The 121,896-nt window shown below is 41.5% G+C and overlaps 2 protein-coding genes across 3 annotated transcripts in view; both read right to left on the reverse strand.

Moving 5' to 3' along the window:
- POLR2M (RNA polymerase II subunit M) overlaps window positions 1-5,415 on the reverse strand; it is a 7,550-nt gene extending 2,135 nt beyond the window's left edge. Inside the window, exons 1-3 of the mRNA XM_019732239.2 lie at window positions 5,152-5,415; window positions 2,749-3,396; window positions 59-263 (exon numbers count right to left, since the gene is read on the reverse strand). Of these exons, the coding sequence (XP_019587798.2) occupies window positions 59-263; window positions 2,749-3,396; window positions 5,152-5,264 (966 nt within the window). The 5' untranslated portion in view covers window positions 5,265-5,415. The remainder of the gene's footprint in view (window positions 1-58; window positions 264-2,748; window positions 3,397-5,151) is intronic.
- Window positions 5,416-17,742: 12,327 nt separating this feature from the next.
- MYZAP (myocardial zonula adherens protein) lies at window positions 17,743-106,233 on the reverse strand. 2 transcript variants are annotated; one of them, XM_019732237.2, is made up of 13 exons: window positions 105,886-106,227; window positions 94,208-94,294; window positions 80,790-80,945; window positions 77,619-77,711; window positions 74,136-74,249; window positions 70,943-71,095; window positions 67,052-67,177; window positions 65,902-66,030; window positions 61,767-61,846; window positions 60,182-60,287; window positions 39,940-40,023; window positions 26,657-26,757; window positions 17,743-18,702 (listed from the first exon to the last, which is right to left on the reverse strand). In XM_019732237.2, the coding sequence occupies exons 1-13, from the start codon at window positions 106,168-106,170 to the stop codon at window positions 18,606-18,608; spliced, it is 1,611 nt and encodes a 536-aa protein (XP_019587796.2). In that variant the 5' UTR covers window positions 106,171-106,227; the 3' UTR covers window positions 17,743-18,605. The 2 variants fall into 2 exon arrangements, with proteins under 2 accessions (XP_019587796.2, XP_019587797.2); XM_019732238.2 differs by lacking the exons at window positions 17,743-18,702; window positions 26,657-26,757; window positions 39,940-40,023 and adding an exon at window positions 53,636-53,818 and having other exon boundaries at window positions 105,886-106,233.
- Window positions 106,234-121,896: the final 15,663 nt, after the last annotated feature.

Raw genomic sequence — 121,896 nt, forward strand, 5'->3', positions numbered from 1 at the left:
TGACTTACGTAAGCAGCATCTAACATACAGACAAGAAACAATTCATACTCTTAAATACCTCATAACTCTGTTTCTGCTGTTTCTGAAGTGCCAAAGATTCTTCTATGGAGAGCAGCTGTGCAGGCATGTGGTGAAGGGGCAGAAGCCGAGCTGCTGTGATGTCATCAAGATGCTGCTTATCCCTGCGCCGCCTTTCCTCTGAGGAAACAGGAGATGCTCTTCTTTCCTGATGACCAGGTGGATCATTTTGTCGTGAAGGTAACCTGAAGGAAAAACTTACGTTATACCATCAGACTACTTTCTTTTTATAGATACACATTTACAACATTCACAAACACGACAGCGGCCTCTAATTTTAGCAATTGTTTTACAAAGGTCATAGTAAGCCACTTACTGATATTTACATTGGTAGATAAATATCTACCTTTTTAAAATATTTACTTAAAATAAACAGGAGTATTTAAATTAGCACCTTTTTGGAATGTATTTTGACAATTAATTCATTGCTTTAACAGTTAATAGACTATAGAGAGATAGGATCTTGGCATTTTCCTTCTCTCTTCAAACCTCGTAATTGAACTGAAGCTATCTTTTCATAAAAATAAAAAAAATTGCATAGGGGCTTTCTGTCCAGTAGAGAGAAATAAACTTGTCAAGTTTCAGTGCAATTTACCATAGGTACTGTGATACACATCTATACATAATACACAGGAACATAAAGAAGGAAATGGCCAGTTTTAACAGGACACAGGGAGGTTGTCAGAAAAGCTTCAAGAGAGAGAGGTCTGAGGAGTCTTGGAGTAAGTGCTCACCATGTAAAGGAGGGGAGAAGGGCACCCCAGCAGGGAGTGAGGGGCACTTAGCTGCAGCACACAGGAAGTGCAAGAGGCGGAGAGTACAGAAAAGGCAGCAAGATAAGCCTGGGAAGCAGGCTGGGTCCAGACCACAGTGGAGAGTTCTATTCTATGTAACAGGTTCAGATTTGCATTTTACAAATTTCACTCTGGCTGCAGTGGAGAAGATGGACTGGTAAAGACCAGAGGCCGGAACAGACCAGTTACAGCCCAAGAGAGGGATGACAGTCTTTCCTTAGGAGAGAGGATGAAGATAAAAATGATTAGAGATGAAGGTCCAGGAATATATTATTTAGGTCTTCATGGATAACAGATATGGAGATGAGGAAAACGGAAGACATCTTGGGGGGAAAAAAACGAGGAGGGGGCACTATTAAATTAAGGAACATGGGAAAAAGTTGTGTGGGAAGAAATGAGTTCTACTTCATACATGATAAACCCAAGGTGCCACAGACACCCACATGGTCATGTTACATAGGTAACTGGCCGTGCAAGTCTGAAGTTCTAGAAAGACCTGAGCTAGAGGTAGGTGAGGGGCAGCTTCCAGCATCCAAGTGGTAATGGAGCCAGAAGACCATGTAGGAGGTCAAAGGAAGAGCAGAAAAGGAGCCAAAGGACACTACCTTACCCCACTTTCCAATCTCCAAGGGGCTCATGCCTGGGGCCCCTCAATCCCCACTGGCCTATGGCCTACTGACTGTCAAGGCCCAGGATTCCCTGAGCCCTTTCTCTTCAACTTCCTTCACCTTTGGTAGCCCTCACTGCTATTCCCTTACACCCCTCCCTCTTCCAGCTAAGTAACTACAATACAAAACTGGGATCAGGGTATTTACTGACTAGACAATGCTTCTGGTCTTCTGTCTTTCCAGTAGTGAGGAAATATATCTCGCTGCACACAAAATGAGGTTATGTAATCAAAGATTAGTTTATATTCCTAACTAAAAATTAATGTAATATAATCCTGATTTTCTAGATAGAAAAATAGAATGTTTTGAGGTTAAAAATAATGGTGGGGTAGGATTAAACTTTAAAGTCTCTTTATAATAATTTTAAAAAATGGTTTTAGGTATTTTTAATGAGATTTTCAGTTTTTCAAAGGCAGCGGTGGTTCAACTTTGTATCTGATGTTACATCCTCCTTAATCTATTTACATCCTAGTAAATTGGGGCAGGTACCTGATTTGAATGTTACATTTGCAAATAAGTACATAACATCCTTTTCTCTTCAAAGAGTTTATCTTTTACAGGAGATAACAGAAAAAAACTGTGAAAAGGAATTTAGAAGCAGGGTTAGTTTGCCCCTCCTCCCGCAATCTGTTTTCAGTTATTTTAACCCCTACTCGGCTCCCTTACCCCAAAGTTGTTACTATGTAGTTTAATGTTCTTCTAAGTGTGTATGTAAGCCTTACGTCCTGATCTAGAACCTAAACTCGTTGAGCAGAATCTTTATTTCTGTGTCACCGTAGCACCTGCTGCTTACACAAAAAGTGAGCACACAAATATTTTTTGCTGCGAAAGTCTACCGGCTCCTACAATTCCTTTTCCTTGGCTGACAGTCTAATCAAAGCGGGAACTGCATACCTGAAAATGGTTCTGGAAAAAAGGAGTCACAGTAAATTCTCTGTGTTTATTATGAAATACTGAGTAAGTGTCCTGAAGTTTAATACTCCACCTGCTATTTAAAACCTTTTCAATTATTTGGCTAAATATTAAAGTATTTTTCAACATGACTCCTCCATTCTAGTCAGGCTGGTCTCACTGTTTCCACAATATGCTCATTCCTCACTACAAGTAGTTCTCACACGAAGTCCACTGAACTTAAAGCATTCTCCCAATTTTTTGAGTTTAACAAATAGTATGTTCCTGTCACTGGACTGTTTTTTGATGGTACTTACACATTGGTTTTAAATTTATGTGGCGAGGGCACTGGGTATTTGGCTCGCATATCTAGCACTTCCATGTAATGAGGCTTCTTCTGCGTCTCACTACTAAGGCCTGTCAAGTTCTCAGTACTCCGGTTTTCTTCTGAGTGGTGTTCACCTGGGTCTGTAATTGTGATCCTTTGTAACCTATCAATAAACAAGCCGTCAGAGCTGCTAGAATTATCTTCTGCTCGACTTGACACTCGATGCTGAGGGAGATGCCCACTAGCTTCGGATAAGGAAGGTGCACTGGCTCTGTCGCTGGAGGCTGGGCACTTGTTCACTGTGTACCCCAACTCTGGGGCCTCTTCATCGCCTTTCTGGGTAGAAGATACAAGTCCTTGTTGTTGTGAGGTTGTTTCAGATGATGCGATGTTATCTACAGAGGAACAGCCAGGAACTAGTGATGAAGTATCAAGTATCTGGTCAGAATTCTGGAATTTATCCGTGTCCATCTCAACAATGGCAATTGCTTTTTGCCTTAGTTTACAGTCTAAACTAACAGGATGAAACAGTTCACTTTTTCCCATGACTTCTTCACGTTCTGCAATGGCAGCTTTCAGTTTGGCAACAGAGTCTAAGATCTTTTTACCTTTGTCGGGCAATTTGCAAATGAATTTTCTGTCAAATGGAAAAAAAACACATATACATTAGAGCCATGTTTTTAAACTTGAGCTATAATGACAAAGCACTATCTTCAAAGGGAGAAAAATCAATCTGTAAGTCAAAAATCTGATTTCCAACTGCCCCAAAACATGAATGAAATAAGACAGTCATTATCCAAATACCCCCCCCCCCAAAACAAGGGGATCAAGGAAGAATAGGGAATATGCCTCATTTGTCTCATCTAATTAGAATTTCAGCAAAAGTATTTTAAGCATATAACACTCATGTGAGACATCCCAAAAGTCACCAGTTTTTAACGTATGATCTCTAAGGCCTTCCTGGGGAGAGGAGGTGAATAGATCTGTAAGGTCAAAAGTATTTTCACAGTAATACTAAGACACTATTTACCATTTTCACTCTCCTTTTCTCACATGGGTACTGTGGAGTTTTCCTGAGGCCACAGGACATGTGATTACCATTGCTCTGCTGGCTAACAGAATGTATGAACTTGTGTTTTCTTGTGCTTACGATTTCTCACTTGTAATTCCTAATACATTAACAAATGTCCACAGATATAACACACATAAAACAAGAATGCTTTAGAATACTCAATAAGACTTACACATAGAAAGGAGTCCTGACACCAAAAGTTAATTCACTGGTACAAATTAAAAATCCATTCTCACAAAGTTAAAATATTTGTTTTTACTAGGAAGCCTCCAAGTGATCATTTGTCCTTTTTGCTGAGGGACAGAGTTCCTTTTCTGATTTCCCTGTCTTTTGCCATACAATGGGGAGGGAAGGTTACATGTCAGGCCCTCTATTCTTTCTCCGACACTACTTTCATTCCCACAATTTCAACTATTAACATCCCCTCCAGTTGAGATTCCTCTATTTTCCCAGCTGTCTCCTCTCTGGAGCCTCACGACCACTTCTCCAGCTTTTAACTAGATACAATTAACTCTCCCTTCAACTCAGCACGCCCTAAGTAAAGTCAACCTGGAATCTATTCCCCTCCCCCAACTTTCCTGTGATTAATAGTTCTCCATACAGGCAGCAATACTCAGCCACCTGTCAACAACCTATTCAAATTATTCCAAGTCTGATGAAGTGCCCCCAACTCAACTCCTTTCATAGTTCACTTTCTTACAAACTCCTTGTTGGCAAACTCTTTGAAAATATCCTCCTACTGTCTTCTGCCTCTTATTTCTTCAAAGCATCTTGCACCAAGCTGCTAAATTAGGCTTCCTAAAAAAAAAAAAATCACTTTCATTGTATCGTTTCCCAGCTAAAACGCACTGTCTGCCAACTGAATGAAAGTTCAACTTTCTCTGCCTAACAAACCACTCCTCAATCCCCCTCTTTCCATTTCCAACGGTTCCTGTAAAAATAGTACCTAGGGATGAAACTGACAGGATGTTTTGGGCACGATATGGGGGGTGGGGTGGGGAACAAAAGGATCTAGGTACAGACCCTCCCTTCAGGGAACCGACACGGTAGCTGAGTCAATACACCAGCGAGGAGCTAAGAAGAGCTGATACACGGCAACGCCGTTCCGCGCCGAGCCGCCCCCACAGGCGGTGCGCGCCAGGCCAGGACGCGCACGGCTTTGCGGCTGTAGGCCGTCCGCTCGCCCGCGGGGCTGGCACGGAGCTTTGTGAGACAAGGTCACCTTCCAGCGAAGGGAACGGGGTGGGGGAAGGGAGAGGTGCGTCCCTGGGAACCTGAACCGAAGGCGCCTGGCGGTGACTCGGCGGGACCCCAGCTTACTCGTTGCGCAAAAGTCTCTCCTGGCGCTTCAACATCTCCCGCAGCTCCGCCAAACTCCGCTGCCCCAAGCCCTCGGGAGCTTGGGGCTCGAAGCCGCGGGGCTGCGAGGACATTCTGCGGGGGCTGAGGCTGGCGAGGCGGCGGGCACTCGGCTTCCTCGGCAGCTCCCGCTGCGAGCACCGGATCTGCGGCCGGCGGGGACTGCGGAGCACGAGCGGGAGCCGCCATTTTCCCGGAAGGACAGGTCTTCTTCGAGCCGAATCGAGCTTTATTGAAACGCCGGAAATAAACACGGACAAGGCGAAGTGGGCGCCCGGAGGAGCGGAAGTTACGGGGGATGACGTCACGCCCCGTGGGGCGTGCGTTCGCGCCGTTTGTCATTTCTCTGTTCATCCCCCCATTTGTTGATTTAAAAAGTATTTACTGAGTGCCACCGTGACCTCAACAAATAGCCACAACCCCTGCTATTAGGGAGTTTACCGATTGGTGGAGGGGGCAGACATTAATCAAGTCATAATAAAACAATATTAATAGTAAGATTAGTGTGAGGACCAAGGAAGGTGTTTCTAAGAAGTGAAATGTAAGTGGAAACCTGAATGACGAGTTAGCCTTTGGTGAGAGGCTGGGGTCATGTGCAGGATGAGGCTTGGGAGGCCCTGGTCTATGATGTGGCGCCTCCTTACCCAAGGCTGAGACGTCTTCAAAAGTTAAAGTTGAAAAGACCCTTAGGGACCATCAGCGTTCCTTAATGGGGCAGGCATTTGGAGCAGGACTTTAGCCATGGGCAGTACTACCTCAGGCATTGCAAGATAGTTGATGTCTGGCTTGAGAACCTCTCTTTCACAATTTCAGATTGTGCCTATAGAAAAACAAAGGCACAGAAACTGAAGTAAATATTCCCAGCGTACAACACTAGTTAAGTGACAACACTAGAATTCGAATTCAAATGCCCAGCTGCTCTTTTTGCGACACCAATTTGTAAGTCTCCGTTTTCACTTTATGCCTATTTCCAAGTGTTTAAAATTGTTGAAAAGTTTTTTTTAAGGCTGTTGAGAAGAGGAAGGCAGCGTAATGAGCATCACACCCAGCTCTAACCTGTTCTTTATAGTTAAGCTACCAGAGCTGTGTCCCAAAGTAAAAAGGAAGAAGCATGAAAGAGACACAGTAGATATCAATTGGGAGGTTTGAATGCCCCCATAACTTCCAACGCTGCCTCCCCATTCTCTGATATGGAAATTTTAATTTTCTCAATTCTATGTAAGGTGCTATAATAGACAAAAGCAATCCCTCCTAATTAGACACGCTCTAGAAAAAAATCTGAAGCTACTTCAGGGAGCATGGCTGAAGCCATTTCTGTGTCCTCCCAATCTAGTCCGTTCTGATGAGATTAGCTAATGTATAAAAATTCTCAACTTAAACCCTGCTTTCAAGGACTTCAATAACCTGCTCCAGCCCTAGCTAAATAAATACTTGAGTAAGGCCTTTGACTTAGCTAGTCACAATTTATTGCATTGTATATTTAAAATATGTCCAATGTCTATAGCATGTCAGTTATACCCCCCAATAAAGCTGTAAAAAGTGCCCCTCTCTTCTGAAAGACTTACTCTCCGGCATATCTTCACCACTCTCACCAGTGCCATGAACCCTCTCCTGGTTGCCAAACCCAAGGAGCAGATTTTAGTCTTTCTCCTTGCTGCATCTGACCCTGTTGACCACTTTCTCAAAACTCACTCATACCATGAATTCCATGTTACCAATCTCTCCAGGAGTTTCAAATCTGGAGAATTTGTTCTGGGGCTAGAATTAGAGTCAGGGTAAGGACCTTACCACCTGGATATCCCAAAGATTTCTCAGTTTCAACTTGTTCAAAACTAAAAATTTCCTCCCCTAACCCACTCTTTTTAAAATTCTCACTGTTTAATGGCAAGACCATCCACATAGTTGTCCAAACAAGAAACTAGGTATTCATACCTGACTATTCTTTTTCCCTCAACCTAACTGATTACGAAATCCTACAGCCCAAGTACCTTCTTTTCTGTACACTCTCCCTCTTGCCACCCTTTCAGCACGTCCCCATACACCCATTGTTGCCTCCATTGTCTTTGTCCAAGCCCTTGAGTGAACTATTATAATAGCTCCTAAAAGATCTTCCTGCCTGTAGCCTAAGCTGCCCTTAAAAATATCTAATTTTGCTTTCCTCACTTGGATACTGATGTGGGAAACACCAAAATCAATGTAGTAAAGACTGGACGTGTTTGATTCCACACTTGTTGGGCCTCTCAGCATTCAGAGGTGCTCTTGCCACCATGTTGGGATCATTGGAGGGTAGGAAGGGAGTACCACAGGGGGCCAGGCAGAAGCATGCCCGGGCTCTCTGATTAGAAATGACCAGAGTGGCAGTAGTGTGTGGTCATAGTAGCTGTGACGTGAGGCAAGTGTAAATGAAAAATTTAGCCTGATTCCTGCCAAGTAGCCGGAACTTGGACAGCAGAATAATGGTTAGTGGGAGGTTCATCCCAAGAGAATTTAAAGGAGAGGATAGGCAGATATCACAACCAGACAGGTTCATTAGGAACAATGATTATCAGCAAAGGAGTCTGTGATGGTTAATCTTACATGTCAATTTGCCTAGGTCACAGTGCCCAGATATTTGGCCAAACAGTCTAGGTGTTTCCGTGAGGATATTTTTTGGATGAGATTTACATTCAAATCAGTGGACTTTCAGTAAAGTAGATTACCCTCCATAATGTAGGTGGACCTCGTCCAATCAGTTAAGCCTTTACTACAACAGAGGCTGACCTCCCACGAACAGAAGGAATTCTGCCAGCAGACAGTCTTCATACTTGCACTGCAACAGTGGTTCTCCCCTGGATCTCCAGCCTGCTGGTCTATCCTGCAGTGATAATCACATGAACCAAGTCCTTAAAATGAAGATGTATTTTAAGAAATTGACTCATATGATTATACACACACACGCATAGACACATCCTATTGGATCTTTTTCTTTGAAGAACCCTGACTAATAAGAGAGGCCAATAGCACTAATGTGTTAGGAAAATCAAGGCTTGATTGATGTCTGGACTTCAAGGTGATAGAGCCGACTGAGGAGAGGGAAGGCTACCTTTTGGTCTGCCCGTGCTACGTGCTGGCCACATGGACAAGAGATGGGAACCAAGGGTCGTAAACAAATTCGAAGAAAATTCTATTTTCTTTTGTGTGTTTTTTAAACATCCATTTGGGAGTGGAACATGCTGAACTTTCAAACAAACCATAGCAGCCATAGCTACTGGAAACTTAATAAAGAATGGTAGCCTAAGACTTTATTAAACAGTAATGGCTGGCATCTGTGTACCATTTACCAAACCTCCTCTTCCAGTCACTCCTTTCACTCACTGCTTTCTCAGATGAACAGAGCACTGGGAACTATCCCTACTTCATCCTGCTGCCTTTTCTATCTGTCCGTCAGTGCAGAACTTCACAAATAACTGACAGGAGCCTGGCAAGTTAGGGAAGAGAAAGTAAGGAAGGTAACAGGGAGTTGGAACTGGATATGAGATAAACAAAGTGGAAAAAAAAAAAAAAAAGGAGAGAGAAAGGAAAGGAACTGGTAAAGAGGAAGACAAAAAAATGGAAGGGATAGTAAGAGGGATAACATGTCTCTACCCAGAAATTAGAAACAGAAACCTTCGGAGGAAGTTTTGTGCTGAGGAATTCACAAATTCTTCATTTCCCTCCCAGCTCTAAAATTCTATACTTCTACAAAATGTCACATTTCCCTTCTTTGTATTTCACTGTGACCCCACTGCAACAAAAGGTTTTCCTCAGCTACTCAAGGATTCAAGCTGTAAAGAACATGTACTCCACACGAAAAGTAAATTCTTGCATTAGTTATCCAAACTGTTTAAAATGAGGGACTAAATTTTCAGCTCATATCTCACTCTTTATCAGCAAATAGTAATTTAAAGCCATTTACCAGAGCTATGGTTCCCAGGTGACAGACTGTGGCCTATTAAAATTAATCCTGACAGAAGATCCTTGCTGCTTTCTCCAAGCACATTCAGGCTGTTGGTTTATGAACAGGATGAACAGCCGGCCCATCCCAGAGGGCTGGAGAGAGGAAGCACGTTAAAATGGCCGCCTGCATCTTTGTTTGCTCAGCTGCTTGGAAAAACTAAGACTGAGGGAAATGGGATTAATCAAGAGGGCAGTTGCCCATGGAAAAAAAATAGGAAGACTCTGGTGAGAAAATCCCAGCCAAATAAGGTTCAAATTGAAAGAATTTTTTTCTTTTCAGTCTTTCACATGGTTGAGTGTTGTTTGGTGACAAATATCTTTTATCAGGCCACCACAGTATTTTATGATATTTTTGATAGTGTGGGAGATCATTTAGAAAAAAACATTATTAAATGTTTGATGTTTTTCTTTATTTCATTTAATTTTACTTTTTAACTAGCAAATTTAATGAATATTATTGTGATTGAATAACATCTTTCTATGATTTTTCATATGAATAAACTCACAAACCAGAACAAAAAGGTCCTCAAAAGATCACGTATTGATCTTTGGTAGCGACTACATAGACATTGTAGCTGAGGCCCCTCCTCTCAGTTTAGAAGACAGAATCTTAAACAAGATTTAAAACATCTTCCCCTCCCCACTTGACTTATTTCACTTCCCTTTGACATACTGGCTGAAATTCCACCAATAAAATTATTTGGTTAACAAGGATCTTCCTTTGAGACCATAGGTCCTTCTAGAAGGCTTGTGACCTATCAGTCATTTACACATGAGTGTGAATTTGTTCCAAACAACTTTCTTACAAAAGCTTAGCTGAGGTGATGACTTACACTGAAAGAACGGAATTTGATAGGAGGGAAAGGGAAAAAAGTGGGAAGAATTTTGAGCAATCAGAAAGAAAGAGTAGATCAGAGAGAGTATCACAGCAGTGAGTTTAGGGTAGTAGGAAGAACCCAGAAGACCTCCTCCCCAGGACTTGGAGAATATGTAGGGCAGGCCAAAAGGGACAATGTCAAAACCAAACTTTACTTAGAATTGGTTCAAATCCCATGCTAGAAAGCAAAGCCTCCTATACGTAAATGGGCCTCGTCTAATATTTTTCATAAGACATCCAGTACATTGTGTATCATATGTCTGGTTTATTTCATTAATAAAATATGCTTAGATAAATATGTTTGTAATTTTTTTGTGCTTAGGTAAAGATAGTTTACCCATATTTATCAGAAAACAAAAGGAGAGTAAGGGAGGTAATTTGCAAAGTCACTAAAGGGTGAGATTTTATAAATTTCCTTTCAAGGTGGGAGTTGTGCCTTTCATAGAGGGAAAGAAGAACTGGTCTCTACTACAATGTCAGCACACCATATGTCTCACTTTTTGAAGTATAATGTACCTTAGAGACCACAAAATAAAGAAATTGGTGATTGGCAGCAGGATGGAGAAAAGTGACTACCACTCTCCTCTCACAAGACCTGGCCAGAATCAAGTGTCTGGTCACCTTTAATTTTCTGTCTGGCATGAAAAAGAACACAGCTCTGAAAAGCTTTAACCAAGGAGAGTAGAAAGGAAAGAACAAGGGATCCCCATGCAATATATAGTCAGGGGAATTATTGAGAAAAAAAATGTCCTCCTTGATATTTTTTCCCAAAAATTTGGAGGAGAGAAAAGTCAAGCATAGTATAAAGGACCATAAAAGTGATCCAGATCAGAGACTAAAAGGGTGGTGGTGAAATTTATCAATCCCCAACTATGTTTTTTTGGGGGGAGAGGGTTTGCACACCACTAACTTTGTGGCCAATTAACTTCTGTGAGCCTCAGTTTCCTCCTGTTTAAAAGGCGGGTATTGAACCAGACAGACTCCAAGATGCCTTTCAACACTTAAATTATATGATTCTAGGATGATTAATGTTATAATACATTCTTTGGCAACATCTGCATCTATTTAAGCTCATAAATGTTGAGAAGAAATATTTGGTATGCAGTAAACCAGGAAGCAGGTAGCTCCCTTTAAATAAATACTCATCCAACATTGATGAAGTTTCAGGTTTTATCAACCTTTGCTGGACTCCCACAGTTGCTCATATCTTATGAGACTGGATAATGTTTTCAATCACCTAAAAGTCTTGGGCTTAATTTAATTTTTATATCTAATGGATGACAGCTCTGAGTAATTTAAGATTGTTTATAAGGTTAAAAAATCTGAAGTTGTCAAAATAGCAGAAGACAAGCAAACTGTAATGAATGATGTGAGAGAAACGTCATTTCAAGCAGACTGGGGGAAAAGGAATAAGTTTCCTCTTTATAATGCACAGAAAGAAAACATTTGACAATGTAAATAAAGGCTTACAAATTGTGAGTCTTTGGCCACCTCCAATCTACAGATAGATTTGTTTGGCCATTCACAGTTTTTCAAAATTATGAATTTAAGTGACTTTAAGGTGGGCATGTACTTAAATGTGGGTGAGCATTCTCCCCGCCCCCCTCACACCCACCACTCACTCCCATTACCCTACTCCAGACCCTTCCCACCTTTAGCAAGCTTCCAGGCCACCAGGGCATTTGAGTTTGGGTGTATGATACAAGTACAAATGAAAAATTTTGCCCAACTCTTTCCTTTTCTGAAAGGCTATAATTAATACCACAAAACTTCCTATATCACTAACAGAAGATATATACTTGTTTCAGCAAAGTGTTCTTTACCTCTAAATCTCAAAGTCTTCCTGAGCTTTCTGTGTTCTAAGAATCCCTACAAGGAGTTCTCAGATAATTCATATTTGAGGAGATAATTAGTATCTCCACAGATTATAAACATTATTGAAATTACAGGGTTTTGTTTTTATTTTTGTTTCCCTAGAATCAAGTGTAAAACATGAATTTTAATTCCAAAGGATTAAGCCTTGCCTGGCAGAGGGGTGGGGGGACCAGTTTCCTTGTTTTATAGTCAGACTAATAAGTGCTCTTGTCAAAGCATATAATCCTGTTATTTTGAACAATTCCTGAAGAATTGTTTGCAAGCATCTCAAACAACACATAGGCATTGTTTACAAAGCTTGATAAGGCAATTTTTTTATCTCTACGTAAAACAAAAGTCATTTTACAAGGTCAAAGAAAATAATGAATCTTCATGATCCCTGTGGACATATTAGCATCTTTACAACTGCATTTTCTACTTTAAATTCATATTGAGAATTTTGTAAGGAAAAAAAGTTTAACTTGAGACAGCCCTAATTTCCTTCCCCTCAGCACCCCCCCAAAAATGCTTAAATAAATTTGTGGATACCATAAAGACATTTTATTTTAGCATTGGGCCACAAAGTGACCAGTTAAGTTTTTTCAGGCAGAATGTGTTTTGTTTAGGAGGTGGCAAGTTAAGAGGAAAGGGGAGAATTAAAATATTTGCAAGATGTCATTAATCTCCAGCAAGAGCCTAGAGTTGTTGTTTTTTTCCCCCCTTCATTTCAGAACTAATCCAGCTTTCTGTTATTTGGCTCAGAAAAGTCTTAAATCTGTAACAAGAGAGTTACTTCCTGTTCTCAAGAGTAAGGCTGCCAAAGAAAACATTTACAAGAAAAGTCCCAGGGCCAAAAAATTGCCTACTAATTATTTCTCAACCCCCCACCCCCCACCCCTAATTCAGGAAGGTGAATGCTGTAATGCTATATGTTAAAACTCAAAAGTATGTATTGAAAAATTAAGAGAAAACCCCCAAGAACTGTTTGTCATTTATATTTTATTGCATTCAAATTACATCAGTTTTATGACCCTTGGGCACACATTAATGTTTCTTATAATATTTTGTCCGGAATTCCACAAAGATTATACTGTACCTTTATCAAAATACATTATGGAAGGCTTTACCTGGTACCTTCCCAACTGAGAAGGAGAGAAGTAGCCCATGTCATTTAGGAGCTGACCTAGTACTGATAGCTAGGCCACAGGGTTGCTATATACTGGCCTGATACTTACAGCAAGGTCTTGGTGTCCTTTTTGGTGATTTATCTATTCAGTGCCATCTCAGCAACCCCTTTGTAGAAACTAACGGACTTTAAAATTCATATGGAAGTACAAAGTACCTAGAATAGCCAAAACAACTTTGAAAAAGAAAACAAAGTTGGAAACTACCAGCTTCAAGGTCTATGATAAAATTAATCAAGACAGTGGGGTATTGGTGTCAAGAGAGGCAACTGGATCAATGTAACAAAATAGTGCAGAAATAGAGCTATGCTTATATGGCCAATTGATTTTCAACAATGGTGCAAGAGCAATTCAGTGGAAAATGGGTAGACTTTTCAACAAATGGTGTTAAAACAATTAGATATCCATATGCAAAAAAAAACTACTTTGATTTATACTTTTCACCAGTTATCAGTAATCTAATTCTGCCTAAAAATTTACCCGCAAATTTAGCAGTATCTCCCTCTGGTTTCTTTGCCTCTGGTCTTTCTTTCCAGAAACACATCTCTAATCACATTTTTGGACTGTTCCTTCCCTGATAAAGTCAAATGAGGTAGCCTCAAATTTGCAGATGAAGGAAAGAGACTATAGTTTATTTTTTTCATTATTTTTTTTTAATAAATATGTCTCTAGTGGGAAGAGTTTATACTTTCTTTTTTCTTTCTTTTTTTCATTTTTTAAAGATTTTATTGGGGAAGGGGAACAGGACTTTATTGGGGAACAGTGTGTACTTTCAGGACTTTTTTCCAAGTCAAGTTTTTGTCCTTTCAATCTTAGTTATGGAGGGTGCCGTTCAGCTTCAAGTTGTTTTCCTTTCAGTCTTAGTTGTGGAGGGCGCAGCTCAGCTCCAGGTCCAGTTGCTGTTTTCTAGTTGCTGGGGGCGGGGCGGGGCAGCCCACCATCCCTTGCGGAATCGAACCAGCAACCTTGTGGTTGAGAGCCCACTGGCCCTTGTGGGAATCGAACCGGCAGCCTTAGGAGTTTGAAGCATGGAGCTCCAACCGCCTGAGCCACTGGACCAGCCCCTAAGATGATAGTTTATTTAATCTCCTGCTTACCTAGCCACAAGCCACGTGTTTTTTATTTTTGCCCTACTTTTCTTCTGCACCGTCCAAGTGTCTAATAGGTATCGAAAAAGAGAAAACCCTTGGGTTTACAAATATGCATGGTGTAACGCCTCCTTCCGAGTAATTACTAGTAATAATAGTAGGTATCGATTATTGGCATGTCTCTGGTACAGTTCTGGGACACTTTTCCATGTTATTTTATGTTATCTGCACAGCATGCCTATGTGGGGGATGCAATTCCATTTACTTCCTAGGCAAAGCTGTTTACTGAGGCACTGAGCGTCAGAGAGCTGAAGTGACAGGACCAAGTGAGTATCACAATTCAGTGGCTGACCTGGGATTGACTTCAGGTTTCCCACCCATGTTCTGGAATCAGACAGGCCTTTGAGTTTGAATTTCAAATGCCTTATCCACAAAATGGTGGTAGTATTCTGTGCCTACCTCAGTAATCTTGGTCTCCTTTACTTCTTTCAGCTGAGGCTCTGTCTGGAATACTTTTTATTTGTAGATTTCTTCAGGCTCACCGAAGTTTGGAATGGTCCTCTCCAAATTATGGTGTACCCCCAAGGCACTTACATTACTAGAGAGACAGAAAATGGATGTGACGATCTTCCGTTAGATGGAAGAGTAGCAAAGAGGGGGCCAAAAAGAAGTACTCCTAGGATACAGAGACAGCCAAAGATCAAGAGGGGCTGGAGTCACTGGGAAAGGCCTGGAGAGGAAAAGGATCTGTCGGTGCACGTCTTTGTCCCTAGCACTGGCACACAGGACGTGGCATGTGCTGGTTGAACTGACCTGGGCCTCTGAGTCTGGATGTCAAGGAAAGCACCGTGGTCAGATGTAGCCTGAGCCAGGACAGGAATAAATCTGCCCTTCCTGTCACATCTCCCACCCTACCTCTTGTCCTGGGGACTACTCTGGATTTCCTAGAGCAGGCAGATGGCATTTTCTGGGGAGAAAGTGGGTGCCCAGAGTAGACGTACAGACCAGCTCAGGGTCAGCCTTGGTTAGCGTGCCCTCTAATGGAGTGACCATCTCATATCACCCAACTCCAAGCACTTCCCCAATGTTGTTCCTCTCTCTCTCCCTGCCTGGCTCTGAAATCTGCCCTCTGGGGCATGTCCCTCAGATTCAAACGCCATCCCAGGCACGTGACGTGATTTTGTTTTCTCTCCATAGCTGGATCACTAAGCAGCAGGCTCTCTGACTCCAGGGCCCTGGGGCACACCTGTTCCTTCTGAGCCCATTCCTGTTTCGTGTCGGCTGCCCAGGAACTCTCTGGGCCTTCGGGAAGGGTGCAGGCCTACAGCTCACACCTGCAGTCCCTGAGCTCAGGTATCCAAGGCAATATCCTGAAGGAACTTTTCTCACTGCCTGTTTGTGGGACAGGTCTGCCTCAAGCAAACATTTAAACCCTCCATTTCTCATCCCCAGTGCTGGCAAAGGGGTCAGCACACCACATTCTCATCCTGTTGGTGAGAGTTTCAATGGATTCAAATTTCCACAGACCAAATTGGACCATGCGCACCAAAAGACTTAGACGTGCGTAACTTTTGACCCAGCAATTCCTTGTCTAGGAATTTTCCTGAGAAAATAATTAGCCAAGTGTACAAAGACATGTGTAAGATATGGTTCATCAGAGGATTGCTGAAAAAGGAGTAAAGACAACCTCCAAAATTCCAACAATGGGGAATGGATTGAGTAAATCATAGTACATCAATAAAATGGAATCCGATAATTGTAAGAAACAACGGTGTAGCTAGATGTAAAGAATTATCATAAGTGAAAAATGGTTACAAGAGTATGTGATAATAGGTAGCATTGAGTACTTATTACACGCCAAGCACTGTTCTAAGAACTTCAAGGATATTAACTTGTTTAATCTTCACACCAACCCCACTTAGGAAAAAACTGTCACTGTCCCCATTTTACAGGGGCTTGAAGAGGTTCTGTGATTTGCCCAATGCACACACTAGTGATGGAGCTCAGCAGACACCAGATTCCACCTCCCTAAAAACCATGATTCTGCTTCTCAGAATAGGGTTATATTTGTTTTAAAAACAAAACAAAATAAATGGAGTGTGTGTGTGTGTGTGTGTGTGTGTGTAAGAAAGTCTAGAAGGACTGGAATGAAAATATTGAAGCATTATTATAGGATATTCTTATTTTTTTATTTTAAAAATACTATATATATATATATATATATATATATATATATATATATATATATATATATCGCTGTTTTTCATTTCAACAGAATAGCTTTATTATTAATATGAGAGTTCTTTCTCCCAGTTCTATACATTACCCATGCTCACGAGGAGTTGAAGCATGTAAGTCTTTCAGATGGTGGCTTGGAAGGTCCACTAGAGTTAATTTTGACAAAGGAGAGAGAAGAATCATCTCTATTTCTTTCAGTTTCAGTCGGTACTACTTAGGAACTTCCTTTGTCTTTCTGAATAGTTTAACTAATATGGAGACTTCTCCACATGTTGAGAATACAAAAATACAAAAGGCCCAGATAGAAACCACCTTTAATGCTATAGAATGATCCCTGGAATTCTTTGAATGTAAAATTACTTGCTAATTTTTTGGGTTTCCTTTATCTCGCTAGTTTTAAGAAAAAGAGAACAGAGGGAATGTGGTGGTACTTGCAGAGCAGTTTTGATTTCTGCCTCGGTCTCATTAAAACTGACGTTCTCTGTACCACTGCATTTCACTTAGAAATGGCTTCCAGATCAGCTACTCTAGGGGCCTCGGGGCTCCCGGGACCCTCTGCCACTCTGAGTCCAGCTTCCCTCTCCTGGCCCAAGGACTGCCTTTTTCTGAAATGCTCCTTTTTTCAGGATTTGCCCAGGGCATGGTTTCTCACCACCAGAACGCCTCCATGAGTCAAGGGAACCAGGAGGCAACAGAGCTTTAAAACAAACCTGCAGAATGATAGCACACCCCCTTCTGCACTCAGCACCCACAGTGTCTCTGTGTGGACACCTCATTGGACACTCGCATCAGGCTGTCAGGTAGCTGTGATGATCCCAAGTTTTTAGAAGATGAAGTTGATATTCAGAGAGCGTTGATGACTTGCCCAAGGTCCCAAGTCATCATAACTTGCACAATCATCATTTAAATATAAATTTGGCTTCAAAAATACACATTTTTTTTTCTCTTTACATTTTCCTGACTCACAGGGATTTACCCAGCTGAGCTGTTTTGCTGTCTTTCCCTAGGTTTTTTTGAAGTGTGACAGTAAGGGTGTAGGGAGCTTGGGTACAAGAATAGGTGATATTTTTAAAGTGAAAACTATTTTTGTATTTTATAACCATGAGTACATCTTACTCTTTTCAGAAGGTAGGTTAACTAGCTAAATTGCAGAGTTTAAATACACACACACACACACACACACACACACACACACTATCTTACGGTTTATAGATGCTTCTATGGGCTGCACTGATTGAAAGCTCACTGTGCCCTGACTTTGACACTCACTCTAGAGTCTGATTCCACTTTCTATCCCCTGTTTGTGGTCCTGGCTGAAACACAGAGACAACATCAGTAGAACAAAATATATGGCATTTATTAAACATGTGACATAGGTTATAATATCAAAGTAGAGCATGCATGAACAAATTACTCATTCATTTCACAAAAACACCAATCAATACTGAAAACATGAAATGATTAAATTTCCACAACATAAAAAAATTGTCTTTCAGTTAAAGTGAGAAAGAAAGAAAGAAAAATCACAGGTCGAATAAATACAGTGATTTCAGCTGGCTCCATAAAGGCATAAGGCACAAATTAAACCAAGGAATTAGCACACGAGACTGAAGCGTGTGTGCCCGCACGAGGGCCATCTTCAGTAGCAGTTGCCACAACCCTGCGCACATCCTCGGCACTGAGAGGAGACAGCATGCTGGAATCCTTCCCTCCCAGGGTCAAGTTTCCCCAGGTGCCCATGGTCCTGTGGACAGGCTTCTCTGTGCCAGAGAAACACTGCCTCTAATACTTTTATGGGTAAACAAAGCTTTCATACAGTAACAAATGATCCTGGCATGAATAACATGTAATTTCAAATGAATTTCCTTTTCCCTCCCAACTGAAGTCTAGAAAAACAGAAAATAAATTGTGAGGAAATGCTTCTGACAGGACTTCAGTGTCCACATGGAAAACTAACGATGGCCCAGTACAGCCTGGTAAGCTGGTTGCGTGTTTGAAATGTGACCTTGTAAACGTCTCTCTTGTCCACCCCCTCCACCTCCACTTTCCTTCATGTTTTAAGAAATGGATGAGAACCTCGGTAATTTCCATTCTGTCTTAAATTGTGTATATGAAGAAGCAACAGTCACCCTTTCCAGACTTTAAGCCACAGACTTCCAGGGTGTTTGTCCGTCTGTAAAAGTGCAAGTCTCTGAGTGCCTAAGTCAGAGTTTTCTTCATGGTTAACTCCAGGACTCGTGCGTATGGGGCATAGCCCCTGGAAGGCATTGCAATTTCACGGGTCCGATCTGTTTGGCTGAGAAATGAGAAAAGGCAGGTCAGGAAGATAAAACAAAACTCTCCATTCTCGTGGATAAGACAACTCTAAGAAATGGTTTTTCAACACTTAAAAATAGACTATAATAATACAGTTGAATGTTTCATTTAAATGTTACAAAAAGGACCATTATTTTTAGCAACTTTTAAAGGTTTAGCACGTGCTAGGCATCGATGATTCAGAAAAATATAAAACATGCATTGAAGGAACTCATAATTTGGTGGGAAAAATTTGTACATAAACAATTTTAATATGATACATGGGCTACTATAATAGAGACATAAAGAGGCGTGTTGAGTATTTTCCATTTGCCCATTCAGATCTACTCTCCCTCTTCTCCACCTCACTCTGCGCCCTGGGAAGCTGACCTGAAGGTCGCCATCAATGGGCTCCCCCACTTTTAGCTTTCAGTTGGTTTTGACTGGGACGTCGTAGCAGGGGATGAGAAAATGGAAGGATAGAGAGGTCAGGACATTTGTTCCCTCCTAGTCCGGCGGTGGCTTGCTCTATTCCTCTAGCAAAGGCCCTCAGCTACAGCCCTCCCCTCCATCTCTCCCACCGGCTTTCTTCCCCTGCTTCTTCAGGTACAGGCTGATAACAGCTCCCACTGTTACTATCTCCAGAGTACGCCATTGTCCCTTGGTTATTTCCCTTAAAGCTGCCCAAACCTTTGTAAATAGTTCTTTCATTTAAGTTTCTTCAATCTCCCCTTCCTGGCAGGACCCTGAGAAGCACAACATTTAACATATTATGGGCAAACTGAGGACAGAACAAGTTAGCATCACTTGGAGGGCATCGGGAAATTCACAAGGGAAGGTGAATCTTGAAAGATGCCTGGGCATTCCTCAAGTAGGCAAAGAGGAGATGGGCATTCCAAGCGGAAGGGACAGTATGTGCAAAGGCAAAGAAGGGTGAACACAAAGGCCATGGGGTGGAGGGGAGACAAGTTTGGTACAACCAGAGCAAAGAGTTCATAATGGAAAGTAGCAGAAGATGAGGCCTGGTGGAAGAGGGCCCTGTGTGCTCTGCTAAGGAGTTCAGAACGGGTCAGGAAGCCACTAAAGTTTTTAAGGGGGCAGAGGGGACATGATATGCTCATATTTTTATTCTAGCAAGATTCCTTGGTACTACTGAGGACTGACTGCAAAGGACTCAGTCTGGAGGCAGAAGCTCAGTTAGGAGATTTTTTTTGCTATTTAGGAGGTGAGAGAGCGATGGCGAGAATGTGAATTCTAACAGTAACACTGGAGGTGAAGCAGCAAGAAAAGGTTTGGAAGATATTTAGGAAGTAGGCTTAATAGGACTTAGTGACACAGATGGAAACATATCCCATTTTTTTCCCTCCTGGACATATAATACAACTACATTTCCCAGCCTCCCTTGCAATTCAGTGAGCCAGTGACTAAATGGGCAGAAACCATTTACAGTTGACCCCTGAACAACATGGGTTTGAACTGATAAATCCATGAGTAAGTGGACCGGCGCCATTCAAACCCGTGTTGTTCAAGAGTCAACTTTTTCAGTCAGCAGTTGGGAATCCATGTATGCAGTGGACCAACTTGCTATATGTGGATTTTTGTCTGCACGGGGGTTGGTGCCCCTAATTCTTGCATCATTCAAGGATCGACTGTATATTACTTTCAGATTTAGTTTGTAAAAGCGTTCTACATAATTGTCTATGCTTTCTCTCTTCCCTTTCATGCAGAGAGTGCAGTGGAAGACCCAAGAGGACTCCAAAACCCAGGTTGAGTTGATAGATGGAAGAATCCTGTGTTCCCGAATGACCGTGTGGAATAAGACCCATGCCAACCATGGACGGTGGTGTGAAAATTCAGTCTTTACTGTGCTAAGCCACCAGAATCTCTGGGTTGTCTGTTACAGCAGCTACACTCCTTACCCTGACTGATGCAATGACCAACTGTGTAGATGAGATATAAGACTCAACCCCCTTTCCCCTAATTTCCCATGACCAATCGTACAACAAGTCATAAGGAATCCACCTCCCTAAATACTGGTTTGTCATCTGTCCTCTCTATTTCCTCAGCCACTGCCTTAGTTCAGGCTCTCATAATTCATCTTTGAATATTGGAATACTCTCCTAAATGGTCTCCTTGTCTTCAGTATTGGCAAAGTCTTCCTCTCCCTGAATCCACTGTCCATTTTGCTGTCAAGGATATCTTCCTAAAAAAGAGCATTATTACTGTTCTTGAAACCCTTTGAAGTCCCCCCATTGCTCTCTGGATGAAGTTGAAACTCCTCTGCATGGTCTAAAGGCCTTTTACCATCTCCTGTTATATCTCCTGTGTGGCCTTGCTATGCAATACACAGTTCTCATCATTTACCGCACTGCTGCATACGTCTTTGCCAATCTCATGCTGTCCCGTCCACCTTGAATGCTTCCCTAATCAAATGGATCTGATGAATTCCTGCTTATATTTCAAGACTCAAACCAAACATCACCTCCTCTATGACACTTCCCCCTGCTCCTTGCACCAGCGATAGAAACGATCCTTCCTTTCTTTATGCACTCACACTTTCCTTGAGCAGTGCTGCTCAATTTCCTGCTTCCCAAAGGTTCATTTTGGCTAAACTTCCCCCATCAGTAATACCTCCCATTATCCTGCACTGATTTTCAACTAAAGAGTAGTAGGGAGACAGCTTCTTAATGAGGTCTATTAGAAGATTGGGAGTAATTTTAAACTTCACATGTCTCTCCCCAGAGATTCAATATGTCCTTTTCATGCTCACCACTCCATCCTCCCCATATACACCTTGAAAATGACTGCCCCACCAGCTTCTGACACACCACTGGAAGCATCTTGAACCCATTAATCATGCATTTGTCTCCTCTGCTTGGTGTATTTCTTGAAGGGTGAAAACCATTGCTCACCCATCTTCATAACTCCAGAAGCTCACTCAGGCCAAGCACAGAACTCTCATTGCACATACAGATGACAAAGGAAATCAGAGGATGACAAAGGAAACCAAAGGGATTTTGAGAAGTGGTCAAAGTGTCACCTGCCACACAGAGGAAGCCACAGGATCTGGCAACTGAAGAGTCCCCAGTGACCTCACCAGGCCGTTTAGTGGAATGCCAGGGACAGAAGCCAGATGGCAATTTCTGCCAACTACTGTGAATATTCCACATAACAGAAATGGTCTCTGGTGACAATATCCTAAAAGCCCATAAAATGCAGAAATATTTATAAAGGTGGACCTTCTGGATTTCAACAGCTCTCATATCCCAAAAAGAGGTGAGGTATTTTATTTAGTTGATCAGTAGGAAACAAGATTTCAAGAATGCAAATAATTTCAACCTCATAATTGAAATTCGACCATATTTTTTAACACATTAAGGCTATTGTTAACCTTTTATGAATCCATAAAGGGGCAGTTCCCCTGTGGGAAACAATAGCAGAATCATTATTAAAGCTTTGACAAAAGCTACTTTGTGTTCTGGTCTCTACAACAGAAATTTGAAAATGTAGGCATTTTAAAGGGCTTACTATGTGCTAGGAACTTATGTCCACAGGGAATATTTTTCATTAAATTGTACCTATTAAGAAATAATTTATGAGTTTCCTGGAAACTAAGTTTCACTTGGGGAAGGAGAAAGAAGTCTCTTCTTTCGGTTTTTTGTTTTTCACTTTTCTCTGTGAACTAAGGTTAGCTGACCTGAAATTGCTCTCAATGGCTTTAATTAACATATAGCAAACATTTTGAAGCAAACTCTTCAGTCTTTTGTTTAAAGATAGGTGTTTAAAAGCCCCTGAAGTCACAGTGAATACCTTCTCACCTCTCCCCTCTCTCCTTGTTCTATTAAGAGATCTCTGCTCTCTAGAAACTCACGTAACACAGAGATTAGATCAAGGAGGGGAAGAATTTGAGGAGGAGGAGTTGGAGGCAGATGGTACTGATTAGACATAAACGACACTAGTCTCAAGCAGGCTGGTGGCAGTTGGAATGGAAAAGTATGAAGCAAAGCATGAAGAAAGAAGACAGCACTGTATGAGTGAATTAGTTTAGGAACAAATAATTCAGGCTCAAAGGTGACTGCAGTATATTGAACTTAGGTAACTGGGAAAGTTAGCAAAACAAAAATACGAAAACATGGTCATTGCACTGGGGACATTATCCCTGTATCTCCCTTAATCATCTCAGCAAGCTTCTGAGGGAATTATTATCAAAATTTTGCTATTCTAAGTGTGGAAACTGAGACACAAAGAGGTTAGGAATTTGCCCAAAGCTATAGATGTAGCAAGAGGTAGATCCAAGACCCAAACCCAGATCTAACTTCCAGCCAGTGTTCCTAACCCCCACTAAGAGAAATCATTTAGATGAAAAAAATTGACTCACTCAGCAACAGACAAGGTGAATATGAAGATCAAGCAGACACCAGCTGAGCGTGCTCAGCAGGCAGCCAGAAAGGAGGACTTACCACAAAAGAGACGTTGAATTACAGGATGGCTCAGCCACAGGGAGGCAAGAGGTAACACCACAAGACTGGATGCCACCTTTGCAGAAGCTACTGTAACCAATACAGAACCATGAAGAGTTCCCGTGGTCTTAGAGGAAAAAGAGGAGCCATCGAAATAGATGGAGGACAGGCCAGGGAAGTAGGAGAGAGAAGTCCTACAAGGGAAAGAAGTAGACATTCTTCTGCTTAGGAAGAACTGTCAGATGCTACAGAGGGATGGCTCCAATCAACAAATATTAAGTGCCTACCATGTGTGAGGCACTATTCTAAGTCCCAGGGAGACTGCAATTAGTGAAATGGATAGAAATCCCTGCCCACATGGAGCTTACATTCTAGTGGGGAGAGAGAGATAAATAATAAACATAAAGAAGTAAAACATTCAGCGAGAAATGCTTCTTCCTAGTTCTGTATTAAATAAATAAATCATATTATAAAACAGGTCAGCTGCCTAAGTCCCCAGTTGCTATGTACCTTTTATTTATTCACCCAACCAATGTTTAGTGAGCATCAAGTAAATGCTAGACCAGGGATGGTAGCCTACGGTCCCTGTCCACAGGGGTACACAGCATTGGCAGGGACAGGTGAGATGCGGGAAGGGGTAAGAAAAAGGGCTTGATAGCTCTGCAAGAAAGAAAAGGCTGATTTCATTTAGTTCAGCAATACATAAAAATAAAGCAGCTCTAACAATCACTATTAGCTGTAGCACAGCATTATAACCCTTGCAGGTCTAAGGACAAAGGAGTCATTGGTGCCAGGTGTGCCTGGGACACGCTGGGACCACTCTGATGTCCCAGCTGACAGACCTCATCATCTACTGGGCCTTCCAGTGTTTTATGCAGTATCTAGAGGGTTTCAAACCACCAATAGTTTAATTGAAGAGCTCAGTGCATACTAAAGCCCTGTATACTTGATTAAGCTATTAATACATTTAATAAAATCAGCAATAACCACCAATAAAAATTAAGTTAATGGAATTGCCTTCGCACACTCAAATTCACTTCTATTTGATAGTGTCTTACATGTAAAATCAGAGTTTTTATTTAGTTCATATAATAATAGCTATTGTCTATTAAGGGGTTAACTTCGGTCTAGTTATGCTACATACTGTATATACATTTTCATGTAATCCTCATAGCAACCCTATGAGATTTGATATTGCCATCTTCCTTCCATTTTAAGAGATTAAGTAGCTTGCCCAAAGTTGTGCTCAGTTGACAGCTGGCGGGGCAGGGAACCCCAGCAGCCTGAGGTTCCCCAACTGGGCTAAACTGCAGGGTACTTTGTAGGAGAAGAACAGATAGTAAGAACAAAACTCTTTTGAATCAATGAGACTTAATTCAATACTTTCCTTGATCTACAACATTTTGGAAGAGGCTGTTCTAAAAATATTCTGGAAAACACCATGGAATCTTTCATTACTTAGATGCAATTTTGAAGTCCAAGTAAGAACCAGGAATTTCGTTAGACTGTATGCAGCACCATTCAGCAACTCTCTATGTATTGAGTATTTTAAAACCATGAATGTACCACCCCAGGACTCAGAAGGCCTGGTCCTAATCTTGGTTGCATGGCTGCCAGTCAATCACTTTGTCTCTCTGAGCCTCAATTTTTGTATCTATAAAACATGGGATTAAACTAGACCAGGGGGTTCTAATTTGTTTTGACCATATAAAAAAAACAACAAAACAGCTTGTTTTTGTTATTCAAACAAAAACTTATTTGAAATCCAACATATAAAACACACTAAAAGCTGAGTTTTCCTCAGGTTGTTTACTTTTTTGTGTGCAAGAGGGTCCCCACAGGTCAGCTCTTGCTAACCTCCACACCCTCAGAGACCTAGCACAGAGCAAGGCAGTTCCAAGAAGCGCAGGTGGAAAACTACTGCCCTGAATTGTCTCTAAAGACCCCATGCTCCTCACCACCCAGACTTGCATGGCGCCTGTCACATAGTAGGCACTTAATAAATATTTGTGAGGAAACGAATGAAATATTATTCTGCCTTTTCGGAAATACGGATATGTAGTTTTCATTTCCTCTGCTGATTGACCTAGGTAGTTAAAGTGCTAAGATGGATCCTGGGGGAAACCAAATGTTACATTTATGGAAAAGCTGCTTTTAGATACTGAAGTGGCTTCCAAGTTCACCGTGGCCATAAGTTAAGGGTCTGTCAGCACTTCCATTATGAAAACCGCTTTGTGGTTTCATAACTTCACCATAAAAGTTTGCTTCAGGCTATCCTTCGGCATACAAATTGAAAACCTTGTTTTAAGCCAAAATGTGGGAATTAGAAAACAAACAATTTATTGGTTTCAGACATAGTTTTGTACCCGTCTTAGCCAAACAAGATTTATTACGTGGGCAATTAGAGTGGACTAAGCCACTTGGTTCTTGAAAAATAAAAAAGGAGGGAAATGGCCAACTATTTATATTTCAAAAGGAGTCCCTGGACATGATCAATCATTCCTTTTGGCTATATTTTTATTATGTACTTTGTACCCCACATGGATGAGACCTGGAGTCTATTTACATATTCTTTTCCCTTTTTTCTTTCTTAACATTTTCTATGAATTATATCAGAATGATGAAATTGCCTTATTTTTACCAGAAAGCAAGCAATGTAAATGAGAACAACATGACTTTGTGACTTTGGTTACCTAAATCACAAGGTACATGTAATCGGCGTCCTTCTTATACATTTGTTTTATGCCCTCTTTGGGCCAAGCACAGTTTTGAGCACCTAGGGATGGTGGGTTAGTTACTGATTCACAGGCTCTAATCTTACTAGGGAAAGACCCAGGCGTAGGCATGTGGAGCAGCTTCACACCGAACACCTCAGTCCTGTTGCTCAGAAGTACAACTGAATGAAGCAGACTACGGTTATTGTATATCTGAATACATGTTTGAAACACATAATTTATTTTAGAATCTGATCCAGTGCTTGACAATATTCTGTTATGCTGCTGGAGAACAGATGAATTTTATTCAAGATGTAGACTCTCCCTCCCCTACGTTACCAAAGCATCTCACAGGTTCCTCTCACACTATTGTAAATAACTGCCCAATATCTGTCTCCCCCTCCAGAGTGCACTCTGGGACAGGAACTAAATCTCATTCTCCATATCATAACTGCCTGGCACATGGAAGGTACTCAACAGATGTTTGCTGAATGAATGAATGAACGAATGAACAAATGAATGAAGGAACAAATACATGCCCTAACTGATAGGGCCAATTTCTCTCTGAAGCGCCTTCCCCAGATCTCTCCTTGGCATCCCTTCTGCCCTGCACAATGCCCCTGCTCCCACAGAAACTAGTCAGACGCGTCAGCAGCCACCACTTATCTTTGCAGAAATATTTTTGATAGAAAGAATGCAATTCTGGTAATAACAGCCCAATAAAGTATTTTCTTATGTCAAAGAAGAATTTGAGTCAGAAAAACAGGAAATTCCTAAATACCTGGGTAGAAGATCACAGCCCACTCCAATCTCTCTGGTTTCCACTTCAGACTTGGGTTGGGTTTCTGTTAAATAGTCCAACCTGCTTTGTAGTTCATTATTCTAGAGAAGAGGGAAAAAGTACTTTTAGTAAAGCAAATATGTCCCCCCACAAATATGCATGATCCAGTTCATGTGTATTATCAGACTTTCCCCCATGACATGGACATCGCAATGTATTTACTGAGCACCTCTTATACAGTAGGAATTGAAGAAATATATCAATTGAATCCTTACAGATAGCTTTCTCTGCATGTACACACATATGTATCCAATTTTACATAAATGGAAACAAAATATCCTAATCTATACATAAATCTGTTTTTCTCTTAACAATTTGTTGTGAATACCTTTCCACATTTATTAGTTTTCTTTTTATGTCAACAAACTATTTTAATGGGTTCATAGCATTCCATTGTATACATGTCCATTATTTATTTAACTACTCTCTTATTGATGGGCATTTAGATATTTAATACTTTTTTTGCAATTATAAATAAGGTACAGCTCAACTTTTAATACTCCCTTATTAAACTATAAAATGAGTAAGTCTATTAATTTAATTTAGTGGGAAATACCTCTATAACTTAATAATTAGTATTTCATAGGTGTGGAAAATTCAGAATCTCAAACATATAAAGTAGAACAAGCTCCTTGGGATTAAAATTAGCATTCTAAATAGATTTTTTTTTTCCAGGCCAGGGCCAAACATTACGTAGGTTGATTATTAGATGCTCAGGAGTTGGAAATTTGCCCCATGGGGGAAATGAAGGAAAAAGAAGCAAAAAAGTTGAGGATATTAGAATGAAAACAGATGAAGTGATGGTGTCTGAAATCAAAGGGCAAAAACATACACAAAAAATTCATAAAGAGGTTAACAGTGGTTATCTCTGTATATTGAGGTTTTGGGAATTTTTTTTTTAAAGCTCTATATTTTCCTGTAACACTAGACTCAATTGTCATGAGGCAATGACCATATCTATCTTCCTGGCTGTATCCTTGAAGCACGGCATGTAGGAGGTGCAAGAAATATTTACTGAATAAATAGCATATTATTTGCATAACTAGAAAATGATTAAAGTACTTATCTTCTTTTTTAAATTGGAGCTGAAGCTGAAGCACTATTCTAAGCCATTACAAAGTACATGAAAGTTGAAAAGTTCTAAGGAAACAGAGGCTCATTTGTTTGAAAGAAAGAATGTGGGTTACAGCTCAGTAGCTCCTGCTCTGAATGGGGGATATCAAGAGCAAAGCAGCAACTCTGATACAAGCTCGTGTTCTGTAGGACATAAAGGACTATGGACTCTTTCTAATAAATGGGAAATGGTGTAAAAGAAGAGAATGCATTCCAGATTCCCTAGCAGCTGACAAGCCATGACAGATCTATAGACTCTGAATCTATCACCTGATACTCAGTATGGAAGAATGGTGCTGGCTCACTGCCAGGGGTACATCAATATTCTCTCTCTCTCTCTCTCTCTCTCCCCCCCCCCCTTCCCTGGCAATATCTGGACTCTCCCATTCATAAGGAAAGAGAAAGGCAAAAGAGGCCTGCCCTTTAACAAGTTCCAGCAATTCCATTTTGGTGCAGACTTTAATCATTAGGATTTCACAGAATGCTGGGGCCACCACCTGTATAGTTAGGGGCATAAAAGACAAAGTTAGCAAATATGTCTCAACTGGCACACAGTGAATAGTGGACAGGTAGCCCCAAATCCTTTGTTCTATTTCATAAGAATTCTATGTGTACACATCGGATACTCACTGAAGCACTGAAATGAAAAACTTGTAAAAATGTAATGCAATCAGTAAAACAAAACAAAACAAACAAAACCAACAGAATCTACTATGTATCAGATAGTGTGTAAAAGTAGGTGAGGGAAAGTAGTCAGCAGTTAAAAAAAATAAAGCTTGATTTGCAACCTTTGAGAAGCTCCGTCTTGTGGGGGTACAGACAACTAAGCAGAAAATAACAGAACAAAGTGGTAAATCCATGTCAGAAGGACCCACAGAATATTAAGGGGGAATTCAGAGGAGATGCCTATCTCAAGATTGGGAGAAGGACTGAACTGTAAGTGAAGATTTCCTGGAGTTAAGCAAGGGAAACAGAGTAAAAGAAACAAAGGGGATGAGTATTCCAGAATTGTGGAAACATACCAGCTTGAGAAAAGGCACTTTACTGCAGTATACAGGTGGGCAGGAATGAGTTATAAAGGGCTGCATAAGCCATTACAAACATCTTACACCCAATCCTATGAGACCATGGTCAACACTGGACTTTATTTTGATCACTTGAGCTCTCAAGTTAAAATATGAGAGAAAATAAAACTACAGGCAGGAAAATCAGTCAAAGAGGTCATTAAGATTTTCCAGTTAAAAGAGTGAGAGCTGTACTTCTAGTGCAGAAGAATTAAGTGCTTAACAAACAAGTCCTCTTGCGAAGAATAACTATGAACTCCGGACAAAGAAAAAAGATAAACAGATTGAACAAAGACAGGCAAGTTTTAGAGGGGAGGTAAAACTTTGGGCAAGTGACAAGCATAGAATGGCTTCTCCGTGATTTGCCTGAAGCAATAAAATCATGGTAGTGGCAGCAGAGACACAGTAAAAATTCAATAGAAAGGTCATCCCTCTAGTAGACTAAACAAGGAGAAAGAGTGAGTGCAGGATAACCAGGGCTACCAAAATTAAGGGGGAAGCCGAAAAGGAGACATTGGAAATCTTAAATTCTGCGTATAGACTCAGCCCACCTCTGGCAGACCGCTGACCCATGCATGTGTGGGGCAAATTGAAAAATGTTTGTAGCCACAGGTCAAAGAACTGAACTGCAATCTGAGTCATCACCCACCCACTACAAGCACAGCAGGTTGTAATTGGGTCTAACCAAATTCATCACCTTCTAAAGCAAACCTCAAAGCTCCTCAGAACAACTTAAAAGAAAATCCAAAGTTTCTACAGCAAAACATTTACAATGTCCAGATTAGAATCCAGAATTAGTTGACATGGAAGAGCTAGGAAAGTGTGACCCATTCCCAAGGGAAAAGAGAACCACCAGATGCCAATCTTCAGGCGACTCAGATGTGGGAATTTTCATACAAGGACTTTAAGACAACCATTTTAACTATGCTGAATGAGGTAAAAGAAAAATATGCTTGTAATTGATGAGATCATCTTTTTAAATCAACAGAAAGAAATAGAAAATATAAAAAAGAACCAAATGGAAATTTTAGAACAGAAAAACACAAAGCCTGAATTTAAAAAAAAGAAATCACTAGATTGACTCACGAATGGAGATGACAAAGGAAGAAGTCACTAAACGTGAAGACACATTAATAGAAATAGTTTAATCAAACTAAGATAAAGAAAGCAAAGATTGAAAATAAGTGGAACTTTATAGAACCTGGGACAATTTCTAAAAACCTAATATAGGGGTACTGAAATCACAGAAGGGAAAGAGAGAGAAACTAGAGCAGAAAAAGATATTCAAGAAATAATGGCCAAAAACATCCAACTTTGGTAAAAACATAAATTTACAAATTTAAACTTGGCAAATCCCAAAGGGGTTAAATTCAAAGAGATACACACTTTGGCACATCATAATCAAACTACTACAAACCATAACTAAAGATAAATCTTGAAAGTAATCCTGTATAGGTGAACAATCATTTGAATTACCACAGATTTCTCATCAAAATCTATGGAAGCCAGAGGACAGTAAGTACTATGAGAAACTGCCAATTTAGAACTCTGGATGTTTCAGTAATGATGGTGAAATAAAGACCTTACTTGCAGATAAGAGACACGAAGTGTATTTGTCACCATCCGACCTGCACTACATGAAATGCTAAATAAGAGTTCTTCAGGCAGAAAAAGAGATGATTTCAGAGAGAAACTCAGATTTTCAGAAATGAATGAAGAATATAAGAATAGATAGTATATGAGTAAATGTGAAAGGCTATGTTTCCAAAGAAAACCACATTTAATATTTGGCATATTTCCTCTTGGGCCTTTATTATCCCCCATCCTCTCATGTGTAATTGGATTATACTATAAATACTTTTGTACTTTGTTCTTTTAATTTAAAAGCATTTCCTATTGTAAACATTTTAATGGCTGCATTATATTTTATCTTAATTTCTTTAAAATACATATGATTTCAAAGCAAAAATTGTAACAATGTATTATGGGTTTATAATGTATGTAAGTATAATACATATATGCATGAATATATGTGTGTGTGTGTGTGTGTGTGTGTACACATATACATATACTGGGGGTGCAAAAATTGTACACATTTTAAGAGATGTTATCTATGTATTACTTTTCAAAGTTGAATTGAATTATGGTAGTAATGTGTAGCATGACGTTTGCTCAAAAGATGGCATTAATCAAATGAATGCTAGCATCATCATTCATTGTATTACAATTTTAATACAGTGTTTCCTTTCTTAAAATGTGGATACATTTTTTGTATATATATATATATATATATATATATATATATATATATATATATACTGTAATAGCAAGGGGAGGGGTAAATAGACCTATACCATTGCAAGACTTCTAAATGTTACATGAAGGTACAATATTACCTCTAAGTGGACTGTGACTTGTTAATGATGTACATTGCAATACATAGAACAACCACTATTTGAGAAAAGATACATAGCAAAAGGCCAATTGATAAAGTAAAATGTAATTCTAAATAATATTGAAATAGTCCAAAGAGAAGAGGAACAAAACAAACATGCAAAAAAAAAAAACCAGTGGGAATAGAAAACTAATAATAAAATGATAGACTGAAATCCAACCATATCAATAATAATTAAATGTCAATGGACTACATACTCAAATTAAAAGACAGAGACTATCAGAATGTATATAAAAAAGGAAAACCCAACTATATATTGTCTATAAGAGATGCACTTTAGATATAGAAGCATGAATCAGTTGAAATAACTGGATGGAAAATGCATACTATGCAAATATAAGGGCAGGAATGGCTATACTCATCTCAGATAAAATAGACTTCAAGACAGAGTATGAGCAAAGGTAGTGACCAACATTTCATAATAATCAACAGGCCAATTCATCCCCCAGACATAACAATCAGAAATATGTATGTACCTAATAACAGAGCTTCAAAATACCTGACATCAAAAATGACAGAATGAAAGAAATAGATGATCTAAAGCCATAGAAAAGGATTTTAGTACTCCTCCGTCAGCAATTGATAGGACAATTATACAAAAACCAGGAAAAACATAAGTAATCTAAACAATATTATCAGCCACCTAAATCTAATTGATATTTATAGAATGCACACAAAAACAGCAGGAGACGTATTCTTTTTACAATATTTAACCAAGAGAAACCATATGCTGAGCCATAAAACAAGTCTCAATAAATTTAAAAGAATCAAAACCATACAAAGTATGCTCTGTGACCATAACAATTAAATCAGAAATCAAAAACAATATCTAAAAAAAACCCTCAAATATTGGGAAGTTAAACAACACACTTCTAAATAATCCATAAGTCAAAAAAGACTCTCAAAGGAAATTAGAAAATATTTTGAACTGGATGATAATGAAAATACATCATATCAAAGCTTGTAGGATATAGCTGAAGCAAAGCTTAGAGGGACATTTATAGCTTTAAAGGCTTATATTAAAAAGAAGAAAAGTCTAAAATCAATGACCTAAGGTCTACTTCAAGAAGCTAGAAAAACAAGAGCAAAGTAATACCAAAATAATTAGAAGGAAGGGAATAATGAATATCAGAGCAAAACTCAATAAAATGGAAAACAGACAATAGAGAAAATCAATAAAGTCAAAAGCCATTTTAATTTTTTAAAATCAACAAAATTGGTAACCCTTCAGCTAGAATGATCAAAGAAGATGAGGGGGAAATAAGGGGAGGTACAAATTACCAATAAAGAATTAAAGAGATACCAAAAAGAAACAATTAGGTATCTACACGGGGAAGAAATCCTTAATCCTTACTTCATACAAAACACAAAAATAAACTCCAAATTGATCATACATCTAAATTACAAAGGAAAAACTATAAAAATTTTACAGGAAATCATAGGCGAAAATCTCTGTGACCTTATAGTGGGCAAAGATTTCTCAGGATAAAAAAAGTATAAACCATAAAAGAAAATATTGATAAACTGAACTTGATCAAAAATAAAAACCAAAATAACAATATCTTCAAAATATATCAAGAAATTGAAAAAGCAAATGAAATGAGAGAAAATGTTCATAATACATATATCTGACGAACTGGTATCTAGACAATATCTAGATATAAAGAGCTCCTACAAATCAATAAGAAAACTAAAAAACATTCATAAATTAATACATGTGAAACCACTACGCTGTACACCTGAAACCAATATAAAATAATATCAAATGTCAACTATAACTGAAAAAAAAATAGTCCTGGGAATATAAAGTACAGCATAGGGAATACAGTCAATAATGTAATAACTATGTATGGTGTCAAATGGGTAAGAGATTTATTGGGGTTATCACTTTGTGAGGTATATAAATGTCTAATCACTATGCTATTTTATACACCTGAAACTAATAAAAAAAAAACTTAAACGTTAATAAAATAATGGGCAAAATGTTTGAACAGACACTTTAAAAAAACAAGATATATAGATGGCCAATAAGCATGTTAAAAGGTACTCAACATGAGTGACCACAAAATACAAATAAAAAATCACAATGAGAGACCACCACACATTCTCTAAAATAGCTAAATTAAAAAGACTGACAATACTAAGTCCAGGTGAGGGTGGGAGAAACTGGAACACTCGAACTGCTGGTGGAAATATAAAATATTAAGTTGGTGCAAAAGTAATTGTGGTTTAAAAGATTAAAAATAATTGCAAAAACTGCAATTACTTTTGCAACAACCTAATACCACAATCCCTTTCACAAACTGTTTGATAGTTTCTTTAAAAGTTAAGCCTACATCTACCATAAAACCCAGCTATTACACTACTAGGAATTTACACAAGAGGAATAAAAACATATGTCCACATAGGACTTGTACAGTAATGTTCATAGCGGCTTTATCCACAATAGTCCCAAACTGGAAACAACTCAAATGTACATCAACGAGTGAATGGATAAATAAATTGTGATATATTCATATTAGGTCGGTGCAAAAGTAATTGCGGTTTTTGCAATTGTGTTTAACCTTTTAAACCGCAACCACTTTTGCACCAACCTAATACAATAGAATACCACTCCACAATACAAAGAATGCATGCAACATAGGTATATCTAAATCATTATGCTGAGGGAAAGAAGCTGGACACAAATGAGCACATACTATATGATTACATTTATATAAAATGCAAACAGGTACATTGTGAAAAAAAGTGATAAAAGTGACCCCTGCCCCTTAAAAAAAAAAAGTGGTTGCCTGGGGGTGAATAGAGAGAAGGATGCCAGGGGACACAAAGAGTCAGTCTTTGGGGAGTGATGGAAATGTTGTATCTTGATTGTGGTGGAGGCTTCACAGGTATACACAACTGTCAAAACTCATTGAATTACACACTTTATTATTTCATGGAGGTGTAATTGACACATAACATATTAGTTTCAGATATACAACATGATTTGATATTTGTATATATTGCTAAATGACCACCACAGTAAGTCTAGTTAACATCCATCTCTATTAAATTTAAATAGATACCGTTTATTTAATGTAAATTAGATACAGTTTATTTATGTAAATTAATATACAACAAGAAAAAAAAAAAAGATGGCGAGAGCCTGAACATGGGTAGTACGAGGAAAGTTGGAGGGGGAGGGACAGACTTAAGAAATACTTAAAAAATAAAATGGACAGAACTCGATACAGGAAAACAAAGCCTATCTGTTCTCAATCTTGCAGAATATGACTTAACGAGGAACGACAAAAAGCAGCTCAGACTGCTGCCTGGCCTGTGCTCTGTAAAAGATTGCTTCGAGGATTGAGAATCGAGTTCCAGGGTTTTCCTGCTTTCAAATACCACCACCTTGCGTTTAGATGTGAAATGCATACCACACAATGGCTTGGGAGGCTGTGTGCCTTCCAGGAAGGAAGGACCTAGTATGGCACCTTTGGGCATTTGGGGGAAACTATGTCACAGATGTATGGCAGCCACCTCCTCCCCCAACACTCTCAGGCCCAGGGGAGCGAGCAGCAGAACTGTAGCACATGCGCTAAATAAGAATGTGTGTCCAATAAAGTGTGTACGTGGAGCTCTGGTGCCTGGTGCTGCTGCCCCAGTATTCCACAGGAAAATTAATACTAGTCCCAGGAATGCACAACAAACACGTGGAGAGGTTTATGGATCACACAATACATATTAACAGCAGGATGGACAAAATCAAGACATTTGACTCCTTTCCTCGGACTTTTAAATGTAGCTGTGTATGTAGGATTTTCAGCAGAGAAAAATGAAGTGTAATCTGTTTAGAGTTTCAGTAAGCTTATCATCCTATGAAGTTATATACTTGTCATTTTAGCTTAATAACATCTTCTATATCAAAAATAGGAGATGGGGTATTTCTTCCTCAAGAGGCGTGCAAATAAAAAATTGTTTGGAAAAAAAGGAAAAAAGAATGGGCCTATTTTTGTATCAGGAAGATTTTGAATTGGATGATGAAAATGCATCTGATGGGGCCAGGCTAGACAAACTTTTAGGGGTCTGGTGCTAGACAAACTTTTAGGGGTCTGGTGCGGGTGGGGATTGCAAAATCAAACGAGTTTAAGCATGAGAAAGTAAAAATGATGAATTCAGGGACTACATTTTTTAAATAGTCCACATTTTTCTCTTTAAAAGAAGAAGTGGGGAGAAGGCAGAGGAAGAGGAGGAAATATATATGTCAATGACAATGAAAGGAATCCCTGGGACCTAGACAATTGAAGAAACAGGAAACACATATGGCATTTACTACGAGCCAGTACTTTTCTAATCACTTATTGTTAACTAGTTTAATCCTCGTAACAACTCTATGGAGAGGATAACATTTTAAAGAGAGGCCCCTTTTGACAGATGAGTAAACTAAGGCACAGAGCAGTTAAGTAATTTGCTCAAGGTCACAAAACTAGTAAATGGCAGAGCTGAGATGTCAACTCAGGCAGTCTGGCACCAGAGTCTGCAATTAGGCCCTTAGAAAAAGGTAGCTATTTCATTAATAAGACGGGATATAGGAGGTTACTAGATTTGTCCACCAAAACTTTTCAAAGCGATCTGAAACACCACCATCGGCATCATTACAGTTTACGGCAGAGGATGGAAAGTTATGGTATAAAAATGACTGGTGTTTGAATAGGTCAACATAATAGAAATCCTTTCGGCCAACAGAACCCTATATTGTAAAGCAATTTAATTACATAAACTTAGAAAACATCAGTGTGACTTCATAATCTTAAAAAGACACATGTTTTCCCCAGTTCTGTCACAACTAAAATTAGCCTAACAGTAGGCACAGCACTTCAGCCCACTATCAATTCTCATGCCAGATAGTCTTCAATATAGTTTGCCCCTAAAATCAACTGGAGCTCCTTGGAGACAAGCCAATATCACATCTCAGGATAGAAATGGGGATAGCTCATAAATACCTTGTTGTTGCCTACCTGGGCAAAGAAGTTAGGGGAGGAGAACACTCTCCAGCTGAGTTGTGACAATTTGAACATCAAAGCAAAGAGGGGAAAAAAGAAATAATTATTTGGGAAACAAGGTTGAGTCTAAGAAATGCCTGTGTTCACAATGTCACTCAAAAGGAAAGTTAATATAAAGTGTACAAAAAGCAAGTTTTAATAAAAAAGAAGGGTGACTATAATAAGATGTTACAATTTATATTGATTTTTAAAACTAAGAAGCATTAATATACAAGGCAATGCAATTTCTTTTATAGAGTATTAATTATATGTGTGTTGATAAAATGTCTGTGTTAGGTAGGAAAGAATAACAAAAGGAATTGTATGTCAGGTTGTCTCAGGGCATCAGGGCCCATGGGACGTGTGCATGTTGTTGGTAGTCAGACAACAACCAGGTGGAAAGACGAGCAACAATTCACTGGCATTAGTGGTCGCACATAATTAGCAAGGAGACAACAGTCAGCAGTGTGTTTGTAACATGACAAACCAGTCACACAGCCTAAAAAGGAAAACCAAGTACTCAGACTCAATCTCATTTCCTAGGAGATGAAATCTCTACATGGTCCAACTAAGTATGGTGAAATATTAATAAAGAATGCATACTTTTTTAATAATGCTAAAGACCAGGTCAATGTATCACAATAATAAGGGGTCCTGAGTTTGAATCACCATGAAGCCACCTATTCCTGTGACCCAAGAATCAGCGGGTACCTACCCATGTCCTCTAACCTTAGCTATTCAGAAAAGCAATTCTGTCTCCTTTGGATCTGAAAGATCATTGCACCTGTCTGGAAAGTGCCAAAGTGACATTAAGCCTAAGGGAACACTGAAATAAGTAAAACAATAGCCTTTGGAAGATATAAAAAACGAACAGAAACAATGAGAAAATAAATTACACTCATGATATTTAATATTTTAGAATAGGTTAAAGTGTAACTGTATTATTAAATCTTGTCATTATATAATTTACTTTGTACACGTTTTATCTGCTGTTTAAGGTGGATGCTTAAAGTGATCAAAAGGAATTAGCCACACTAACTTTGTAGTGGAATTTAAATAGTTTAAAGGAATTTAATCTATCATATTTATAATCAATGTTTAAATGCTCAAGAAAAACTGGTTTCAAAGCCTTACTTATTAGGTATACACAGTAGAAATGCTAGTCCCACTCCCCATTGGACACTCACCATTTCCTGACATACCACTTGTGACTCTTAACCTGGGGGCTTCCTCTGACCAGCAGAGTCCAATCAGCTCTGCCCAGTGCACGTCAGAATTGCCACAGTCCCCAGGAATAGGCCTCAACCAATGACTGATGGGAGTTAGTGAACAAATGCCCCAGCTTTCTGACCTTGCAGAAAGGATAACTAAGGGCCCGTTGTACATCCCACTGTGGTCATCTCCTCAGGAAGGCACCCAGGACAGCCTTTCATCCCTTCCCTGTCTCACCGTCCCACCCTGCCACTGGGACATCCTGGGATCACCACTCAAACTGTGTCGACTGATATCCACATCTCAGGGTCTGGGCAACCCTAACTAAGAGAAGAAATGAATTTAAGAAATTGGGCATTAACCAAAGCACAAATATGTGTGCAAGACCTTTCTCCACGCACACATCCTCTAGGATAATTCATAATCTACCAGTAGGACAGCTGGCTTAAGCAGCATGGCCAGGGGAAGGAGAGGGGGGATGGGCACTGTCTTGAGTGACCTTCTGCCTCCCCTGTCAGCATCTCCTTCCTCTCTCCTGGAACCACCCTCTCTCTAGACCCACGAGTTTCCACCAGGACACCCACTCTCTGACTCTCACTGGGGAAGGTGTGATTGCTCCTACAGGGAGCTGTGATTCCAGAGGGCAATCTTAGAAATAGAAATGTCCATTCACAAGGCTGGGGCTGGACCCAGTGACCGTGGAGGGGACATAGAGGTGGGCAGGACAAGTATCCATTTACTCAGGTGTCAGGACACTGAGACTCTTGGGCCTTGAATCTGCCACCAGGGCCCCATGGGCCAGGAGGGACATCCGGTCATTTTTGTAGGCAGCCCCTCAAAAACAAAGTAAATAAAGACTGAGCTCACTCACCACCCCTATAAACACAGTGGTTAAGAGCTCAAGCTTTGAATTCAGGCTTACTCATCTTTACTGTCACCTTGGGCAGGTTCCTTAACCTCCCTGAAACTCAGTTTTTCCATCTACAGAGGGTACCAAAAAAAATGTATACACATTTTAAGAATGGAAAGAACTGTATAAAATTACGCTGATGGTAACTACTTTTACCACCTCTTTTAATTGCAGAAGTCACACGTGACTTGTATTCGTCTTTTGTTATCAGTATATATTGAGTATTACCATTTTAATAGTTTTTTTCCTTTCTTAAAATGTGTAGACATATTTTTGCCACCCTCTATATAAAATGGGGGCAATACAATGTAACCCATAGGGCATCTCTCTTAATAAAGAGCAAACAACACTAACAAGTTAAACATCATCAAGTGCTTAGTAAGTACCAGGCACTTTCCGTGCATTCTTAGCACGTGGTCACACATTCGTAGGTACAGCTATCATCCTCATTTCATAATTATAAGAAACTTCCCCAGGGTCACCCAGCTAATAAGCAGCAGAATTCTGATTCCACTCTTAACGTCAATGTTATACAAAGGATGTGGAAAGTGGTTAATAGCGCCCAATGAATACTAGCTGCTTAGTAAATGCCGCTTCTTTCTTGGCTCCTTACTTCATCCTTCTCTCCTGGGCTGCCTCCCACTGGGGAAGGATTACAGTGAACAGACAGACACAGAGATTCATGGAGCCTCAGAAGGAAGAGGCTCAATGCCAAGCTCTTAAGAAAGCTCATTTAGAGCAAATAGATTTTGGCTTCTCCTTCTATCAATACTTAAGCTCTTAAGGTTCTTCCAACTCCATAATTTCCTTCTCTGGAACCTACACAAAATCCTCAAAATGACTTTCAAAAAAAGCCAGGAAGTCAGGAATACTAAGTAGCTTAAAAGTTTCAGATGTAATTAAGTCACCGCTAAAACGTCTTGACTCCATGTCATAGGAGAGCACTGAATTCGGAGTCCATCTCTCAGCCAGGCTCTGGCATTTACTCAGCAGAGTGATGCTGAGCAAAGCCACTTGCTTCTCTGTGCCTTCTTTTAAAATGTTGGTAAATGCAGACATAATAATCCTTGCCTTTCTTTTTTTAAGTTGCTAAGAGAATCATATGAGGAATGCATGTGAAAATACTTCACAAATTATAAAGTACTACATAAATGTGGGCAATTATTAATATTAATCAAAAGCTTATCAAACTTGATAAGAAAATTCTTGAACAAGGAAAACAAGAGCCAAAACGCCAAGGTGAGCAGTAAGTGGGAAGGAGGAGAGCCAGGTGGTAAAGAAAAACTAGCTGTCAGAACCTCATTTTCAGTGTTGGCAGTTAACCTTCAATCAATTTTATAAGGCCAGGAAATAGCCATATTTTTAATTAAGTGTCGATGGTAGGCTCAGCAACATAAAATTTAATGGTAGGGAAGACACCAACTTAAAGAAACACAACTTCTTACCTCTCCTTCTAAGAAAGATATCTTTTCTAAAAGCTGCAATATTAAGAGCTGTTTCTGTTGCACCTTTTTCTTTAATGATTCGATCTAGAAAGAAACAAATTGAAAATTGTTAGTCAAAAACATAGAATTGTACAAGTTAATCAACTAGAAGAGATGCCTTTGGTTTTCATTTAAACAGAACATACACATTGGTTCTTTGTGTTTCAGGAACAGTATTCACATGAGCTATTCCATGCAGAGGGGAGTCTATGCCCAGGTAAGGTTGGGACATCAGACGTTAGATTGGTGTCATTAGATTTGTTTAGCCTAAGCTACCCACACTGATACTGCTATGTAACCCTTATTACCAGCCCATAGGCATCCCAGAGAACATGCTTTGGGAAATGCAGACACAACTCTACATAAAATAATTGTTCAGCTTAAATTTATGAGGCACCCAGCATATCAAACCTTCAGCTCTATTATTCCTGGTAGTACATTCATATTTGTTCAACCAGGTGTCAACAATTTTGGTCTGGGGAAAGCATCACTGTCACTGAAAGTGCTAATGAAATTCAGAGGACTGGGGAATCATGTGTGTGTGTGTTGGGGGGCGGGGGACAGGGAAGGCTTCCCAAAGAGAGAGACTTGAGCTGAACTTTCACCTTTGTTTTTTAAATAGATATGTTCTATCTTGGACTACTCTTTGTCTTTCATTCACATATCAGGTCTCCGTAGATAAACTGTAGTCTCCCTAAAAGCAGGAACCAGGGTACTCTGTACCAGGCCACGTTTTGGACGCTAATGGGAACAGTGTGTAGGTTCATTAAATAACGTGATTTTTGAAGAATGCACTAATTTTCCCCACTATCTTGTATATTAAATTTTAGCATTTGCAAAATCTTTAAAAAAAATACTACTCAGTGCGAAATTACACAGTTCCTATAGAAGGGAATCTAGCAATACCTAGAAAAAGTACAAAAATACAATTGCATTTTACCCTTTGACCCAGCAATTCCAGTTCTAGGAACAGATCCCAAAGACACATTGGCCAACATAGGAAATGGACAAGCAAAACTGCAAAGAAATCTCTCATTCACTCGAAAAATTGTTAATAGTAACATTGGTATCAATATTAGTTTCAAACTAACATTCCTATTTTGAAACTATTTGATGTATTGTAGTATAATGTTTGGAACCAAGGTTTTTAGTGTAAGAGAAAGAAATGCAAGTATGAAATCCAAGAAGTAAAAAGAGTTTATTAAATTTGAAATAAAAATATTAGTATGAACTCATCATCTTTTCTTTTCTTTTGTTAAACATGCATTTCCTAATTCTGTCCACTGAGAAAAATTAGAAACAACAATAAGCACATGTATATCCAGATCGTGGCCTCTAAATACCATTCCTCACCAAAAATACAGACTGTTTTGAAGGAATGGTTCATTTCGAGGGGCAAAAAATATACTACATGAACCCAAGATACCTTATTATGCCTGAAAACAAGGACATGAAGAGTCTCCCTTGAGCCAAGCATGGGACAATTGGAGCATCAAAAAAAATAATAAACGTAATTGAGTAAAACTCATGGAATATATATAACCCTGAGTGTTTTATGATTCTTCAATAACAAAAACAAAACAGCAACAACTCATTGGACATCATTGAAAGTGACAAGAGCACAAACCCCTTATTTAGAACGTTGGCATTTCAGAGAAAAGAGTTAAGTCGTTTATTCTGCCTTTCTTGTACAAACTGCACTTTGAGATTACTGAAAAGTCCTAGTTTATGAGGGAAAATTCCTAGTTTATTCTTCTTTTCAGAAGAATTCCAGTTAATAAATGCGGAAAGAATGACAGATTTAGAAAAATCCCCAGCGTGCAATCCCTGTGAAATAACTGACTTAAGGAGCCATCATTAATAGACAATGAGTTGCAAGCTGATAAAGAACTTTACAACTGTGTTTGGGGCTGAATCCATGATCAGCCTTAGCATCACCCAAAGTGAGGCCATCAGATATTATGTGTCCCTGAAACGATACCAAATGAATCACACAGACACAGCAGCACTACCAGGAAGTAATTTTGCCTCTCCCCACACACAAAAAGTTGAAACCGCGCCTAGTCAAGCTTCTAGAGCTAATAAGGAAACAAAAAGTCAAATCCAGAATATGGGAACTTTTATAGGACAACTGACTCAGTTCTTGCAATGTCACTGGGTGGGGGTAAACTTGGAGGGGGCAGAGGTAAATAGAGAGTGGCTTGCTCTAGGTTAAAAGACCAGAAACATAACCACCAAATGTAATGGCCCTTCTCTGTATGCTGATTGGAATAAAGCATCAGTAAAACGACATTTCAGAAAAATTTATTACACACTGGTTATTAAACGAATTATCATTAATTTTGGTAGGTGTGACAATGGCACTGTGATTATATAAGAAAAGTCCACATGTTTTAGAGATGCAGAGTGAATTATATAGGAAACATATGCAGAATGTCTGGGGTTTACTTTAAAATAATTACACAGAGGGGGAGAAAAAGAAGAAAAGAACGGGGTAAGTAAAGCAACTGTAGCTAACTCTTGCTATTTGCTGAATCTGGGTAATGAGTCTAGGGAGCTTCATCAATTATTCTCTCTGTCCTAATTGCATTTGACATTTTTATTATAAAATATTTTAAATTCCACCTGGTGTCAAAAAATATAATCCTTCAGCAAACCATACAAAATAGAATATAACAAGAAACAGACTTAAGAAAAAAATGTCCGGTGTTGATAATTAAAGAAATAAACAATTAAAAACAGTAGTGAGTTACTCTTTAATACCTATTAAATTTGCCCAAAACTATTGACTAAAGAAATCAGTGTTGGAAGGGCTGGGAGGGCAGCTACTCTTCTGTGTTGCAGGTGGCACTGTAAATTAGAATGGCCCTTTGGGCAATTTAGCAGTAAATATCAAGCGCCATAAAGCTGTTCATACCCTTTGACCCACTAATCCCACTCCTGGGAATTTATCCTAAGGATATAACTCAGATGTAGGAAAAAAAACTATATATACAAAGATGTTCTTGCTCCTATTATTTATAATACAGAAAATGGGAAATAACCTTAATGTATAGCACTAAAGGAATGGGTAATAAATTATAGAATATCAATTTGATGAAATATATTATACAAACACTAAAAATAAATATATTGCAAAATGGAAAAGTGTTTACAAAAAGCCCCAAGGGACAGAAAAACAATGTTGAAGGTAAAGGCTAGAAGAGAAGTTAGATAAACAAAATCAGTCTGGGGTTGGGGTAGGAGTATGGACAAAAAAAATAAATAAAATTGTTTTGTTTAAATTTCCTTCAATTTTTATAGGAAGAAGTTTCAAAAATCATACTTACAGTGTTCCTCATTCCTTCCTATGGTGTTAAGATTTTTAGAAATTGACTTTTACAATCTTTAAATGATAGGCAAAATGAGTACTGAAATGAACTAAAATGTTCCAAGAAGGTCAGGGATAACATTTCTTCAAAGAATATAAAAAGTGACTTCACACACACAAGTCACATTGTCTCTGAATTAATCAGTGGTTTGTGAGTCAAGAGAAGCGAGAGATGTGGTTTGAATTCACCCTAGACAACTCATAGGATTTTCATTTTAAAAAAGAAACAAATCCAAGGCAGAGATATGATCTAGATAAAGTGGTGAGGGGAAAATTCTGAGAATTCTAAGAGAACAGTGGGTTGATGCTAGAGTGAAGAGGTACCTGGTTCTGGGAAGAACAGTCTGTGGGAAGGATTTGGGGGTACTGAAGCTTCTGACCTCAGGCTCGTGTTTTCCAGCCACTGCTGCTTCAAGAAGTGATTGTGCTAAATGAATGCTGTGCATGCACATTTGTTATCAGCCTAGAGCATTTCTTACAGAACCATCTTGCACAATATATTCTGTGACCAGGGATGACTTGTTCAGATTAGAGGGAAAAGGACACTAAGAATGGCAGGCAGTGCACGGCCGGCCCCTCGTGCCCTACAAGGGGTGCCAACTTTGAATCCCAACTTAGTCTCCCCTGGAGTCTGGCCCTGGAGCACATCCCATGCCTTCTCCCAAGTGAGGTACTCAGTTTCTAAAATAAGTGGACTCACCTGTTTCTGGTTTTGATAACGTTTTAGGTAACATCTGACTCCCAAGTCTTTGGCTCTTTTTCCACAACTGCTAAATAACACAGTTGTGTGGGAAACGGTGCTATTTTTGACTGCCAGCTTCAAAGAGCCTTGAAATATTGTCTCCTATAACACCTAGCACATGATAAACTCTCAAAAAGTTAGCTACTATGTTATTATTGTATTTCTCCCTCCCTAGACTGTGGGCTTCTTAGTAAAGAAGCTCTCAGTAAGCTTAAAGACCTTGGCCATCTTTATGTTCTCAGACAATGAATGAATGAACCATCCATCCATCCATCTCTAAACCATCCCTCTCTTAGACTAGAGGCAAGCTTGTCTGGAACAGACTCTTGGAGGCGCTGATGGTGAACCAAGGTGGATGTGGCCCCAAAAGCAGCCCCCCAAAATCAGGGGCCACCCCAAATCTGGGGTACCATACAGCTAGGATATAAGTGAAATCCCCCTGGCACCTTTGCTCTCCTTTTTTTGAGTGTTTAAGTTTGTAAATTTGACCTCAAGAGGTGCCCTTCATGAAGCTGCATTTAGGTCTAGCTGTCACCAGGTGGTGGTAAACGACCCAAGTTAGCAGGCTCAAGTCAGGACATTAGGAAATGAGAAATTAGAAGCACTCCTTTTCCAGACATCACCTGTTATCCACACAAAACATAATCTTGTTGCAACAGTTAAATTGAAGTATCAACTAGCAGACCCCTTATAGAACAAAGGGAAAAATCTGGATGCTTTGGTAAAATCTGGACGCTTTTAACTGATGTTAATAGAATTTTTTCTAATTTTTATCTCATTTCACATATTTTTTGGTAACTCAAACTGAACATATGTCTTGCAGCCTAGCTGACCATGCAGGATATTAGATCTCTAAGACTACAGGCCAGTTTGATATTTAAGTGGGTGGAGGGCCTTCAAATTTCTTAGAATTGATAATGGCTTTTCGTCGCATTAGCTACCATTGAGTTACCTGCATGGATGGTCTGAGCTTAGCAATCCCTCTTATCCATAGCCACACATTGGAATCACCCAGGGGGAAGATTTTATAAAATACCAACTTCTAGGCTCAATCCCCAGAGATGCTGAATATATCACTCTCCTACTTAAAAACCCGCCTAAGCTACTAATGTTCAAACTCCCTAGCATGGACATGAGGCCCTTCCGCTGTGGTCCCACCTGATCTCTCCAGTTTCATTTCATTCCTGCAATGAACCCTACCTAACAGCCATTCCATCCTGGCAGCACTCCGTAGACATACAATGGTCCTGCCTCCAGGCCTTTGCATACACTGTGCATTTACCAGGATGCCTTTCCAGCCTCCATCCCCTTCTCGGCCAGGAAACCTCCTGCTGTCATAAAGTACTCAATAGTCATTCCCAGCCCAGCTCTTCCCAAGTTCTTCAGTCTGGCTTCATGTCTCCTTCCTCTGTTCTACCTCAGCCCTTTGAGCAAACCCCTGATAGGACATGTCACTGCCACTACCATCCTTTGTTTACATCTTGCCCTTCCACTAGACAGCAAACCCACCTGGAACAAACATTTAGTGTATCGATTATCCAATATGAAAGAGCCGTTCTCTGAGAAGGTGAAATCACCCTTATCAATCCACACATTTTTATAAACTGCTTTGGAAACAGATTACTATAGTGAAAGGATTCCTCCCAAGTTGTTTTGAAAAGAGCTTGTATGTCAACCAGAGCAAAATGAAATTGAATAAAAATTTAGTAAGGTCCTGTTATGGATTCAGAGCAATCCTGGAGATTGTGGGGCTTCTCAGCTTCCTGGAATTTTTTTCCATTAGTGACAGATGCGTAGGACACAGGTCACTTGTGTTAGATGACGGAATATGATACAGCCCTATAATTAGAATTATGTGAGTAATACTCAACTGTGCAAGACTCATGAAACATAACTCAGTATTACAGTTAGAGATGTGAAGATAAATTAAGGAATATAAGAAACGGCAGTAGCAAATAAGTATTAAATTCTAGACAGCACTTGAAAGGTTTTTTTAAAGAAATTGTACTTTAGAGTTTTCTTTTACCAGCTGGCCAATGATAATATACACGTATATGGAAAATGACTTACATAAAACAGTAAACACACTGAAACAGAGCACGATTCTAGAAGGTATATTAAAACTGATGGTCACATTGAATGAAATTATTTAAAATACTCTAAAGGAAAGGGAACTATATATTTTTTAATCCAAAATGTCTAAGTTTTTTATTTTATTGTTCATTTTGTTTTCATTCCAATTTTAAAAATAACCAAATAAGGCCCACGGGCACTTTTATTCATAATCAGGGTATGAGGGCTCCGTGTATGTGTGTGCATGCGTGTACACACGCACACCTATCGTGAAACTTGACACATTTAATAAAATTTCCCAACCTCTATTACCAACACCCCCACTTTGTTACTCCTTCCTAGAGGCCTTCACTTAAAAAGAGTTCCTACTTTAAACTGCATTGATGAAGCAATAATTCATTTTCCCATTGAAAAATATATCCAAGATGAATAACTGCCAATCAAAGCTTCTAGTCAAAATGAGATAACCAGGGTTCTGGATTCTACATCAAAGTAAAGCAACATGACACTTTACTGTGAGTCCCTGTAGACTTTTCACAGGAAAATAATGCTATTAGTTTATTTGAAAGTTTTACAAGAAAATACCTTGAAGATTCCTCATGATTGTTTTCAAAACTCCTAGAAATCCAGTGAATCAGTGAACTGACCGGGGCAAGGATGGAACAGAACAGGCAAGAACTTTCTAGAGCTCACTCAGGACTTCAATCAACCTTCTCCCTTTGCTTCCTCTTGCCCTAATAGGTCCTTGTTTTCAACCTAAACTTTGTGATCTGGCAACTAGTTGTCTCCCTTGCCCTCAACAAAACAGAAATCATGTTTGATCCTCAACTATAAAAAATGAGAATAATTGATATTTTATACTCTTCCTCTGAAAAGGCTTTTATTTTTGCCACAGTTTCTCTTAATTCTATTTTAGAAGTCTTGTAACACTATAATTTCATAGTTATGTATTTTTAAAGTGCATTCTCCTTGATAAAAAACCACCATAGTAATAATTCAAAAAAACAATAAAGTTACCCTCTTTTCCTAAAAAATAATAAAACATCAGGAAATATGACAAGATCAGAATCTGGCCAGCACTAATGCAGCATGAAAGAACAGTTTAAAAAGGACAAGGAAAATGGTACATTATCTCATTTTGAGGGGAGTGAAGGAAATGAATTAAGGCCACAACAAAACGAAACTGAAAAATTGCTAAATGAAGCTCTGAGTAGGGAAAATGAAAAAATCAATGAAGGAACGGAGGGAAAGAGGTACATTTTTCATCTTCATGATGCTTGATTGGGTTTGTAGAAATTCATTTTCAATTAATGTGTCTTGTGGCATTCAGCCAGGCTAGATATGATCAGGGCACATATTTTAATCAATTTTTTCTATTAAGTTTGAAGTAATATATAATAATAGAGCTATACCGTTCAAAAGGATCAGCTGAAACTGGACTCTGAGGTGAAATAATCTAATTTCGTTTGATTTCTATCTTATATTAAAGGTAACCCAACTTCTCTTGAAGGAGAGGAATAGCAACCTGAGTTTCCTAAGTGCCTAAACATGACTGGGCTGTATAAATATCAGGGTAGGATGAATGAACTGGCCTTGCAACCTGCTTGCTTTCACAGGAAAGGAAGAAAGAGGGGTGCACTGTGCACCAGGGCTTTCACTAGTTATTATTCTCAGAAGTAACGCTGAGTGGCCATCCCTACAGAGGAGGAAACTGAAGCTCCTAGAGTTTCATGATCAGTTCCTCCCTCAACAATCGCCTGTAATCATATCTGCATTGGGCCCAGTGTTAGATGCTGGAAGCACAGAGAGCTAGGAAGACTTGGTTTTCCTCAGGAACAAACATCTTGGTGAGGAAGGCAGGCAGTAAATGGGGAAAGAAATGTACAAGAAAGTACAATAAAGGCAACAGACAGACTGATATTTGGTACCCACCCCTTGACCCCAATACAGGATGCACCTGCCAGCTGCTGATGGTGTGAGGGAAATGTTCAGACCATAGGGCTAAAGAAGGTGACCAGCTCATCCCAGCTTGCCTAGGACTTTCGAGATTTTAGTACTGGAAGTCTCATGGGCCACGAACTTCTCATTTGTAGGCAAAGCAGGACAGTTGGTCATGTGAGAGCTCAACATCTCTCTGATGTCAAGGCCCAGGCTCTTTCATTCACACCACACTGATGTTCAGAGGCTTGCCTCCATCCTCCCTGGCTGATTACCTATCGCTGCAATGCTAGCCGGCAATTACGCAAGGCTGGGAAGAATGCTGGCAGATGATACCTTCTTTGACAAAGGATGTGCTGGGGCCCTAAGTCTTTAAGGTTGTTCTTTTTTCCTCTGTGACTTTAGAGGAGGAAGGTGGAATGAAGAAGTGGGGAAGAGGGTTTGCTAAGCTTCTCGATGGATGCAGTACCAGGGACAAAAGAACATACACCGAACTGGAATATCCAGGGAGAGAACCCTTTCAGACTAACGTAATGAGATGACTTATATGGAAGGACCCAGCTCCACACCTGGCACAAAGCTGGGTACTGAGAAAAAAAAGGTTCCTCAAGTTCAAGTGCCCTGGGATATGGAGCCTCACTTGCATTGGCCAGGGCTCTCCCGGGAGCCTCCTAGCTGCCCTTCCTGCCCCTCTTCCCTCCTATTTGCCCACCACCCCATGCCAGAGACATCATGCCAGGGCTCCGATCAGGCAATGGTGAGCCATTCAGGAATCTGGAGCAAAGTAATAACAGACATTTTCTTGGCTTAGTGCTGATAACCCACCATGATTGGTTTCAACCTACATCTCCGGCCTCTTCATTACGATTTCGTCCTATAGTCCAGTCAAACCGGATTAGTGCTCCCTGAACTATCCCATACACCCTGGTCTCCACGGTTTTGTCGGTGTTGTTTTTTGTTTATTCTGTATCTTGTCTGGCCTGTCCCTTTGCACCCATTCAGTCCCTGCCTAGAAAAAATCCAATCCATCCTGCAAGACTCAGTCAAATATCACCTCCTCCCTAAAGACTCCCCACCCACACCAGAATTAGTGAGCATTTAGGGCACTGGGCGAAGCTTAGCATGCATCGTATCAGTCACTCCTCATAACAACCCTGAAGCAGATGCTATATATCATTCCCATTCTGTTGCCAAGGAAACTGATTGTCACAGGATAAATAACTTGCTCAAGTATATAAAGCCCCGTCAAAAGCAGGGGCAGGATGCAGAACCAAACTTCACTTATTCAAAGTCTATGAGCTTAACCATTATTGTCTCCAGTTTCTTTGCGCCAGCACACAGCCCATACCCCTGATGAACACTTATTATATTCTGCCTTGAGTTTTAACAGGCTTTAATGTCAACCAGAAAGTCCTTTGAGGGCAGGAACTCACATCCATTTTTGCATTCGGTTCATAAAAGGCGCTTCTTAAATGTTCACTGAGTGACTCATCAAACAAGAACCCCTCCCATAAGTTGGACCTAGCTCCTCATCATCCCCACTCGAGGTCTGTGTTCCCTGCATATGTGAGCACAGAGGCAGGAGAATGAGACTATTTGAAGACAGTGGCACAAGGGAAACAGCTCTAGCTTGATAAAAAAGAACTCAGTGGGGCAAGGATGGACCATTCAATAAATGCAGTTAGAGAAACAAGCTTTACATGAGCTCCCCCTGTTCATACCATATATACAAAAAATAAATTCCACATGGATTATTCTTTATTTGTTCAATAAATATTTATTGAGCACCTCCTCTATGCCAGTGATTATTCCAGGTGTTACGGATACAGCTAAGAACAAAACAGACAACAGCCACTGCCCTCAGGGAGCTTACATTCTAGTGGAGGGAAACAGACAACAAATAAATAAGCAAAACAGATAAATGTAGAATATATTACAAGATGACAGGATAGATAGCTATGGCAAAAAACAAAGTACGGAAGAGGTTGGAGGCTATGAGTTGGGGTAGGGGTGTAATTAAAGACCTAAAGATGAAAACAGAGCTCTAAAACTATTACAAAAAATATTCTTATGACAAACAAGACAACACAACACAAAAAGATTGAGACTTTACACCAAAATAAAAACTTGTATATTATATAAGACACAATAAACAAACAAAAACCATTGATGTGGAGAAGATAATCCACATATTTTTTGATAAATGAATATTGATAATACACAGAGTTCCTACAAATGAGCAGGAAAAAAAGATAAACAACCAAATGGAAAAAATAAACAAAAGATATCAACAGCCAACTCATAAGGGTGGAAGCCTGAATGGTCAATAAGCTTATGAAAAAACGCTCAACCTTTCCAGTCATAATGAGTAGTAATCACGCTGACACAAATTAAAATCAAAACAAAGAGATTCTATTTCACAAATGGCAAAAATTATAGTCTAACAGTGCCAAGAGGTGGTGAGGATGTGGGAAACCTGCCTTCCCATACATGACAGGTGGAAGTATATGTGTACTTTGGAAAGAAATTGGGCAAGATCTAGGTGAAGGTGAAATTGTGCCAACCTGAGGCTCTGGCAATTCCTCCTCTAAGTCCATTCACTAGCTAGAGATGCACAGAGACACATTTGGTACTGTTTGTAACAGAATAAAAATTTGGAAACAAGGTAAATGTCTATCAATAAGATACATTACAATATATTCACATAACGGAATATGAGACAGCCATTAAATGAATACTTAGATCTATATATAACAACATCAAAAACAAAATTGGGAAAAGGAGTAAGTTGCAAAATATATACAATAAATTTTACTTATTTATATATTATTTAAAAAATTACATACATTTTTAAACACATAAACTAAGCTATATTCTGATAATAAATATATATGTTGTAAAACATGGAAACATGGTCTGGATAGAGACCAAATTGCCTCTGGAGAAAAACGGAGGGGGAATAAGGAAAAAGATCGTAACTGAGGAGGAATAAAAAGAGAACCTCTTCTTTGTAATGTTTTCTTTTTATTTAGAAAAAAATATGAAATATGCCAAAATGTTAACACTTGTCAATTTTAGAGAACAGTACCGGGGTTTTTTGTTTTTATGGTTCTCTAAAATTTTCCATATTTAAACATTTTTTCCAATAACAAAAAGAAGCAAAAAACAAATGCAGGCTTTAGAGTCAAAGATCTGGGTGTGGACCAGCACCGTCACCATTTGCTAAGGGATGGCCAGCTATGTAGTTTTTAAGACTCTTTAAGTCTCAGTTTCTTGGGCTAAAATAAAAGGTGGGGGTGGCTAACAATACCTCCCACAGAGGGTTAAGTTGGGAATGCGAGGTCTAGATGCATAACCTTGAAACATGAGAAACATCCAACAGCTGCTAGTTACTTGGACAGGAGTGCAGCCTCACATATTCTCTATGGCAGAACCTGGGCACCTAGTCTCTAAGAAATATTTCAGAGCCAGTTAGAAACAATCAACAAAGAGAAAGTGGATTCGGTGACATTTACAAAAAAAGACCTTCTCCCTTGAAAGGACAATTTGCATTGTGAATACATTCATCAGTGCATGTCATACAATGAACCTGCAATATTCCTTTCTATAATGCATAGGAAAAAAGGCTCCTATATGTATGCGCTCTCTGAGACCTTCCAAAATTTCACATTTTAGATAAAGTATCTAAGATTTCAAAATAAAGTGAATAATATAATGTTAAATACTAGAATCTGAAACTATAACATTTTCATTTACCCTAAATAAATTCTTCCTCAAACTTTTGAGCAGCACTGCTTTGGGTTGGGGCCTGAGTGGCCATGAAACAGAATTGCAAACTTAAGAGCCCAAGGCTAATGATCCTGTTAAAGGGAGGAGGAGGGAGGGGAGGATGTGAGCACCTAACTCAGATTTGATAAGCAGTAAGTCAAGTTCACACCATATCACAATCCCGGCAAGAAAGGGTGAATTGAGGGGCACAGACAAGGGCAGGGGGGAGTGGGTGGAGGGAGGTGCTATCAGGTTGGGACCCGGATCGAGGAGATCACCAATTAGCCCAGACCCAGCGCCAGTTCTAGGAGGAGATGCATGAGGTGCCGAGGGCATGAAATTTGGGAGGCACTCTCAGGGTCCTGCAAACAACCCAGGCACCTCTTCCACTTTCTGTGCACAAAATAAAGCCTATCTGGCTTTCAAGTACTCTGTAGCCCAAAAGAGGGAAGATGGTCCAAGGGCAGGAGAGAAGCTCATAAGGGTGGCCCACTTTCAAGTCATCACATTCCCATTTCTCAAGTCATTACATTCACTATTTCATTTTTTGAATCTGGGTAACGAATCGATTCCACAAGAACAAATATCAGAAACTTTTTCATCAGAGACTTAGAAAAACATGAGGGCAGTGAAGGTATGCATCCCTAGACACAGTGTAGGTCACGACGCTAGAGTGACATCTAGACTAGCGACTCTCAAACCCGACTGAAATCTCCCTAGCGGAAGTCTGGATACCCAGCAGAGTATGTGGGCACCTGCACTTAAACAGAGTATAGGTTAAGTGCTTTAACAGTTCATTACTGGTATGAAAAATTCTTCATCTGTTACCTTTCCCATCCACTGCCTACTTGCGTAAGCTGAGCAGAAGCATCTAAAATGAAAGACCAAAGACAACTATTGACAAGAACACATCTACCTGCCCACTTTGCTACGAGGAAGTAGTGGGAGTGGAGAACTGTCCAAAGTCTAAGTGACGCTCGGCCCCTCAATGAACTTAAACCATAGCCCCGTCTACTAGCTTATACAGGCTACGACCCCCCAATGACTATTTCTACCACTGCTGCTGCTACTGCTAGTTTTCAGCAACACTGTTAGGTTTTGATGAGATACCAGCACCTGTGACTGTCTCAAGACTTCCATAAAAATAAATCAGGCATGGTGTCTATTTCACTTCAATATATTTCAGCCAAATATATTTCTCTCTTCATCAGATATACTTCTCCTTTTCATGAAGGTAGTTGAACTGTCTATCCAGGCAAAACATCCGTGGTGATAGAAGCCAACCAAACTTTTCTTAAACAAACAAGAAGGGTGCTAAGTTGACTAGTGCTGTTCATCTCCATTGAGAGACCTCCTCAGGGCCACCTCCCACATACACATATAATCAAACTGCATGGGCACTTGGCTGCTTCTGTTTTTTCTGGGGTGTGATCTGGTGGGGAGCACTTCCTTCCTGGAGCACTGCAGTTCTTCAAGCCCGCTTCCCATCTCCTTAGCAGGTGTTCTCAGCAGCTTTTCCATCTGTGAGGCTCCATTTCCCAAGATCTTAGCACCAGCCTCCACCTGGCACTTTCTGAATGATATTTTAGTACAATTTTTCATCGCAGTTCCTTCTTTGGTGTCTAGGAACCCAAGTTTCTAAAAATACTTTGTGGATCTTTGAGTTCTCTTGACTCTGCAGTGTGAAGTTGTACAAGCTGAGGTAACAGGATTTGGTGTTTTCAAAAAGAGAGCCCTACATGGTCACATTTTCCTTTCAATAGCATGTCCTTCCTGTTTTGTCCATTAGCTCCTCAGATACATGCCACCTCTTCCCAGCAGAGAGAGTGCAAGTGTTCTTCTAATCACCAACCATAAAAGGAATTGCTTCCAACCCAGAGCAGGCTACCATTTTATCATCTTCCAAAGAGCCGGAGACTAAATCTGGAGAAGAGTTCGTGTGACATGATCTGGAAACAGTTCAATTGAGTGGATTATTAGGGTTGTGGGCTCAGTGCTATGGCTCCTTTCCCTTACCCCATTTAGCTAATTATCAGTGATGGAGATTCATCTGAATCCTCTAAACACAGGCATTTTGGCAAATGTACATTTGTGTTGCACATTTCGGCACATCACACAATAGTTTTAAAGTAAATTGTGTGCTAACAAATGTCTGATCCATTCAAAATGGAAGATTCTCAGGATGAAGAGAATTTAAAATTTTTAAATTGCTTTGTGTATAAAGTCTACTCAAAGGACTAATGGCTAAGCTAGAATGCCGCACAAAGCACAGAAGAGAAAAGTTTACCCAAAGATCCCATTTGGCTCACAAGACTCTCAAAGGAGAGAAGGGCAACCCTACGTTTTGGTGAAGAAATCAACCCAGCTAGCTACTTTTGCTATTAATTCAGTTAACTTTACTTTGGGTATACACAGCAGGAACCCACCCACCAGTAATAATAATAATAGTAGCTAATATTGTTGGGTATTTCCTATGTTCCAATTAATATGCTGTATTATATATACAGCTGCTCCTTTAATAACCCATGTTTGAACTGCATGGGTCTACTTATACACAATTTGTTTTTTAATAAATATGGAAAATGTATTTTTCCTTCCTTATGATTTTCTTAATAACATTTTCTTCTCTCTAGCTTACTTTATTGTAAGAATACAGTATGTAATACACATAACATACAAAACCTGTTAATTGACTATGTTATCGGTAAGGCTCCAGGTCAACAGTAGGCTATTAGTAATTAAGTTTTTAGGGAGTCAAAAGTCATATGTGGAATTCAACAGCATGAGGGGCTGGCTCCCCTAACCCTCATGCTGTTCAAGGGTCAACTGTACACCATCTCATTTAACTCTTACGAAAAATCCTCTCAGGTAGATACTGTTATTAACCCCATTTTACAGACAAAAATACTAACTTTTTGAAACTTCCACAACTAGTAAATGCAAATCGGTCTATTTCTAAAGCCCATGTTCATCTCCATTTCCTAGGCCACCTTTCCTGTTACCCATAAAGGTCTCTCACTGTACTTGTCTCAGGTCTCTAAACGCACAGGATGCGTGCAAACTCACGGCCTGGGAGCTAAGTTATGGGGAGTTGAAAAAAGACAAGAGCAGCCCCACTCTGCTGACTGGCTCAAGAGCCAGAAAGCAGTAACGCACACCTCCACTCTCAGAAGAGTTACTCGTCATCTATTCTCCCTGACCTAGTAGCTCTCCCCCGAAAATCTGTTGTATTGTAACAAGAGAATCACTCTTAAAAAATCGAAGGCATGATAATTAAATACTTTCAAAACAAGTTCTTAAGAATTGCAAAAATGTGCTGCTTTGTCTTGCCCTTGAGAAGTGGTCACTGTTAATACTGTGATTTCAACAAGAACCCATATCCTTCTTTCTAAGGAGGGGAAGTGTGGCCAAGTGTAAGGTCTTCTGTGTAGGCAGAAGTGGGTACTTTAAACCAAGGTGAGGCCTACACAAGCACTGTGGGAAGAGGACCCATGAGAACCACTTTTGGTCTCTTTTTTAGTGGTAGGTCCTCAGCTTCCACTGGATTGGATTCTGTCCCTTTACATCTCTATCATCTGTTTAAAAGTATGGCTAATCTACCCGCCTTGATAACAACGTCTTTCTAGATGGACATGGTAGCCTCTGGGAAGTTTTTATCTGGACACCACCAGCCCAGCACCGCTACTAAGAGCGAGCACTCTGGATGTGGCTTTCAAGAAGTGCTAGATCCCCTGACAGGACCTTCAGATGGCCACACACTTGGAGCAGCTCTTCCTCTTCAGTGCTCCTGGTCGCTGCTGACTGGTTTCCCAGGCTTTCTTCCCTGGAGCCTTTCTACTCCAAGTTAACTATCAGCTTTCCACCTCAGGGATAGCAGCTTCTATGGGAGGATAGCTGAATACATTAATGACATGCTAACTCAACATGGAGACTCATGTCATTGTTCTAAGCATCCAGAGCATTGGTTTTCAATCCCCTCTGCATAGTGGAATCTTGTGGAACTTGAAACACTGACCACAAAAACCCCAACACCCAGTCCCTCCCTCCTCCCCCCCATCTGCCAAGTTCTGGCATTTTTAAAACTTCCTAGTGATTCTAACGTGCAGCCTGCATGGAGAAGCACTGATAAGAAAATCAATTCCTTGCACCTTTGCACTCATTAAACATCTAAATTACAGAAGGGGGTGAGGGATGCAATTGTTTTCCACAAAAGAAATTTCTAAAGAATGCCTCTTCTGAAACTGAAGGGAAACCTCTTCACTTTCTGTTGGAAGAAACATTTCGCCCATCGCAAACGCCATGGAAAATTAAATGAAGGAAGTGATGAAGAGAAAGGATGCCTATGGTTGATGTGGAAAAGAGTAAAGGAACTCTTTATTAAATTACTATTTATTCAGCTGCATAATATTTGCCTGTGGACAAAATGTAAATTCACCCTTTTGGGGGGCAAATAAGAATTTATTTCTCCTCAGATGATTTTCCCCTTGGCAGAAAAGCTGTTTTGGTTGCCAGGAGACTGGGCCTTGGTGAAGGCAGGCAAATAAGAGAGAATGACCCTGCTGATTGAAGAAATAATATTTAAAGATGTGTCATGATGTTCACTGCTCGGACTTCAGGTACCACCCAGGCTTTTGCTCCTCCTCGATCCCCTGGATTCTTTGATGACAAGCTAAAGAATGCAGCCTGGTTGGAGGCAAAGGACCTAATCCCCACAGAAGCAGGAAGCTCAAGCCAAGGATGACTGGAACTCAGGTAACACCAGACGGGAAGATCCATGAGCACAGGGCCACATCTGTCCTGCTCCCCACTGGTACCCAGCCCAGCACAGAGAAAGTGCTGGTGGATATCTGCTGCATGGATAGATGAGTGAATTTCCCCACAGTGCTGCTTTTTTCAGTCACTCTATATTTTCCGGCAAACCCTTAAAAGTTAAAAGGGGCACATACAGGGCTTCTTTTCATATTCTTGTTTTTCTTTTTGTCATAGCCAGAACCGGTTGGAAAAACTAGTGATGGGAGGGAGATAACCAGTCCCTGACATCCGGTATAAAGATGGAGCCTCGTGGGGGTAGTTGGTCCCACACTTAACATCAAGGCACTTGTGTTGTCTTTTTTCAATGAACTTGACCCCATGAGATATATATTAATCCTTCACTTCATAAATGCCCATCTTATTCCCTTCTTACATGCACAAGTCCTTACTGAAATATACTGTCCCACACAATGAAAATTGTCATTATTGAGCTAAGGACTACAAAACCTAGGCCGTTTACCTTTTATTTAGTATATTATTACTTTTTATTAAGAAATTACATTCTACTGAGGTGAAAGGAAGTACAATGCCTAACATTTAAGAATTCCAAGAACCTCAGTAATAATACCTGGATGCTTGGAGCTGAAAAAGGAAGCCCATCACGTCTTCGTAGACATGATGACTAAAATGACACCAACAATGGATAGAGGCTGAATTCCCACCCTCGGTGAATGGGAAGCTGTCACACTGACAAGCTTTCCAACTTCATGTGAGGGAAGGAAAACTTTCCCTAACATTTGCTATATGTAAAAGTTGCCTCTATTTCTAGGTCAAATTTGTCTTAACATCTGGGTAAGCTGGAGTTCATGGATAAAGACATACTTTTCTTTTAAAGTCAAGGTTCAAAATTCCACAAGTAACTAATTTAGTAGTCAGGACTTTTCAAAATTTGATCCAAATGTCCTGAAGTGATTTAGTTATTATTTGTTAATTTTGCAAAGTAATTTAAGCAAAGTAATGATAATGTTGAGATCATAACAACAGGCACAGCCTAAGAAGCAATACGGAATTCTTTATTTATAAAGAGCTCTATCTCCTTACCTCATAAGAATGCACTCGTGGTGACGGGCTAAATACCTTCCCAGGGCAGCCAATATTAGAAATGTCTTCTTTAAGTTAAACAAAGAGCTGAAATTTGCCTTTTCACAAGTGCCACCCAGTGGTTCTAGCCTGGCTTTGCATTGCAATACAAAGCAAAAATATATTCTCTCTTCTTGATGACTGTTTTCTAAGGTACCAATTCAGCTCTTGTGTCTCTCCTGGGCCATATCTTCCCAAAGCCCTTCAACTATTCTCTGAATTACTAGAGTTCTCAACTCCTTTCCAGCCTGGTCCGGCTCTTCTGAATGGGCTCATTTGTCAATGTCCCTTTTCCACATTTCTAACTTAAAAAAAAAAAAAAAAAAAGTATTCCCATAAATGGTTACAGCAATTGAGATTTTAAGCCATCTTTTTGTTGTATAAGTTCACACGGTGTACTGGAAAAGCACATTCTACTACCTGATTTAGACAGTTGTTTAAATCTAAAATAAAAAGTTTCTCTCTCTAATTCTCCATCCACTGTTGGAACCCAGTGGGCCCCTGGGAGTTGCTCCTACTGATGGCGTCATCCTAAAATTCAGCCCGTGATTTCATTCCAATGACTGGGTCTTTCAGACGACATCATCAGGGCTTCAAGAAGCTTATTTGGGAGATATTAAATCACAGGTAGAAAAAGCAAGGCATGGACAGTGATATTTATATGCTTCCCTATTTTCATATGCAGACATTCCCCCACTCCCTTCAAATTGGTATGTCCATTATATTCCAGAAGTAAGTTAGAAAACAGAGAATCCTAAATTTCTTTGAAAATGTCTTTTAAAAACTTATCTCTGATTTGGGTACCAATTGTAAATTCTTACACCTAATAATTGAATCAGAAGCCAACCAATATGAGGTTTTGTTGACTGATTCTCTAATATTAGATACAAAAACAATACAGACCACCACCCTGTGGTAAGTGGGAGAAATGCACTGCTCCACAGTCAAGGAGCCACATGAGAAATACCGATAGCCCTGCCCCAGACTTAATGTGTGTGAAATTCAGAAGCAGAAAAATATGCTCTGACAGCCATGGTTCACTGAGATGCTAATTGTGACAAAGTAATGCTTCTCCTTGGGAAACACATTTCTGACATGTACCTAGTGTTGACAACGGGCAGGATTTACCCATCACTGTTGCTTGCAGTGCTCCTGTCCAGGTGTGCAAAGGGACTGTGAAGGTGCATCCATGGGTCTCTCATCTGAACATCTGCTCCCCATTCTTTTATTCTATTGCTCCCTGAGACTTACATACAAGCCGATAAAAGACTCATGAATTCAACACTGTACCACTGGATTACTTGTTTGGGAAGCAGATTTAATCTAACATAGGTGTATGTCCTACACATAAGAAGAAGAAAAAAAGTATCCCTTTCCATCCTCACAATTTCCTGACTTTAACCCCACTCCACTAATTATCTCCAACATTTTATAGATCAATCAAAGAGATATACTTTTAAACTTTTGTCTGTCCTGTGTATGAATTATTTATTAGAAGTAGATACACTTTTAATTTTAGTAATTCTTTAATAAAAGAGATAACTTTTCATAGTGCTTAATTGAAACTTTTTCTTTTCTTTGCAAGTTAGGGACTTAGACCCTCGGGAATTCTTATAACCCTGTTAATACTAATTGCTCCTTTTTCTATCTAATTTTTTTAACTGAGCAAGAAATAATTATAATAGTATGTGATTAGCTTTACCACAGCATGGACTTTCTTCTGTTGAATACCACCACAAGAAAGAGACAGATTATACTAATACGGGTTAGAATAATATTTTTTCTCTTACAGAAATATAAATGTTCAACTTACCTGTTTTTTTTCATTGAGAAAAATAAATAGTAAACTATGTCTAGTGTATAGTAAACTTATAATGGTTACACACTACATAGACGGGTAAGGAGAGAAAGTATGGTGGAAAAGAGAAAAGATGAAGAAGAAACAGGAGAGAAGAGAATGAGGGAAGAAGAGAGAAGAAAGAGAGAGGAACAGACAGGAAAAGGGAGTAAATGAGACACACCCAGAAATGAAGAAAGGACATGAGTGGTAGCCATTGAAGAGGCAGGCAGAGGGGGAGTGCAGAGAACTGAGCTGAAGTAAATTTTTCCTGTCACACCCTTTGGTCCCTGAGCTGTACACACCAACATATGGTATTGCTGTCCTCTGAAAGTGGGTGCACTTATGAACTGCACGTCACAGCCTCTTAACTGTAACTCTTTGATCTGGAGAAACACTCTTTTAGTGAGAGAAACACACAGAGAACATAGGAGGAAATCCCCCTCTGAGTCAAGATGGCAGTGACCTGAACAAGTTCACTGTGAGCCACAGAAAACTGAGCTGAGTGAGATCGGGCTCTTGAGCTGAAATGTCCCCACCACAGGAAGCAATCCTGGGCCCATGACCTTTTACAAGAGCTCACCTCCTCAACCATCTGCTTGACTTTCTTCTGCTGGCAATGAACCATGTCATCTAGGTGTCTGATCCGTTCCCGGAGGCTGGCAGACGCCTCCTCCAGCTGCTGATACCTAACACAAACAGAAGAGACAGCAACTGAGTCCTACACCAAAGCAGCAATACAAGCATTGAAAGACACCTCTTAGAAGAACTATTGCCAAGAACAAGAAAGGGAACTCCAAGATGCACTTCTAACTTTGTATGTACCCTAGGTGATTAACTACCAATTGACCGTGCCACCGTAGAAGAAATATAGAACTTTTCAAGTTCCCATTTGTAAGTTTTACCCTGTATGAGGACAGTTACTATACTTTTAAGGGACTGAGAGAGAACTTTTTTTTGTACAGGTAAGAGAGGCTCTCTCTTTTGGGATTAATAAAATATTGGGACATCCAGTAAATTATTTTGATTAGGAGAACAGAAGAACAGGAGTCTAGCAACACAACAAAATATCTGAAATCAGAGCTCCCAGCAGAACTCTGGGAAGTCTGAAATTATCATTGTTCTACATATCATTATTTTGGGAAAATGGGAAATACATTGAAAGACCTTCTCTGCATCAAAACAGAGTGAACCACATCATAAACATTTCATACTTTTTTCAACAGCACGAATTATTCTTTGACTTTGCTTGTTTAAAAAAAAAAACAAAAAAACAAAGCAACCAAAAGATGAGCTCTTCAGTTCTTGGGTGCCACTGAATCGGAGTACGGGATGAAGGGTCTGGTGGTCTGCTTACCACTTCCTATCTCTGCTAGGTCCCTCCTCAGTACTACGTTAAAGATTAGGGAAGACTCCCATAACTTTGCAAACTCTGAAGTTGCCTAAGAGGAAGGAAAACAGGTCTTTTTCTAGCACATACCATACGGCAGGCAATACACCCAACGGTTCTCTCACTAATAACCCAGTGAGAAGGACACTGCTATTACCACCATAAACCCCTCCTCCTTTAAAGAAGAATTCCCATTTCACAGACAAGCAAAGCATCTCAGGGTTAAGTAACTTGCCCAAAATGCTCAAATCATCCCAACCTTGTTTTCCTTCACTATAAAAGGACCTCTCTGCCTTTTGATTTCTAGAAGAGAACATGTACTACTTCTGCATTTTCCACACATGGCTTTATACTCTCAGAGCCAAGGGACAAGGTAAGGTTTGACTGAGCAATGTTTGGAAACAAACAAACAAACAAAAGATATTTTAAAATTCATTTCCATGGCAATATTATTAGTCATAGTTGATGAGTTTTCTCATTAACAAGATGCATTCTGGAGTGCAAGGTTATAGATAACATTGATAGACTGAAATTTAGCACTTGAGATAGTGCAAAATTAAAATGTGTTCCAATGCACAAGCCATGGGCTGTAGGATGTGGCTGTAAGCTCTTTAAGAAACCAGTTCCATACTGGAAGCTCTCAGCCAAAGTTTTGCACACATAAGTCTGCAATAAGAGATGACTAAATGAGTGAAAATGCAAAGACCAAGTGAGCACACAAACACACAGCATGTCCACCACCTAAATCCATTACAAGATAAAAGGCATTATGTCTTACCTTCCGTTGTCAGACTCAGTTATTTCCCCTGACATTTCTGTTTCATGCTCTAGGAGTTGTAGTTGCAGTTGATGGCGTTCCTGAAACAGACACAGACATTTTCATCAATGGATTAAACTGAGTTGGACAGAGAATGCATATCAGGCAATTCCAGCACTAGTGAGTTCTATATAACATCCCATGGGTTTTACAGGCCCACTCACCAGAGTCCAGACAAAGCTAAAATATGCCAAATCTGTTGGTGTGTGTTTATAGACTTATTTATGAATTAGAGACAAACATCCTAGATAAAGCCATTCACGATTTCTTTTTTTAAAGTATTCTGTCAGCCTAGGTTCAGATAGACGTTTTGTGGAATTTAGAGTTCTAAAAAATGATAATCAGTACTCTAAATCAGTAGCCTGTGGTTATTGAGAAATTCTTGATTATTTTCTGTATCATCAACAAAAGAGGCTCTAGAATATAGGTAATATCCTATACACCAATCAGGGTGGTGTTCACACAGGTGTGTTCACTTGTAAAAATGAGGTGTGGTAGTCAGGACAATGGCCCCCAATGATGGCCACATCCTAATCCCTGAAAGCTGCGAATATGTTGCCTGACATGAAAAAAGGAACTCTGCAGATGTGATTAAGGGTCCTAAAAGTAGAGAAATTATCCTGGATTATCTATCGAGGCCCTTATTGGAAGGAGGAAGGAGAGTTAGAATCAGAGAGACAGAAATTGGAAAATGCTATACTGCCAGCTCCAAAGTTAAGAGGATGGGGCCCTGAGTCAAGGAATATGTGTGTACGTGGTCTCAAGAAGTTAGAAAAGGCCAGGGAATGGATTCTCCTCTAGAGCTTCCAAAAGGAACCCAGCCCTGCTAACATTTTGGTTTCAGGACTTCTGACCTCTAGAACTATAAGAGAACAAATTCATGTTATTTTAAGCCACGAACTGTGATAATTTGTTACAGCAGCAATAGGAAACTAATACATATATTAAGCTGTGCATTAAGATTTGTATCCTTTGCTGTTTCTATGTAAATTTACACATTTATCCCCCCGAAAACAATATAAAGCTATGAACAATTATTTATTTGGACACAGTGGAAAATGTTAATAAAGCATAGTATTCATCATAACCCAAATTGCACTGGAAATACATTACTGATGTTGGTGTAATAAATTTCCTTAAAATGAAGTTTACCAAATCCTGCTCACTAATTGGGAGATGATTTTACTTTAGGCCCTTCTGTAAAGAGTACTAAGCTTCATCTTTATTCTCAGAAATTCTCCCCAACAAACTCTTACTTGTTATACATATGCCAAATCTCTTTTCTCACAAGTTATTCAAAGCAAATGTCTGAAAACTTAACGCCCTCAATTTCTAAAGCTATAAGCTGTGGTATACCAGGGAACAGACCAAAGAGATGGGGGAGCAATCCACCCTGGAAGGAAGAGTATATTATCATCAATGTATTTAGAGTCATAAGGGAAGACCGACTTTTGGTGGGATTTTGTTATTAGTTCTCAATCTGTACAGCGAATACACATTCTTACGGCCCAACTTGGGCAGAATGCCCCCCTTACCCCCACATGGCAGGCCACTCGTCTACATTAGCCCTGAAATAATAGTGATGAACCTTTCACAGGTGAACTCTCCTTCCAATGCCCCCTAAAAAAGCTGTCATAAAGTAGGGCAAAAGGCCTCACTTATAGCACACTTTAGAAGTTTGACTTTTTCCTAAATTGAACTACTAATACAACACATCTTAAGTGGACACTACACAATACTTTCTTACCTTTGTATGTCCCTGATTACCTGGTTAAACCATCACCCAGATCAAGGGGTAGGATATTATCTGTTCTGCTGAAGGGTCCCTGGGAGAGTACATTCCTTAAAAGATTGTTAACTACTAGAAAAGAACTGGTCCAAATACAATGCTCCAAAAAGAAACAGTAAACTGAGGTATGTAGGAGAGAAGCCATTCAAAAGCACGTGGTTTGTCCTTAAGGAAAATCAAAAAACTCAGTGTGAGCAGGACACAAACACTGCCATAGTTCACGCTTGTGGACACACTGTTCACATAGTATGTGACACAGATTTGGTGCAATTCCGGCTCTCAAAGATTTATCCCTAAAGGGGAAAGAGCAGTACATTGGTATATCTTAGCTAAGTAAAGCAAGTATTTCTCTAGCCTAAATGGAAAAGATTTAGGGAAAGGATAATCAATTTTCAATTACTAAAGAAAAAGCCAACAGGACTTGGGGAACATTTTGTTACATAAATGCGGGCAGGAAGGGCTGGCCTTACCACTCCCCTGGCCTCCTACCCACACCTTCATACCAGCTCTACATGGAAATCAGGGGGAAAAAGCTGGGAACTCGCAGATTCACAAGGCTACAAAGAAGATAACCTATAAAACAGGTCCAGCTAAAATAATAATAATAACAATAAATAAATAAATAAATAAATAAATAAATAAATAAATAAATAATAAATAGAAAAGCTGATTCTGGGCAGACACTTAGGCAAGTCTGTAACAAAATAAAAATCAGAGCCCCCAATTTTTGAACCCTTACTATACATATGTTGGCATTGTGCTTAGCACTTTGCATGCGTTTTTCTCATTTACTCCTCACAAAAGCCCTAAGAATAAGAATTAGGATTATCAGCATTTAACCAAAGAGCATATTGAGTTTGCAAAAGCCAAGTAACGAGAAAGAGAGACAAGACTGAAACCCCAGGTCTATCTCATTCTAAAACCTATGCTCCCAACCATTGCAGAGACTCTCTCTCTATAAGATGGCTCCCTGCACAAACCACCTCCCCCTGCTACCTGCTCACCTTACTTCTTTATGCTGCAGGACAATCTGTCACCCAGAGGGAGCACTCGCATTAACCAACATCTTCTGCTGTTGTAGGAGAGCAGTAATATGGGAGAAAGCTCTCCCAAGTTCTAGAAAATGCGCTTGTTGCCAATCTTCACTACTGCCACCTTCAACCAATACTGACAGTCTCAGCCCTGCCACTTGTCCTCTCTTCAATAAAAGATAGGATTCTGTTTTCCAAGGGCTAGAGTTAAAACTGTAATTGACCCATGAGTTAGCTCAAGTCCCTCCCAAATAAAGAAATTACATAACATGGGAACCCCCAGCAAATCCTGAAGCTCCATGGCACTGAATTTAATGCCATTTCCTCTCTGGTTACACCTCACCTTGTCAGGGGACTGTAGAGAGGCTTATGCTGCAGATATCAGGGGTAAGGAGACCTCTCCTCAGAACCACTTGGAAGTCCAGATATTGACTTTGCTCATATTGTCATCCCCTCTCCCTCCATCATCAACCTGGAGATTCTCAGCATTAAGCATGACGTACTTGTACATGGTAATACGTCACGGTCTTGGAAAATCACTGCTGTTCTGCAAATTCACATGCAGCTAGGGAGACATTTTCCAGAAGCCAGTCCCAGCTTTGGCCTTCAACTACTACCCCTCCCCAGAAGTCAGCTGTCACCTGCCAAAGGTCACCCTCGCTCTTTCTTCCCTGCTTCCTTCCTTTTCTCTTTTCCTCTCTCCCACCCCTTCTTCCCTTTTCTCCACTTCCTGCCCAATCTCTGGCCTCCTCCCTTTCTCTAGGCTGGCTTCATTATCTCTCAGCTGAACTTCTGCCTTCCCCATGTCTTCCCCATTCCCACCCATCAGCCTATTTACTCCGCCCACAGAGAAATGTGGCCCCAATCTGACATGTGGCCTGTCAAAGAAAAACCAACCATTCAGAAGCACGCCCCAGAAATAGCAGGCTTGGTGTATGGATGTACTGTCTAAATAGGACCGATCACTCAACAAGGGAACTAAGTTCATGTCTGCGGCACCAGAAAAGCAAGATCACTAAAATATTCATTTTTATAAATAATTTTACACATAATGTTTTTTAAAGTATCAAAATAGTCACTATGGGAAAAATTAGAACTGTCTTGGAATTCCTCATACGTGACAGTTTTGTCTTTTTTGTTTCTTTAATCCGAAATTGCAGGGATAAGAGGAGTCTGTGTTGAGGGTAACTCAGACCTTCAGATATACCCACAGGGGAACTGAGGAAATGCAGGGGCATCTGGGCAAGTGGCAACAGGCCGAAGCTGTGTCTGTTACCTTTTCCATGCGTTCGATCAGCCTGTCCAGCTCCCCAATCCTCTGGTCTTTCTCCTCTAGGCTGATCTCTGCCACCTGCATCTTTTTATTGGCTTCTTCAATCGCTTTCAGAAAATTATTGGTTTCTTCCTGCAAAAATAACACACTGTCCTCAGCAGAGGCATGGCGTCCCTAGGCTACCAAGCAGGGTCCAAACAGTTCTGGCCTTGCTAAATAACAATGCTGGTTTAAATGCATGACCTTGGGGACTAGAAGTGTCTCCCAGATCATGAACTCAACTTCCATGGTTCTGGTTCTCACCTGTTAATAAAGACACATCACATGGCTTTGTAATGGGCCTAGTTATTTATTTTTCCTTTTTACCCTTGAGTCCTTATGTCTAAAGGAAGCCTACGAGTGTTATTTATCCTTTGACTAGGTGCTCAGAGTGTCACTGGATGTGCCAACAATGTAAAGAGAATTGAGGACAGATTTGAAGTTGAATGCAGAATGCCCAAATCATTCTTCCATATTGCAATGCACCAACTCAATCCATCATTCAGCACATTTATTAATCCTGTAAAGACACAAGATAAGGCAGACATGGAGCCTCTACCTTCAAAGAACTTATGCTCTGCTAGAGAAGCAAAGATATGAGACATGCAGCCCACTCTCATAGCAGGTACAAGAGAATGCCACAGCATTAGCAGCGAGACGGGGGCTTCCCAAGGGCGGGGAGACTTCTGGCCGTGGGAATGGAAAAGACTTCATTCATGGAGAGGGTGGCATTTTCAAGGCTCTTTGGGAGCTTAGGCAGGATCAGGGACAGGGAAGGAGAAAATTTCAGGTAGAGGGGAGCCAAGTGGAGTGAGGAAAGGCACAGCTGCAGGTAAGCCCCGGATCTGCTTGGATACTGGCAAATGGTCAGATTAGCTGGAGAGAGGGGTGTATTTAGAAGCTAGAATTGGGGACTATTCTGAAGAGGGAGGGGAATGAATATAGGAAAGGAGAGAGAAGGCAAGGGAGTGAATGGGCAAACAATAAATTCCTTGAGCCCTCAGCCAGGAGTCACTCCACTAACTCACCTCCAAGCAGAAACCCTACTATTTAAACCTCACCAACAATAATGAACCAGAAACTGTTATTGTACTGGCAGCTACAACACACTCACCAGGAGAGCTTCTTTCTCAGCACCGTGCTTCTGCTGCTCTTCATGCAGCTTTTCCTCGTACTGGCTGTACAGCTTCTTGGTCATCTCTCTCATCACCTCCGCATTGGCTTCTTGGGAGGACTCCACCTACAAAGAGACGCATTTCAGAGCGACAACTTTTGAAGGTTCCAGGGCCTCAGCCCCCTTCAGTCTGTTCGTATGATGTGTGGACACACAGAGTGAGCCCATTGACCAGAGCCCTGCAGTGAGACAGAGGCAGCAGGAAATAATGGAGACAGGGACAGAAGGCAGAAGAAAAGGGTACACACGTGCACAGAAAATAAAAAGTGGCTCTTACCTTCTACTAATCCACTTGATTTTATCAGGAAAAGCTGTTCCACACGAGTACATTTTTTCAAAAGGCGGAAACTTACTGAAGTATCAACTCCACCCCCCAAATTTAGCCATTTTTACATTGACTTCTCTCCAAAATTGACCGTGCTCCACTGACTTATTAACCCCTTTCTTCAATGACTTTTCCTGTCTCATGGTCTTTTGATCCTGAAACTTTACTATTTTTTATTCTATCAGTTTTAATAAACCTTTTTCTCTGGATAATAGGTCCATAACCAAATTGGTCCCAGAAAGATGCAGGTTTTTTAATCCTTGAATATTCTGTTGTGTGCTGAGAAATAAGATCACTACATTATTAGAACTGGGTCAGAGTAGAATAAGCTATAAAATTTAAAAAAATAAAAAGTTTATCTATAGCAGGAAGCAGTGAGTAAGAGAGGAAAGGGGATATTACAGATATAAATATTCTATTTTTGAATATACTTTGTTTTGTAACACTGACTTTGAAACCAAGCAAATTTAGCTGTCATAAAAAAATTAAACTTCAAAAAAATTATTCATCAAGACTACTCAATGGGAAATGAATAGTCTTTTCAACAAATGGTACTGGGACAACTGGGTAGCCACATGCAAAAGAATGAAATGGGATTCCTAACATCATATACAAAAATTAACTAGAACTGGATCAAAGGTTAAATATAAAAGCTGAAACTACAAAACTCTTAGAAGAAAACATAAGGTAAATCTTTGTGACCTTTGATTAGGCAACGGCTTCTTAGAGATGACCCCAAAAACATAAGTAACAAAAAAGTAAATTAGACTTCATCAATATTCAATATTAAAAACTTCTGTGCTTCAAAGGATACCATTAAGAACGTGACAGGAGAAAATATTTGCAAATCACATATCTAATAACTTGTACCCAGAGTATATAAAGAATTTTTATAACTCGATAATAAAATATAAATGATCCAATTAAAACATGGGTAAAAGATCTGATAGACAGTCCAAAGAAGATAAACAAATGACCTATAAGCACAAGAAATGATGCTCAATGTCACTCATTATCAGGGAAGTGCAAATCCATAATGAGTTCCCACTTCACATTCACTATGATGGTTATCATCAGTAACAAGTATTGGTGAGAATGTGGAGAAATCCAAATCCTCTTACACTGATGGTGGGAATGTAAAATAGTGCCAGCATATCTCTAGATTACGTTTCAGATTGTTTGACTTTCCCTCCACCCCTCTATGTGCATACATTACTTGGAAAAACACTTTATGTCAGAAAATCAGGGCAGCCTTTGGAGAGAAGTCCACATGGAATTGAAGCTGTCCCATTGGTTGCACAGGCCAGTCAATCACTAGGAAAGACTTAAGGTCATATAAGAAATCTGGACTCTTCCTTTCCATCCCTTTATGCTTTCCCAAATGTTGCATTTGGAAACATTCCACCTGGTTTGGGCAACACTAAGCTGGGGGCTCCTGGGGGCTTGGGCAGACCCAGTTGGGAGACAACAAAAAGTCAGCAGAGTTGTGGGTGAGGTGAGCCTGGCTTAGGATGGAGGTGGCTGGTATTTCCTTTCTGCCCAGGCCCTGTCCTTACCTGTAAACTTCATGCCATTGATTTTATGCTACAGAAGGTTTGTTTGTGTCCTTTCCTTCCAGCTTATCACTTGTTAAAGCTGAGTCTGCTGGATATATAACCCTGGATAAGTCAGGTGTACTCCACCCTGAATAGGTTATATGGTGCCTACTTCAAAGATGCCCTCTAATTCTCCCTTCTCATCACTGGGCAAGTTCTGCTACCAAGAAGCCACAAAAGGGAAAATCCTGAACAGAGATTATCATCAGCGGAGAGAGACCCAGTCCATCCTGCATTGTGTTTCCACTGCAAACACGGACTTCTAGAAAGGGCTCTGACCCTCGAGTCCTGTTCACTCTGCATCCAGGTCACGTGAAACACTCTGAGTCCCATAACTTTCTAAGTTGTTTTTTTTTTTTTTTGGCAGGAGGATGGGGAGTAAAGTAAAGCATTAGTCTCTAAAACAGGCAACTGTAGGCTGGATTTTGAGGCTTGGTATCCGTGGAAGCAGCCAGACTGCCAAACTGCCTAATGATGTCCCCAGATGCCTGATGTCACATCACCTCTGGAACAAAGGAGACTATCCAGGACAGACATATGCAGTAGACACTCAATACATAATCGTGGAGTGAAGGACAGGATAATGATCCTAGGCTGAGGAAAAGACTTAAAAGAGTAACTTCAGAGTTTTTCAGCTATACACTTCTTTTTTTCAAAGTAATTGTCACTCAGAAACACAATATATGAAACAGTAAAGAAAGAGCTTTCTGTTTGATGCAAACACAAAGAGGAGCTGATTACTCTAGAGCAGGGGTGTCCAAAGTGCGGCCCGCAGGCCAATGGCGGCCCGTAATCCATTGTTAATTGGTCTGCAGCCAGTTCCAAAAATATATTTAGTTTACTTAAATAAACCAGGTGAGGCAATATGTACTTCACCTCGAGTGAGTGGCCCGGCTGTTTGTGTATTTTACCGCATATGGCCCTTGGTGAAAACCGTTGAAAAAAGTTTGGACACCCCTGGTCTAGAGCTCTTTGGTCCCCCTTCCCACAAGCACACCAGGTGCTTGTGTTTCGCGAGTGGACTGTGATGGTACAACCCCATGGCGGCAATCATAGAGACTAAGTGGTACAGTGTGGCAGCCTCTCCTACCCATTTGAGGCAGCCCACAGGGAGGGGGACCATATGTCCCAGTCTGTTCCCCTAACTAAATTCTTAATAGCACCACCATTCACTCCCGAATATACTCCACTTTGAACAATAAGCTACCTGGATGCACTACCCATAAGGCACTCTGCTCTAGGAGAGCCTGAGGCTACACTGACCACAATTTGAAAACCACAGGCTTAAATACAGACAAATTAATTCTGGAAATAATTGGTTGAGTGCCGTATATGAGCTATCTTTGGGTCTGCTCCTGCCACTGCGGAGAAAATCTATCCATGTTTCAAATTTTGGAGGAGCATTCACACTTCTGCTCCACAGAAGCCCAGCAGTGGAATAAGAATAGCCTGGTGGGCAAGAGGGACATCGCCCAGACTCCTTGGTCACCCATCGATTTTCTTTCTGTTTGTGCTTCAGCTGTTTACTCTCAAATCAGACAGAAGGGCCTTGGGCCTCAGCGCAAATCTAAACTGTGAAGCTGCTGAAGCCCCAGACCTGTGGGCATCCCAAGTGCCTCTTCAGTTCGTAACAGCGGTGTCATGATGACTGTCTCAGCAGCTCCTGAGGCCACTGGGGCCAAGGCACGAGTGACCAGGGCGAGTGCCCCAGATATGGGGCTCCTCACAATCTGAACTGACTGTTGTGAACACAGAACCCTCCTCAGTGCCAACCTTGTGCAGGTGGCCACAAAAGAAAATTCAGTGAAGAAGAGAACAGAGACAGGAAATGGGAGAGCTAAAGATGGGAGGAGAGAAAGGAGAAGGAAAGAAGAAAAACGCTAATAGGAAATCTGCACTCCCATACTTTACCTTCATTTTCAGCAGCTGGTTTTCAACTTGTGCTACCTCTAACTGCCTCTGCTTTTCCCGCAGCTTGTCCATGGATGCTTCGTATGTCTGCTGCAAATTTCTGATTTGATCCCTAATGTTGCTATTTTCCAAAGTAACATCCACGAGCGTTTTCTAGTGGGATGAAAATAAAAACAAATCCAGGTCTAGTGGTATAAGAAAACATGGCCAGAGTTATCAACTAGGATATCCCTTTGTCATTAACCATCAAGGTAGATGCCTGGGCCCAGGAGCTGCAAACCTGGGACCCTCATGTTAGAGTGGCTGAGTGCCCCACAGTGGTCAAGACGTCTGTCACCCTGGAGCTGGGTGGGCCAGCTCCCCTGTAACACCCCACAGCTGCTGCCAATCCCACCTGCCACTGCTTAGGATGGATGGAAATGGATTAAAATGGAGTCTTTCCAAAGAAAAGTGCTCATTATACTTTGGTGTTTCACATGGGAAAAAAAAATAGGTTTGAAAACAGTAATTATAGAACAATCTCATTTTGGAAAAAAAAATATATAAACATTTGTGCAAATGTATTAATATGGAGAAAATTTTAAAAGACTAGGAAGAAATTTACCAAATCGAAATCACAGTTTCCCCTATGTGATAGGATTATGGATGACATTTATTTTCCTCTTTGAGTTTTCTATATTTTCCAGATACCCCAATGAAATCAGAAAACAAAATGTGTGTTTTGTAGAATGGAGATGTTTTCCTTTTATTCTTACAGGGGCTGTCACTGCTGTGCTCCTAGACTGCCTGCCAGGACAGCGACACCAAGGCTGAGTTTACTGCAATGCCCGCAAATCCTTCACCTTCCTCCCTCAGGCAGAGAAGGGTGGTGATGAAGGAGTACCAGGAACAGAGTTTGGTGACTCAGATAAGTGCCTGACAAGTGTCAAAAGCCTGGTGATTATTGCTCCAGGCCACCCACTGCAGCAAAAATGTTTAAATTAGTATTGTTGCTACTTAATGTTTCGGGTTCTATTTCATGAACTCTCCTTACAGAAAAATGGCTTCCAGAACACAGAATTCCTACCACTGGAAACTGGGTTCTGAGCTCCTCCGTCACCTCCCCAAGTCATCTACAACTTTAAATCATAAGATTTGGAAACTCTGGTGTTGGACACATGTTCTAACATCTTTGTTCTCTTGATAGATGATCTGTTTCTGAAGCTTCCTCAACTCTTTAGCCTCCACTTTGGAAAAGAGGCCGTATTCCTTAACCTATTTGAATCAGAGAAAGGATTTGCGATGGTGGTAAATCAGGAAGCCATTTGGAAGCAGGGAATCACAGAACACTGCAGCTAGAAGTGGGGGTAGAAACCACCTCGCCCAACCACCCCGTCTCTAAGCCCCACTGGCTTTCCAGACACTGCTGTTGTGCTCGTGAACCTATGTCTGGACTAAGAGGCCAGGATTCTAGCGCTGGCTCTGCCGCTAGCTGGACACCGCGTTCAGGTCATTTCCCTCTGTTAGCCTCAGTTTGTTTAGCCACAAAACAAGGGGGTTGGAGATCATCTCAACAGTTCTTTCCAGCTCTGACATTCTCTGAAATTGAACCCAGAGTCTGGTCTCACTGTCAATAATAGTGAAATGGAAGAGACTGGGGCCTTGTAGAAATAAGAAGCCAACTATCTTCAGATTCATTTGTTTCCTGGCTGTGAGATGGTACCTTTCCTTTCTCCTTTTTTTCTCTCCTTTTCTTTTTCTTCTCCTTCTTCCTCCCATTCCTCTTCTCATTCTTTTTAACAATGGTTTTTAATCTTTTCATTACAAGGCTCCTTTGTGTACCCTGGACTAAGAGACTGGACCATAACTAGGAATCAGTCTGGGTACCTGGGTTATGGTTGACCCTGTTCTAACATCTGACCTCTGAAGTAAATGCCTGGAATGTCAGTGGGATGGCAAATCAGAAAGATAAGGGGAAAGAAAACCCAGAAACTTAGTGCAGATACCAACCAGATGTGAACTCCAGTGAGGTACATCATTTCCTGGTTGACTAGGAGCGAGAAGTCTAGCAGGGGTGAAAAGGGAACCTTCGTGAGCCCCCTTGATGGCAGGAGTCAGGGAAAACAAAGGCTACTGAATAAACCAGACCCAAAGTAGGGCTTGGCCCAAGGCCCGGGGAGAACTGGTAAGCAGGAAAAGGGTGGGACACAGAGGCCCCACCAGCAATGGGCCTCCCAGACAAATCCAAACAAGGGGCCCACCCAGGCCCACTGTGGGACGGTGGCCTAGCTTTGTTTGTGGCACCGCTGCCACAACAGTTATTATTAGAGAATACTGGGTTCTAGGGGAAGTGGATAATCCTAACATGAAAATTTGTTTGCTTATGTGATAAATTATTTATATAGAGCCAGAAAGGATATGAAATAGCCTGTGGAACTTTTAAAAAGGAGGGTAAAAAGATAAGAGCCAAATAAAGTTGGAGCAGGGGCCTGCATATTAGGAAACTAAAGACAAAGAATGCTGTTTCAGGTGAATAACAATGCTTTGCTTTGAATATTTTCAAGTTAATTTGCTTGAACATTTGCAAGTTAATTTGCTTGTCAGATTGGGGGCTCAGCTGGGAGAGTAACCATGGGTAGCATCTAAGTGGTCAACTTCTGGCAAATCAAATTAACCAAGAGAGCAAGTCCCATGAAGCAGGTTGACAACACACATGTGCACACAGGTAGGCTCCTGCAGCTTTCTGCTTCCCTGTCTGGTACCACAAGAGGTTCTTTAAAATGCACCTGATTTCTTTCAATGCAAAATAATTTCTACACTAGGAAAAAGTGCTTAACAGCCTTTGGGAGTTCCCCACCATGAATGAATACAGATTGCCTTTGGTTAAGTTCAGATTTTCTGTGATTGGGTGGAACTTCCTGTAACACAGGGGCTGCTGGGAGTGGGGATTGCTGTGCTGTTGTAGGCACTGACACTTAAGACCACTTGGGCATCTAGTGCTGCAGCTGACATCTCTAGCATGGAACTCAGGATCTAAACCTCCATTTCAGTGGGGGCAAAAACAACTGTCATGCAAAGGTTTCGAGTCTCAACTTGAAAGCACTTCCTTCGACGTCCTCCACAGCCTGCACTGTGGCCACGCTTGAAGGATTCTGAGTACTGAGCTGAGGACATTCCATGAGGGCACCCCATCTAACAGGAAGCAGAAGAATACCTGTAGGTCGATGGAGTCTGACGCCAAAGCTGAGTTCATGGCATTAAAACTGTCCAGGGCTGACGACTGTGTCTGGATGTGATTCTCTAGATAGTTCTGCTGGGCCTGTGAAACCTGGATAGATTGAGGAAACAGTTACACAAAACCAATCCACACATACCCACGGTAATCTCTGTTTAGGCTGAAACTCTCTCCTGAGAGCACCCATCCACTGCAACGATATTTCCAGTACAGCTTTAAATTAAAAAGTCAATATCTGCATGATTTCCACCGAGAGAGTGGAAAGACAAGAATACTTTTCCTTTGGATAGTATTTACACGTTCACCCACCAGGCTTTTCTTAGTCCTCACAAGAACACTCCGTGGCAGACAGACAGTCCCCTTTACAAGGAGGAAACAGTATCAGAGAAGTTAAAGTATCAGCACACAAAGCACTTAGAAGTGGCACCACTGGAACTAGAACCTCGTTGGACTATCTTCTTGTGCCCTCTGGCTCGTTCTACTCAACACAGAAAGAATATACTTTGGGCACCCCAATTCTCAGGAGTGATTTTTGCGGCTGCTGCTATTGTGTTGTCTTTGTTGGGTGTGTGTGTTTGACAGGTTTGAGAGAGTTCATTAGAGGCCAGTCTTAAGCTAGAGGGAGGTCTAGCTGGACAGAGAGAGGCAGGGAGGCAGCAGAGCTAGAGGAAGGGTTCTGGGAAAGCTCAAAGGTGGACCCCTGAAGGAGCCACAGAAAGCAGCCAGGCATGACAGTGCACCCTGCAAATGGGAGAGACAGTTGAAACAGCAGGCCAGGACCAGAGCAGGTGGCATGTTCTCATGCAGGGGAGTATTCATATAGCAGTAATTTAGCAATCAGTCTGGCTGCAGCACGGGTGTGGCCTGGAGGAGAAGGAGGCTGTAGGCAGAGATGGACCTCCTGTGACAGTTTGACATGAGAAAACAAAGGTGTGAAGAGACTTGTTTATGCATCTCTTGCAAATCCAATCCTTGGGCATTAATTACAGTTGTTAGTGTCTATCAGTGGATAGCAGAGTGAATTTCCATAAGTAGGTGAGAATTTCACAAATCTCTTTCTCCATGCCAGTGAGAATGGACAAGGTAGATATGTTTACAAACCCTTGCCCCTATAATCAAGGCAGTAGGTCTTACTTAAGCAGATAATTTCACAGCCAAGCCATAAAGTAAACACTAATGCATGACTGTGGTAACTGTGCTTCTTTCCTGTAATTATTAACTTTTACTGAGCATATGTCATATATATGGACTTTTTTTCTTCAAGATTTATATCACAAATATTAAGAAAAAAGTTTTTATCACAAGCATTAGCTTGGTTAAATCAGAGGAAGGTTGTTTTCCTTAAATTTTTGAGTAGGTAATACATTCATATAGTTCAAATATTTAAAATATATAAAAGGTATACACTAAAATAAATCTCCCTTTCACCCCTGTCCCATCTGCTCAGTTACCGCCATGCCCACTGTCCCTCAATTAAGAATCATTATTAATTACTTTCTTGACTATCCTTCTAGCAACTTTTTGTGTATAGACGAAACAATCTAGATATATGTATTCTCCCTTCCTGTTTTATATAAGTGGTAGCACATTACATTTTCTTGCATCTTGCTTTTTCACCATCTATTCTATAATGGCTGCAATCTTTCCATATCTGCTTTTGAAAGCTTATCACTGTTTTCATTCTTTTTTTATTACAACTCTATTTATTCTATTGTAGAGATATAATTTATTTTAATTTCCCTTTCTTAATGGACATTTAGGTTTCCAATCATTTTACTATTACAAATAATGCTGCAATAATTAAGTTCACAGATATGTCTTTCACATATGTGAGAGTTTATCTATACATTCTTAGAAATAGAATTGCTGGGTCCAAGGATATAGGTATCTGTAGTTTGGATAGATAATGGCAAATTGCCCTCCCCAAGAGTATTACAAATTTACATCCCACCAGCCAGCTGCTTGTTTCTCTAATACAGTGTCTTGTCTCATCCTTGCAGTTTAGCCAGTCTACTGAAGCTAAAAATGACATCTCAGGATGGTTTCAATCTGAATGTCTCTTACTGAGAGTGAGGCAGAGCATCTGGTCACACAGTTATGAGCTTTTCATCTTTCCTTTACTATCAATTATCTATAACAAATATTTTGCCTACTTTTACGAGTTGTGGCCTTTTTCTTCTTGATTCATGGGCACTCTTTAAATACTCAGAAAATTAGCTTGTTATCTGTGATATGAAGGGCAAATAATTTTTCTCAGTTTGTCATTTGACTTTGACTTTGGTGTTTTTGACAGCACAAGTTTTTCATTTTCATGTGGTTAGAGTTATCAACCTTTTCTTTTGTGGCTTTGGGATTGCATGTCATAGTGAAAAAAGGCTTTCTTCACCTCAAGAGTACAAAAGAATTCACACATATTCTCTCATGGCAATTTTGAGTTTCATTTTCAGTATTTAAGTCTTTGATCTGTTTAGAGTTTATCCAGTTGTAAATCTGTACCAACAGCATATAAGTTGTCCCAATAGCATATAGTGACGGTCCATTTTCCTCCCTTTATATAAGATGCTACATTTGTCATACATTGGGGTGCATTTCTGGCTTTGTTTCATTGATGTCTATTTATTTATATGCTAATACTATACTGTTTTAATCTCTAAAGCTTTTTCAGTTTCTTGTAATAGTAATACAGTTAGTCTCCCTCACTGCTTTTTTCCCCCAGAATTTCCCCAACTTCACATTTATTTTCTATAAACCTTGAAATCATCTAGTCCAATTGTAGAAAAACAACATAAAATAAAAATCTGTTGGTGTTTTTGGGTTATATTAAATTTGCATATTAACTTGATAACACTGACATCTTATGATGAATCTTCCTTTCTAAGCACACGGTATGTCTTTTCACTTGTTATAGTTTGCTCCTAGATATTTGGTAGTTTTTTTGTTGCTGTTGTTTATTCTAATTGGTTGTTTTTGTACATTGAAACCTCTTTGTTTATATCTATTAACTTTTTATCCTACTACCTTACAGAATTCTTTTATTGTTTACAGTAGGTTTTTTTTCATTGGTTCACGGGCTTTCTGGTATATAATCTTATAGTTTAAAAGTAGTGATAATTTTACATCTACCTGTCCAGTTATTATACCTCTAAATTTATTTCTCATATTTAATTTCATTGGTTAGTATCTCAGACACAATGTTAAATAATAATGGTGATAGCCAGCTTCCTTGACTTGGTCCTGACTTCGGAGAGAATGCTTTGACTATAAGGAAAAGTATTCTTGCCATAAAAATTCTTTTAAATAATAAACTTTATTCTGTGATAAAATTCCCTAAGTTCATTTAAAATATGATTCCACTCATAAAGAACATCATAAACTCAAATATCTTCAGATACTAGCCACTGAGAGGGAGTTCTAAGCTCTACCATCCCTCCAGATCTCCAAGTCACTGAAATATTGACTTACTGACAATTCCTGGGTGATCTGTCGAAACTTCTGTCTCATTTCGTCATAGTCTCCGTACATTCGCTTCCTCACTTTTTCCAAAGTGGCTCTCACCTGTAGCCCACAAAGATGCTAGTTAGAGATCAAGCTATAACATTTTCATGCAAGATTTCCAAAACTTTTAAGAAACTCTAATGAGAAAAAGGCCCCACAGAGAACCAATCTTAAGAACAGGACAAATTGGGAAATTAAGGGATAAGATCACTCCTGATATCTAGTTAGAAACCAATGGAATTATCTTAATAATAATAATAAACACATTATGAGTATATATAATTATAATTATTAATAAATATTAATTATCCAAACAATAAACCCTGGGGGGAATATGTCTTGTTGAAATTCACCGATCACCTTCAAACTACATTTGAGCAAAGTTTGCCCCTTTTCCTATCACACATTTTTACAAGTAGAAAAATTTTTAAAAGTTGACTGTGAACACTAGGCTAAGAGGACTAGGAAACCAAAAAGCAAAGGCAACCTCTAATTTTCCCTGTCTCTGCTCTGACTGTCAAAGAGCAATTAAATGTCTGGGAATTGCTCTAGTAATGCAGGGAAGTATGAGTCCTGGAGAGCTCATAAATCTGCACGTCAGTTCCATAATAACCACCAATAATAACAAGGCACTAAATATAACAAAAGTCAAGGTGATCCCCAAAACACCTTTACAAAAACACTATTTAAGATTCTTTACGGTAGCACTTCCAGAGGAGTAATGGGATCTTAAAATATTTTTTTAATCAAAACAAAAAAACCCTACAAACAGCCCCTGTCTCCTCCCTTCTTTTGGTGCCCCAAGGTGGACAAAAGCTCAGGGACCCTCAGCTTGAACAGGAAGCCTCCTCATGGGAGCCCCATCCAGAGAAGCTCCGGAACTCCAGGAAGGGCTCACAGGCAGCCGCATGGTTAGAACGACCACAGGCGTGTAGCGCACAGCACGGAGGGACTTAGTCTTGGAGCTGTATTTGCCGAGTTAGCATGTTTTAAATTGGACTACATGTTTATGTAGGGGGGACTGGAGATTGGTGGAGATTTCAGGGCAGGAGGACAAGTTAAGACATCAGGCCTTCCTCAGATGAATTCTAATAATAGAGTCTGCTTTCTTGCAATTAACTACCAACATTTTGGGAAAACGAGGCCAAAAGCACAACTTTTCATCCTGGGCAGGCAGAATGGCTTTCATCCATTGCTCCGAGTTGGTTCTTGTGCTGCTCACCAGAGGGAAGTAGGTAGGATCTCAAGCTGGGTGGCAAATATTGTAGGAAGCCAGCTGGGCCAGAGAGTGAGAGAGGACAAACAAGTCCATAAACATGTATAGGAATGAACAGACCAAGGATGGATTTGAAGCCAGCTACAGAAGATGGGACCTGGAAATTAATTTTAAGTTGCAGAGCACAGTGGACGTTGGCAATTCCTGTGAGAACCACCCCTGTGACCTGGGCTCATGTCATCCTGGTTCACGATTAGGCTGAACCTGCTGTCTTTGTCTTGGGCGATACGCAACTCTTCATTCTGCTTAGAGGGTTTACCTCTGAAGCACTGCCATGTTATCTGGGGCATTTAAACGAGGAAGGACTAAGTATTTCCATGAAAGAAATACAGGAGACTAGGAATGTTCAGGCTGTTCCTATATAGGAAATATAGGAATGAGATACTCTAAATGGTTAAAAATTATATTTTGGGGGTAGGATGACTAGGGACTTGAGGCTGGTGGTTGTCACACATATCCTGTGTGTTTGTGTATATGTGGAAATTTTTTGGCTTTTCTTAATTTTCTCTGTTAAGCATGTATTATTATTTTTAATCAAAACAGGATTTTTTATTCTTATAATTATACAAGTATCCAAAACTTTCAAGACACATTAAAGAAGGTGATATTCAATAAGAGCTATTCTTTCAAAAACCCACACAAAAGTTGACATGACTTTGTGATTTATCTGCAACTCACCAAGTAAAATGGGGTACACAGAGCTGGAGGTTTTGACTTTAGGGGTCCCCACAATCTATGCATGAGAAAACTGAAACCCAGAGATGGTTTCAGTGTCAGAGAAACTCATTTTCTCCCTATGTAATCACACTGACTTGGCCAACAGACGCATTGGTCAATCTACAGAAACCAAAGAATCCAAAAGGAATGGAGACAGACAGATAGATAGATAGATAGATAGATAGATAGATAGATAGATAGATAGATAAAAAGAAATTAAAAAAAATTAGAAAGACGTGCTCCACAATGCTAAGAACTGCTCTAGCTGAATGGTAGCATTATGAGTGATTTTCTTTTCTTCTCCATACATTTTTGTATTTTCCAAATTTTCTCAAAAGACCATGAGTTAAAAAGAAATATAATATTAAATACAAAGAAATGACATTGATTGGTCTAGGGTGAACAATGTCTATCATGGTTGTCTTTGCAGCATCTGTTTCAACCCGAATGATTGGTCTGAAGCAGCCACAACCATCCCATTCCCCTTGCCAATGATGGATTTGGGAGTGGGCATGTGACCCACTCCTGGCCAATGAGACATAAGGAGAAGCCTAACAGAGTGCCTCTAAAAAGAAATCAGAGAAGAGTGGTCTCTTTTCTTCTGCCAGACACTGTCATATTTTGAGATGATGCTATGAGTCTGAAGCTGAAGGAGGAAACAAACAAGGGACACTCAGAGAAATAGACCGGAGCCAAGATGTGTCATGCCTGGAACCCACCTACCTCTAGACTTATTCCCACTTGAGACAAGTTTCCTTTTTGAGTTGGCTCTTCTGCTACCTCCAGCCAAAAGCATCCAAATGTATGCATTTAATGCATGTCCAAACTCATGCATTAGGAGTGTCCAACATAATAAACAAAGCTACTTAGGAGCCACCATATCATACATGGAAGAAGAAAGTCATTGGTTTCCTGAGTAGCCCTATTTAGTAACATCCAGAAGTTCACTCTACACCTCACTGCAGAATTACATCTGTACTTTTAACACTACCATAAAGACATGTAGAAACATTTCCATCCAAAATGATAACGCTAAGAATTCTTCCAAAACGCCTTGTTACGGTCACAGAAATGCTTTCAACTCCACCATCCTACATGCTGCATAAAGCGTATAAACCAGAAAAAAAAATCCTTCAATGACTCACATCTTTGATGTAGTTCATCTCTTCTTTTAGCTGATTGGTAGACCACCCATACACCACCATTTCTTTCTGCTGATTTTGATCTGATCTTCGCACCACGCCGTAGACAACACCCTGAGGGAGTTTCCTGGTTGGTTCTCCATTGCTTGGGTCAGGATACTAAAAGAGGGTAGGAAAAGAGAAAATAACAATGACTCTTTAGGCCTCATGAAAACAGCTATAACTGGCCCACTGTATATGGTGATGCAGGTTTTGCCAGGACTGGAGAGCCTGGAAGCAGGGAGAGAGACTGGCAGAAATCCAGCCTGGTCTCTGCTCACCATGTCACACCTGGCATGGGCAAGCCTGCCTTTATCCTGGAGGAAGAGCACCTTTTTCTAATTTCTACCAAGGCTCTCTCCACCCACCTAATAGTGCATCTGCAGGGCCCATCTTCCCAGAGGGGCACCTTCTTCTAATTCTCACAAAGATGCCATATACACTTGTGTTGTCCCAAATAACAAGAGTGTCTGAACTCTGACATTCTTGGTAATGCTGTTTTTCCCCTTATACCAGTTCCTCTGTATGCCTTCTACCTTATCACTAAATATGTGGCCTGAAATGCATGATTCTGAGATACTCAGGGGGGAGAGGGGGAAATGTTGGCTGCCATCTGGCAGCCAGACTGTCCTCTCAGGACTGTCTGAGAAAAGGAGGTGGGGTGAGTATATAACACTTTGTGACCATTCATGAAATATTTCTGAAAAACCAGGCAGAGGGGCATGACTTCACTCCAAAATAATCTTCCTACTCCTTAATTCCTTTAATTAAAGCTTTGATCAGTGTTGAAATGCAAATACCCTTGGGAAGAGGTAACATGTCCAAGTCGCAACACACCTTTCTAGAATGCAGGCTCAAGAAGCAGGAAAAAGGGGAATTAAGACTTACTGAGCACGTACTGTAAGCTAGAAATATTCCTTAGCATGTTTAATCGTCACAGCCACTCTGTGACATAGTGACTATCCTCTCTACTTTATAGCTGAGAAAAACTAAAGGTCAGAAAAGTTAAGTAACTGCTTACAGTCACCCATCTAGATTCAAGCCCAATTCTGTCTGACATTAGGCACACCTCTTCACATTGTAGGCTTTGTTAGCTGTAGGCGGACAGAGTAGGAGCCTTCACACCATCTAAGGGAAGGGGCAAGGAAAAAATCAAGACCAGGGACTAATACTTTATAGATAAACTGGCCTATGCCCAATTTCCTCTGGAGCTGACCCTGGTACTTCAACAATCACAGTACAGAAGCCTGAATTCCTCAATGGCTGCTCTGCTTTCCCATTAATTTTTAAAGCACCTTTGCATAAATTCTTGCCATGCACTCGCAAGATATTTTTGACATACAAAATTGTAATTTTCATTTTAAAAATCATTCATTGTGAAAGAATAATGAATACTGTATGATCTTATTCACTCAAAGTTTGTAAAAGCAAAGGAAAGTCTAGAAAGGTACATGACAAATTATTAACAGTGATGAACTCTAAGGAGGGCAAAACAGGGTGGGGTCGGGGAACTAGAGATCAGGGTAGCTTTCATTTTTTTCTTTATACCCTTTTGTATTGTTTTTTTGCAATGTGAGCTTTTTTAAAAAAAGCTAAGAAAACAAAACATTCATGGCTCCCCCATGCTTCTGCACATATTTGGGGAGAAATGGGATCTGAGGGGCTGTGACACTCTACATTTGACTCTTGAAAATGCTTCCACTTGAGTCTCTCACACTGGGGTCCCACAGGCACTGATGGAACTCTTGAAACTTCTACATAAATTGAGGTGAATGGGCTGTTAAGTAACTCTCCATGCAGTGACAAGCTGGGGTTAGACCTCCCTGGTTTACGAGGCATATAATTAGGAAGAGGAAAAGCTCTAATGTAACTCCCCTTGTACCAGGAAACAAAAGCATGCTCTTTCAGTCATGGACTCCACCCAATTCCTGCAAAACAAGCTGATGACCACATAAGGCTTTGGTGACATGCATTTCTGCGAAGCAAAGGCTTTTGCAGGTGGATTGGCTGGTAGGAAACCGCTCAGATGGCCAGATACGGAGGACTCTGCCTCCCTGCCCGTAGAGGAAAACACAAACAATGCCAAGGACAGGTTCTGTGAAACACTGCTTTGGAGGTCATGGATCTAAAAGATACGCACATGGAAAGATATGGAAGATCCATTAAGTGAAAAATAGTAATTTTCATATCCCCAGTTTTTGTTTTAAAAAATGTGTGTTTGTATGTATATGACATTGAGAAAGATGGAATCCAAACCTTTAATGCCAGTTTCCTCAGTAAAATGGGATTTCATTTTTTCCTTTATACTCCTTTGTACTTTGAATTTTTTTTTGGACAAAAAGAAAAGGCATTATTTTTGAATTAATATTGTTATTTCAATTTTCAAAGAACTAAAAGTTATTACAAAGTCAGGGCCTAAATGAAAGACCCACAGGGAAGGGCTCAGCTCAGGAGCAGGGCCACCAGCGTGGGCCACCAGGGGGATTCCTAAGGCAGTATGAGGAGGTATTAGACTGTGACAGGGAAAGAGAAGGAACATTTATGAAGAAAGTGAAGGAGAAAAATATTTGTTGTCTAGCCATTTTTATTATACAATATTTTCTTTAATCCTCACAAAAGCCCTACTGTGTTAATATTAGTTCATCCAAGGTGGCAGCATTCAAGTACCTGTCTACGTTTTGCCAAAAGTAAGCACTTTCCTTGACTATAATACCTTTGAAATAGCTAAGAGTCAGGAGACAAACTAGAAGTCACATCTCCATGTGGGAAGAGGTGGGCCCAGGATGGGGAGACTCTCTTCCAGCATCCTGTGATCCATCTCCCCCTTGGCTTCCCCACCCCACATTCCAGCCTCACCACCTCTTTTCTGTTCTTTTATCAGCCAACCTCCCTCTTACTTCAGGGCATTTACACAGGCTATTCCTTCTGCCTGCCGTGCCAGCTGCTGGGCTGAAATGTCAAGGACATCTCAAGGACATCTTCACTGGCCCTTCAGCCTGATTAGGCCTCCACAGCACTCACCGCAACTATAATGAGTGTGACTAATAGTATCGTTATATATGTAAGGCCTGTTCCCCTATCACCTGGAAGTCTAGGGCTTTGTTTGTCTTCCTTTCCACCATAATCCCTGGCATCTAACAATGATTGACATGAAATGAGTTTCTCAATAAATATTTGCTGAATGAATAGGGAACTTTAGAAGTTGGATGAGGTTCTGGGGAATTACCCAGACTATGTAAATGGGGTCCCGCTGAAGGGAACACCCTTTGTTCCTCTTTGATGGAGGAACAGGGAGCTGATGTTTTAGCCCCCATCATAAATTTGATGTCCAGAAAAGCTGCAAAGGAGCCGAGTCTACTCTCATTTTTACAAAATGCCAGCATGCTGTTGGTCAAAAACTGGAGAACATAGAAAAAAATTTAAGAGCTGATACATTTGCCACTGTGTGGCTGAATTTTTCTCCACTCTTTGCCTTTAAAATATCTCCCTACAAGATAAATATTAACTTTTTAGGCATGATAATAGCACTGTGATTATATTAAAAGATAGGCTATCATTTAGAGAAATGAGCTTAAATATTTATGACACCTGGATATAGGGTGGAGGAAGTAGCTGGGGTGTAGACAGGGCAGGACTGACCATGACCGAAGGGTGGCTGGGGCTAGGTAAAGGGTCAGTGATTACACACTTCAGTCTCTGTTTGTATATGTCTGTTTTCTCCATCATTAATTTTTTTGAAACTTCTTTATAATGTTGCTTAGTATTTTAAAAAAATCAAATTCTAAAAAATGTACACTAGGCCTACTAAAAGCCTCCTGGGCATGAAACAATACAAGGCAAAATCACCCTGAAAACAAAAGCCCTAATAAATGCATGGGATAAAAAGAAACTTACTGCCAAAAATGGAAAAGGAAACAATCAACTGAAAGGCCATCCCAGAATCCCTACATGAAACGCAGCAGAATTAACAACAGGCATAATGGGTAACACATAGAAAGAATGTCTCCATTATGTTCCCTGGCATTTACTCCCAGCTTAAAATTTACTTACAGGCTCACGCTATGGCTATTTTTCTTAAAGATATATTTAGTGGTCAGTACCTTAAAAAGGAGAAACTACAGGAAAGTAACTCAGCCTAAATTCTTGCTGTAAAGGCTTTAGTGACGTCAGTGATAGGTGACCATATTTTCCAAAACCTGAATCAGAATATACGGTTTTTACAATGAGATAAGCTCGATAGAGGCAGAGACCATATCTGCAATACCCACTGCTCTAGTCCCCAACACTCAACATCAATAGCTGTTTCGAAGGGAGGAAGAAAGCAGAGTATTTGGAATTGGGTCTATGCCAGAATACTTGGAGTGTTTGGTCATCCCAGACACTGATTTGTGCAAAGGAAGAAAGTCACTTGGTCAAGAAGGGTTCTCAGGGGATGAAGAACAGCAGAAACACTGTTTAACATAAATCCGCTGACAGTGGTAGCCTGCCATAGCCAGCCCCCAGTCCCAGGGGCCAGGATGGGGGGCTGGTCACATGTCCAGGCCGCCAATATGACTCAGATGGACCATAACATGAATTAAATGACTTGCAAACTAGAAGCAGAGTTATTTCCAAAACATTTTGCTTTGGACCTCCTCTTCCAGCCAGAGGGCAGCAGCTGACCCAGGGACGGCTGAGCACTGAGCCACTGGGCATCCTATCCATCTTGCGGGCACAAGACGTCATTTTCAGGAATGTGCCCTGACCTGTCCAACCTGTGTGTACATCTCAGCAAATTACTGGTCCCTGGTCATTACCCACACTTGACATTGTTTTGCCTTCTCGTGACAAAAATGATGTTACAGCTGAGCCTGAGGGGTCTTTCCACAGCCTGTTGGAGAACCAGGCAGAGGATGGGCAGCCTCTGGCTCCTCAGAGAAATGGAAACCTTTGATTTATCAAGATATTTGTTATTTCTGACCATCTCACAGACTGACGAGAGACCCCTTCCTAAATAAATTCAAAGCCGGAACAAGACCGATCTCTTTGAATGCTTAAAGATGAGAGGTAAAAGAAAAACTTCTAGCCAAGCAGAAATCTCAAAGAGAGTGCAGTTCTGATGACAATATCCTGATAAGAGGCAACTTCTTAAAGACATTATTTTACAGCTTCTGAGCAGACAATAGATGCTTAGGCCTAATAACCCCAGGGAAAAAGAGAATATCTGGGTGGGGGGGAGGGAATCAGGAACTTCTTTTCTGGAACCCAGTAGTACAGTACACACCTTAGATAACTTAAACTGTAAATACCTGCACAGACTTTCCCTGATAGGAGAAAGTGTGCAAGTTGATGCTCCAATGGCAACATGGCCCAGTCACAGAACCGAGTTGGAACTGCAAATCCCCTATGTACTAGCTGCCTGGGCCTGAGCAACTTATTTACCTCACTGAGTTCCAGGGTCCTCAACAGTAAAAGGGGGATAATGCCACCAATTTCAGAAGGTTGTTCTAAGGAATACATGGAGTAATATACATAAAACACCCAACATGCTGCTGGGCAGACTAGTAGATACCAATAGATATTATTAGTAGTAGCGTCTTTACATTTCTGAGTCTCTGGGTTCCTCCTAAAGTTTACATGTTTGTCTGGATGCTTCTGTCTGTCTGTCCACCTCTCTCTTCTTGGATCTTTTTTGCTGTTCCCCTCACAGTCATCAAATTTGCTCTGGGAATTAAATGCTCACCCCTCAAATAGCCTTGGTTTCTCTTCACCAGGAGAGACTCATGGAGTCTCAGAAGGTGATGGAAAAGAGTTCTATAGTTCAGGGGGTTTGCAAACCAGCCCCTTCTCAGTGTTTGATAAAGTTGTGGGACGGGGAGGCGGGGGGGGGGGTCTGCTAGGGCAGCACACACAGTCCTGACCTATTTGAAACCAGAGCTACTGCACCTTTACTCTTTACTGGTAGCACTTCTATATATATATTGATTTGAATAAAGAACTTTCAACAAATGCTGGCTGTAGGCTAAAATTTCCATGTGCTGGAAGGGAAACTGAGGCCCCTAGAGATGCCGTGACTAGTCCAACCACAACAGCAGTTGGTGAAGGAGCCAACACTAGAGGGCAGGCCTCTTCCCATCCTCTTCCTGGGGCCACTGTCTTTGAGAGGCACGTAGAGTCCTGCATGCTGTCACTCAGGGCAGCCCCAGCCCATCTGAATCATGGCACCACACTCCCTCACCTGGCAACAGTGGGTGATGTTGTATAAACAGTCACACCAAGACAGGAACTCAGCAAGCTTATTCATCCAGGGCTTTTAAGGGAAATGGGGACTATAAAACCCAAGGGCAAGGGCTTCCTCCTTTTCAACATTTTATTGGGCTATGAAAGTTCCCAACTTTTCATACATACACATATATCTGCTCTCAGAGTTCTTAAAGGTCTAGAGAGAAATAGTTTCTTTAAAAACACAGGTCACGACCACTGCACTGTATACCTGAAGCTGAAGTTGAATAATATTGTATGTCAACTATAATTATATATATATATGTCACAGGATGTGGAGTACAGCATAGGGAATAGAGTCAGTGGAATTGTAATAGATACATATGATGTCAGAGGGGCAATAGATTGGGGGAGGGGATTATCACTTTGTGAGGGGTGAAATGTCTATTGCATTGTTTTGTACACCTGAACCTAATACAAAAATTAAAAAACAGGTCACTAAAGGACACTTACAATGGTGGTACATTAATAGCTACTGCAAATATTATCTGCTTCAAACTACTTTGTCAATTTGCAAAAAATTTCACCATCACACCAGGGGAGCTCAGATGATATTCACTAAAATTCAACTATACAGTGAGACTCCAATTCAACATATAAATCTGTAATAGCTGGCATGGCTTCTGTCTGTTATTTCTCTATGTGTAAGTGTGTGTGTGTGTGTGTGTGTACTTAAGAATACATTGCATATAGATTTGGATAGAAATATAGATACATACATTCAAGAAGTTCTTTGAAATGATAGGGGTTTAATTTCAAAATCATCTACTACCAATTTTAATTTTAATGTTCAACAATTTTATAAACATTATAGTCTACATTTAATAATTTTTCAACATGAAATTTGTGCCTACAAACCAACAGCATCTCCTCTCCCGTATTACTAATGATTTTTAATAGAAAAAAATTATCTGAGCTGTTAATACAACTTAAGGTGAATATTCTACAAAGAAACATAATGGGTTGAATTGTGCTCTGCAAATAAAGATATGTTGGCATCCTCAGAACTTGGTACCTCAGAACTTGGCCTTATTTGGAACTAGGGTCAAGTTAAAATAAGGTCATTAGATTGGGCCCTAATCCTAATATGACTGGTGTCCTTATAAAAGGGAGAAAAACTGGATACAGAGACCGACACACACACAGGAAGAACACAATATGGAGACTGGAGTAATGCTGCCACAAGCCAAGGATTGTCAAGAGCTACCAGAAGCTAGAAGCAGCAAGAAAGGATTCTTCCTAGAGCCTTCGGACAGAGCATGGCCCTGCTGATGGACACCTTGATCCCAGACTTCTAGACTCCAGAATTGCGAGCCAATACATTTCTGTTGTTTAAGCCACCCAGTTTGTGGTACTTTGTTATGGCAGCCCTAGCAAACTAAAAATAAACCAAATCATCATAATTAATAATCATTAAGCACCTACTATGTGTAAATAGAGAGCTATGGTCTAGGGAGACAAAAAAAACAAACACCTCATTGCCATATGTGTGTATACTTGCATAAGTATATGTAGTACACAAGTTTCGCAGAAATATGTATGTACACATATGGGACTTCTTAGCAATGCCACATGAAAGGTGCAGCCTGGGGAGCCCGTAGTTCCAGAGAGGAGATAATCACCAAAGCATGAGGCAGTCAGGGAAGGTCTCGGGGTAAGCAGGCCTTGAAGAACAGGGAAGATGTTGATAAACTGAAAGATGGCTAGGAAGAGACTCCAGGCCTGGGATAGGGCCTGAGCAAGGGTTCTGAGGAGGAAGTAGATGCCATCAGTTTGGAAGACAACAAGTGAACCTGTCCAGTGAACGTAGGCCAAACGGGGAAAAAAAAAAAAAATGGAGATAATATTGAGTTGGTTTTAGATGGGCTGAGTGATCATTCAAGAGGAATTGGCCATCTGGCTTTGAGACCTGCAACCCAACCAGTAGTGTCACACTGGAAACAAATCAAAATACCAATATTTTGGCATTTGCTTTGTCACAACAAAATATAGTTGTTTTATTTATCTTCTTCTACCCTTTGTCTTCATTTGCCATTTCATTTGGGAGAAAGCCAAGGCCTAGAACTGAATCTCTCAGGTAGGTTGTTTGGGGAAAAGGGGCTAGTGCAAATAAATTATCCTAGGGAAGGAAGTGTCAGGCTCTAAGAGAGAAGGGTTTTGGCTCTGGTGGATATAAGGCGAAAGGGGTGGTGGGGAAGGCGGAGTCAGACTCCAGTGAGGGACAGGGAACTGGGTACAGGCACTTGCCTCTCCCATTCCCTCTTGTCTCTCCCCCTTGAACCTCCATATACTATCTTTGTGTTACCCTTAATGTCCCTGCCTCATTTCCAAGATGACTCCAGCAAAGTCCCCTGAAAGCAGATGAGACCCAAATGGCTTTGTGGGAAATACAAATGACAAACAAATAGAAGAAAGACACCCCTTCTCGCTGGTAATCGGAAAATGGCAATGTGAGATATTTTGGGATCCCTGTTCTGGTGGAGACAGAACATTTCCTAAATGGGTGTATCTATGTTCCATTCAAAAAGTTAATGCAGTTTAAAACTTTCTCAGTATATCTGTTTACATAAATGAGCCAAATTTCATATTTTTAAATTGTAAAATAAAGGTAATTTACCAGTAAAATGTCTGTATTCTGAACGTAAAAATAACCCCATGTCAAGAATGCTGAAAACCAACATGGCCACCCATAGGATGGGGCTCAGGAGGGCAGAGCTGACACATGGGTGGGTGTCCTCCCAGGGAGGCAGCTCCATACTGTGTGAGGATGAGTTCTCGGGGGCAAGAAGAGGAGGCAAGGCATGGCAGTATGAGCAGAGGGATGCTCGGATTTAGAGAAGGGCATGATGACATCAAAACAGATGCATCAGGCACAGTCCAAGAGGGAGAAGGAGACGCAGGACAGGTATTTCTAGAAAGGCGACTGACTCCAGGAGGGTCCAAGGGAAAAACAGCAAAGAACAAGGGCCACTGGGTTTGACATTCAAAGGGAAGTGACCTGGCATTCAGTCACTGCCTCTCTTTCTAATCAATATTATAGATCAGACACTGCAGTCGGTCCTTTGCATATATTAGCTCATTTGTTCATTGCAACCAGCCATTGTTGTGCCTACTTTAAAGATGAAGAAACTGAGGAGCAGAGAGCGTAAGGGCTTGGGAGCTCATCTGAGGCCTGCAGAAAGCAGCCTTAGGGCAGTTGACATTTTTTGTAAGAGAAAGAATAAAAGGAGTAGGGAGCCGCCTACATCTACTCCATGAACCCATGACTCCAGAAAAAGTGCAGCTTCTGGTGTGGTTGCCCCCAGAAGCCTCCACACACACCACCATGAAGCTAGGCAACATGTACCATCTGCCACACCCCTCCACTCTGAGTAATTCCTCTCTCTGATGATTTGAGAACAGTGGACAGAAGAATGGCCCAACTGGCATTGGTGTCTCTGTGGCCGCTGCTCCGTGGTATCTCAGGTCTTCAAAGTACACTAAGCATCTTCCATGACTGTGGGAAAGAATAAGGCCCAGTACTGCCCTCAGTTGGCTGCAGCTCTATCAGGACCCTGGAAACCCTCCAAAAAGTTTTGCTTCATCAGAAGCCACTCAGGCCACATACATCTTCCTGCTTCCACATCTAAGCCAGCTCTACTCCCGTCTTTGCACACCACAGATCCCCTCCAAAGGAACCAGTCATCTCACCAGGGAGGCTCATTCCAAGTTCCTGGCACCTTGCAACTATGTAGGCTGTGACATCCCAGGGAGGGGCAGCCACCCTGGCACTCCCAGGGTCTCCTCGCTGGTTCCTGCCTCTGGCTCCCAGTGAGTCAAGACCAGGAACCCAGCCAGGACTAGTGACGAAATCACCCAAAACAGCCTCACAGCTATCACCAGCGCCTTCCAGTGCTGCCATCGCCCAAGGACTTCAGTCCTGGGGAAGCAGCCAGCCCTACCCTCCTGCTCTCTACCCCAGTTCTTCAGCAATGAGTCACCAACATGGCACAGACAGGCACTCAGGTTGCACACCTGGCCCACCCAGTATGCGAAGCCTCGTGGCACACACTCTACACCTGCAGTTTCTGCCCTGAGCTCTCAGGCAGCAGGGAGGCTGGGGGGTGAAGGGAGACTGGGAGGACTTTGCCCCCCCCCACCACCACTTTCGTCTCGATTATACATAAGGGTTCAGGATAACATTTTAATCAAAAGGAAAGGAAAAGAGAGTCCAATTGCTTTCAAAAGTTTGCAAAGCACTGTTTGAGACAAACAGACACATCAGTACACAACTTGACAATGAGCACATGTGCCTGTTTCTTTGGGAACACTTAATTCCTCTTCAGCGGTGACATGCCCTCCAGGGCTTCACAGCATCTACTGCCCCAGTGGCAGCACCAGAAACCCTTCCTAAATACCTCCCAGGCAAGCAGCGTGGGTCCGCTCCGACAGACCCAATTCCCCACTTCCTCACCGCACATACAGGGGCAGCCACCAAGGCCTTTGTCCTGTCACCCACTCCAGTTTGGGCCCCTTCTTCAAAAAGTGCTCCTTCTGAGTCCCCACATGCTAAGCTGCCTGTGTGCCCCTGGACACAGCCCAGGCCCACTTGTCTGACAAATCTATCAGCTCTAAAAGGGATAGGCAGGGAGGGGGAATCAGTGAGGACAGAAGGGGACACCCGCCAGCAACACAGGGCCCCACTCAATCCTCATCATCAACAAGGGTCTAGTGGCTGAAGTTTGGCCACTCCTGCACTCTTTTTGGTTGTGAGCTTTTAACCTCACTTTTTCTTTAGAGAATGTTCAAAGCCACAGAGAAGCTGAAAGAATAGTTCAACTACATAAAGTACCATTATCACAAGTAAGAAAAGTAACATTGATTCAATTACATCTAATGCATGGTTAATATTTAAAATTTTACAATTATCCCAATGTATCTTTTGTAGAATTTATTTTGATCCACTCATTGTATCTGATGTTAAGCCTCTTTAGGCTCTTTTGATTCCATCAGATTCTCATTTTTTTAAATAACATTGAATTTATTGAAAGATTATGGCCAATTGTTTTGCAGATAGTCCCACATTTTCACGTTTCTGTTTCCTTATTACTATATTCAGTTAAACAAGTTTGGCATGAATATTACATAGGTAACAATGTGCCCTTCTTCATCGCATCACCTCAGAAGTCACATCACATCAGGTCATCTGTCCCACTACTGGCTGCTGAATTGGATCACTTGTTTCCACTATTACCTGCCAGAATGTGCCACTGTACCTTTAGAATCAGTAAGCAATCTGTGAGGTATTACTTTGAGACCACGACAATATATTGTTCCACAATAATCCAATAATCACTCACCAATTAGTTTTTGCATCTTCTGATGACCCAAGAGTTACAAAATAGAGATTTTCTAAAGTTATCAGCTGATGTTCTATAAAGACCAGGTCTCCTCTCTCTCTCTCTCTCTCTCTCTCTCTCTCTCTCTCTCTCTCTCTGATTATTACTATATACTCATGTGTCATAACCGATTACTGTCATTATTCTATTTGATGTTCAAATTCTCCATTTTTGCCAGTGAGAGCCCTTTCCCACCAGCTTCTGGGTCCTTTGATATGACTCCATTGCCCTCTGAGTGCTACCTTGCTTTCTAGCACAGATGTCTCAGGCTCACCTTGTACTCTCCCTACTCCAACCTGGAACCAGTCATTTTTCTGGATTCTTGTAGTGGGGCTCATCCTCTCTTTTTCAGCAGAGAAGTAACTTCACATTCAATCACCTTACTTTAGTCATAATTTCATTTTCCTCCCTCACCTACCTCCTTTCCCTGGTTCATATTTACATGAGCACAAATAGCTCTTTGTCTTTGGTAGAAAGTGGGGAGAAGAGGGTATGAGAGAAGGGAAGGCTAGACAAAGACTTACAGCAAGCCTGGGACCTCATTAACCATTTACCAGTCAGTGAAAAGCTTCCTTTTTTATCAATTACCATATGATCGGTTCATTGCAAAGCAAGGCCTGTTGTTTTGAGAAGTCATCGTCTTCTGATTCAATTTATGAAATTCATATTATATATAATTTTATTGTTTTAGTTTATACTTATATAAAATACATGCATAAGAAAAAGTACTACCTATTTGCTGTCACTTCGTCCCCTGCTCTTGTTTTGTTTCCATCAGCACTTACTACCTTCTAAACTCTAAAACATGTGCTTCATTTTTAAATTTCCATTCTCCTCCCAAGAGAATGTAAGTTCCATAAATGAGAAGCTTTTCTTTTGTTTACTGCTTTGTCCACTGCTATACTCACAATGTCTAGAATAGTGCCTGGAACACAATAGGTGCCCATTAATTCTTTGTGAATGAGAAAAATGGCTTGCCTAGCACCACAGGCCTAGAGGTGATCAGGATTTGCTATGTATCCATTAAGCCTCTGCTTCCATGTCACTCCCCCAAGCAGTCAGTTATTCCCTTCCCCGTGCTCCCAGAGCCTTTCTTACACTTCTGGACCCTAACATTTGAACTATCACACAATCGTTTACTTATACATCTATCTCACTCGAAAGAACTGCGAGCTCCTCTAAGGCAAGGACAAGGTCAGACTTAGCTTCATGGCCCAACACTTAGCACAGCACTTAGCACAGAAGTGTCCGAACTCCTCCTACCTCCAGCCAAGTGCCCTTGTCACATGCCAGAGCTGCATGCTGGGTCTTTCCTCTCCAGGCAGCCTCTCCACCGTGAGCTGGGTTCCGGCTGTAGCTGCTGACAAAGGCTTAGGCCCTGCCGGAAACTCACAATGGGCCCTTTGACTCAACTGAACTGGGCTCTTTCAGGAAAAACACGTTCCCTGCCATAGTACCTGTCACTAAAGCCAGCGTCCCTACCGCTTTGAGGGAACACAGAGCCAGTGTTCATCAAGAAACAAGAGCAGGGGCCCAAGGCCGGCAGAGCCAGCCAGGCAGAGCAGTCTGACTTCTGGGAAGATGGGAGATGGGGTGGCAAGGTCGCGAGGGCCTTTCATCAACAGAGTTGCTGACATTCAGGCTCTGTTAATAGCCTGCACAGAGGACGGGAGGGGGAAGGGGGTAAAATAAAAGAGTACAAAGAGTAGAACTTGTCAGAGCTTTGCCTCAGAGATGGCTTACTTGCTCTTTTCTTTCAACCTTCTTTTCACTTTGCTCAGAAACCGGACTCTCAGGAGGTACGGTCAGCCGCAGTCTGCAGACATTTGCCTAGGAGAGACAGAGAGGAGAGGCCAGTTATAAATCCATGTTTGGGGTAGAAAGACCTGGGTGATCTCATGCTTCTCAGAGCCTGTTTCCCTCCTTAGCAATGGGGAAAATCATACCAGTCACACAGGGAACTCTGAGCGTAAAACCAGCCTTTGCCTGGCCTATCACAGGCACTCACTATCTTGCTACTCAAAACAAGAAAACTACTGAGTGATTTCACAGTGTTCAAATAGCATGTATAACAGCATGTATAGAATGATCTTATTTCACAGGACAAAATACAGCTAGAGGAATAGAGGTCAAAATACATACAGTGGTGATTGGGGTGCCAGGGTACTTTCTACTTGACTATATATGTATTGAATTTTTACAATAGACATGTACAAGTTTAATCACAAATTTTTTTAAATCTATGCAGCCATCTTCATAGCATCCTTATATTCACAACAACCAAAAGGGGGACACAACACAAATGTCCATTGATGGATCAAGGGATAGGTAAAATGCGGCATATACATAAAATGAAATATTATACAGTCTTAAAAAGAAGGGAAATTCTTACACATGCAACAACATGAATGAATCTTGAGGACATTATGTTAAGTGAAATAAGCCAATAATACACAGACAAATACTGTATGATTCCCCATATATGAGGTACCTAGGGCAGTCAAATTCATAGACGCAGAGAGCAGAATGCTGGGTTGCCAGGAGCAGAAGAGACAGAGGAATGAGCAGTTATTATTAAATGGGTATGGAGTTCCAGTTTGAAAAGATGAAAAAATTCTGGAGCTAGATGGTGGTGATGTTTGCACAACAATGAAAATATATACTTAATGCTACATGATGTCTATGTCACCTTAATGTCACAGCATGGTCCTGCTGTGACATTTCCCAGGGAGAAGTGATCCTGCCATAAAAAAATAAAAATAAAAAAGCCCAAAGAGGGTCCCAGGAGCACCCTGAGTATCCAAGCCACAGCCATGCGAGCTTAACTTACAGGAGTGCTACCTGCCCCCCATTACGGATTGATTGGTATCCCCCTAGAGTTCATGAGTCCCAACCCCTAGTACCTCAGAATATGACCTTATTTGGAAACAGAGTCCTTAAAGAGGTTATTAAGTTAAAATAAGGTCAAAATGACTGATGTCCTTATAAAAATGGTAAATTTGGAGACAGACATGCATACTGGAAGAACACCATGTAAACATGCCCAGGAGAGAAGCCTAGAACAGAGCCTTCCCTCGCAGCCCTCAGAAGGAACCAACCCTACCAACACCTTGACTTTGAACTTCTAGCTCCAAAACTGTGAGACAATCAATATCTGTTGTTTAAGTCGTCTGGTTTGTGGTATTTTTTACAGCAGCCCCAGCAAACTAATTTTCCCCAACCTGGTGTGCAGGGTCACGGGTCTGCACCAATCCACAGGGTGGCCTCTCAGCGAAACTACCCTGTAGCCTAGAAGCCCAGGGTGGGGTGGGATTGTAAAAGACCATTTAAGTCTATCCTGCCAGCCTATGGAGGAATGAGTGAAGAAAACAAGATAAACTCAGTAGAGCTACCGTGTTTCCCCGAAAATAAGACCTAACCAGAAAATAAGCCCTAGCATGATTTTCAGGATGACATACCCTGAACATAAGCCCTAATGTGTCTTTTGGAGCAAAAATTAATATAAGACCTGTTCTTATTTTCGGGGAAACACAGCAAGCTGACTTAAAATAAAATCTGTAGAGTCAAGCTGACAAAACTGGTTCAGACTAAATGGGCCGAAGTATGAGGAATAGATTTTACTTTAACTAGACTGAGGACTTAAAACTTTTTAACTTTTCAGTTGTACATGAATGCCTGGAGATAGAGATAGGTACAGATATAGATGTAGATGATATAGATAACCCTCTGATTACCCTCTGAAGGACTTAATGTTCAAGTGTCCAGACCACCTGACATCCATTATCCAGACTATCGGATATCTGGAAGATTATCATCTCGGACCAATCCAAAGGCTAAACATGTAGGGCTGATTCTTCTCAAGAATGTACTTTTTACCATAAGAACTCAACTTTTCTTTCTTCTTCGTAGCACTCTGGGTATTGCCTAGTAGTGTTTCCAGTTTGCAAACCCTAAGACCCTTGAATAAAATTTTGCTATTTTTAATTTTAGCAAAGCCTGATTCATTTACACTTGGTTGACATTATGAAGGATCCCCGACACCTAACAATATAACTGATAGACGAATACCCAATCTGGGGATAACGTTTTCCATGCACAGGTGAGAGGGCCCATTTGGGACACGTGTTAGCACTTCCACGTACACCATCACCTCCCTCTGAAGCATCCTATTTTGCTATCCGGCACCTCTAATCTCAGAAATCCCACCTAATAAACCCAAGTTGCCCCCAAGGACTGCAACCTACTTTCCTTTTCTCTAGATAGGCCTCCTGTCCCCTGAACGTCTTTTCCTCTGGATTAAACAACTCCAGTTCTTTCGATCACATGACTTGATTTCAAGAACTCTCTCTATCTTTACTCTCCTTTGGGCAAGCTTCATTGCCCAAAGATCCCAGGGCTATCTGCCTCTTATGTGGCCAACTTTGCATCAAACCTTCAAAACTCACCACCAGTCATGTTTGCCAAAGAGAAACCAATCATTCCACAGGTAGATCTCTTAGGTGACAGGCAACAATTCTGATGGGAATCAGAGTCCTTCCAAAGAAAGGCAACCTTCTAACTTCAAGCCTCCTGAACTGGTTGAAACCAGCTGGCATTTGTACAAACACCAAAGTGTAACTCACACCAGGCAGGCAATCCAAGTCTGTGATGCTCAATAATTTTCTCTGATAGGCTGGATCTAATCCATAGCATAATTCTGCAGAGAAAAGGAGGTGCTTTTCTCCTCCACCACATCCCATGCACACACGTGTGTACACATACACATGGGTACATACATGCACACACTTGCACAGATGCACACACACAGAGATTCCTACTAGCTGTGTTGACTATGGGCAAGATATTTAAGCTCTCTGAATCTTAAGGGCAAAATGTGGATAAAAGGTAGATGTCTGGCAACTAGTAAGTCTCACTCAATGTCAGGTATTTTTATTATTATCTAGATATTATTGTCATCCTACAAGCTCCAGAATAAAATAGGACTACTTGGTTTCACAGCTTTGCTTGCCATGGAAATAACAATTTGGTCAACAGATCTAGTGGGCATTACCACTGTAAGTGATATCTTTCTATAGGTTGATTGCCCTAGAGGAGCATCCCTAATGGTAATAATTTTCAGAACAAACTAAAAAACTGAAGAGGAGACAAGGTGTAGAGGGATCCCCGTGAGTTCAACCACGCAAAAGTGAGCTGTCCCCTTCCCTTGCTCGAGCCCCTTCTTCATCTGTCTACCCAGAATGTAGATATTCCTCAACACACCTCCTACAGCTCTCACTGAGCCATGTGTACCCTGGGGTATACAAAACCACAGGATAAACAGTTCCCTAAGCTATCAGTCTTATCTGGTGACAGATAATGAATTAAAATAAAATGAACTCGTAAAATAAAACATTTGGCATCAAAGCTATCTGGCAGTTACAGCAGATGCTTGAGGCTACACTTAGACCCCTGTGTTAAGCGTTTAATCATCATTAGAGGTGCCATTAAGGAAACACTAGGGAACACTGCTAGCATTCTTTAATCAATCCCGACCCACTGACGATGAAGTTTCTGGCACTGACGACTAACCATAAAGAAGCACTTTAAACCCAGCTTGGAAGGCTTAGACTCCTTCCTAATAAAATGGCCACATGTATTGTCATGTGAAAAAAAAGAAAGCTGCAAAAATCTGGTAAGAATCCCATTTTTGTTTTTTAAGCACATTCTGATCATTTATGTAGCTTTATGGGGGGAAAATGACTTTAGGGAAACACAACCAACTGGTGATGGTGGTGGTGATCTCTACAAAGTGGGATTTCTACATTGTTTGCAACTGTTCCAAGTTTTTTAACTAAAAGAATAATTATAATAGTAGTAATAGCACTAATAAAAACTGAGAGAGAATGTATCAGAAAGATAGGAAGAAAGGTAGCAACCCTTCCTGAACCCACAGGACTGTCTCAGGAGCAGCAAAGAGAACAACCCAAGTGGTCTAGAAGGTTCTCTGAATTCCTTAACAGAGGCCCTAAGAAAAGTAATCCCTGAATGCACCCACTAGGTAGACCTGTCAGGACCACCTCTCCTCATTCGTTTTCAGATATCACCCTGTGGTAACATCCCCCACTGAGTAAGATCAAGGCAGTGTTTCTAATCTCTCTTAGCATTTGGTGATGCTGATCTCCATGGTTTCCTGAAACTCAGTTACACAATACCCAGAGTAGCCCAGGCTGGGCAGTACCTGAGAGGCAGGTAGAGTACCTCATTCCCAGGGGTTCTCACAGTGGCTGGCTCAGCCTTCTGTTCTGAACAATGAAGAGAGCTGAATGTTACTGTCCCTGAATACCACTGCTATTGCACCAGCTGTCCCTACAAGTGGGGGTCCCTTCCAGTGGATAAAAGCAGGAGGATGGACTCAGTGCATTTCATCACTCAGTTTCCTGAGCACCCACTACTTGTAAAATATTTTTAAGGGCTCTGAGGGTCCCAAGCTGAAAAAGAAACAGTCGTGTCCCCAGGAGCTCAGAATTCCAAAGCACATCCAAACAAGGCCATCAAGAACACTTAGTGTCACCAACACAAGGTCCTGAGAGACAAGGCAGATGGGTAGTTAAGGCATGACAGAACTCTACTTCCTGGATTCCAATATTGGTTCTGATAGCTACTAGCTATGAAACCTTTGGAAAGCTACTTAATCTTCAGTTCCACGTATCTTAGTTGTAAAACAGGGCGAACAATATTGCAGAACCACTCTCTTAGGATTGTGGTGAGGATTAAATTAGCTAATATATGCCAAGGGTTTAGCACAGTTTCTGGCACATATTAAGCCTTCTGCAAGTGTTCTTTATTACTATGAAAATATAGGAAGAAGAACAATCATCTTAACTGGAGGTGGGAGTATATGGGAAGGCTCCTAGAGATGACATCTGAGCTGAGTACAGAAGACAAAAAGGATTTGTCAGGTCAGTGAGGTTTGGAGAATCCACTGCCAGAATAACAGACAACTACCAGGCAAGGTGTTTATCCCAGGCTGCCTAAAGGCACAGAAGCTGGCCTGTTCCAAGAATGGTAAGGGGGCTTGCAGCCTAAGCTAGAGTGGGAGAGAAAAAGGACAAACAGGCAGAGAGGCTAAACTCTAACATAATCTACAAATGCCTGCTGGAGAAGCAAGGCCTCTAGTGAAAGACAACAGGGAGCCATCTTTGGAGAAAGGACTGACAGTCAGATCTGAGCTCAATTGGTAGCAATTATTGAGTACCCCCTGTTATGTTCCCATGCACTACACCATAGACCGAAGGGAAAAAATAAGGGGAGAGACTAAGCAAGCTTTGCATCTTAATTGCATTTGGTAGCCCTTACAGTGCTTAGCATAATATCAACACATAATAGGCACTGACTCTGTAAATGTTAGTATGGGTATCTTTTGGGGATGAACTAAAACACAGTAAGGAGAATGTACCTAAAACTCCCCAGATAGCCTTCCACTTTCTTCAAACCAACCCTCATGGGAGGGAGAGCAAGGGCGGGGCAGACAGCATTCAAGCCTCCACCACAAGAAAGCCCTTGTCTGCCACTCAGGGACCTGGGAGCTAAACAGGTCCTCTAAGGCCTGTTTCTGACCCCCTTTGGGGAAGCAGAGGGCTGGGTCTCCATTTAGAGGGGACCCTGGGGATCCACATACCATCATGCTCTCAGCTTCAGGAACTTGGACTCACCCGAGGGAAAACTATCCATTCAAATAAAAAGGGTGGAGGAGATGACCCTGGGAGGTGACAGGGGTTGCTGATCTGTGTACAAAGATGGATTGCCCTAAAAAAAATTAGCCAATGCACTTACATTCTCTCAGGCCCGGTTCACTCTGTGACTGTGGGGTGCTGCCCGACTCCACCTAACAAAAGAAGGTGTGGCCCCTGTGGCTGTGGCCGGGAGGACAACTCCTGCATTCTCTCTTCCCACTGAAAGCATAAAATCTCTAGAATGAGCAGGGCAGGCTTCGTGGCACAGCGCATGCCTGTTCTGAAGGAGGCCTTTTAGCTCTGCTGTGGCCCTGAACTTGCAGGCCTACGATTATCTACATCAGGGCGGGGCAAACTTTTTCTGTGACAGCTAGAGAATAAACATTGATACTTTGCAGGTCACTATAAAAACCATGCTTAGCTCAGAGTGTAGGAAGCAGGCCGCGAAGGGCTGGATTTGGCCCAAGGGCAATAGCATGCCAAACCCTGATCTACATACTTGGACACTTTTCCCAGGTGATGTAAAGTGTCCTAGAGCCCCTCTTTCCCATGTCAGGGCTGACTCCAGATAAAATTCATAAATAGGAGGATGGCAACCTCTCCTTCCTATCTCGCTGGCTGACTTCTGTACCAGGCACACAAGGTGCCCCAAACTTCAAGATCAGAGAGAACACACAGGTAAATGAAGGCTCACAGAGATACCTGTGTGACCTGGAGTGTTATGAACTCCCCCACCCTGCCCCCTTCCAAACCTTGCCCTTCCACAAGGCCAAAGGGACCTTCCAGAACACTGTCTCATTTCCACAAAATGAGAGAGTCTGCATTTCCACAAAAGCTGTAAGGGGAGAGCAATATTTAAGGAAGGAATCCCAATCCTTTGCTGCTCATTAGAGTCACCTGGGGAGCTTCCTAAACAACACGGATGTTATTCTCCACTTTCAGAGGTTCTCATTTAAATAGCCTGGGGTGGGGCCAGGGCATAGCTATTTTAAGCTTCTCGGTGATTCTCTGTGTAGCTAGGGTTGAGAACCACTGACTTAACCAAAGGAATGAAATTCCAACTGTGCAACAGGATGAGGCAACTGGAATATTTGGAGATCTTCCCAGAAATGTCAGTCTCCTCACCTGGACAAACACTCCCATCCATTTGTCACCTGCTTCCTGCCCAGGTGGGCCAGAAGTGATGAGCTGGCTTTATCCCAAGCTTCCCTTCCTGTTTTCCCATTTGCCAATTCAATGTCAAGTGTGACACTCCTCTTTTTAAGCATCTATTACACCAAGCCTGGGGAGGGAGGGTCCCTAAACCCTCTCCTCGAGTAGGTAATCATAGATGACGCAAGCAGTAACAGGGTGCACACTAGGGGAACAGGGAAGCGAAGGGTTCAGGGAAGGCTTCCTGGAGGAAGACACAAAGAGGAGAGGCATGAAGAAGGCAGACAGACAAAGAACAACATGGAAAGCTTGGGGAATGGCGAGTCATTTGGAGTATGAGTATCTGGAAAGAGTAAGCATGTAGAAGGGGACAGGGAAGGCAAAGGCAGACCAAAAGTGCCTGATGCTAAACTAAGGAGTTTGTACTTTCTCCTGGAAGTACTGAAGGGGCTCTTGAAACAGGAGTCCGGTGACAGAATTTTGCATTTTAAAAAGATGGCTCTAACACACAATGTGATTTATAGATGATGTAATACAGAATTGTACACCTGAAATCTATGTAATTTTACTAACAATTGTCACCCCAATAAATTTAAAAAAATAAAAAAAATTTAAAAAAAAAGATGGCTCTAGTCTTAAAGAACAAGTAAGAGTCAACAAGGTGATTGACATTCAGGAAATATCACTCATCTAAAGAGGGAAAAGAAGTAAATACCAGTGTGTTACTCTTCAGTGTGTTGGGGAATACTAGAACTGTTTTAGGCTGAGAGGGATCATCACAGAAAGCTCTAAGACTATAATGCCCGTAATCACTGAAAGTATTTTAGATCAAAACATTTCGGGGTGGTCTCTAGCTTGTTAGCCCTCGATCCACAGCTCCCCGAACTCAGACAATTTTTGAGGCTGACTGACTTGAAAGGTTTTGCAAGTGAACTCAAGTTTCTTTAAGATCCCCAGGACTCAGGGCTGTTCATCGCACATCGGACACAGCAAGATGGACTACCGGTAGGACATTTTTTTCTGAGATTCGCCTGTCAATTTTTAGTGACAGAGGCTTTTTGGCTCAGCTCTGAGGATGCCAGTTTCCAAAACCTTACAACTTGGCTTATCAGGGGCTAGCTCAGGAAGGACTTGGTGAGGGGCCAGCCTGTTTTCTGGGTGCAGCAGGCCTCCTGCCCACCTCCTCCCTGGTGGACGCTGCAGCCAACTTTCCTCCACCACACGCTGAGGTCCCACAACCCTCTGTGTCCCTCCCTCAGAGCCCATATGACAATACGGAAGTTATGCACACAGATGTTTCTGTGAAAAGGAAAAGGAAGTGAGATAAACACCTGTCTGATCCATTCCCCGGCCAGCTAAGGAGAATTCTTTATTTTGAGCCAATCAGACAGAAATGGGACCCAGGAGAGCGGTTCATTAGCTAGGGAGAGATGACGAGCAGGCCCATTCTGATTTTTAAAAGAGGAAGGCTTTGCTAAATAGAAAGAAATACGGGCAAGAGCAGGCTAGGAGACAGTCCTATGCTTGTGGCCTCATTTGCTTTTGTTTCGTGTTTCAATGTGCCATTGGAGGTCCACGATACCAGTAATACCAGCCAACAGTCTTTGATTACCAATAGGAGATATTGACAATATCTAATGGTGCTGGAGGAAACCCTTGCCAGGTCTCACGCCGTACTAACTGGACCGTTTAACCAACAATATTTGGCTACACAAAGCAACACATGTCTTCCCCCCAAAGCGCACAACTTGGCCACACAACTGACCTTTCATTTCAAAGGCTCATTCAGTGGGACTAACTGCATTTACAAAATTCCTTTCAAAATCATGAAGCAACGTCAATATTTTTTAAAATGTTTTCCCCATTCTCCAAGGTCATCATTCTGTCTATGGTTATTCTCCAGCCAATTTATCTTCCTGCTATTGCCATAGATAAAAACTATTTTTAGAACACAACTGGTTTGAAGGCAGATTTTTTTTTTTAAATTTCACAACCTCTCCTGGTTAGCATCCACAAATGACTCTTAGAGCTTTGTTTATGAGCTGACAGAAATTATTCCCACCTGTTTGTTTTTTTCCTTGAGAGATGATTTCAGATAAGAAGGAAGTATAAATTGTAGGTGACAGCTATTAAATGAAGAATAACTGGTGACAGTCTGGTCTAGCCACACCACCCTTGGCAGCTGACTCAGAGAATTCCCTGCTCAGTGTCAGCTGTCACCACCATTTCTGGTTGGCTTGAATATCTGGACCAACACAGCCTGATTCCCCTGCAGCCCCTAATTTGGTAAGCTCTTTGGATGAAAGAGAAATGCTGTTTTAATGGCTAACGTGTTATTGTTCAAGACCATCCAACATCAGAGAGGAAAAACATACAGAGTTTACTGAAAAACTTTCAACTTCAGGACCACTTTTCATGATAACTTGTTTGGTCTACAATTTTATCTTCAAGACATCCTGTTCTTGTTTTTTCAAAAAATTAACTGTTTTGCCCTAAAGCAGGTCCAATATGCCATTGTTATACAGTATATGCCAAGAGTTCCATTTAATGAATGATATTGCCTACTTTCAATATCCCAATGTCAATCACCCTACAAATTCCTACTCATCCTGTAAGACCAAACTCAAATGTCTCCTGTAGAGGGAGGCCTTCCTCAGATGCTTCAGGGAGAACCTGTCCTTTTAGCTTCCATCCAACTTTGTCAACACTCTACCCCACTATAACCACCACCACTTTGTATGATGGCAGTCTGTGACAATGTCTGCCTCCACAGAGAGAATGAACCACAATGCCTAGCCCTGCATCACACAGAGGGATATCTATAAATGTTGTTTAGTAGATTGATTAATCAATCAAAGGATCACAGCCTCCCATCACGCCTGCCACAGACACACATAACCACAGATAGTACCTGTGACATTGGCAAATCATGAACAGAGTTGTATTATAAAGGGAACCCTAAAAACTTGATATCTTCTTCTTAGAACAAGTATCTGTGTGCTCAGAATGGCCCTCCATGGTTTGATTCGGGGCCCTGACCCCTCCACTCCAAAGTATTTAGGTTGTCTTCTTCTCAATAGTGTGCCCACTGTGCTGGATACCAAAGCACTTATAACTAAAGAAATGCTTAGAAGTAAATATTTGAGGGGAAAAAATCTTCAGAAAGGTTACCTACTACACTAATCAAATTTATATCCACCCACAATATCATTCTACCTGCCTCATCAGTCCTCATCTCTGAAGGGGGACTTAGACAATGTCATGCAAGTCATGCAACCTAGTCCCATGCATGACTGTCCAGGCTCAGGGCTAGCTTTTCAGTGACGTCATTCTTTCTCAATAGAACTGTGTTCCAACTGAAAAGGTTTTCCATAGAAAAAGGCAAATACCCATCTTGGAGTAAGGCTGGAACTGTGGTTGGAAACACACTTGGACCTAATGGGGATCTTGCTTTATGAAGCTAATGATTTAACAACCAGAAGAATTCTGTCAACCCTAAGTGTCTGGTTATGTGCACACACGTGCACAAATATATATCCCAGAACCCATCACTTGGCCCATACCAAGGAGTAACAGAAAGGGCTAAAGAAAGACAGCATATAAGGCAACTGCTAATCACTTGGCTGAGGTATATAAAAAGCAAATACGCATGTCTACAAGACGAGAAAAAAGACTAGAGTACCAAAGAGGGCCTTGACTGGGACTTGACCAGCCATTTAGCTAAACCTTGGGGAAACATAATTAAAGATGTCTCAACCACAGAAAAGAGGCACCAAATGATAAGTACTGGATATCATGATGAAGAGATGAACTAAAAGCCACAAACCAAGGCTTGGCAGTGTGCTCTGAGACACTGATCTTGGAAGAGACATGCAAAGATGCAACCTGCCTGTGCATACCATTTCTTTCCCAGAGCATCTGGACAGGGCAGAAAAGATGTAACAAAGATCACAGAGAAACAGAGCATTTCCAAAGAGCAACCTTCCTGGAGATGGTGCCCAGGGCTGCCCCTGAGGCTACTGTGCTAATATTTAAATCAGAAAGAAGAAAGTGTTTTGCATAAACCCAAGTCACATGCAACTGGGCTCCAGCTGCTGATCCACACCTTGCCAGGTGAAGCCTACCTTGACTGAGCCCACTCCAGTAGCAAGCAGTATTATTCTATCTCTAGTTGGGACAAGTGAGCTTTTTTTTAACCACTGGAAGAAAGAAATTTGGGGTGTTAAGATGATCATTACCCTTGAGTATTAAGCAAAGGACAGTACAAAAATGTTTCTCTTACTTTTTAAACTGGTGCCACCAATAAATTTGGCTTGATAGAGATGTCAGGAAGTAGAGGAAATTTCTGGGAATTCCAGAAAGTCCCTAAACCCTTCGAGCTTTGGGGTGTCGTAAAGAAGGGTCAGGGCCAGAACCGGGATACTGAAAGGGAAGCCCAGGGTGGGGCGTCAGGGCCAGGGGCTTGCGCCCACGAGTCCCCATGCCCAGACCCCTACAGCGGGCAGCTAGCGCGGGGGGAAAGCGGGATGGTGGCAACTCCCGCCCCCAGCTACTCACCCTCCTGCTGGGCGCCCCCGGTGTCCTGGCGCCACCGCCCGAGAGCAGGGTGACCGTGGAAGTGGAGCGCAGCATTCCGCAGCAGGGGTCGGTGCCGGCACCGCACGGCGGTCTTCCGGGTGGAATAAGCGCTCGCAGCTGACTGCCTGCGTGGGGGTGCTGCAAACCAGTAGCAGCAGCGGTGGGAGCCAGGCAGGAGGGGACAGGAGCCGCGAGGGAGGGGGCGGGGCCCGGGGAGGAACTGGGGGCGGGGCCCGAGCGCTCGCCGGACCTGTCCGGCTGCATTTTCTCCCGTGGGCTCAGACCCTGCCAAAGTTGAGTGCCGTCCTCTATTTCCCCGCGCTGTTCAGGCGGGAAGCAGCCCTGGTCCTCCTGGACGCCCAGGCTCTCTCTGCTGCCTTTGGTGTCAAGGTTCACCTGCCCGTTCATCCTCACGGTGCTCTGATTGCTCTAGGAGATTCTGCCACACCCTCGGGGATCCCTGGGACCTTCACCCCATGTCACTCATTCAATATTTATTGATTGTCTACCATGTGTCCCTCCCAGGAGCCAACACAATCGTGGCCCCTGTCCTCATGGAGTTTGCAATCTGGGGGGGACACAGAGATGACAGGTGTCAGGAATTTGGTGGAAGAGGAGATAACCATGGGAGCATACAACTCTGCCTTAGAAGTTGACTTGGGTAGGAAAAGGCCTCCCAGAGGAAGTGATGACTAAGCTTAGACGCGAAATATAAGTAGCAGTAAGCCAGGTATAGAGTGTTCATCTCTTTTCAGCATTCACTGATTACGGTGGGTCAGGCTAGCAAGAACTCTGCAGGTATTACCTCATTTAATCCTCATAACCAGCCTTTGAGGTAGGCACTATTATTATCCTGTACCCCCATTTTGCAGATGAGGACACTGACTCACCAAGAGATTGAGTAACACAGCAGGAGCCCACTGGCTGGTAAGTGGCACAGCAAGGATGGACTCTGCAGCCTTATCCTAGTGCCTTGCTTGCCCACTCATCCACGCCCCTCGCAGACGGAGGAGGAGTTCCAGGCCAAAAGAATTGGCATGTGCAAAGATGAGCATAAGGCAAGAGAAGGTATGGTATATTTCTGATGAACTGAAAATAGCACAGTGCAAGGGGCTAATGACAGAAGCAGTAGAAGGTCATCGAGGCAGATCATGAACTTGGTGTGTCTTTCTTCAGGAAAAACAATCTCTCCCTACTCACTTTTCAAAGCCCAGATCAAACATTGCCTCCCCATCAAGCTCCCCAGGATCCTCCTGCCCTGCACACCCACCCTCGTGAACCTAGTAGGTCTTTGGGACTGTATACGTGTATTCTGTTAGAGTCATCTATATGTGTGTCCACTTCCCCAACGGTTAGCTTCTGGACCATTCTGGACCCCTAGTATGGCACCAATATGGCAGATGCTCAAGAAATGTTGCTGAACAGAATTCCAAATGATCCTATGAAACTGACTCCATCAGCAGATGAGAAAACTGAGACCAGAGTAAATAAGTGACTTTCCCAAAGTCATCCAGCCTGAATTTTACCATCTCTGACATCATCACCACTGCTGTGCCTGCGTTCCAGGTGCTTGATATGCATTTTCTCATCAAATTCTCACCATGACCCAACAAGGTGGATACTGTCATCATCCCCATTTGCAAATGAGGAAACTGAGGCCCAGGGATTTTAGGTGAATTGGTGAATTGCTGGAACTAGACCTCCAGTCTTCTAACTCCAGGTCTACTGCGTTTTACTACACGCCCCGCTGCATCCTCCCACGCACTCACTCTTCTAAAAAGGTGTCCATCATTCATAAGAGGTGTCTTTCCATCTACTTCCACACAGTCCCTACCCCTGTGAGAGTTTTGTAAGACTAAAATCTGGGTCTGCGTTCAATAAAAAGTGGTCAACATGTAGCTATTGAAAGCCAACAGGGCTTAGAAATATCTGCTTGGTTACCTCCATAGAAAAAAGGCTGATGGTTACTGTTGTTTTGTTATGGTGCCCTGAGAAAAAAGGAAATAGGCTGCTGTTCAGACAGAGTCAAAGTAACCTGGCATCACCAGCATCTGTGTATATTATGGCAGCCACTCAAGTGACCACCCAAGTCAGAGTTAGCATTTGAGAGGAAGCAGGGCCTATGGATTCATTTTCCTTCCATCTATCCAAGTCTTTTTCATACTGTTAACGTAATACTTTTCACACTGTATTATGATTTAGTACAAAAGTAACAGACTGCATACCTGCTTGTGATCTCTTTGTGGAAACTGGATCTGTTTACATCTCTGCTTGCCCAGTACCCAGGACTGTAATTGGCATGTTGTACATGCAAAGTAAATGTTGAAAGAATGAAGAAATGATATTACAGAGTAATTGGCATGATGCAAGTACAGTACACAGTAAATGTTGAATGAATGAAGAAATGTTGTTACAGAGCAATACTTCAACTCAGTAATGGTCAATCAAAACAGAAACCAAGATCTTTGCCAATCCAGCTTCTAGGGCGGGCAAGAGTCTCCAAGCAATTTGCCAGCTGAACCAGCCAGAGCCCCAGAATGGTCCCAGCCAGGAAAGTTCTCCACCTTGGCTGTCACTAAGGGCTGTGGGTGGTGGGATGGGGCACATGCCAGGCTCTGGTTTATGCCATAGCCCGTCTCTGCCAGACCAATATGTAAGGAACTACAAGAGAGAGGAGAGTGGGAAGCTCCAGAAAATAGGAAAAGAGAAGGAAGAGAAATGGGAAGACAAGTAGGGATTGAGAAATCATTGGAAAGGTGAATCTAGAATGGAAAGGAGAAAAGTAAAAAATGAAGTCATAGTCACAGGTATCGCTGAACAATTCTGGGAGAAAAAGATAAAAAAGAATGATCGACTCATTTCAAAAGTGGAACGAGAGGCTGAGCACTTCTGCCCCAGCCAGAAGTCCTCCGTGGTCTACAGAACTGAGAGTCAGAAGGGGCTGATATGACAGGGACAGGGATAGAGCTCTGGTGTGGAGGGTCACCCTGTTCATGTTCAGCATTGCCCCAGTCTAGTCCAGGCCCTCTCTGAGCATTGGGGAGAGAAGATTGTCACTGTTTAGGCTGGAGGGCACAGGAACTGTGACAGAATCATCTTAGCTGCCATCCCTTCCTAACCACAGTAATAGCCACATGTTCCTAAAAGCTGTCCTGCATCTTTCGGCTGAAGCACAGGTCTGTAGAAAATTCTAGATGTCTGTATAAACACCCTTCCTTTTCTTGAAATCAATCACTGAATGGCACCTACTTCTCCCATCCCACTCCTTTCCTAGAATTCTCACTCATATCCTCCCAGCCTCTTCTTTCTGAACGGTCCCTTGTTGCTCTCTGCTGAACTCCCTCCAAACTCTCCATTGGCATCTTTAGTTGAAGGGCTTGTCATGCGACCCATTTATCCAGCAAAGTCCTGAGCGGCAAAGACTACCGATATGTCTTAGCAGAAACAATCAGGAATCAAATCACTGGACAAGGACACAGAGTAGGTGAGCCCAAGCAATGCCAGGCTTCCTGATATTTCACGCCCTCTTCACTCTTACATCTCTGAGGCTTCCCTTTTTTTCCTCTTCCACTCAGCTGTCACAACATCCCAAAGTCCTGGCATATTCTCCTATTCTGAATGCCAGAGACCCAACTTTCACAATTAAAAAAGGACACGTTTCCAACCTAAGGACAAGGGTATTGAATTACAAAGCTCCTTTGGATAAAATAGAACAAGAAACACCCCGTATTCACAGGGTGTCCGAGAAGTAGAGAACGGGACCTAGAGATAAGGAAAGCAGACTGAGAGGAACCCTATACCCTGGCCAAGTTACCCAGATACACAGTATTTATAAACCTGTCTAGACACGGGGGCTGGAACCTGCTGCTGACCCACCCTGGGGAATACAAGCTCACTGAAAATAACCCTGCTCTCACCAGTTAACCCATGAACAAATGAACCACTGGCAGAGTAATAAGAAGCCAATTCATTGAATAAATACGTACCAGGTGCCTACTGTGTGTCAGGCACTGGGAACACAGAAATGAGTTAGCTAGCCCCTGCTTTCTAGGAGTTCACATCAATTTGGGAAGAGAGACAAGTACTTAGTAAAATGATACTTACACAGCACTTATTTTGTGCAAAAGCTAAAAATGCATCAACTCATTTAACCTTCCCAGCAACTCAATGAGGAAGGTGCCATTATGTTCCCTATTTTGCAGATGAGGAAATCACGTCACAGGGAGGTGAAGTGACTTGCCTATGGTACCAATGCTGGTAAGTGGTGGAGCTAAGCTTCAGCCCCAGGCAAGATGTCTCTAGAGTCTGTGGACTTGACAGTTCATCTGCTATACTGGGATAGGAGCAAACTTGAGGCATGGCCAAAGCACTGTGGTGGACAGAGAAGGAGGGAATTCAAGCTGTAACAGCAACAGAGGACAGGAAACACTTCCTGGGGAGGGCATATAGAAGCTGACCCTGAAGAATGAGGAAAGGTCAGAGTATTTAGGGGCTGAGGGGCCAGAGGAAACAGTGAGGTCAGAGGGTCTGGGAAACAAATGTGTGTTAGCCAGTTAGCTTGGACTGCAGGGCAGGAGAGAATGGCTGGACACAAAGTAGGGTGGGGTTAGATTGCAAAGGGCTTTGAATAAAGTTGAGAATTGATCTGCAGGTGATGGGGAGCTACTGAATGTTTGCAAACAGGACAGTAACATGATCAGGCAGATTTGTACTCAACAGAGAGATGAGTACAAATGGAAGGCAGAGGCTGCAGGGCAAGTACAGTTGACTCCAACACCCCCCCGCCCCCCCAGGCAGTCAAAAATCCACATATAACTATTGATTCCCCCCAAATATAACTACTAATAGCCTACTGTTCACTGGAAGCCTTACTGATAACATAGTGGATTAACACATATTTTGTAGGTTATATATATATTATATACTGAATTCTTATAATAAAGCTAGAGAAAAAAATGTTATTTAAAAAATCAAAAGGAAGAGAAAATACATTTACAGCATTTATTGAAAAATATCTGTGTATAAGTGAACTCACACAGTTCAAACTATGTTGTTCAAGGGCCAGCTGCACTTTGGCATCTACTGAAATAGGGTTGATAAAAGATAAAGAGGCTCTGAACTAGGGGAGTCTCAGTGGTGGTGGAAAAGAGGGGATGAATGCAAACGACAGAAAATCAACAGAAGTTAGTAACGAACCAAAGTTGGAGGATTTTTGTGAATTGCAGTTCACCCTAGTAAGTAGTCAACCAGCTCCTCTATAGATCCTGAGGGAAGGGGCATCATTCAAGAAAACAGAAGGTGTAAAGGATGAGCGATTTCCCTCTCAGCCTTGGGGCTTTGTGTGTTAAGTCCACAGGGGCAAACATGGACACCCAGAGAAAGGTGTTCTTCTGACTCTTCCAAGTAACTAAATGGGCTTGTAATAGAAAACTCACAGGTGCAAAGGCAGAATTAGTTTTTTCAGGAAGACATCCTGGTGACTGTCTTTAAGAGGAAATAGGCTCCACCCAATGTCAAAAACACAAACAAACAAAAAAACCCCACAACACAGAAGGGAAGGAGTAAATCAGATGACAAACATTAAAGGAATCAGGGGCCTCCCTGAGTAATATGGCACAAAGAACAGCTCCTTTTGTCACCCATGTGCTTCCTTGAGTAATTAAGGAGATTCATTCCGAAAGAGACTGAATTGCTGACTGGTCAGTAAATCCCATTTGAACCAATTAAAATATAACTAATACCTGTATTTGAATTTATACCAAAAATGGAATAGCTAACCTGTACCAGAGAATTTTTTTGGGGGGGCGGGGGGTTAAAAATAAAAAGTCCTGAAATGTTTATATATGCATATTCATGTAGAACATCTAATACATCTTTTCATGCTGTGACTATCATCTTACATCAGTTTCTCCCAAAAGCAGACTCTGAATCCAAAACTCATGTGTAGGGCATTATTGAGAAGGTGCTCCCAGGAGAAACCAGGAAGGGAGTGGAGACATAGGAAGGGGAAGAGGTGAGCAGGGCACCAGCTTAGAAAAAGTTCCAGCTCTGGAGTGTAAATTGCACCGCAGAGTTAGTCCCGCCTCCTGACAAAAGAGCTGGGTGTTTACTCCTACGCTAGTCAGTCATTCACTGGTATGGAAGTGGAGGACAGGGGATATATATCACTCCAAGGCACTTGTGGCATTCCACAGGGCAAGGAACCTCTATGCCCATGGAAAACCCTCTGAAGGTCACAGGTACAGACTATTAGCATCAAATCACACAAAGCTGGGAAGCAGACACACAAAGCTGGTAGAAAAGGACCAGGAAGATTTGAGTGGGCACCAACCATATCCACCACATTTTGATTATCACATCTATAGGAAATCTGGATATACAAAAGGATATTAAGGGTTATGTAACATGTCACTGCTCAGAGTAAAAACCTCTGGAATAACAATAATCATACATCCCTGTGTGGCCTTGAGAATCTGGTATAAAACAGTGTGAATACTGACAGTCTGAAAGAATCAGAGGAAATAACACTCAATCTACTAATGGAAGAGGCAGTGTCCAAAAAAATCAGGAGTCTAGAGCAAGGAGCAGAATCTGACAAGATGGAATCCTGCAGGGATAAATCTATGGTCCTCACCTTGGGTCCAAAGTCAACAATGGCGCCAGTGGAGGACACGGGAAACCCAGCTCATGTACTAAGGATAACTGTGCGACTCAGCTTGGCCAGTAGGTCTGCAGAAGCACCCCCTTCAGTGACCCAGAACATCTCACCCAATTTTAAGTTGCATTTAGAGGAAGGTCTGGAACCAGAAAGGCAAAACTCCCTACTGTGTGCTGCTGAGCCCACCATGCCTGGAATGTGGACTTTAGCTCTGGATGCCATGGTTTAAAAGGACATGGGCCATCCAAATGATTTTGGAAGAACATGACACAGATGGTATAAGAACTTGACACTAAATAATGGGAGATGCAGGTAACAGAACTGGGAGTGCCACCTCTAGAGAAGAAAAGGGCAAGGGACAAGTTAGGTGACGTCAATTCTTGAAGGACTGTGGTAGAGTGGTTAGATTTGGGTTATGTGTGACCCAAAGTGTAGAATGGGCCCCAGAAGGTAAAAGCTACTGGGAGATGGAGTTCAGTGCAACCTAAAGAATACATTAATAGCCAGAGTTAGCCAAGGAGAGGGGATAAAGGAAAGAAATTGGGTAGGGTAGAAATGATGGGTGGGGCTAACTTGATAGGCAGGCAGGGTATTCAGCATCACTGGCACTTAGCTCTATCAGTGGTCTCCAAGCCCAGCCACACATCACATCCAGCTGGGGACTTGCAAACAATACATTTCTGGGCCCACAGACATTCTGATTTAGTGGATTATCCAGCCTTTGCACTATGACCAGGGTCTGGGACATGTCATCAAGGATGATTTGAGGGACCTCAGGTATCAGGTATGGGAGGGGGCATAGAGTAGATGGCATTTATTCCCGTCAAATTCAAGAATCTGTGGCCCTGGGAGCATGAAATGCTAGGTTTCACAGCAGATGAATCAGTCTAAGGGACACGGTTTAATAGAGATCCTAGGCTTTGGAGCCAAACTAACCTGAGTTTACATTCAGGCTCTTCTACATGTTAGCTGAGGGGTACTGGGAAAGTCACTTCCATTCTGCAACCCTTAATCTCGCCTGCAAAATGGGAGACAATATAGTCCCACCTCTTAGGGTGATTGTATGGCTTGAGTGAACACATGAAATATAAACTATATGACTATAGTATGTCGTGAGGAAGATTCTAAAGAAAACCATGAATTGTCTGGTTGTTTTGGGGGAAATGCTGAGTGTGAAAGAGAATGAACACTCCTTTAGATTTGAAACAACTTCTTCAAAGCAAATATATTGAGTGTCCCATACCAGTGCTGATATGAAACATTTGGGAAAGAATAAAAGCCATTCTTTTCCTATATTTGATTTGTGCTATTCAGAGATTAATATAAAGAACTTATCTGTTCTTAGCATGTAATGGAAGAGGATCATATAACTTCAAAACAAAACAGCATTCTTTTATTTTTTTCCTAAGACCAACAATACTCCCTAACATTATTTTTCTACCTTTCTACCTCTGATGAAATCATGCAAATAGGCTTCCTTTATAGCTGCTGAGGCAAGTATAAAGTTTCCTATTAAATGTGACCTAGGGATATGAACAATGATTTCCCTAAGTTCAGTTTCTGCTGTGACAAATATCTACCGGGCTTCACCCTGCTTGCAGGGGTCTTTCTGATAGGCCCGTAGTTACTTCAGACAGGTCTCTCTGTGGGGTTGTGAAGGGTGTTCACAGCACCATGGCTGCAGGCTGGAAGAGCTCGTGATCCCCTTGACAAGCTATGCCCCCAGCATGGGGCTGTGTCCACTAGAGGAAAGGTTGCCATTTCTAATCCACACACAGCTGTATAGACTGGCGTGGCCCTGCCTGGAATCGGGGGCAGGGGGTTCTGCTATTTCTGCGTCAGAGCCCCTCTCCCTCCCCCACCTCCCAAAAATACCTGTCACACCCTTCCCCAGTTCCGTTAATGGGTACTCCATTCTAGTAGCTCAGGCCGAAATCCCTGGAGGCATCCCTGGTTCCTCCCTTTAATCTCCTACTCTCCATTTTTTCTATCTGGCTTCACCTTCAAAACATGTCCCAAATCTAAGCACTTTTCATCACCAACATTTAAGCCATCATTACATCTCCTGTGGATGCTTGAAACAGCCTCCTAACTGGTCTTCCTACCTCTGTCCCTGCCCTCCTAGAGTCCGAATACAACACAGAGGCCACCGCGATGCTTCTCCACCCACATTCCTCTGCACAAATCCTTCCAGTGGCTTCACAGCTCCTCAGATAAAAGACCAAGTCTTGTGCGTTTGGTTTGTGTCCATCTCCCCTAATATGCAAGGTCTACGAGGGCACGGGTGTCAGTCTGTTTTGTTCATTCCTTGAATCCCAGAATCTATAATAGCACCTGGCACAGAATAGACACCCAGTAGCTCACTCTTGAATGAATGAGTGAGCAGTCCTTTGCTCCGATCCCTGGGACTGCAGCAGGCTCGTCAGCCCACCCAGGGTCCCAGCACCTTTGCATGGGGGTGGTGTTGGGCTCCAGTGCTCACCGGACCTGGAAAAACATCTACACTGTTACCCCGAAAATAAGACCTAGCCGGACAATCAACTCTAATGCATCTTTTGGAACAAAAATTAATATAAGACCTGGTATTATATTATAATATAATATAATATAATATTATATTATATATTATATTATATTATATTATATTATATTATATTATATTATATTATATTATATTATATTATATTATATTATATTATATTATATTATAAAGACCCAGTCTTATATTATAGTAAAATAAGACCAGGACTTAACATTAATTTTTGCTCCAAAAGAAGCATTAGAGCTGACTGTCCGGCTAGGTCTTATTTTTGGGGAAACACAGTATGTCTGGTCCAAGCCTCCCTCTGATATGGCTATTTCTGCCTGCCCCCTGCAACACGTCACTTTATCACCTCCCCTTCTAGAATAAATATCACCAATATCTCAATAAGTCAAAGCTTTAATGAACAAAGGAGCGCCTGATGCGGACCTACAGAAAAGGTCCTAGATCAAGGGAATAACAAGCCTTGGGCAAAAACCGGAAAATAAGGAAAAATATTTATAGCAGTGAAAACAAGGGATAAATTAATCACTCTACCAATTGTGCTGCGACATGCCTTAACTTGATTGCTCTCATTTACAAGTACTGTATTTCCATACTCTATCACTCTCTGCAATTGTGAGTGAGCCCTTGATGTCAGAGATTACTCATTCATCAGAACAGACATCTGGGTGACCCAGAGAGGCAGCACACAGTCCTGGGTCCCAGGTGCTTAAGTATGGCGACAGGGCTGAGGGTACGGGAGGAGCTTGGAGACTGCAGCTTCTGTTCCCTGGGCACATGGGTTCTCTCTGCCTTCCACAGAAACCCCTCAGCCGGGATGGGGTGGGGTCAGGCTCTGCCCAGAGTGGCAAAAAGGGAACGTCAGGATCTGCCCCAACGCTGGGATGATGAGGAGATTGAGTTTAGCTGAAAGGTGGGAGAAGAGGTGGGCATGTAAGCAACTTGTGGTCATAGCCCAAACCATTAATCTGGAGCAGAGAGTTGAAGGTGAAATAGCTGCTCATTCTCCCAGATGGACTGAGCCCAGTGACAGGGCATCCCAGGGGAGGTCTGGGAAGCACCACAGTGGCTGCCAGCAAGCTGCAGGACCGCAGGCAAGGAGCAGGGCTCAGTATACATGGCCCACATGGCCCCGTTTGCCTGGGATGTTCTCAGCGTTAGTACTTGAAGTCCTGTGTCTCAGGAAGTTCCATTAGTTTCAGGCAAACCAGAAGCAGGAAGCCACAGGAGCAAGGCCAGACCCAGGAGTGCAGAAGGGATACAGAATGATGACTGTGGTCAAGTAACGCAGACAGAAAGCCTGGTTGTAAGAACCAGGACAGAGAAGAGAAACGGCTCAGAAAGAGGTAATGTTAAGAGCCTCCAAGGAGATTTAGAGGTGTTCCATAAAAAAAAAAAAAAAAAAAAAAAGAAATCTGTAGTCAAATAAAATTGGGAAAATCTAAGTTAAACAGAAGTAGGCAGGTTTAAGAGGGGGTAATTGCCCTAAAGCAGTTGGAGCATCTTCCAAAGATAAATAACTAAGCAGTGTTTCTCCAACTTAACTGACCACGGGATCCTCCCCAGCCCACGGAAGAACTAATGCTTCAGCCTCATAGGAAGCTAGCAAAATGCAGACCCCAGCTGGGGAGACACTGCTCCGAGGCAGCTTAGGAACATGCCTAATCTGGAAAGAGAGTCTGATTATGCGGGTTAATAATTGTCAAGCCCCGAAGCCAGCTCGAAGGACAAAGTCGCAGTTCTAGACATGACAGCCCTAATGGAGCTCTGCTGTCACCAACACAGGGATGGGTCTGGAGTCATCCATTTATCAGAGGTTAATGTACTGCGGCTGAGGACTGCTATTGGTCACAACAAGTGCCCTGGCTAAAGGTCAGCTTAGCTTATAACCCTCCCCCCAGAGAAGGGAGGGGCCAAACTCACCCAGGGAGTGTGGCAATGAGAAGCCACTGACCACATAACCGGCACTAAACACTGAACAGCTGTGCGAGTAGGTAGAGCAGCCACTATTGTGATCTCTGTGGCTTCCACACGTGTGTTGAGCACGGTCGGAGAAAAGGCAGCTGGGTTTGATCTTATAGGGAGTAGAGGAAGCACAGAAGGTTCTGGGACCTTCATGGGTCTGGCACTAGCAAAGTCGGCTCACTTTGTGGAGCTTTGTGGAGAATTGCCAGAGCCCTTGGAGGAAGCTGGGAGGCAGTCTTCTTCAAGGGCATTTTGTACTCTATGGACAAGTCACTGTCGGAGCACAAAGAGAAGTGAAGCTTCAAGGGCTTATGTTTAAGTTCTTACTAGGTATGAGGTATGGACCTCCCGAGGAGTGGTGGAAGGGCCAATGAACTGGAGGCAGGACACCTAGGCTCCGTTGGTGGCTCTCACACTCTGCATCGTCACCTCTCTGGGACTTCACACTTCCAAGTGATAACTGAGGAGGGCTTGGGACTGGATGTGTCTAACGCTGCTTTTTAGTGTAGGCATTCCAAAAGCATCCGTAAACCAAATGATTCCCAAACATTTCTTTGCTGTTATTTATTCAGGTGACAAACTGCCATTTCCCCAAATCGTAAGCAGTTTATTCTTACAATAGTCAGAATGTGTGGCACTGGACAGAGTTGCAGGCTGGGTTCTGGAGAAACCTAGATAGACTAGGTCCTTCACTGGCTGTTCAGAAAGAGCCGCCTACACCGCATGCTCTACACACCCCCACAGTCTACAGCCTGGCAGCCTTGGACTATTTTCACGTTCTGGAACAGATACCTTTACACCCCCATGCTCCCAGGTACCTTGGGTTTCCTGGGACATGCTCTGAGGTCAGCTTGTGTGCAAAAGGGTCCTGGAGGGAGCAAAGCACGACTGGTGGAGGAAGCACTGGCCTGAGATGCAGTCACACCAGAGGCCTCCGTTGATCCCACAGGGGCTTTGGAGCTGGAATGGCCCTTCAGAGATGTGCTCAACTGAGGCAAGGAGGCTGGGCCTTTGCACCCAGCTTCCCCTGGGAAGGGGGCCTAACACTGGGCACGGCAGCTCTCTCCAGTTGAGGGCAATTCTGGTACACCATCAGCATCCACAACTCCCTGCAGCTGGGGCAGTGAGAGGGCTGTGGGCTGCATCCCCCACCGTGCCTGCTCTTGTGCTCCCCTGCCATTCCTTATCTCCCCGCTTCTCCCTCCCGTCACTGCTGGTGCAGTGTCTCCTCAATGTGTAGGTAACCAGGAACTCCTAGAGGGTAGGGCTGCCTTATACATCTCTGCTGCAGCAGATATTCACATGGTGCCGGTCAAGTAGCAGGAAGGAAGTAGAATACACTGAATAAGAGTGAGGTCTTTGCATCTGACTATGAGTTCAGATTCCCAGGCTACCCATTATGAAGACAGTCAATTTCCTTCTCTGAGCCTTAGTTTCTCAACCTATAAAATGGGGGGGGAAGGTTATTATCACTGCTTTTAGGTTGTTAGGATTAAATGAATGATATAAGTAAAACACCTGGCACGTGGCAAGTATTTAACAAAGGGAAGGAGGAGAGAATACTGTCTCCTGTAGCCTTTTCTCCCTCACCTATTAGCAAGGATCTGATTATTCAGTTTCAGGAGGGGGTGGGGGAGAAGTGAGGGATGAAGGAGCCTAGAGTATGTGGCCATGAGAAGGCATCCTGGGGAAGCCACGGCCCTTAGCAGTGTAGAGGACTGGAGGAGAAATGAGGCCAGAAGCTGGGGATGTGATGGTCAGAGTATGGACAACTGGGGAGACCCCGAAATGGAGGGCAGGAAGTTGAGGGAAAGACCCAGGCTTAGCCTGGCTGTGAGACCTCAGTCCCGTTTCATCAGGACACTATATTCACAAATTATCTCTGAAAACACTATCTCCTCCATGCTTATTATCTCCCCCAGACAACATTCTCAGCGAATAAGCAGATAGACATATCATAAATGCCAGGCGTTTCCTCCCTCCCCAGTTCAGATTTTAGGACAATGAACTTATCACTGTTGCATCACATGGGCCACCACATATACCTCTGAACATAGGAAATGGCCCGAGGAGAGGGGGCTGGAGAGCCTGGCTCCCCTACATCCTGTCTCTCCCAGGGCCAGGCTGGGCCGGATACCCCACTGGAAGCCTACTTCCACCGTCTCCATCCCCTCCCTCAACAAAACCATCCAGAAGAGAAACATTTTCCTGTCCTGGGCAGAGAGAGACCTTTGCCCTGCCTATATGAGGGTAAAGGGGGAAGCTACACCATGACTGGACACTTTAAACTCTCCGGTTTCCTAGCAGATGTCAATGCAGACTCCTCTAACATGACTCTGTTCAACACGTTTATATTCAGATTGTGGGTATTTTATTTTACATTGTGTCATTTTATTTCATTTTGCTTCAAACCCTACAGGGTACAGACAAATCCCAACATGCCAGGAGTTAAAGCTCCACAGAGCACCCTTATTTGTTATGAATACTTGACGAACATAAAGCCTCCTCAGTTCAGCTGACCTGGCACAGCATTCAGGCCAGTTTGAAATGGGGATCAGAATAGAGCCCACCTTCGGCCAACTGAAAACTAAAATAAATCACACTGCTTGGCAGAACCATGTATACCTTCATACAGTCACTTATTTTGCCATCTATTCATTTACTAATTCAATAGTAAATGTATCAAGTACATTATATTGTATTGTATTGAGTATTTTTGATGTGCTGAGTATTGTCCTAGGGCTATAGGAAATGCAGGGTGCATGAGAATCATCCCCTGCCCTTGAGAAGCTTACAGTCTAGAAGGGCCAGTGGAGAACAGGGCAGGGCTGCATGAAACAATGATCATTTGGAGCCGAAGATGGTAGCAGAAGATGGGAGGCAGAGAGAATGGCAGGGAAGGTGGCTAGGCTGTCCTAACACGCCGATATACACAGACCCTTGGTTGCCATAGATTGTGCCATTAAATTTTATCCCAAATTTTAAAATACCACTGAAGCATATTAAGCAAAGGGGTCCCACCATGACATGTTTCCATCAGACTGTAAACAGCAACCCAACACTATGAGCAAATGAGGGATGAAGGCAAAGAGCATGGCTTATTCAGTTGTATGTCCCCAGCCACCAGCATGTACCACTCAAATGGAGCCAAATAAATATTTGGTGAAGAATGAACGAGTGTGTGGAGATGTTTCAGAATAGCAGAAGAGATGGAATCTCTGGAGATGACAAGAATGGGGACTTTGTGAAGTTTGGAAAACGGGACTCCAAGAGATAACAAGCAAATGATGGATGAAACGATTGCCAGGCTACTCAATATCAATAGCCATCAGGAAAATGAAAATCAAAACCATAATAGGATATCACTTCACATACACTAGAATGGCTATAATCAAAAAGACGCATAATAACAAGTGTTGGCAAGGATATAGAGAAACTGGAACTCTCCTACATGGCTGGTGGGAATATCAAAGGGTGCAACCACTTTGGAAAATAATTTGGCAATTCCTCAAAAGGTTAAACACAGACTTAACATAGGATCCAGAAATTCCACTCCTAATTATATACCCAAGAGAAATGAAAGCATATGGCTATTTACAATTGTACATGAATGCTCTTAACAACATTATTTATAGTAGCCAGAAAGTGGAAACAACCCAATGTCCACCAACTGATAAATGAATAAACAAAATGTGGTATATTCATACAATGGAATATTATTTGTCCATAAATGGGAATAAAGTGTTAGTTAATACATGCTACAACATGGACGAACCTTGGAAATATTTAACATTAATATTAATAAATAAAATAATTAATAAATATTAATTAATATTAGTAAAATATTAATATCAAGTGAAACAAGAAAAAAAACAGTCATGAAAGACCACATATTGTATAGTCTTGTTTACATGAAATGTCCAGAATAGGCAGATCTAAAGAGAAAAATGTAGATTTGTGGGTGCCTGAGGCTGGAAGAGGAGCTTGGAGAAAATGGAGATTGACTGCAAAGGGTATCGGGTTTCTTTTGAAGGTCAGAAAAATGTTCTAAAATTGATTGTGTCGATGATTGTGCCATTCTATGAACATAAAAACTATAAATTTGTACACTTTGAATGAATTGTATGGTATGTGAATTATATCTCAAGAAAGCTATTACCAAAAAAAAAAAACAAACAAAAAAAAACCACACTGCCATGCATAATTGTTGATAAAACTTACACACACACACACACACACACACACACACACACACACACACACTCTGTCTCTGACGTCAGGCTATGGGGAGGTCCAGTTGGGGAGTATGGTGACTGTAGCAGAGACTGGCTGTCGGATTCTCAAGCTTCCTCTGAGCAGCCCCAACGGGCAGGTAAAAAGACAGAGCCAATAATAGCTAATTGTTGCTGAGAGCATCTGTGAACTAGGCACTATAGAAAGTTCTACCCACATTATCTCATTATGTGGATATATATATAATATATATATAATTATATATCATATCCTTTCCAATGAAGTAGGCAATCTCAGAAACACATTTACAATAAAGGAAATTGAATTTTGAAAAGATTAAGTCACTTGCCCACAGTCCTACAGGTTGTAAGGAAGGTGTGGGGTCAGCATCCCAGGCAGCCTGCCTCTGAGCACATGCCCTTAATTCCTGGTCAGTACCATCTTCCCTAAGGGTGGGGGCTGGAGACACAGGTGAAGGTCAAGGAGAGTGGGACGTGAGCGCACTGGAAAGGCCCAGGCACCTGTGGGCTCAATGAGGGTGAAGAAACGGTTCTGTGAGAATGACAGTGGCATGCAGAGCTGCAGCATA

Source organism: Rhinolophus sinicus, linkage group LG03 (genome assembly GCF_036562045.2).
Source record: "Rhinolophus sinicus isolate RSC01 linkage group LG03, ASM3656204v1, whole genome shotgun sequence".
NCBI lineage: Eukaryota > Metazoa > Chordata > Mammalia > Chiroptera > Rhinolophidae > Rhinolophus > Rhinolophus sinicus.

What these genes read in the sequence shown, in the direction of transcription:
- MYZAP (XM_019732237.2), bottom strand. Translation starts at nt 106,170, where the DNA reads ATGCAGCCGGACAGGTCCGGCGAGCGCTCGGGCCCCGCCCCCAGTTCC. An exon ending in CGGGGGCGCCCAGCAGGAGG is followed by an intron (nt 94,295 to 105,885) that starts GTGAGTAGCTGG and finishes TGTCTCTCCTAG; the next exon opens with GCAAATGTCTGCAGACTGCG. An exon ending in GGCTGTGATCTTCTACCCAG is followed by an intron (nt 18,703 to 26,656) that starts GTATTTAGGAAT and finishes CTCATTTCTCAG; the next exon opens with CCAAACAGATCGGACCCGTG.